Source organism: Protobothrops mucrosquamatus, unplaced genomic scaffold, assembly GCF_001527695.2.
Source record: "Protobothrops mucrosquamatus isolate PMUCROS unplaced genomic scaffold, P.Mucros_1.0 scaffold782, whole genome shotgun sequence".
Taxonomy (NCBI): Eukaryota; Metazoa; Chordata; class Lepidosauria; order Squamata; family Viperidae; genus Protobothrops; species Protobothrops mucrosquamatus.
The window spans coordinates 277,929-397,075 of record NW_015387050.1 but is presented as its reverse complement, the minus strand read 5'-3'; the positions used below and the strand labels follow the sequence as shown (position 1 = coordinate 397,075).

The 119,147-nt window shown below is 39.9% G+C and overlaps 2 protein-coding genes across 3 annotated transcripts; both read right to left on the bottom strand.

The window, feature by feature from the left end:
• Positions 1-1,393: 1,393 nt before the first annotated feature.
• SLC2A12 (solute carrier family 2 member 12) lies at positions 1,394-20,543 on the bottom strand. Its single transcript, XM_015818733.1, has 5 exons — positions 20,302-20,543; positions 9,814-11,142; positions 6,041-6,163; positions 4,313-4,445; positions 1,394-1,771 (listed from the first exon to the last, which is right to left on the bottom strand). The coding sequence occupies exons 1-5, from the start codon at positions 20,402-20,404 to the stop codon at positions 1,666-1,668; spliced, it is 1,794 nt and encodes a 597-aa protein (XP_015674219.1). The 5' UTR covers positions 20,405-20,543; the 3' UTR covers positions 1,394-1,665.
• A 16,683-nt stretch (positions 20,544-37,226) lies between these two features.
• On the bottom strand, positions 37,227-117,143 carry SGK1 (serum/glucocorticoid regulated kinase 1). Of its 2 annotated transcripts, XM_015818732.1 has the most exons (14): positions 117,075-117,143; positions 88,311-88,526; positions 67,119-67,194; positions 44,309-44,384; positions 43,567-43,642; positions 43,223-43,327; positions 42,685-42,768; positions 42,171-42,302; positions 41,724-41,836; positions 41,294-41,417; positions 40,719-40,814; positions 39,889-40,044; positions 39,698-39,787; positions 37,227-38,545 (listed from the first exon to the last, which is right to left on the bottom strand). In XM_015818732.1, the coding sequence occupies exons 1-14, from the start codon at positions 117,141-117,143 to the stop codon at positions 38,378-38,380; spliced, it is 1,581 nt and encodes a 526-aa protein (XP_015674218.1). In that variant the 3' UTR covers positions 37,227-38,377. The 2 variants fall into 2 exon arrangements, with proteins under 2 accessions (XP_015674218.1, XP_015674217.1); XM_015818731.1 differs by lacking the exons at positions 67,119-67,194; positions 88,311-88,526; positions 117,075-117,143 and adding an exon at positions 44,677-44,835.
• Positions 117,144-119,147: the final 2,004 nt, after the last annotated feature.

The window sequence follows — 119,147 nt, the reverse complement described above, 5'->3', positions numbered from 1 at the left end:
AAAACTGGACAGCCATTTGTCCAAAATGGTATAGGGTTTCCTGCCTGAGCAGGGGGTTGGACTAGATGACCTCCAAGATCCCTTCCAACTTTATCATCATTACTTCCACTTTCTCTAAGGGGAATTGCTCAAGACTCTTTTCTCATTTTGGTTGCCCTTGGCTGCAATCTTTTGAGTTCTACAATAGACAAATCACAACAAAACATGATTTAAACATCTGGTTTTGATTACTGGTTTGCTTTTAAAAAAGATCATAACTTAAGGGCAATACCACTTGAAACATAAAAGAAAATGTTTAATTTAAACCACAAATCAGATTTTTCCAGCTCCAGGAAGAAAGGGAAGCTTTCAATATAAGCTTGTGCAAGTAACCTCTAAGCCACAATTCAATACTAGATTCAAATTTAACCATAGCTTCCTACATCCAGATCTTGCCGTTTGCCCAGATTTAATGACCTTAGGGTAGATTCTCCTAGGCAGCCATTATAGATTGCCAAGCAGGTATGATAACTCAGTTGGGTAATGGAATTTCTTGTCACTAGTAATGTGGTCAAAGTGTGAAGTCACGTGACTGCATGGCTAAGTAATGGCAATCCCCAGAGTCCCAACTTCTGTCTTAACCCCAGAATGACACAGGTCATTAAACAAGGATCTCGCATGATTACAACACGGGAACAGGACAGGCCAGCAGGTGGCAGCTACAGGCGGATAGGTGCCATAGGCATACTCTATTGAGCACTGGCAAGTGGATGTCATGGGCAGGCTCTATAAAGCACAGGAGGCTAGGCCAGGGGTAGGCAACCTCAGCTCTTTTATGATTCATGGACTCCCAGAATTCCTGAGCCAGCTATACTGATTCAGGAATTCTGGGAGTTGAAGTCCATGAGTCATAAAAGAGCCAAGGTTGCCTAACCCTGGGCTAGGCAGATGCCACAGGCAGGTGCTGCAGAGCACGGCTGTGAGAGCAACTTGTGACTTTCCCTGTCAGCTTCCCCGTTGACTTTGCCTGTAGGAAGCAGGCAGAAAAAGTTACCAATGGCAATCGTGCAACTGCAGGATGCTGCAACTGATTTAATTGCAAGCCGGTTGCCAAGTGCCCAAAATCATGGTCAGGTGAGACCACGGCGATGCTGCAACAGCCGCAACTTCAAGGATCAGTCGTAAGTTCCCCTCGTTCAGTGCCATTATAACTTTGAATGGTTGCTGAGCAACTGGATATAATCTGAGCACTACCTGCGATACAGTTTGTGTGTGTTCATGACTTAGCATGAAGCAATAGTCGGCGTCCTTCCTTTTAAATAGCTTGGCTAACACCAGGAGGCCTAAAAAGCACGAGTACAGTTGCACAAGGGTGCTGAGCACGACCCAAATATTTTAGTCTCTAAAAGATAAGTTGGCACAAATTTCTCATTTTGTATTATCGACTATATTACGTTCCATAGAAATATCATTACAGTTTCCGACAGCTCTGTGTTTAAAAATGTGCAAATTTCATTATTTTATAACGTTGACTGACCAAAAAAGTCCTCTAAAATAAAATCAAGAGAAAGCTAATTTAGAGTAAGACACTAGGCGTTCAGATGTAGCGGCAGGATTCCTATGACTTCTACCATCTCGTCCGTTAGGAAAGCTAGTTCTTCTGGTCGTAGTGACTCAGCCGTCTGCCTAGAAGAACTGTTCATTGACATCTTTATTAGAAAGTTCTATAGTTGAGCCAATCAACTGGTCTTGCCGCTGGCCCATCCAACAAAAAGGATTCTTGGCGTGCTTTCTGAAAAAGAGGAAACATTTCAGCACCATCTTTAACGTAAGGTTCTTAAACACACACAGATCCTCAAACTTTGGGGCACCACGACCCTCCAAAATACTTCATGAATTTGTGTGACACTCCTTTACAATCTTACCTTCCCTCTGTTCCAAAGCAGCTTTTCCCTGGGGGGGAGGTCAAACTGGCTCCCCATTGCAAAACTGTTTTTTCTGCAAGAGGTTCAAATGCCCAGGTTTCCTGGAGTGAATATGCACATTCACTACCAGGGTCCAGCATCAAATCCAGGGAAAGCCATCCCTGGAAGAGGAGAGGGATGAAGACTCTGCCAGGTTGCCTTGAGCAGTGGTCAACAGCTGGTTCAGGTCTTGCAAGAGCTGCTGGTATGAGCACAAAGAAGGGAAGCCCAGAGCTGAGCTCCCACGTATGTCCTGGTCCAGCCAGAGTGGGAGTGGACATACACAAAGCCCACCTGCAACCCCCAGTTTGGGAAACTTTGCCTTGAGATCCTGGGTCCCAACTTGGAAGGAAAAATGTACTTTTACCTACTCTTTGTCCTTGATTTTATTTAAGACTCTTCTATATTTAAAAAAAAAATGAATAGGAATTAGAATGGAGCAAAGCATCAGGAATCAATTTCCAGCAATACTTTTATTTCTATTCATGTTTCCGAACCCCACATATATCCCAGAAGGATTCCTAGAAAATAAAATGATGGGTGGCTACAGTTTTGCTTGCTTTCTGGTATATGGGCCATGGTGGGCGTGTCCAACTATTTTGTAAATGTGCAAATAGGCTTTCGAAATTCCAGAAGTGTGCATTGGTCCAAAAATGTTGGTTTAGCAATTGGGATTAGTGTTGCTTTTTGTCCTTCCCCATGCTATGTCAGCAGCTTAGAAGTTATTAAATGGAATGGAATATTTCTGTCATGATAATCATCACACGCAATTCATTTTCAAAAGAATATTGATATACGGTATACGTAACAGCTTTCCTCAAGGTGGTACACTCTAGATATTGGGTATTTCAATTTCCCAAATATCTAGCCAGCTCCATCTTTGTACAGAATACTTCATGATACATTTAAGATTTTAAAGAGAAGTTCTAAAAAATTTTTTTTTTATCTATGCAAGTAAATTCTAAAATAGCTAATATGTATATTCACGTGCTTTGCTTGACTACCATAAAACCATCTGCTCTCTACTCCTTTTAAACTTTTGAAGAATTTGTATTTAAGTTTTTGCAAGGGACACACTGCCACGACACTGTGTACATAGGCTGATGAAGGGTGTCAAATTCTTGAAGTTCAGTGCTTATATTTCTTGCTTAAAGCAGGGCTATTGCCATCACTGCAGCAGTTACTTCCCTAGTTTCCCAGTTCAAATTAAAGCTACCACATTGTTCTGTGACATGCTGATCTAAGTGTCTTTTCTGACATGTCCAATCAAGGTTTCTGTACACATAATCTTCAAATTCAAGATTAGGTGTGCAGAAGCTTTCTGAAAGTGTTGAAAGAGGCTTCTTGCCAACAAAGTGACCCTACGCTATCTCAGGAGGCCAAATACGTTGCCTCCACAATATAACCTGCCCAGTTGAACGAAATTATAAAAATTATAATTTTTTTATAAATATTAACACTGCAAAGTTAAAAACAATCAATCAAAAAATACCAGCTATTCTTTAACAATAATAACATCTTTGCATCAGCGCTGCTGTTAAGACATTGTCCAGTTTCAAAAGAGGTTTTCAAAGAGGCCTATTTGAATGGCACCTTCTCTCAAATTGTTTGAAAAGGCCAAAGGTGGACAGAAAAGTTAGGGCCACAACGGAGAACTTCCAGGTTTGGAATTTGGGGCAGAGATGACATGTTTGCATAACTTGGGGTAGCTGGCAATTTCATTCACTCTTAATCTGACATTATTTTCTAATACTGTAAAATATGTTACCGCTTGTCCACTAGACGTCAGATGTTCTCCATTTCAGAGAATCATCCAAGCATAAAACTATGGCATAGCTGGGTTCAAGCCTACGTCCATCACCATCTGTAACTTTTAAGTGTTATAAATCCAGAGAGATGTGCTACGACTTTTTCGCCAGAGACGAATGAATCTTTAATTATAGTACAGGTAGTCCTCAACCTGCAACGGTTCGTTTAGTGACCATTCAAAGTTACAACGGCACTGAGAAAAGTGACTTTTTTTCGCACATACCGCCATTGTAAGCACCCCCATGGTCACGTGATCAAAATTCAGATGCTTGGCAATTATATTTACGACGGTTGCAGTGTCCTGGGATCACGTGATTCCCCTTTGGTGACCTTCCGACAAGCAAAGACAATGGGGAAGCCAGATTCACTTAGCAACACTTTGACTAATTTAACAACTACAGTGATTCACTTAACAACTGTGGCAAGAAAGGTTGTCAAATGGAGCAAACTCACGTAACAAATGAAATTTGGGGGTCAACTGTGGACGTAAGTCAAGCACTACCTGTAATACACTTGTATGTAAACAAATACAATATATGTGCATATTGCTTTGTACTTACTGTTTGGCCAGATCCATGGATATTTGCTCTAAAGAACATCCTTTTGTCTCTGGTATACAGATAATAACAAAAGCTAATGAAGCTAAGCTCATCAGCGCATAAATGAAACATATCCAGGGTAAGCCAAGTAGGTCTAAAAAGAATAAATATTGTTTGACTCAGATACTTTAGGGACATAAATTCTTAGAAAAATAATCTGAGTTTACCCGAGATTTGCTATAACATACAAGTATTAGTACATAGAATAACAGCAACAACAAAACCAATTCGACACTGAAAAACACTCAGCAAACATTCTGTATGTTTTATTTTCAACATATAGAAATTACTAGCTTACAAAACAAAACGTTATAGCAGAAACTAGAAAGGATATTATGAAATATTTAAAAGTACTGCTCTATTGTTATAAAATGTCATAAATCTGTATCGAAGAACGCATTGCTTTATTTTCTGATGGGTTGAAAATATTACCTTTTCTAAAAAGAAGTAAGACATTTCCTTGGGCCATGGTTGTAAAATTATATTTTCAGTCCTGTTGTAACTTTCAATGGTGGCTGCATGAGGCAATTAGTAAGCAAGTTCTACCTGTTCCCTGTTTTTTAATGAGCCTGCATATTTGAGCAGCTGAACTCTTGAGTTTGTAAACACTTTTGTGCTAGAAATATAATTTGAGGAACTGGCCCTAATGCACTGAAAAGGCTGTTTTGATAATTTTTTCAAAATATCTTTTTGGTTGACTGATCAACTGACTCACAGGATTTATATGGCACTCCAGTCAAAAATGGAGTGCCATATAAATAAGATAACTTACATCCCGATTTATAAAAACAAGTCTAAAACTATACAAGCAACAAGATCGTACAAAACAGCCACAGGGATACATAAAGTTTTACATTCACTAATGGCTAGATTATAGTAGGAAGCAGAATTCACATCATTCCTGCCTCCAAAGCCTGCTGAAGAACCCAGTTGTGGGTCCAGTGATCACATAAAACATTTGTTGGATGCTCTGATTGTAAAAAGGGCCTAGGACAGGGATAGGCAACCTTAGCTTTTATGATTCGTGGACTTCAACTCCCAGAATTCCTGAGCCAGCGTGCCTGGCTGAGGAATTCTGGGAGTTGAAGTCCACAAGTCATAAAAGGGCCAAGGTTGCTTACCCCTGGCCTAGGATATATTTCTAAAATGACAAAGCCATTCTTGTTAAGATGATAGAAGCTTCCCGGTTGGTAGACAAGCCTTAAGTCATCCATTAATAGCTGCCATCTTTACAAACACCTGTGTGCAAAACAGCACTGGACTCTCTATCCAATACCCCAATGACTAAGGTAGATCCTGGATTGGTCCAGTGAAAGCCAATTCTTTGTTTTGAAAACATACTGCAAGTAACGCTGCAAATTACCTTGGAAATGGGGGTAATGACTATTTTCTCTCTTTTACTTTACTTTTATTCTAAGAGTGATTTTTGTCATATAATATTAAACATATCCTTCTGGCTACAGAAGACCTCTACTCCAACTCCCTGTCTAGAGCAGGAATCCTCCTACTTTCTCAGACAAATGGTTAAAACCTCCAGCAATGAAGCATCCACAACTCTTTGGACTTTCCCAGATTCCTGGAATTCTGCTCAAAGTTGCCACAATTCATCATATTTCTGCCTTTTTAAAGGATTATACCAAGCAGAGAAAAAGGCTGATTATGCTAATTCCCCAGCCACAGCAGACTTACTTGTTATAGTCAAAAACGTTGATGAAATGAGGAGATTAACCCCCCAGTTGATGCTCGATGTGAAAGCAATTGCTCTTCCTCTGATCCCTCCAGGAAATATTTCACTTAACACCAACCACGACACTGAAATAAAATAAAATCAGTTAGCTAGTCAAGTTTCACACTCTTCTACCCTGATCTTATAATTCATAGTTCCATTAAATTATAGCAGAGGTTCTAGAAGCAGCAGAGTGAAGAGACCCACAGATAATAAAACTGGAACATTTATTTTAGGAGTTACTTTTTTAAAGTCACATAAATGATCCAGCTACATTTAAAAAAAAAAAACCCACAGCAGGCTACCCAAGCAGGAAATGCTTGGATATTGTGATTAAAATATAAAAATAAAGCAGCTTATACCCAAGTCTCTAGTAAACAATGTTTTTTTTTGTTCCAGGTCTTAAACAACAACCTGACTTTTGTGCCTTGAAACTACATTCTAAGCTGACTTATATAAAAGGTGCCTCTCTATGACCTTGAAGGACTTCCCAAGTAGGCATGGAGACCAAATGAAAGTCTTCTGATTTATCATCTCCATTGACTCAACTGCATTAGGTATATTTGCTGATCAGGGATAATAATTCTTTTCTAAACATGTATCTGGGACACCCATTTAATTTTATTTTGGATGTTAAACATTGCCACCATTATGCTTGGTTGCTTGGTTGCAATCTAAATAAACGACTACCCTCCTCCCCATTTCCATTGTTTTGACCTGTTCTGAGCCACCCAAATTCACTTAGATGAGATGGATGGCCATACAAATTGAAAAATTATGGTTGGTCACATAGTCAGCCAGATATTTAGACTGAATCTGACATTTTCTTCCACCTATCAAGTCCTTCCCAAGAACCGAGATAGGTAGATGTTGTTGTTTATTAATATTAAAATTAGGAAACAAGCTGTTCCAAGTAAAGCTGCCTTCTGCAATTAATGATTTTGTCAATGCTTCAATGGTGTTGAAGTAGTACTCCAGATGTTTTAGAAATCATTATTATCTAATTTTCCTTTATTGAGGAACAGTAACACCTCAAAATTAGCTACCTTTAAACTTAAGCTCCTAAATGAGGTAATTTCTAAATACAGATCTCCGTCTTAAGAAGAAAGCAAAACCAGTTCAAATCATTGTTGCTCCCATACTGTTTCCTCACTTTGGGGGCTTCTCCTCGTCTGCTCTGTGCAGAAAGAGGGGATATGAAAAAGTGAGAGGCCCATACATTAGTCTTAAGCACAGTCCAGGCAGTGGTGGGATTCAGCTGGTTTGCACCAGTTTGGCAGAACCGGTAGCTAATTTTTTGTTGAATTCTGGCCCAGGCCCAGAATGGACTTTCGGAAGCGGCCTCCACACAGAGAACCGGTTGTTCACATATTTGAATCCCACCACTGAGTCCAGGTCTCTAGAAATTCAAGTATGACTTTAGTTTGGAATGAGGCAATTATAGAACAGAAACTGGAATATAACGGTGCCCCATTCTAGTCTGTGGCTTTGATTCATTGTCACTGAGCATTTGAAGCAAGTAATCCTACCAACACAACATATAAAGCAACAAAAATTATGTTAGTATCTTTTCACATCTATTATTCAGAACAGGACAAGCCTGTTTTTGTTTGGTTTTCAGCAGCCTTCCTTGGAGATGCAGACCGGTTCGTTCACATTAACAGAAGTATTAATAATTGTGATTCAGACATTTCTCAAAGTAGAATTTATGTAAAAAGTGAAAGGAAGGGTTTAATCAATGTTGGATAGTCAAGCTACCATACTATTCATTACATCTAATTTGCTAAAGATGCTAAAGAGACAGACATTTTAAGGTTTTCATTCCCACTTAAGGCTCTGAAATGCTACAATGGAATCAAAAGATGATGAAGAAAAAAGGTTTCTTGAGATTTTAGGAGATGTGAGCCACAGTGGCCAAAGAAATTACTAACAAATACGAAGAAAAGAAAATTCTTCATTTTTGAGAGTACTGATGCCTGAATTCGTTAGCTGCTAATAATTTAGAATAACCTAGGCTAAAATAGAAAGCAAAAAGGAGGTTGATGAATTGAATTTAATCACATTTAAGAATGTAAAACCGATTTTTAAAACCCTCTTTATTTCTTTTATTACTTTCTGCGTAACACAAACAAGAACAACGCTGATCAGCCGCCCATTTGTTTATCATGGTTTTTACAAGGCAAAAAGACCTTTCTATTACAAACCAATCAATGTCTTTTTAAAAATCTAGTTGGCTTCACACATACTGTAAACCTGAATCATAAACCATATCTTAAGTGTCATATTATTTTCAAATAGATCACATAATGACTTACTGTGATGTGGGCACCAGCCACCGGTATTATTTCACTTTGTGTTCACAGTGAGGCAAAGGTAGGAGGTGTAGGTTTGATTAGGAGATAGCAACATGCCCTGAAGTATTAATATTCCTGAGGAAATCTTCCTTGAAGTCAGCCATTCCCTGTCCTATCTAGATTCTATTTATTTTGGTTAAGGTGTTTTTAATTAAAAATATAATGATGCTATATAAAGCATAGCATCAATTAATTTAATGTCTTTATTTCAAAAATACCTTTGGCACAACATACCTATCCCTAAGCCAATAAAAAGTAAATGGCTGCAGCCCAATCTTTGATTAGAAGCTTATCCATTTTCTTATTCTGAGAAAAAGCAATGGTACACATCCTCCAGGAGCTAGAGGAAGTAATGGCATATGATATCACCAGCCTGTTTTCAAATAAATGGATGTTTTGTGACTGGCCATGTTCATAATAGCAACCATTCTCTGAACTGATCTATGGTAACTACCCAAAACATATTCTTAAACCATAAAATGTATCCTCCAACTTAAAAGTATTTTTACTAGTGAGATAGACAGAAGCTTCTGAGGGGAATAGGACAACTTGCCACAGCCAACTCACTGCGGCCAACTTGCCATGGCCATAAGTGAGTTGGCCATGGCAAGTTGGCCATGGCAAGTTGTTACAGACCATTTCTGAGGGCCAAATTACATTTATCTTTCACCTGGGTCAGTGTTTCCCAACCTTGGCAACTCTTAAGATGAAGTCACATCTCCCAGAACTCCCCAGCCTACAAGGCTGGGAAACACTGATCTGTGGGATCCAACTGCTTGCAAATAAATCTATTTCCTAGAACAGTGGTTCTCAACCTTTTCTTCACCACAGACCCCCTTTAAATATCTTTTGTGGCAACGGACTACCAAGACTTAGTTCAAAGACTTAAAACATAACATTTCTTCAAGCCTTCACAGACCCTCTGTGACATTCCGGCCCCCCAGAAGTCTGTGGATTGCAGGTTGAGAACCACTGTCCGAGAAGATGTGGCATGTCATACTGTCTGGCAGTGGCGTAGCGTGGGTTGTCAGCACCCGGGGCAAGTAATTTGCGCCCCCCTCCACAGTGGGCGGCGTCGGCGACCCGGCGGCTCGGATCAGATTCGCACAGCCAGCACTGCAGAGTGAGTGAGTGAGCCAGGCAGGGGCAGGGGCAGAGAGCTGCGAGTGCGAGCGTGCCCCCCCCAGATGTTGCGCCCGGTGCGGCCGGCCCCCCCTGCACCCCCCACGCTACGCCTCTGCTGTCTGGGCATATCAGCAAAGCTTTTGCTTTACAATTTTTGTTGTAAAACTTTCCTATTCAGTAATATTAATCCAAGCATCTTAACACTACACCAAAATATGAGAGAACAATATACAAAGCAATATATATATAACACTTACTTGGTCCAAGTCCTATGGAGAAAGCCGCAACATAAACCAGCAAGCTAGCCAAAGAGAGCCATTTCAGAAAGGGTTGCACCTTTGCAGGTTCAACTGCAACCTGGGATTCTGAATGCATTCTGGCAAACGGTTTGTCTCCTGCCAATGTTGTCCTGTTCTGATACTCTGGGTCAGCAATTTCGCCCTTCCATCGTGAACTTCTAACAGGTAAAGTCGTGCCAGCAAAACGTTCCTTAAAAGTTTCATTGGTGAAGGTCACTGCTCCTTCTCCCTGAAACAGGATCTCTTCCAAAGACTGGTTTTTACAGATAGTGGTGACATTCACATGTATATTATGCATCACTAATCCTAAGGTGATCAATGACACCGACATGAGGGATGAGCCAATACAGAGAAATGTCTTGCTTCCTACGTGGTCCACAAAAAGAATGGCTGGTATCGTACTGATGACTTTAACCACTCCAACCCCGGTTGAGGCCAAAGAAGCTGCTGCATTGCTCTGGAATCCAACTGATTTCAAAACAGTGGATGTGTAAAACAAGATGTTGGGTTGTCCAGTTATTTGTACAAAAAAAACGAGAGTGATCCCTATCATAATCCGTGTTCTCATGTTGTCTTTGGAATGGAACAAATCCAGAAAATGATATTGGTGTTCATCTTTCAAGGAAGATTTGATCATGGTGAGTTCTTCAGTAGTGTCCGAAGTTGCCCTGAGTTTTCCAAGTACTTTACTAGCAGCTTCATCGAAACCTTTCATAACCAAAAAACGAGGACTGGGCAGAAGAAAATATAAAGCAACTATTTGTAAAACCCCCAGTGGGATAACAAGGCCGAACATGTACTTCCAACCCTGGGATACATTAGCAAAGGCATAATTAGAAATGTAGGCACAGAGAATGCCCGTAACAATCATGAGTTCATTTAAAGACACAAGCAAGCCTCTTCTGTGCTGCGGGGCAATCTCTGCGATATACACACAGGTTGCAGTTGAAGAGAGGGAAACGGAAACCCCTATCACAATCCGTCCCACTATAAGTAGTTCAAAGGAGGCAAAAATGATCAGAATCAGACTGCCCACAACTAGTAAAGCAGATGACAACATAATGGTAAATCGCCTCCCATATTTGTCTATCAGGATTCCACCAGTTACTGAAGCTAACAAGGCACCAACAAGAACTGTGCTTACAATTATTTCTTGTTGTCGGCACGAAAGTGTTAGGATGCTGGTTAGCTGAAGAAGAGCTCCAGAGATAACTGCAAGCTCATAACCCATCAAAAATCCACTGATGGCAGCAGTGACAGAAGACAGGAGAGTGAACATTCCACAACCTGGAATTAAAGGATATGAGAAAAATCCATTTAGTTTTGTAGCAGCAGTAAATATATCTTAGAAACCATACTTTTTCTAAGATGCTCTAGCACAGGGGTAGGCAACCTTGGCTCTTTTATGACTCGTGGACTTCAACTCCCAGAATTCCTGAGCCAGCATGGCTGGCTCAGGAATTCTGGGAGTTGAAGTCCACGAGTCATAAAAGAGCCAAGATTGCCTACCCCTGCTCTAGCAGTTACAATGGAGAATTCTATAAAAAGAGTTTTAAATAGATTAACCTTTCTTATTTCAAAAATCAGCATGCTGCGGTATGAGCCCAGAGAATTAAGAACTGAGCTAAGGAAATAGTTAGTCATGATCAAAATGTGGCAGAGTTTTCTGGACCCAGACTGGAAGCTGGGTCTGCTGATGAGTGGAGTCCTACCCAAGATTCTTGGTCATAAACAAAAAGTCCTTGATAGAATATATTGGTTATGGTTGAAATGGTGCAAGTAGAGGGAATATTCACAACAAAACATTTTTGATCTCCACAATTATTATTTTTTTGCCAAAACATGGGACTGTTTGGGATGCCAGAATAATGGACAACTGGAAACCTGAGAAATGGAGCTAATTTCAACATACATTTTATTATGAAAGTAATTGTTTTCTTTTACATTTCTTATTTTTAAATAATTTTCCACTCGCTTTTTTTCATCCTTTAGATTTAAGATTTAGGAAAGGACCTAGGTTAATTATATTAAAACTGCTAAACTGCAACATGAATTAATATGAAGTTCCCATTGAAGGAATGTATGCAATGTGAAACTGTTCAGATAATAACTCTGGTACCATTTATTTGCACTGGATTGTGTTTTTTTAACAAATCACAACACATTCCAGAAAAGACCTCATAGGAGAGGCATAGAGCCACATTGGCATAAAAACTATCCAAATGAGAGATTGCAGATGATTTTCCATATTCTACCTAAACCAAGAATGTGCCAAATCTTGCAATTTAATTTAATTTTGTTTCTCTGTGTGTGTGTGTGTTTGTGTGTAAAATTTAGCTTAGCCAGACTGTCTTGTAAGTCTTATGCACCTGCCTAACCACATGGCCTGAAGTCTGTACTGTTTGATTTTTTTAAAAAAAATTCCTAAGTTTGCTGATTGTCCACACTACCTTGAATATTAGAAGTTACTTTAATTTCTGGTTTTAAAGGTAAAACTCTGAATAAAAAAATTAAAATGCTATTTAATCGTGCACGTTGGACATAGGTTGAGACACATTTTAATATCCACTTTAAGTTGGTCTTTCTAAGGGTTAGAATGTGTGTTCCATTAATTGCACTGTTGTTAAACAATGGGCCCAGGAACAGTTACACGTCACCGTATTCATCATTAAGAGGAGGGAGAGACTGAGATGCTCAAGTACAATAATAATGGCTGAAAACAGTTAATAGAAGAAAGGTTGATTACTTTTCCATGTACTACTGAGTACCCTTTGCTAGGCATTCTGCCTAAGATGTGTTATACGTTGTTTCCCAAATCTATTCTAATGTTTAATTCCTTTAGATTTCCTTTCACTTGGCCTTTTTAAATTATCTCCTGCTACATTTCACTTTGTTTACTTTTGTTAATCATAAAAATACTAATAATCAATACACAAACATGAACTTACTGTACTTAAAAAACGTATTTGTTGACTTAATATTGAGAACCACTTTTCAGTGTATATCTATCACACTAAAAACAAATTACTCTTTTATTTCTTATACTACCTGTTATAATTGTATACTTTGTCAGCTATGAATTGAACTATTCACCTTTTGACAGTATTTTAAAATGATTATTTATTTATTAAATAAGCTGTATACTGCTCATGTCACCATAGTGATTCATAGTGATTAAAAAATAGTTTACAAAAATGGTATAACACATGCCCAATAGCTAAAAATCATCCCACTTTCCAGTCAAATAAAGACAAGAACTAGGTAAACCAAAGACAGACGGAGGTTGATGGTCCAGCAAATAACATGACCCTGTGCCATGAAGGGCTATACAAGTGATGACAACACCTTTAATTGTACTCAGAACCTCGCTGGAAGCTAGCACAGTTCTTCGGGGTTTTAATGACCATATTTGGAAACACCCAAAACTGCCAACATCACTACATGAACCTTTTTCCATAGACGGTGCTTAGTAGACCTATGATATTTGAAAAGTTGCTGGTGTAGTAATGATCTATGGCAAGGCTTTTCAACCAGGGGTACGGGTACCACCTGTGCTACATTGGCACCTGGCAGGTGGTACGCAACCATCCTAGAAAAGTGGTAGTGGGGGAGGGGAATGAGCTGAACCGGTGGCAGCACCGCACAAGCCTGAGTGAGAGATGGCTGGAGCTGCAGGGCTGTCAGGGCTCAGCGGAAGCGCCAGGATTGGCGCTTCTTCAGAACTGTCAGGGCTTAGTGGAAGTGCCAGGATCAGTGCCAGGCTCCAGGTGGAGCTGGGCGCTGATCCTGATGCTTCTGCTGAGCCCAGAAGAAGCGCTGATCAGCTGGAATGTTGCAACATATCCAGGGTCTTGTGATTTACATTCAGATGCTTGGCAATTGATTCATATTTATGACGGTCACAGAGTCCCAGGGTCATGTGAAGTGACCAAAACCTGTTGCAACCACCCAGCAGACGGGGGGAATAAAAACCAAACACCCCCCCACCCCATCCGCCACTGCCAATCCTCAACAGAAATGCTCACAACAATGAAAACCTCGGACAGGAGGAAGAGCGCCACCGGGTGGGCAGGCAGGTGTCTTGCTTGGCACTTTTTTTGGTGTCATTGTAACTTCAAACAGTCACTAAGCGAACTGTTGTAAGTCGAGGACTACTAGTATTTCATCACTTTTTTCCTTTTTTTTGTTTTGGTCATCAAGTTTTTGACACCTTGCTAGGCAACTGGTGGTACTCGGATATTGCCATATCCTAAAAGGGGTACAATGGGTGAAAAGGTTGAAAAGCCCTGATCTATGGCATTAGTAGTTCTATTAGGAACAGAGCTCTCCTTTGATCTAGAGCAGGAGTGTCAAACTGCCGGCCCACGGGCCAGTTGCATCATGCCGATGCCGCACCCCCTCCCAGTTCCGGCAATGCGAAAAAACTCACGATACATCGCAACGCGTTAGGTGACACAGCGAGTTTGACACCCGTGATCTAGAGCTTAAGGCCCCAGGCTACAAACCTAGACCCCATCTTAGGCAGGAAAGCCAGCAGGGTGACTTTGGGCCAGTCCCTCTCTCTCAGCCCATGACATCACGCTCGGGTGACAAGCTGGTTAGTCATTTTTTGTTGTAACCAATGGATCAACACTGCAGAAAAAACAGACTCTGAATTTGCTGGAAAAGGCCAGAAGAAAAAAAAGAAATAGAAGTTCTATTAAAAGTTCTAAAAAGTTCTATGGCGTTAGAAAAAGTTGCTGGTGTAGCAATGTATTGTCTGGATTCTCTTTTCTCATCTCTTTGCTTGCTTTTGCCAACTATTTCATCACAGATGGGAAAGCATATGATTTGCCTAGGTGAATCATGCTCCAGGGATGAAAAAGGCCAGCAATAAGGAAACAGGGTGATAAATTGTAGTTGCTTGCTCAATCTAATGATACTGTAAATAATTAATGGAGAAAATGGAGATCACCAGAGACTTTATTTTTTGAGGGGGAGGGAGAGAGTCAGGTAAATAAAAAAAATAACGATGGACAACTAGCAAATATTTCAGTCAAGGTAAAACTGACAGAAAATTAAATTTATATTTCAAAGTAGCCTAAAAAAGAAACAATAAATAGCATCCGGATTAGGGCATACAGTACACTATTCTGCAAGTGGTTCCAACATTTAGGAGTGGGAATTATAGGCAAATGACAAACATTTGGAAAGACGCAGGAGAAGAAAGTGGAGGGGATGATGTCTAAAATGCTACTATGCAAGTAAGAAAACATAATCTGGCATGGTTCCAGTTTCCCATACATGTGACTTTATTAAAATCTGCACATTACGCAATTTATTTATTTCATTAAATGCATTAAAGCTGCCAATTCCAGAAGACTCTCCTCACCCATTGAGAATGACAGTACATCGGGTCCTACAGAATTAAGCACTTAGAAATTAATAAAGTACAAAGAAAATTATTTATTTATCATTTAAATTTCTTCCCAATTGAACAATGACTCTAAGCGGCATACAAATTAACATTACATGAACTGTTTGTCACCCTTTTTTAGGACAGCTGAGTTATAAAGGATCTGAGCCATCCCCTTTTCCTTTCATTTCCAAGCAAATTCTTGATGGAAAACAGCATCATCTTCTTAGAATTGTATGAAGCCTTGTGATTTATTACAAGATTAATGCCTGCTTCTTTTATTTCTATTATTAGAAGTTTACTAACATCTAAGCAATAAATTTAAAACGAAGGCACTTGCCTTTGCTCTTGTATAAGCATGTTTAGTTGCCCATGCCGACTTGCAATAGCTTGGATTTTACATTTAGATTTACATTTTTTTACATTTAGAACTCGGCCTTCCCCAACACACACATACTTACTGCATAGCTTTCTGAAAATATGCACTTTAGAGACCCAAGTGTGAAAAGCCTTTCCTGGACATTCAATTTTCCCCCATAACCCTGTGAGGTTGGTTGGGCTAAGAAAGACAGACTAGCCAGTCAATGAGCGTTCATGGCTGACCGAAGACTGGATCTTTTTAGTATCTTGTCCAGCATCTTCTCCGCTACAGGAATGACATTGAGAAGAAGCATTTCTTGTATACTTCATAGTGAAGAAATGCATTTAACATTTGAAGAAAGATAGGGCTGTAGAGAAGTCAGCCTTAAATTACCCAGCTGCATTATTGCCAATAAATTCAGATTGATGGACATCATGTTCCTAAAATAACAACTTGTTTTGTTTCCCAGTGTGGCTAGAATGCCTTTGCTCCACCCAAGCCCCATTGCTGTTCCATCATCCCAATAAAGAGGGACAACTCAATAAACTCTGGCAGCTATTTTTTCTCTTTCTTTCCTACCTACTCCTGTTTACTACATTACACAAATGGCTTTCAAAAGAAGAAAACTATACGGCTACCATGAAAAGTATCCAGAAGCTTCAACTGGTAAAAAATGTGGCTGTAGGCAATCTTGAGTGCCCAAGGAGTGGTCTATATAACCTCTCTGCTGCTAGTCTGCTTCCAGGTCCAATTCAAGGTCTTGGTTATGACTCTTAAAGCCCTACATGGTATGTGGCAGGGTTATCTATGGAACCATCTTCATCCCGTTACATCAGCCCAACCCACCCAGTCAAGCAAGGAAAGTATGTTACAGACCTTCTCAACCAAAGAATTCCAACTGATGGGGCCCAGGAAGAGAGCCTTCTCTGCCGCTGCCCCTGCCCTGTGGAGCAGTCTCCCCCCAGAGGTGAGGCAGGCCCCCGCCCTCTTGACCTTCCGTAAAGGCCTAAAAACATGGCTCTGTTTTTTGCTTCGGGTGTGCAGAGGAACCTGCAGCCATGGTCCTGGTTAGCTCCCTGAAAGTGCTCCCTGACTTTTAACATTCCTTGCCTCTTTTAAATGTTATATACCATTTCATGCTTTTAATATTTTACTGTACACCACCCAGAGTCCCTCTGCAATAGAGCTGAGTGGTTCTTAAATATGATAAACAAATAAAGGAAATTTACTGAAATATAACGCTGGATTAACTTCTAACTTGCGAACCTGAGTAGCACCTATATATCAATAATATACTGGGTACATGATGTCTTCTCACATCCATCTAATATTAGCAGTCTCAGGCAGGCAGTATTGACAGATTTATCAGATATACAGGTAGGATATATTTGGACTCATTGATTTGAATTAATGATCCAAAAAGAAGAGAACAGAAATAGAGCAAAGTGAACAAGAAGGGAGTAGAAAACAGCACAAAAAAAGTATTAGGAATAAATGATATACCGGTATATAATGCAATCCAATCCAATCCAACATTTCATTTTAAAGATCTACAAACCTTGACATTCTGTTAATCAAAATATAGGACATTAATGAGAAGTCTAAACAAACCTGATCTGATTACATTTTAAATGCTTTCTATGCATTTTTTCCTAATATAAATTACGAATAACAACATAATAGTGTTCTTTATAGTAGATGCAGCAAATTTAAAGGAATTTTACATACTACTCACCTTTGTGTGTATGTGTGCATGCAACTACTTGCAAAATTAACATCTATAGTGCTTCTTTCTGTAGCTATATATGGTCACGGGGACAATAAGCCTTTGAAATAACCCAAAATCTAATCAATTAATTGTTGCAGATTTACAAAACAAGCCATTATCACAGCATCATTATATTACATTATCAATGGTTTTTGGGGGAGGAAACCTAGTATTTTATATATAATTGGATATAAGGTACTGAATAATCTAAATCTAAACCACGTTCAGACCATTATAAACAAAGGAATTTTGACTTCTACCCATATCTATCATCTGAGAATGTCATTCTTGGATAGATGCTGAGGGCCTCAAATTCAAAAGGGTCAGTATCCATTGTACTGATGGATACTGTAGTGCGGTGTCTCTTTAAATGAGAGCAACGGCTATCTGCCAGTTGTCTAATACAGTGTTTCTCAACCTTAGCAACAACAAGCTGGCTGTGGAATTCTGGGAGTTGAAGTCCACACAGCTTAGGATCGCCAAGGTTTGCTTTACTTTATTTCTCACCTTTATTATTTTTACAAATAACTCAAGGCAACTAATATACCTATTTCTCTACCTATTTTCCCCACAACAACAACAACCCTGCAGTGGTGAGATCAATTGAGAGGGTGTGACTGGCCAAAAGTCATCCAGCCAGCTTTTATGCCTAAGGCAAGTCTAGAACTCACAGTCACTTTAACCACTAGACCAGGGGCCTTCAAACTTGGCCCTTTTATGACTTGTGGACTTCAACTTCCAGAATTCCTCAGCCAGGAACGCTGGCTGAAGAATTCTGGGAGTTGAAGTCCACAAGTCATAAAAGGGCCAAGTATGAAGACCCCTGCACCAGACCAAACTGGCTGTCAGGCTGGTTGAGAAACATTAGTCTAACAAAAGAATACCATAAGCCACAACAAACCTGACCCATTCGATATAAGGGTACCATTCCCTGCCATTAGCAAGAATGCTGTTATGGAACAAAGCAAAGGACTGACATGGGTCCTATCAAAAACACTGCTACTTGCTAGGAAAGTGAGCTTGGCAGCTTCAGAGATTGCGGCGAGATGGGAAGTCAGGTTAAAAGATGTTAAGAGATGCAGTCAATGGAAACATGAAACCTTTTCAGGAAGGGATCCCTACCCCAAGGGTTTTTTTTTTCTTTTTGCTAATTACAGTTAGTCCTCGACTTACAACCATTCATTTAGTGACTGTTCAAAGTCACAATGGCATTGAAAAAAGTGACATGACCATTTTTTCACATTTACGACTGTTGCAGCATCTCCATGGTCACGTGATCAAAATTCAGACACTTAGCAACTGCCTCATATTTAAGATGGTTGCAGTGTTCTGGGGTCATGTGATCATCTTTTGTGACCTTCTGCCAAGCAAAGTCAAGGGGGAAGCCAGATTCATTTAATAACAGTGTCTACTAACTTAACTGTAGTGATTCACTTAACAGCTGTGGCAAGAAGAGCTGTAAAATGGGGGCAAAATTCACTTAACTGTCTTGCTTAACAATAGAAATTTTGGGTTCAACTGTCGTCGTATGTCGAGGACTACCTGTGTACTTGCTTCTTCTGTTAATCTCCTGCGCCATTTTCTATGAAATTCTAAGCTCTTTGCTTACTTAAGGGAGCCAGCTATATCTTGCCCGTGTTCTTTACTTAATTAACTAATCCAGCAAGTGTTCAAGGTTAATCAATCATACCCATTAGTCCTTATCATACTAACACAAGCTCTCTTCCAACCTCCCGCTTTCCTTGCTGTCGGCTTTTAAGAGGGCATTTTATGAATTCACTGGCTAGAACAGAAGTGCTTCATCAAAGGATTTGTATATGTATTGAAAACAGTCATCTGCACAAAGCCATTCCAAGTATCTCAGCTGTCATGTGAAAGTTAAATCCTTAGGATCAGCACATTGTGAATGAATATACCACCCCATGTAGCTCTTTTGTGTTACTTTTGGAAATCTGCAAAAGACCCAGTAGGCATAAACAAAATGAAACAATAAAGACATTGCGGTCTTAAGGGTTTTTAAAAACATAGATAATGCCAGTCTTGCTGTGTTCTGAAATCAGAGCCAAAATCATCAGCAAACACTTGGAAAGACAACCATGTTCACATGACGAATTGAAGCTTCAAGCGGGCAGATGTTGTTTTCATGGTGTACAACAGTCACTCTAGGTTATATCTGACAATAAGTTCAGGCACCTTGTCTGTCCAATTAAGGCAGGAAATAAACTAAGTGCAAGATAAACAATCTGCACCTCACATGCAAAACGATGCAAAGGCCATTCATTGTTCAAGGGTAAGATCAAAGTGCTTAGCAGATGAAGAATTACTTGGATCAGGAAAAACAGTATTAAAACTTAGTTACTATTGCTTAAATGAGAGTCAGTTGATATAAGTAGTGATTAAGGCTAGAAACTGAGGGACCTGAGTTCTAGTGCTGCCTCTAAAGCCAGCTGGTGATCTTCAGCCAGTCACTTTCCTTCAACCCTAGGAAGGAGGCAATAGTAAATCACTTCTGAAACATTAGCAAGAAAATTTGCAGGGATTTTCCGGGCAGTCGCTAGGAATCAAGACTAGGCACATACCCCCCCTCCGGTGGCTTAGCTTTAGACATCACACAGAATTGCTCCCAGGCTAAAATAGAACCAGCAGAATTCTTCTTCTTGTCTCCTTTGGCTTCTGACACGCCAAAAGGATCTCTATGTACATACTGGCAGTGTTATTTCCAATACCGCCCTAAAGAAAGAAGACGAGTAAGAAAGCTGAGTGACAAAACGATTGGAAAAGTTCCGAGCTATTTTGTTTCTTAACATGCATTTTGCCTCTCGTATTGTTCTGTTTCTTGACCCTGGGGAAATTACAAACGTGCATTAGCTGCGTCTCTCAAGTCTGCAGGCATACCCGCAATCGGGATTCGGCTTGTTTTACCTGTTTGAGCTGGAGGCTTGTGAAAGCTTCTGCCTGCGGTACCCTCTTCTGTCTCGTTCTGGCTTTTCGGACTGAGGTCCTCCTTGTTCTGCCCGAGTAACATGGCTGGAGCCTGAGAAAGCCCAGGGGCCCTTCGAGACTAAACGCTTTTTACAAGGCGGCCGCCTTCCCCAGGCGCTCCAAAACGGCGTTGAGTCTCGCCGCTCTTCTCATGGCAGCAGGATGAAATCTGAAAGTTACTAAGGCGATCCGCGAGTAACTTTTCTTTCCGCTACCGCAGGCTTTGCCCTTTTCGGTGACCCGGCCTGTTGCTATTCTGGCGGAGCCTATCAGCGGCGCGAAAGGGAGGGATTTTTTTCCCCCAGACTTATTGTTTTCACTTTAAACAAATAGCTGAGAACCGAAGAGGAGGAACGCGGAGCTCAGCCGAAGCTCCGGAGCTAGTCGTTCTAAGCTGTTTCTCCACAATGAGTATTTTACAACCCCCCCCCTCCGCTCCCTTTTACTCCCCCCCCCGGTGTGTTTGTGTGTGTTTTATGAGCTGAAGTACTTGCAGGGCCTACACAAACGAGCCAAACGAGCACACAGGGTACCGTCCTTGCACAGGACCATCATTTTTATACTTTATTTTTTTTAACCATTCTGAGCAATGAAAGAAATGAGGGAAAGAGTCATCATTCTAAGGCAAATCCAATGACTGTTGGTCTGGCTTCTTTTCTCCCCTTTTTTTTCAATAAAGGTTGCTACGCTGGCAAGAAAGAGGAAGCAGAACTCCCAACATCTGAGAAGAAAAGGGGGATGCTTACAACCAGCTCTAAAGGGGATTATTTCTGTAAAAATTTAAATCTGTTACAAATATGTTTTGCGCAGGCAACAGTAGGTTGTGGATGTATATAATGATTTTAGATTCAGCTCTCCTGCAGAAAATACAAGAGAATGTAGCATTGCCTTAAAATAAATTTAATAAATAAATAAAACATTGTGAGATTAATATAAGTAGCATTATTTCCTGAACAACCCACAATTGTTTGGGTTTAGACATAACTATAAAGGTATAAGCCCCAGTGGTTGATTACGTTGCACCAAGCAAAACCAGACTGCCTCAGTACAATGCGTCATCCCGCCAGTAATATTTAAGTATTAAATTTCTGGAATGGTAATACTGTGAATGTTGATCACGGTTTTATGTGTTGCTTTTTTAACTAGTCTAAATTTCAGTACATGCACTCTGCTAGCTTTGAGGATAGTGGAAATCACAAGGTAGGGTTGTCTGTAAATGTGAAAAAAGTCAAGATGAGGGCCAGGATTGTGTGATTGAAGCTCTGTGGCTTTTCACACATCACATGCACAATGCATATAAAAAGAGATGGGGATTTAATCACACCACTCCTGTCACTGCCTTGACTTTTTGACATAAACATCCCTCCAGTGCTCCTGTCAAGAATATACTAGGCTTCGTTTAGTTTAACGTTTACGCATGAGAGATTATAATTCCAGATCCATTCGGTGTCATCTGCAGTGGAATTTATAGTAATAATCTTCTGGTGAATGGCAAAAGTACTAAAATCAATAGGCAAGTGAGGAAAACCCAAAGCAAATGAGAAGCTTCAACGATGCTTTTATTTTAAAGGCAACTGTACTTTCTGGTTTTTCTTTTAAGACGTTTCACTTCTCATCCAAGAAGCTTCTTCAGTTCTAAATAACTTGTGGAACATGGAAGGGATTTATACTCTCTGCAAACAGCCAGTCAACAGTCTGATGGTTGTTGAAAATACCTTGGTGCTAATAATCTGTGTCCTGTCACATAGTAAGAACTGAAGAAGCTTCTTGGATGTGAAGTGAAACCATCTTAGAGAAAAAAACAGAAATTCCAGTTGCCTCTAAATAAAAGTACCTTTGGGACAATCATGGCCCGGATGAATGAGAACTTCTATAGACAAATGAGAAGCTTTTGATACAAAGAATTTTAATTCTATCTTCCCACATGCTCTCATTTTCTATTATTTTTTAAAGAGTAATTCAAAGGAAAGGCTCATCTATAACTTCTACCCTCAGTAAACATTTTTTGCAACTTTCCGGATGAAATATTTTTCCCATCACAACAATGGGACCTGTAATATTTTTTTTCTTCTTAAAATCAATATTCATACTCATATGCAATTTTCTCCTACCCCCCTCCACTTTCTGTACTGCAGAGAAAAACAGAAAATGAAAGTCATTGTTGAAGGGCTAATGTTGCACTGAATGAAAAAAATGAAGTTATCATTATAGGTAGTCCTCGATTTATAACTATAATTGAGACCAGAGTTTCCATTGCTAAGCAAATCAATTGTTAAGTGAATTGTTCCCAATTTTACGACCTTTCTTGACTCAGCTGTTAAGTGAATCACTGCAGTTATTAAGTGAATTATGCAGTCATTAAGTGAATCTGGCTTCCCCTATTGACTTTGTTTTTCAGAAGTTGGCTGGGGCGATGCAAATAGTAATTACATAAACCTGAGATGTTGCAACTGTATAGATACATGACAGTTGCTAAGCACCCAAATATTGATCATATGACCATGGGGATACTGCAACAGTCAGGGCTTTTTTCATAAGCACTTGGTCCTAAGTTGCTTTTTTCAATGTGGTTGTAACTTCGAACAGTCGTTAAACAAATGGTTGTAAGTCAAATATTATCTGTATTATCCCTTTGTTATCAAGGCTTTAAGGCAGGGGTCTTCAAACTTGGCCCTTTTATGACTTGTGTACTTCAACTCCCAGAATTCCTCAGCCAGGCATGCTGGCTGAGGAATTCTGGGAGTTGAAGTCCATAAGTCATAAAAGGGCCAAGTTTGAAGACCCCTGCTTTAAGATAACTAGAAAGTATTTGAGGTATTCAAGCTACAACAAATAAATGGCAATAAAGAGAGGACACATGTGCAACTTTGAATTTTTCAACGGAGAAATTCTTAGAAGATGTCATAGAACCCCAAACGTTCATTGAGTACTTACTGTACAGTCAACCAAATGGTAGAAGAGGGAAGATGTGGCTACACGTACTCAGGACAAGCAAGCATATAACTCAATGAGCAATATATTTCCAATGAGAAGACAGACCCTTCCTAAGCAAACCCTGATATATTTCATACTGTACTCACCAAACCAATGTCATATGCCTATTACAGCTGATGGTTGGGTGGTGTTGTTGTTTGGTGCTTTTGAGTCATTGTTGACTCTTGGTGGCTGCCTGGACTAGTCCCTGCAGTTTTCTTGCCAAGATTTCAAAACTGACTTGCCCTTGTCTTCTGCCTAGGGTTCAGAGGGACTGACTGTACAAGTACACTCAGCTTTCTTTGTACTTAAGGCAGGATTAGAACTTTTAGTCTCCCAGTTTCTAAGCTGGTTATATTGATTTTCCTTACAGCAAATAATGACAAAAGTATATTATTTTTAAAATGTTCACTGTAATTAGGTGTAGCCCCGAGAGGTGCAGGTATATACGTAGGATTTGTTGGAATGTAATAGTGGCATCTCCAGATAGCCAAACAGTATAGAACTGTCTTTTGTAAATGCATTCAGCACAATCCATTCAGCCACAAACTACTGTAAGAATAACAAGAACAGTACAGTACAACCAAAAACAGTAAAGACATTTGCCCATGAAATATATTGCAAGGATCAAAACCCAGGCTACAGAGAATATAAGTGTGGTTTGTTGCACGGTCAGCCAGATGTTTAGATTGGATTTGGCATTTTTAGCCACCTACCAAGTCATTCCCAAGGACCTGCGATAGGCAGACTTTATTGTTTGATTGTGTTAAAGATATCATCATAGAATGTAAGCAGTTCCAAGTAATTGCTGCCTTTTGCAATTGATTGATAATGATTTTGTCAGTGTTGATGGTGTTCAAGTGGTATTCCAATTGTTTTGGATTTGCACCAGGACAAATTCTCTCTCTTCTCATGTGTTTCCTTTCACATGGTGTGAGATCTAAACTTGTTAAAAATAAAGGGAAGATCAACTTAGTTATCACTTGAGATTGATCCTCCCTATAAATAGCTGCTCATGTGTGCTAAGCAGTTAGACTCCATATAATGAAGTGTAAATTCAAGTGAATTTTTATACTCACTTCAGATAGTATCTATGCTTTCTTTTGTCACAGTTGTTCTACTTCTATTTGCAGGTCTTTTTATTGTGTGATTTTTCTCCAGTTCTTTCTTTTATGTTCTGCTGTGTCTAGGTACTACCACATCCATATCTTTTTTGTCTGTCTTATCAACAATTGTTGCATCTCTGGTTATTATTATTATTTATTAAATTTATATGCAGCCCGTATCACTATCATGTAACTTTGGATAGCTGAGTGCCTGCAACAACTTTTAGGATTTGATCATGCCTCATCTCTCTCTCTCTCTCTCTCTCTCTCTCTCTCTCTCTCTCTCTCTCTCTCTCTCTCTCTCTCTCTCTCTCTATCTATCTATCTATCTATCTATCTATCTATCTATCTATCTATTTATCTATATATATATATATTATATATATATAATATTTTATTATATATATATAAATAAAAATGTTAATGTTCGTTTGTTCAAAATCTTAAATCTCCGAAAGTTCTTCACCGATTGCTTTGAAATTTTGACACAACGTTGCATTCGAATATGCGCGTGTTTTTATATACCTATATTATATAGATGTCACACCTGTGACAGGTAAAACATGCTTTTTTTGAAAAACAGTACCATCTGTTGGACGTAAAAGCAACACTTTCTTTTCCATTTAACCAGACTGAGCCACAGCAACGTGTGGCCGGGTACAGCTAGTAGTTTATAAATTAAAACTGAATGATTTATATGTATTCCAGGATATCAGTTTTTTCCCCTTTTTTTCTAATTTATTTCACAAACTAGGAAACACAAAATCTAGAAACTTCTTTGTTGATGAAAGGCCTATTTGCCAATGAGAATCTTTTCATGTAGGAGAACATTTTAGTCTTTGAAGTAATGCTGGGTTTTGTTGTTTACTGTGTGAGTCCTTCATAGCACTTTGTAATGGAAATCACCATTATTGTCTATATTGTCTATACTTGTCAGATTGAAAAACAGCTGAAGGCGTCAACTGAAGGTTTAGTAAATTGCAACCTGGCTTCAAAAGATACTTCCAAACAGAAGATAAAGAACAATAGCTATAACTATAATTAACCACCATTGTGCATTAAAACAAATTCTCCCTCTTTTCATGTGTTTCCTTTCACATGATATGAGATCTAAGCTTGTTAAAAATAAAGGAAAGATCAACTTAGTTAATCACTTGAGATTGATCCTCTCTATAAATAGCTCCTCGTGTGTGCTGAGCAATCAGCCATATAATAAAATGTAAATTCGAATGGATTTTCATACTCACTTCAGATGATCTTCTACTTGCATGGCTGAGTTACATAATTTGATGGAAGGTGGATTAATTTGGAAATATGTAGAACTGTAGCCTTTATTTATGAAGTTATCCCCTCGCATATATTTCAAGTGAGCCCGCAAATTGCCATTTTCCTCCCCAAAAAGAATAACTCTGCATATCCTGTGCGTGGTGTTTATGGCCTGAACACTACCCCAGGCTGAAAAAAATCTGTTCTGTATAACACATCTCAATAGGATTGTTTGTGGTTTTATTTTATACAATCAGAACTCATTGTCAGAAAAGTGTTGGCTTTTCTTCTTGGATTTCTTCAAAGATTTTATTTGGTCCTTTTTCACAACAGTGTGTTTATGAATTCTTGGGTACCGGTTCTTGTACTCATCCCTGGAACCAACAAATGATAATATGAAAGAAACAACAGTTTGTGTGATGTGTTGAAATACAGCTGCTCTCATGTCCAAAGATGTCTAGGGACGGCACCCATTAATTTCCCCAGGCGAGTGAATAGATACTCATGAACAGCAGCAATACCTTCAACTAGGAACAAATCCATCATCACTCTTGGGTATACTACAGTGGCAACAATGATAGCGTCCTATGAGCAAACATAACCAGGTCCAAGAGAGTCCTTATATATATATAATGATTTTTCAGTCGTAATTTTGAGTTTATATAAATAATGTCTAAATGCATAAGATTTATTTTTCAACAACTTTGTAGAGACATTGTAGTTGTCAATAGTTAGATGCAATCTGCTGGTAAATAGCCATCACAAACAAACATTTTTTTGCAGAAAGAGCAGTGTTTTTCATTAGGGATGAACATGAACAATATAAAATATATTCATGTTTCTTCCACTAGAGGTCATCAAAACAATATTTTTGTCGGTATGCAATATATTTCTAGTAGGCAATATATTTCAACCAAGTCTCATGTTAAAACTATTTGCTACAATTTTATCATTTTTAATATGTTAAACATGTAAAGCACATTACAAATTTAATTATATGCTATTTATAATATTTCCATGTTGGAAAGAATAATAGAATAGAATAGAATAGAATAGAATAGAATAGAATAGAATAGAATAGAATAGAATAGAATAGAATAGATTTGGAAGGGATCTTGGAGGTCTTCTAGTCCAGCCCCCTGCTCGAGCAGGAGAACCTATACCATTTCAGACAAGTGACTGTCTAGTCTCTTCTTAAAAATCTCCAGTGATGGAGCATCCACGATTTCTGGAGGCAAGCTGTTCCACTGGTTAATTGTCCTCACTGTTAGGAAGTTTCTCCTTAATTCCAGGTTGCTTCTCTCTGATTAGTTTTCAACCATTGTTTCTTGTCCTGCCCTCTGGTGCTTTAGAGAATAGTTTGATGCCCTCTTCTTTCTGGCAGCTCCTCAAATACTGGAATACTGCTATCACGTCGCCCCTGTTTCTTCTTTTCTTTAGACTAGCCAAACCCAAGTCCTATAGCCATTCTTCATATGTTTTACTCTCCAGGCCTTTGATCATTTTAGTTGCTCTTCTCTGAACTTTTTCCAAGATCTCAACATCTTTTTTGCAGTATGGTGGCCAAAATTGGCTGCAGTATTCCAGGTGTAGTCTTACTAAGGTTTTATAAAGCGGTACTAATACTTTGCATGATCTTGATTCTATGCCTCTGTTTATACAACCCAGGATTGTATTAGCTTTTTTGGCTGCTGCTGCACATTGCTGGCTCATAGTCAAGTGATCGTCCACTAGGACTCCAAGGTCCCTCTCACAATTACTGTTTTTGAGCCAGGTCTAACCTAATCTGTACTTATATCTTTGATTTTTTCCTGCCTAAATGTAAAACTTTGCTTTTCTCCACATTAAAACTCATTTTGTTGGATAGGGCCCATTGTTCCAGTTTGTCAAGATCTTTTTGAATCCTGAGCTTGTCTTCTGGGGTGTTGGCTATTCCTGCCAGTTTAGTGTCATCTGCAAATTTGATGAATTCCCCTCCTATTCCCTCATCTAAGTCATTGATGAAGATATTGAAGAGTACTGGGCCTAAGACGGAGCCTTGTGGTACCCCACCGCTTTCTTCTCTCCATGTGGATGTAGTACCATTGAGGACTACTCGTTGAGTACGGTTTGTCAGCCAGCTACAAATCCATCTGGTGGTGATGTTGTCTATTCCACCTTTTTCTAGCTTACCAAGGAATAGATTGTGGTCTACTTTGTCGAGTGCCTTACTGAAATCTAAGTATACTATGTTCACTGCATTTTGCTGGTCTACTAATTTGGTCACTTTATCAAAGAATGAAATAAGATTGGTTTGGCATTATCTGTTTTTAACAAACCTGTGCTAGCTACCAGTTATAACTTTGCTTCTAGTTGTTCGCAGATCTGTTTTTTGATTATCTTTTCCAGGATCTTCCCAGGTATTGATGTTAGGCTGATTGGTCTGTAGTTTCCTGGGTCTGTTTTTTCCTTTCTTGAAGATGGGAACCACATCAGCCCTTTTGCAATCCTCAGGTACTTCCCCGGTGCTCCAGGATTTTTGAAAGATATGGTGCAATGGTTCAGAGATAACATCTGCCAGCTCCTTCAGAACTCTGGGATGTAATCTGTCGGGTCTCGGTGATTCATATTCATTAAGGTCGTATAGGTGTTCTATTACCATTTTCTTGCCTATTTTAATTTTTGTTTCTAGTTTGTATTTGGCAGTATTTTCTTTTTGGTATGTTGTGCTATAATTTCTTTTTGTGTGAAGACTGATGCAACGAATGAGTTAAGCAGGTCTGCTTTTGCCTATTATTTCCTTGCCATCTTCTCTCTTTAATGGACCTACAGTTTCCTTGACTTTTTTCTGGTTATTAATATGTTGAAAAAAACTTTTTTTTTATTATCATTGATTTCTGTTGCAAGTTTTTGTTCATTCTGAGCCTTTGCTTTCCTGACTTTGTCTTTGCATGTCCTGGCTGTTTGCTGATAATTAGCCCTAGTTATGTATCCCTCTTCCCATTTTTGGTACTTGTCCTTTTTGTCTTTCAGTTTATCTGAGAGATCTTTGTGCAGCCATGCTGGTTTCTTCTTGACTTGTTTTTCTTTTTCAGTGGTATTGTGCTGGACTGGGCTTTTATGATAGCATTTTTCAGAGTTTCCCATGCTTCTTGAGTTGTTTTCCCCTTTAGGATTTTCATCCATGGGATCTTTCCTAGATTCTCTCTGAGTTTGTTAAAATCAGTTCTTTTGAAGTTTAAGACATTGGTTGAATTATTTTCTGTTGCTTGTGTTTGCATTATATTGAATTCCAATATGATGTGGTCAATTTCCCCCAATGTTCTGGCAACTTCAACTCCCTCTATCACTTCTTCTCTATTAGTAAGAATTAGATCCAGTATAGCTTTACTTCTAGTTCCCTCCTCTATCTTTTGGATGACAAAGTTGTTGGCTAGGTTGGTTAGGAATCTGTTTGATTTCCTGCTCGCTGCAGAATTTGTCTCCCAGCTGATATCTGGCTAGTTGAAGTCTCCCATTACTACTGTGGTATGCTTCCTACATACATTTGTTAACTGGTTGGCAAAGTGTCCATCTATTTCTTCTGATTGGTTGGGTGGCCTGTAGTATACCCCTATGGCAATGTCACTTTTTTTCCTTTTATATTGACCATATAGATTCTGGAGAGCTTTTATCTTTGGTCATGTGCATTTCTCTAGATATGTAGTATTCTCTTACATATAGTTCAACTCCCCTTCCTCTTTTTGTAGTTCTGTTTCTTTTGAACAATTTGTATCCATCCATCAGTCCATTCTGGTCATGGGTTTCGTCCCACCAGGTTTCTGTAATGCCAACTATGTCATACCCACCCTCATGTACTATTGCTTCTAGTTCACCCTGTTTGTTCCCCAAGATTTGAGCATTAGTATATAAATATGTAAGACTTTTATGTCTGTCTGTGGGTATGTTTCCTGGATCTCCTGATTGTTGTTTTTTTCTTTTTCCTCATCACTTCCTACCTCTTTGTTTGATTTGTTTTCTTAGGATTTATGATTGGTTTGTTGTGCTAGAGATTCTAATGATTGGTTACCCTTCCCCCTCAATTTTAGTTTAAAGTCCTTCTAATGAGTTGGGCCAGTCTTTTTCCGAGTACATTTTTCCCTGTTTTCGTGGGGTGCCAAGAGTCCGTCGCATAGGAAATGCAGTCCATAGTCCAGGAAGCCACAGTTTTCTTGGTGACATTAACCCTTTAGCCCAGTGTTTCTCAACCTTGACAATTTTAAGGCATGTGGACTTCAACTCCCAGAATTCCACACCCAGCAATGCTGGCTGTGGAATTCTGGGAGTTGAAGTCCACATGTCTTAAAATTGTCAAGGTTGAGAAACACTGCTTTAGCCAGTGGTTTATTTCTAGAATTCTTTTTTCCCTCAGTAGGTGTTGGCCTTTCATTGGGAGTACTGATGAGAACACTACTTGTGCTCTTAGCTCCTTAACTTTATTGCTTAGTTGCTTATAATGTCTCAGTATTGTGCTCAGGTTCTTTGTTGTGTCATTCATCCCAATGTGAAGGAGTAGGAGAGGGTAGTAATCTGTGGGCCTAATTATTTTGGTTAGGTTCTCAGCCACGTCTTTGATTATTGCTCCAGGGAGACAATATACCTCCCTGGATTGTATGTTCGGTCTGCAGAACACTGATTCTGTTCCTTTGAGAATAGAATCTCCTATCATCAGCACTCGTCTTTGTTTTTTTGGTGGGGGGCAGTCTGAGGTGCTTCTCTGTTTGTCTCAGGTGTGTTTGTTGATGTGACTTTTTAAGGGATATTTGGCGTTGTTTCTTTGCTGGTGTCTGCATGAAAGACCTGAGGGTTAGTTATTTGCCCATTGGTAGATCGGTCACACTTTATAATAAGCCAGAATTGTTATTATTATGATAAAAAATAACAGTATATTTTGCCAATTTTGGCCCTTTCTGGGGTCATGATTAGCACAGTATATTTATAAACTCCATACATATCTTACTTAGTGTTATGTCAAAACCAAGATTCTTGTTTTGTTGCTCTGTGAACAAGCCTGAATTAGAAACTAGAGATTTATTGTATTCTCAGTTTAAGATTATACTTTATTAGAAAAGCAGTGATTCCATTTAGTTGTAAGGCTTAAACAAGCCATGGTTAAAAATTCCTTGCTTTGATTAGCTACTCCTAACACCAAGAGGCAATCAAACTATTAGACTTTTATGAACCAGCTTGTTTGCTCAATCTCAGTAAGTCTGGATTCATAACTACCAACTCTGATTTCATAACAGTCTTGTTGAATCCATGTCTCAGCCATCCAGATCTAATCAAGTTGCTTCATGGCAATCTCTCATTTCACATCATACTTCTAGCTCGTCCAATGTTAATGTTGATTCTTCTTCAATGAGAAAAGTCAGTTTTTAAATCTCTCCTTTATTCACTATTTATATTAACATACATTGCTGCCATTTTAGAGAACATAGTCATAGTATCATAGGGCTGGAAGGGACCTTGGAGGTCTTCTAGACTAACCCCCTGCTCATCCTGGACAAATAGTTGTCCAATCTTTTCTTGAAAACCTCCAGTGTTGGAGAACCCACAACTCTGGAAGGTAAGCTGTTCCTTTGATTAATTGTTCTTACTGTCAAAAAAATTCCTTCTTAGTTCCAGGTTGAATCTCCTTCCAATGAGAAATGACCCATTACTAATGTGGGTCATCCTGCCCTAAGGTGCTATGAAGAATAAATCAAGCTCCTTGTCCCTCTTCATTAGGCTCAATATGCCTAGTTCCTTAGCCATTCATCGTACAATTTAGCCTCCAGACCCCTTATTATGTTTGTTGCTCCTCACTGCTCTCTTTTTAAGGGCCTCAGCATTTTTTTGTATTGGAGTATCCAAACCAGATCAAATAATTGTGATTTCCTTAACTTATCTGGGGAACAAAGAAATCTGTAATTCAAAAATGGTTGATGAACAGTTGCTAGACAAATACCTATGAACTGGAGTAGCACATTTTTGATGGGCTAGCTATAGGTTACATGTAATTCTGTAATCCCACCCGCATTGTTGGGTTAACAAGTAAACGCTTCCACAAAAATTTGAAACATTAAAAATTGATATGGAATGGATGCCTGTCAGGAAAAATTAAAAAAGTGTGTTAGCACTTTAAGTCAAATTCAAAATCATCCTGTTTTTGTGATAATATTAGCATTTAGCCATTTGAAATAACTGGCAAACAGAGAATTCCGTGAACTAGAATAAGCAGGGCTTTTTTTCTCATAGAACGCCCAGAACGGAGTTCCGGCACCTTTTTTTGGATGGAACCTTGTAGGGTAGGCAAGGCGGGTTGTATGACGTGTATGAGTTCCGGCACCTTTTTTTTTTTATAGAAAAAAAGCACTGAGAATAAGTAATTCTAAGTTTATTGCATATTCCTGATTGCTTTTATTTTTGTGCAGCATCAAAAACGAAGAGAATCCCTGTAGGGCTGCATGTAATTGGTTCTGGGTTTCCTCAAAGACATTGTTTACATCATCAGGACAAATCTATCTAAAAGCTGGACTCCTGTCCTAGACATATTGATTCTTGAGACTACATCTGCCAAGATCCTCTGCAATAATTGATTAAAATAAAATGTGTGCTTGTGTGGGTGGATGTGCATGTTTCTACCCCTCCTAAACTGAGAAAGGAAAAATAATCATAGTTGTGACATAATATGTAGAATTCGGTTTCTTTTAATAAACTGGGTTTTTAAAAATCAATCCCATCTGAAATTAGAAAACTACAAAGGAAAAAAAATCTGAACTAGGAATAAGAAATGTGGTCCCCATATGTATTGTGCCCAAGTCATATCCTTGGTTCTTACCAGACTTCTCTCTTGTTTGATTTTTAAACAATATACTTTTATTGGCCATTTCTCATTTGTAAGAGGGAACCGTGTATGCTGCAAAATAAAGTGTCAGGCATTATCCACCTGGTTTTTACAGGATTTCCTCTGGGCCTCCTGTAGTCATCATAGGCACTCTTACAAAATAAAAAAAAAATGGATATAGTCTGTATTTGATGTGGGAGTCTATGCATCTCCCCCCCCTCAAAAAGACAGGGAGAGAGAAACCATCATGGATAGAGAAGCTGTAAGAGTAAACAAGAGGCAGCCTCATCCATTTGCTTTGACTCCCTTCCTTCCTCCCTGCTGCCTTTCCTTCCACCATGGCAACCATTTTGTATCTAGAAACAGCTGCACTCTGTTTTTTTATTTTTCCCAATTTTCTGATCCAGTATTCTCAAAGCCTTTAAGATATCCATTTTGATGATCTTATCAGCTGTTGCTTAGGAGCAATTGGACTGAAACTCTTCCTCAAAATTCCATCTCCAACATTTTGGCAACTTTCTACCTTTTTAGGTAAGACGTTTGTAAGCCGCCCAGAGTCACCTCCAGACAAGATGAGTGGCACACAAAGTTAATAAATAAATAAAATTATTTCTTGTTATTATACTTTTTAAATCTGCATACAATTTGCAATATAGACCTCCAGAGTTCTTTCCCCCCCAAACTAGGACAATATTAGTACCTTATTTTTCCTGGTGTTGTAGCCATTTGAAGCTTAAAGGATTAAAAAGCGATTTGTTCCATTTTGTGGAACACAGAACTGATCTGCACATCTTTAGCAAACCACAAGGTGTCACTTTTTTACCTACATATCACTGTGTTGCAGATTATTCCAAGGGAAAATTGTACTGTAAACTTGAAATCTCCTGCTGACTTCATGATTGATTCTAAACAAGGCTTCATTGTGAAATGACCCATTTACAAAGATTTACTGGAGATACAAGTACAATCACTTTTCATTTCTAACCTTCCAGTGTTTTCATATTGTTTTTTCCATTTTTTTTCCTATTGCGGAAAAGCCACTGACTGGGAAACAAAATAAGAACCTGCAGTGCTCATGATGTTGCTGAACTGTAACATCCAATAGCCCTATTCAGCATAGCCAATGACATATTTGGGATTTTAATTCAACATCATCTGGGGAGCCACTTCTGGGCCATGGAACAGGCCAAGTGGATTTTACCTTCTACGAACAGTGTGTTTGCTGGTAATGAAAACGTGCAACATACGCAAAGTTACGTACATTCTGTTTTGCCACATAAACCATTTGTCCAAAACAGAGGAGTTTCTTTAATTACAAAATAAGCTTCAAAAATGAAGAATGATGATTTGAAAGAAATTTTCAGTGGCCCATGAGGAAGCATTTGAGTAGGGTTTGTGTATATAATGTATTCTTCTGCCCATTCCCCTTTCTTTCTGATTCCTTCGTAAACCGTCTAGCTTTTACAGCAAATTACTTCTTGGTATATGTACATACATGTACACTCAGGGCCTGGCACATTATTGTATTTGTGCCTGCAGATGGACTTTCCCTCAAACCCAGCTGGCTAATGTTTTGAGAGGGAGGATGAAAGTACTTGTACACACTTTGCCCCCATGGTAGGTGGGGTGACTCAGACGCTTGAATCACCAGATGCCATCTGAAAATATCTCTTCTGCTAAGCCTACTATAAGTTTAGCTTTGGACATGTTTGGGGCTGTGTTAGAAGGGTATGTGGAAAACAAACAGCATTGGGCCAGATGGCCGGTGAGGTACAGTACATGATACTGAAGGTTCATCCAAATTAAATTTCCACCTGTTTGATCTTCTGTTGTAACTGTGACACAGCATAAGCATGTCCAAACCCCTCTATTTCCTGATTCAGGCACAAGCATGTATATTATTTGCACAATGTAATTATTTGAGTCATTGGTGGTGGTATCTCATGGGAATGCAAGGAGACAATTCTCTCATGCAATTAATTTAGATTTACTCCAAAGACATTTAATTCTTGCACTACACTTAAAACTACACCACCCAGTCTGCTATGTTATGGGAACAGGAAAAAAAAACCTAAGGAGAAAAAGAGCAAATGAAAAAGCAGGATCACTACCAAAGCATGATAGCATTACAGCCTCCCTAAAGGGGTTGATGATATAATGAAGCCTTTGCCAGTTCTTCTCACAATAAGGGCAAGTTTGGTGTAGCGGTGAAGGCCTAGAAACCAGGAAACAGTGACTTCTAGGCCTTCCTTAAGCATGAAAGCTGGCAGGTGACTCCAGGCCATTTATTCTCTCTCAGATCAACCCATCTCACAGGACTATTGTGGGGAAAATGGGAGGAGGGAATATTAGGTATGTTCACCACCTTGAGTAACATACATGCAAAGAAACATATAAAGACAGGATAAAAATCTAATAATGATGATAATGAAGTGTTCATGAAATACCACCATGCATTTCTTGGAGAAAGTCTGTGGGGATTTTCTATTCCAAAACTTACAGATTTTTGAACCACATTGGTGTGATGCTGTGCTCCCAGAGCTACTGGTTAGGCCTCTTGACTGGGTGTATGACTGAGTTACGCACCTCATGAAAAGGTCTTTCCTTTGTAGCATTTTCTTTAGGATCTGATTAGATCCCCAGATCTTTTCATGTTTTTCACCTGATCAGGCGGACACTGGGCTCCCATGTTATGACCAGTTTCTAAAAACACTAATTGTAATATGTACAGGAAAGAAGGGGCAGGGGTCATGATGGTTTTGAAAAATAAGCTGACCCAAGAAATCCTGGGTTGCTAAGGCCTGGAGAAAGTATGCTAAAGACTGTTGTGGAGAGGCTAGACCAGGGGTAGGCAACCTCGGCTCTTTTATGACTCATGGACTTCAACTCCCAGAATTCCTGAGTCAGCATAGCTGACTCAGGAATTCTGGGAGTTGAAGTCCATGAGTCATAAAAGAGCCGAGGTTGCCTACCCCTGGGCTAGACTTACTTTTGTTGCTCTGCAGACTAGAGCACTGGGTCCACATTTCAAGAGATTTCAGCTAAATGTTGAAGAAGTGCCTAACTATGAGATTTCTTGGTTATAACTTGTTAAAAAGAGTACTCTCGTCATTACTGAAGCTATAATCAGGTATGCTACAAATGTTGCTTGTACAATATTGCATGGGTTTCATTTAGCAAGGAGCATTCACAACCAGGACACCATTGAGGAAGGTTTTATATAATGAAATAAACTTGATGAGCGGAGACGTCATTGACCAGATCAAGTTTTCTATTTTGTACTAGCTGTACCCGGCCACGCGTTGCTGTGGCTCAGTCTGGTTAGCGTGTGTTGCTTTTACGTTCAACAGATGGCACTGTTTTTTTTTAAAAAAGCATGTTTTTACCTGTCACAGGTGTGACATCTATATAATAGTAGGTATATAAAAACATGTGCGTATTCGAATGCAACGTTGTGTCAAAATTTCAAAGCAATCGATGAAGAACTTTCGTAGATTTAAGATTTTGAACAAACGAACATTTACATTTTTATTTATATAGATTGCCATTGGGATAGGACAGTGATGGCAAACCTTTTAGAGACCGAGTGCCCAAACTGCAACCCAAAACCCACTTATGCATCATCAGGTGCCGGGTGGGTGTGGCCCATTGGGTGGGCGTGGCTGCAGTGGTAACAGCAGACTGGGTGGGACTAAAAAGTTCAATCAATCAATTCCAACTTTGCAAGATCTTTTTCCCGCGAGAAGTTGAAATTGACTGATAGATTGAACTCTTTTTTTTTTTGCACACGGTGGCGGAGGCCTAAAGCAAAAAGGTTTTATAAAACCCAGCTGAAGGCCTAGGACTGGGGCGGCGGCGCGCATGCCCACAGAGAGGGCTCCGAGTGCCGCCTCTGGCACCCGTGCCATAGGTTCGCCACCACTGAGATAGGACATTTGGAGGCTAAATATCATTATGCCTGGCAGGGAGAAGTAATGGCAGAGATAACTTTCAGATCTGTAATTGTTCCATGCCCTATAGGTAGCCACATAATAATACCCCACTACTATAATTTTTCTGATGTTCTAGTGCAGTGATGGCGAACCTTTTAGAGACCGAGTGCCCAAAAACTGGCCCCGCCCCCACCCTGCCTGCCCACAGGACCACTCACCGCCTCCAGGGCCCACCACAGATTGCCCAGGCAGCCCAGCAGTGCTATGGCGACCACACCCTTTGCCCGCGCCCTGCAGCATCAACTGCATGATGGGGTGTGAGGGCAGAGTCTTGTCTACGCTGCCTGGCTGCCATGGCCTTGGCTGTGCTGCTGTGGGCCACGCTCGAGGGCGACTCTCCTTCAGGGGGTTGCTGGAGAGGTGGGGGTCGTGGGGGGAGGGAAGGCTGGGGCAACGGCACGTGTGCCCACAGAGAGGGCTCCGAGTGCCGCCTCTGGCACCAGTGCCATAGGTTCACCACCACTGTTCTAGTGGTACATCCTGCTAGGCCACTGGAAATTGTAAATCAAAAACATCTTCAGAATGTGCATTTTTTTTACTACCCAAAAATCATGTATCTTTAGTACTATTGTTTAATACTGAAAAGAATATTCTGAATCAGTAGTGGGTGGTTTTGACTCTAAAGTGCATTCTGAATAAAGATGGAAAAATAATCTGAGTTTATAAAGACACTGAAAACATTAATAGAAATATTGTCCAAGATTTTACTGCAAACCAATGGGTTTGGTCACAAAATGGTACATATTATAACCATATTAAGTACATTACAATGGTGGTATACATTATGAGCTTTTAAAGTTTTTTTTTTCTTTTAAATATTCATTTAGCATTGCAATCAACTGTACAGATCTTTTTACAAATACATACAACAAAGAATGCAAGCAAACAATACCCATAAATAATGCCCAAGTTTACAGATTATGAACAAAAAAAAAATGAACTAAACCAACAGATTAGCAGACAACAGCTGGGGCATTTTGGTCCATAGAAACCATTTCTAAAAATAGAAATATTTATATACATATATATCTGTATATATATATTTCCATAGCAGCAATGCTTTCCTCAAGCATTTGGGATACAAGTAGTTGAAGCCCATTTGAACTATATATATTTTTTTACATATTTTTCTTAAAAAAAATCACTATCTACATTTATTTATTGTCTTCCAAATATGGAAGGAACAAACAATGCCCCATACTGTCCTCCAAGTGTCACACAGACACCTCTGAGCTAAGTCCGTCTGTGGAAAGATACAAATCACACTCCTGCCATTATCCACGTTACACACTCGCTCACACATGAATCCAGAAAGCACTCTGTGATAAAAACTTTGGAGTTCACAAAGATCTCAACGTCATGAGGGGGAAAAAAGGCACATCTTCATAAAGTTCTCTTCACATCCAGAAAGATCTCCATGTTGGGGCTATGCTCACCAATCAGGGACACAAAGAGTTTTGTTCTGAGGCTTACACTCTAGAGCAATCTATGGCAGCAGTTGCTTTTTTCCCCTTCTCCTTTCAGTACTTGCAACCTTGTTGTAGCACCACTTGGGTGTGTGGGAAGAACCAGTAGTGAAATGTCACGAGTTCAGTTAAAAGGAGTTAAATGTGTTCTTCCAATTGGACAGGAACAACACCCCCCCTCCAAAACAAAAAACAAAAAACTTTCAGCAAACAATACAGTTGAAATTAAGGCTGCAAAGCTGCCACACAGTGGGAAGATGTGCAAAACTTTATCTTTCAAGATGACCAGGCAACCGGCAGCTTGATCAGAATGCCAAAAGAACGACGATTATTTTTGTTTTTTAAGAAAAAGGAAAGAAATCACAAAATTCAAAGGAAAGAATCCATGGGGGGAGCATAGGAAAAGCCCAGAAATGCTTCGGCAGCCTCTTTGACGCTGGCAGTGATGAGGATGCTGTCTGAAGACTGGCCAATGGAGTTTGGGACAGGCTCCTCTGTAAACTCGGGGTCAAAGTGTCGCAGATCGTTGGGCCCGCTCTGCAAGAAAACAAGGTATTTGGATGTTAATGGTAGGCTGCAAGGACACTTAATACTACGCTATCTTCCAATTCAAGGCCAACACTCAAGGATCTAATGACGCCACTTTTCCCTAGAGGTAACTGGAAACCAACTCTCAGGTTTCTTCTCCCTGTTCACCACTCCTGAGGTCAAAGAAGGTCCAAGCCAACTTTCTGCAATCTGGAATCTTCTCAAATGGCAGCAGCCAGAATTCCCAGCTAATGTAGCCAAATAATTCTGGAAGTTGTAGTTCCAGGTTATCTGAAGGGTACTAAGGTGGGGATGCCCATTTTAGGCACTCTGCAAGGGGAGTAATAGGCTAATATTAATTAGTCCTGGAGGGTCTCCTAACTAACGTCCAAAAGGCATCCTCGTTCAGTAGCCCAGGCAGACAAAAAAAGGTTGGATCCACAAGAGGTTTTGCTGCAAATGCCAGAACAGGATAGCTTCCCACTTCTCTGCAGCCTCCTCTCTACCTCTTGAGTTAAGTTCAAGAACCCTCTCTGGCAAAACTTACAAAAAGGAATTTTTTCCTGCAGCCCATCTAGATCTAACCTGACATGTCTGTCTTGTCCAGGACAGCCTCAGTATCAAAGCACAGTATAAAAGCACCTTTAACAGCAGGACTAATTCCAAACTAAATTACTATGGAATAGGCCCACTGAAGCCAGTGAATTTGCTTTCAAAAGTAACCATGTGTGTATGGTGAGACTTGTCACCAGTGTCTAGACGACCTCTGAAAAATCATTTGACAACTGAAACACCCCTTTAAATCCACTACTGTGTTCTCGAGTTTAAAAAGCAAACCTTTTAAAAGTATTAGTTAACTTAGAGAGGTGGAAAGAAAGTGTGTGTGTGTATAAAAAGACTCAGAATTTTTTTGCCTTGCATTGGACAAATCAATAGATGTATTATAACTCCATTAATCTAGTGGCAACATGTTTAAGTCTTCTGTTAAGTAAAATACAATCTTTTTTGGGGTGGTGGGTATTAAGTGTCTGGAGAACTGAGACTTCCTGTTGAATCCTGGTGTGAACTCATTCTTCATTTATGCACACACACATACACACTTCCGGCATCCCCAATAGAATAAATCTTCCCTGGCCATTATGCAATTAGAAGAGCTCTTACCACATTTGGGTTAAAAGGTGGTGTAATCTTCTTGTTTATAAGATCATCCCAGTTAATTGGAGAGAAGAAAATGTGATTCCTAATTTCCATCTGTTGAAATAATGGAAATTACATTAGTTTAAATGCAAAGAACTGAAACTGTCTATCCAAATTCTCAAATGCCTTTCACCTATTTTCAAAATTATACTTACAAAGTCTTCCTTTGCTCCTAGCCTCTTAGTTCTGTCCTTCTGCAAAAGTCCTTCCAAAAGGTGTCTAGCAGAGTTGGTGATATTTGGCTTCAGTTGTAGAGGTTTGTTCAAGATGTTGTCATACATTTCTGCTGTGTTTCTGCTGTAGAAAGGGGGCTGCAAGGAGAGAAGAAATATTTACTATCTATTGTCTAAACTTACTGTTATTTATTGATTTGCATCTTGTCATTCCTCTGGGAGCTCAAGGTATCATGCATGCCACTCCTTTCTCCAATTTTGTTCACAACCACTTGTGATGTAAGCCAGACTGCAATCCTACTCAAATATTTTAACCACCCCCACCACACTTGTCTCTGAGCTTTGAAGCAAGACTTACTTTAATGCAATACCCATTAAATAAGCCATTTTGGTCTAATGGTCAAGGTACCAGGCTAGAAACCAAGAAACTGAGTTCTAGTCCAACTTTAGGTATGAAAGCTGGATGATTTTGGCCAGTCTCTCTCAGCCCAACTTATCTCGTAAGCTTATTATGGGGAAAATAGGGGAAGGACGGAGTATTAGGTATGTTTAATTCCTGTGAGTTATTTATAAAAATAATAAGGGGAGGATTTAAAAAAAACATTTTTTCCATGAATTAATTAAACCCATTAGAAGGGCTGCTGGAGGTAAGAACCTCACCATCAAATATGGGCATCCCTGACATCGCCTCATAAATTCCAACGGAATTTCAGTAGCACCAAAGTTTGTATTTATTTCCTTTGCTGTAGTTACTGGAGTGGCAAACACTCCCAGCAAGCAGATTAAATATGTCATTTCTGTTTCTTACTTACCAGTCCATAAAGCATCTCGTACAAAACTGCCCCAAGGCACCACCAGTCCACAGTCCGGTCATAAGGTTGCTTGTGAAGGACTTCAGGGGCCAGGTACTATTGGACACAAATAAAAGAATGGGAACATTTGATTAGAAAAAAACCTGAAGGCTAATGGCAAATCTAAGATAAATCTACCTTCTTTAGGCGTTTTGCTCAAAGCAGGCATGGGGAGCCTGCAGCCCTATAGATGACTCCAATTTTCTTGACTATTATCTTGTCAGCTAAGATGGACTGGATATAGGGGACCGCGGGTTCTTCACCAAGAGAAACAGCAAAATGCCTGGGGCTTGCATATGCGAACTAGGGGCCAGGTCAATCAAACCAGTTTCTATACCTTGAGCATTTTTCTACAGGAACTCCAGTAGGGCTTTCCTTTTTTAACCCTCTAGTGGCAGCCATCAAACAAGACCATCCACTTTCACAAACCTGGCAAATAATGTCCTATACTAGCCTCATCAGGGAAACTCCTGCCCATGGTCATGCAGTGGTACACATATATCACTGTCACGGGAGAAAGCAGATCTCAAACTTACTTCAGGAGTGCCGCAAAATGTGGAAGTTGTGCCATTGTGTTCAATGTTCTCTTTGCAGAGTCCAAAGTCAGTCAAAACAATGTGGCCCTGAGAATCAAGCAAAATGTTCTCTGGCTTCAAGTCCCTGTGGCAAAGAATATGAAAGACCAGTCAACTTCAAATCTTACCTGTCGGAACCTCTGTCATTCACATTTGTCCAATTTATAAGCTTTTTCCCAAATAAGCCACTGTCATGTATGATCTTCTAGCCATTTTAAACCGGTAGCTAATGGCACCCAGTCCATATCCCAGAAACAGCAAGTGTTAATCAGGGCAATTATTTAGGAGTAAAGTTACTGATCCCAAAGCCCATTTTGGCAAAACAGCCTATAAATTAGAACTCGGTTCCTGTCTTTCAAACAAATACGCATACATTAAGTATAGTGCTTACCGGTATACAATGTTCAAAGAATGCAGGTAGCCCAGTGCACTAGCTATTTCAGCAGCATAAAAACGAGCTCTTGGCTCCAGGAAGCAACGTTCTCTCTGGAGATGGTAGAACAACTGCAAGATAGAAAGGAGGGGGGGGGGAATCTATTACTGATCCCAAGGCTGTTAACAATGCATTTAATTAAGCACAGCATACTAAGTTAGAGAGGATAATTGTCGGAAATGGCCTAGTAATCCTCTGGCTATTTCCTGCTATTAGAGGTTGGCAAGCAGGAGACTGAATCTAGCACCTCTGCCTTAGAATCCCCTTTTTCATTACAAACAAGAGCACTTAAGTGTGGGTTACTGTGGACTAACCTACAACTTTCCAAGCAAGAACCCAACTCCATTCAGCCCCCCCCCCAAACACACATACACTTTGGAGGGCCCAGGTGTCCTTTTTGCTCACCTCTCCACCATTGATGTAGTCTAGGACAAAATAAAGCTTGTCAGCTGTCTGGAAGGAAAAGTGAAGTCCCACCAGGAAAGGATGCTTCACATTCTTAAGGAGGACATTGCGTTCAGACATAATATGTTTCTCCTGGAAAAGAAAAAGAGGTATGGAACCAGTTGTTAGTATTGGCCAGAATAACAATACAACTGAATTGTTATAAAGCAAACTTAAGTGATCGCAAGAAAATTCCCGAATTTACACCAACTTCAAGAGGGCATAAAACGGCAACTAAGCATCTTTGGATTAATTTTCCATATTCTGCTTAAAAGTGGACATTCTGTAGGCTTTATGATGTCTTTTCTGCTTCCTGCCTACTTTTTGTTTACCGGTTTCACCTTAGGAGGAAACCTTAGGAGGTGTTCTGGGAAGCTGAAAGCTTACTCATTGTAATGTAATTTATGAACTGCCCTAGGGTAGAATTATTTTCTTGCTCAGTATTTCTTTGGAACAAGATTAAGTCAATATTTACCTCCTTCTTTTTCAGGATTGCTTTTTTCTGGAGTACTTTTACTGCATAGAATTGTTCTTCTGCCTTGTGCCTTGCAAGAAGTACCTGAAAGAAACCAAAGATCTTGTTAAGTTTAAGGGTGATTCCAGGAAATCAAGTTAAAACTACATTTTCCTTTTTTGTTAGTTGCAAAAATACAGCTACTTGTACAGTTCAGTATAATTATAGGCTTAAAGTTTTGTACCTGAATATGGTAAGGGGCAATACTTTAGAGACAGGCAATGAAGCCATAAAACCCTTTTGAATATAATCCAAATTCTCTCAGTCTTTAAGATAAATAGTTCTTTCTTAAGAGTACTTATTATTCAATTTATTTTCTCAACTTCATACTAAGACAAATGTCTTGGATGAGACTGACTTTTCCCAAGGCCATGGAATAGCATTTTAAAATAAGTCTTCAGAACAGACTGTTCTGAAGACTTAATTTTATCCATCTGGTTATAAAAGCAATGAATGTTTATCCTTAAAAACCAATTAGCAAAATCAAGACATAGCTTACCTTTCCAAAACTACCTTTCCCGATAACTTTCAGGAAATGGAAATCTGATGGTTTGGCATGAGGGTTAGATGATGGGCCAAGGTTGATTTGTTGAGATGGACTAGGCTGCAATGGAAACAAAAAATAAAAGTGTTGATTTTTGTACTGAAATACTTGGATACAGACTTAAAAACCAACAAATACAATTATAAGCTGTTTTGTGCTGGGGCTTCAGAAAACAACTCTGCCCCCCCCTTTTTTAAAAAAATAAAAAATAAAATCTTCCCTTTTAAATAATTATGCTGGATCTTTATTTTAAAACATTTCTTTCCAAGTTAAATATACATGGAACCAAGGCCACTTACTGGAGGAGAAGGATTGGCATTCATAAGTTCTGGTTCTTGAGGCTGGGAGATCTTCAGAATTGATTGTACTTCAGGACTGCAAAGTATCAGACAGAATGGAATTAGTCCAATTACAACATGCCTGGAACATGGAAATTATCTCACCACAAGGTGGCAGGCTAACTCTAGTTGAGCAAAAGTCAGGCTGGCTAGCTTAGAAAAGGCGATTGAAACAGATTAGGTTTCAAAGGTAAGATGGAAAAAGAGACTCAGGTTTCTTCTGTAATTATGGATCAGAGAGAAAAAGGAATGGCAGAGAGATCGACAGAATTCAAACAAGATGCCATTTCTCTGGACAGTTTTAGTCCCTACTGGGGCAACAGAAACACATACTGTTTTCTAAAGCCAGCACACGCCCTGGTCCTTCTCAAAAACAACTCCCACTGAGTTCAACGAGATTTGCTTGTAGGTAAGTGGTATATGATTACAGTCACTGTAACACATACTTTTATAGTGAAACTCTTTTAACAATTAATTAAAGCAGCCAAACTCACATTCTTAAGGCTACTTCCTAAATATGCTGAACTCAGTGGAACCTGACTCTGTGTAGTTATCCTTAGACTAGAGAAGTTCAATTTACAAACAGATCGTGTTTCAACTCCTAGCTCTTCCCTGGGGAAGACGTTAGGTAACATCTCACAAGGCTATAATTAAATTTGTAACTTCCGTGCATCTACCGTGCAGAAAAGCAAAACATACTTACTGTTTGCATGCATAGGAGTTGGTGGCTATTTTTTGAATGAAGTCGTTCAGCCCCATTCTTCTCTGTTTCATGAAAGCTGCAAATAAGAAACACAGAAGATGAATCCTGATCAACCGACAACTTTCCTTTTCGTTTCCTTCGTGTTTTTAAACACGTTTAAAGCGATTTATTTAGGCGCTCTTTACATGTATTTAAAGCAAACTTTTTTTAAAAAATAAAATAAAATTAGATGCTCCCTCCTTGTAAATGTAGCTATTTAGGCGCTCTTTCATCCGGCCTCCGAAAATAATCTCAAAGGCAATCTTTCTGTGAACGGCTTGAGGCGGTGACGCGGCTCGGTGGTCCTTGCTCGACCCCCTTTTACTCACCGATCAAAATCGCCACCATTCCTCTCATCTTTGAATAAGTGAGCGTGGATCCAGATGCTTCAGTTTTGACTGTCATGGCAGAGCGAGTAAAAACAGCAATAGCGATAAATCCAAGCCGACGGGTGGAAAAAAAAACAAAAACCCAGATCGATCTACGATCTAGTTAAATGAATGATTCAGTCGGCTAGCCCGCCAGCCAGCCAGCCCAGGGAAAAAGCGCAAAGGATGCCTAGCAGCTTAGCGGTTGTCGCGCTGCAAAGAAAACTCCCGTCTCAGGCGCTCGCCAAGGGCTTTATATAAACGAGGGCCCGGCGCTAGGAGAGGGAGGAGGAGAGGAAAAAGGGGAGGAGCCCGCGGGAACAATGAGGAAGAGGCTGAGTCGCCGTTCCGGGGCGCCCGGGAGCCGCCAGAAGACACGCAAAGCCTGGCGCCCGGCCGCAGGCAGCGCGCGGACCGCCCTTCCCTTCCTTCCTTCTTTCTTTCGCTTTGACGTTTCCAAGAGTCAGAGGCGAGGCGGTGCCTGCGGGAGGGGAGGGGCCGTTCAGACGCTTTTCAAGAGGTTAGGAAAAAAAAACAGTGCAACGTTGGGTCGGAATCTTGTTAAGGTTAGAAGCGTATTTTTGTTAGTCCTCCCGGGCGGGGTGGGGGGGGGAAGGAGCGAAAGCAACAAGGAATTATTTCTCCCTTTCCCCCCCTTCGCCTCCCCCCCCCTTCGCCTTTTGAGAACTAGGGTGACCTTGGCTGCGCTCGTTGCCACCTCCGAGGGGTGCCCAGCGGGGAAGGGGGCTGGCGCGGTTCACACACGTGTAAATCGGGGACTAACGCGGCGCGACTCTTTAAGACGGCGCAGCCCGCTGCGAGGCTCGGGGGGTTCCGGTCCTTCTAGTACTTTGTAGCTTAAGGCGTTTGGCGACACCCTGCCATCTCTTTGTAGCGACAGGAAGTGTGTCCCCCCATTTCTGAATCGGATGCCGGGTGTCGCTCAAAACTCTCGAGGAAAGTTTTAGACCAATCCGTCTCTTTTTTTCCCCCCGCTTCCTTTTGCCACAGTCCCGAGGAAAACCTATCTCTTATCTACTTTACAGCATGGTGGCATTTTTTTTTCTTGTCAGAAATGCCCCTAGGGAGGAGGAGCCCTTATTGCAAGCTCAGCTTGTGCTACAGATAAGAGCGTAAGAATGGTCCTTGCGACATTTCGGGTAGTTCGCAACTTTTGGCCCTGAGGAAACTCGCAAACGGAGCGTGACGCTGGCAGCTCGCTTTGGCTCTCTTTCTCTTTCTCTCCCCCCTCCCCCCCCCCGCTATCTGCTCAGCTCGGCCCCCGAGCAAAATATTCCGTTACTAATCATGAGGAACAGAAGCGTTAGTCAGCCTTCCTCAATCTGGTGGCCCCCCGCAAGTGGTGGGCTTGCAATGTCAGAATTCCCAGCCAGCCGTGCAGGCCGGTTCCCGGAGGGCGCCTGGTTGGGAAACCAGTCTGCCCATGGCTTAATCCTGTAAATTGCTTTAAGTGCCAGCCTAGTTACATAGAACATACGAGACGTGAAACTCCAAAGCGCCAGTAAACTGCGTTCAAAGTGCTTTGCGAGTAATTCCTCTCTTCCTATCTGCGCCCGCATACACACGTTGAACCGTCTCCCGCATCCTACGAGTTTGGCTTCCTAAACCAGTTACTCCGTGTAACACACACCTATGCAGCTCATTTGAGGTCCGTGTTAATTATGCAGTAAACACGGCCGGGGTGAACCTTCTCGCTTCTATTCAAAAGCATCCGCAACCCCAAAAGCATTTTGGCAACCTGTAGTTCCAAACTGTCTATTTAGAGTTCCCTCTCTGGTAATTAAACTGGTATTTAAAACTGGCAAGTCTCTTTCCAAACCAGACCAGGCTCTCTCTCCCTCCCCTTTCTCTTTCAAAAACCACCTCGGAGCAAATTCCGGCAGTGAAAACAATAACCACTGGAGCCTCAGCGAAGCCTGGGCTCATCAGAGGGTATTTATTAATGATCCAAAAATCGTCCCACCAGCAGCAGACACGAGTGGTTGTCCATTGGCTGTAATAACTGGTACCCACCTCAAAGCCGCAAACAGCCAGCTTTAAAAGGAATCATTAACCGAAGGAGGCATCCGGGGGCGGGCGAGGGGATTTAAGTCTGCTGCCACTCAAGACTCATCAAAGTCGGAATCGGGAGGGGGGGAAAGGAAGCTCGTGGCTTTCCAGAAGTCAGGCATAGCCCCCCAAGAAAAGAGAAAGCGTAACAACCGTCTACCCATCCATTTCTTACCGAAATCCTCGCCAGAAATAACAGCACTTTTTTTACCCCCTTCTTTTGAGCCTCAGTAATCCCTTCTTCCGTACGAGATCTATTAATGCCCGGTTTATCTTCCGCCTCCGTTATGAAGAAAAGGGGGGAGCGGAGAAGTTCAAACTTTGTCCCGCAGCACAAGCGACCGCAGCAGCGAGAGCCGGAGGTTGGTCAGGAGTGGCCTTTTTAGTCAAGGGAACCGCAGGGAGGGACTCAGGGAAACGGCGATTTCCTGCCCGGCTTTCTCAGTTCAGCAAACAAGAGCCCCCCTCGGATGATATGCAAGACCTTGGGAGTTTCACGCGGCTGCCTTGGGCTGTTGGGGGCCAAAACGTCCCCAACCACAAGTCGATAGATAAATAAATAAAATAATAAGAGGTGGGGGGGGAGGGGGGAAAGGAGAAAAACCCGCACGATCTTCCCGAGCGGAAGGAGTTAAATGGAAATTTCCATACAGTTATTTGCAAAAGTCGTGGAAGGAAACGGGGAAAAAAAATAAGTCGATTGCTTTACCCCAGTATTATCACCCCCGTGATCCCAGGACAACAGTGCGTCCCTGAAAAGCTATTTAGGTATTTGTGCGGCCGCTGCAATACAGCGGAACCCCCGAGGTTTGTTGATGAATGGACTAGGCCCAGATGAAGCCAGTTGGTGATCCAAAGCGCAGGTGGTAGGCAAGGCCCAGACTTGCAGAACAGATTATTATTGGGGGGCGCGAATGGGTGAGGGAGGGGGCTGAGGCAGCCCCATCATCCCGGAAACGGCGCCAGCGGAATCCGTAGCCCCTAAGACGACTTTTTTTTCCTTCAAATGAGACCTTTTGATGGAACCGGAACGGATTCCCCCCCCTCCTTCTGATGGAGGCCTTGGCCGCTTGTAGATAAGATTGCATGAAATAATACATAATCGATTACATAAAATATAAGGGGGAGGAGATAAGCCCTTCTCCACAGAACAGAGCTTTCTCTTGTTGAGTGTAACTCTGCCGCCAGGTACTGCCTCTGTTGCAAGCACATAAGGATGGGTGGGAATATGGGAACTCTGGAGGCCACTGTTTTGGAGGAGGGCGTGGAACGGATGAAGCTTCAAATTTCATCCCTTTGCATCTTTAACCGTTCTTGCAAGCCTACGCTTGGGATCACTCCTTAGACAAGTTCTCAGAAGGGATGCTACTGAATGACCCGAAGGGGTGTTGGTGTTGTTGTTTTTGCGTGCTTCTTTTTTCAGGCTACCCACGACTCCAGAACCTCCTAGACGAGATTTAGGAGGAAATAACCGCTAATTGGATTTCTTTCCTTTTGCAAATTCTGCCCTTCCCCTTCTTCAGCGTAAGATCTGCGTGCGCGCGCGCGCCCGAAAACATTTTCGCAACCGGGAAGCGGAACGGATGCGTTGAAGTGTATGTAGGCTCTTGCTACGCCGCAGAGGAAACAACTCGGCTAAAGGGAGGCTGAGCCGAACCGCCCCGTCCCACTGCTAATTCTCTCTCTCTCGCTAGCTCACTTGGCTAATGCAAGATTGCAGAACGTAGCAAGATCTCGGTTTGGTTAATCCGGCTCCGAATATTGAAGGAAATGGAGGCTGGAAAGACCTCAAGATCAAGCTGCATTTCAGCGACAACTCCACAGCAATCGGCGCACAAAGCCAGTTCCTAGGAAGTCAGCCCCCGAGTCAAAAGATTGCCAGATGGCTTCTGTTTTCCAGCACCGGTTGCTTTAGCTAGGAAAGGCAGAGCGCCCCCTGTTGCCGACTACATCGTCCCCTTATAAATCATAAGTTCCATTGCCGACAACGCGCATGCTCCGTCTCAATTTTTTCCTTTTCAGCCAACATGAATTTAATCAAGGCGCAAAAGCTATGAAAATATACCGGCGGTCCTCCATTATTTCCCAAATCAGAGGCAGGAAACGTTCGGCCCTCCCTGCAATGCTGAGCTGCAATTCCCGGCAGCATCACCAGCGTGACCACAAGTGATGAATGCAGAAGTCTGTAGTTCTGTAAGGTGCACCACAAAGCCATTCGTTTCTAATTGGAGTTCCTTTCTTTCTTGTTCTGTTTGTCAATGTTCCTTTTCAAGGTTGTTGAACTATAGAATTATCCATTCTAAGTCTCAATGGCGCTCAGTGGGTGCCAGCTCAGAGTAAATGCTCCTGGAACAATGTTGATGTTCCAGCACCCCTATACTTACAAAAGGAAGAAAAGCCCAGGGTCATGTCAATTAGTTCCGATCAACTATCTGCCGTAACACTGATGCAAGGATAATGGAAAGCACCCATAAAACTGGAGGAAGCCTATGCTTACAGCATGTGAACATTAAGGGGGCGAGGGTGAGAAGCCTTAAAAAATGTGCAGTCCCACATCTCTACTTGGGGCTTGTCTGAAGCCTGAAGAGCTACTTGCAGCTGTATCCAGAGTGCTAGCCAGTCTGCCTCAATATATGACAGGTTTCGCACACTTTACAATCTGAATGGACAAATCTAATCCAAAGATTGTTCAAGCCAAAGAAAGTTTTTTATCTGAACTTACTGACCCATTCATGGTCCCAGTGCTGCTTCATCCTTCTCCATAGAATCCTTTCTCTTTAATAGCCCTGAAAGGAAGCTAAGGTCTACATAACAAGCTGAGTTCAAAGCAACTAGAGCTTCCACACCCCCCCATCCCTCTAGGATTCTCTGAAGACATTCAGTTCCATTACAACTTCCTCTGTTCGCTCCTTCAGTTTTCTTTCAAAGAAATTATTATCCATTATTTCCACTGCACCAAGAAAAAAAGAGCCCCAATCCTTGTATGACCTTAGTTGATAAAAATAATTACAATTTGTAATTGTAAGTATGCCCCCCCTCTCCAAAGTTTCTATCATTGTTCCTGCAGAGAAGTTCTTGAAAAAGTTTTTTCCTCTTCTTTATCAATATCCAAACAAAAGAACGGTTAAGGAAACAATATTTAACCAACCTTTTAGTGAAGACTTTTCTTCTTTCCCTCTCATGATTCTCTTCCCCTCTCTTCCTCAAGATCCCACACCAGCAGTGCCGTTCTGTACTTTTAAATCCTTTAGTTTGTTATAGTTCCCCAGCAATACGTCTCTTTTGGACTGCTGTCCGCCTCCCAATCAGCTTGACAGGAGGCGGGCAATGGAAGGAAAGAAACTAGCTGATCTAGCTGCCCACTTTATGAACCTTGCATTAAAGGTGATTTACAGACTGAGAACTAAAGTTCAACGTTAGCCACGTTGTTGCAACATAACCCTGAAATTTACTGAAATCATCACTTGCTTATTATGTACACAACATGCCCACGCGCGCACCCGGTGTGCAACTAGAATTGCAGGTCGCCTATAATTGATGCATTTGTAACTGCAGCCCAGCAAAACTTGAATCAAAACACAACTGAAGAAGAGAAGCGTGTTATATAAAACAAAAACAAAAAACGAGGCATCAGGGGGCAGGAGATTCCGCTTTTGTGTATACCGTCCACGTATTTCAGTGAATGGGATTTGTGGATTGGGATGGATCGTTAGGCTAGAGTCCAGGGGTAGGCAACCTTGGCTCTTTTATGACTTGTGGACTTCAACTCCCAGAATTCCTGAGCCAGCATAGCTGGCTCAGGAATTCTGGGAGTTGAAGTCCACAAGTCATAAAAGAGCCAAGGTTGCCTACCCCTGGCGCTAGACGTTTCGGGGCGCGATATTGTAGCAATGATTGTTTTAATCGCACGCTTCGCTGCAGCAAACATCCAGCAGCCGATTCCCAAATCGCTTAAATCTGGAGTATTTGCACCTATATACACAGACAGGTGTGACTCCTCAGGGCTCCGGCTTAATGCCTTCGAGGATCGCCGACGAAAGCTAGCGGGGGGGGGGGGGACAGACGTTCCCCTGCTCTCCGTTTTTTTGCGTCAAAGCTGCGCGGAGAGGACGGCTGCCGCCGGTGTCATCCCCGTTTCTCCCTCTCCGCCCGGCCAGCCTCCCACGCGACTTCCCCTTTCTCTTTTTAGCAGCGGCGGGAGACATCTGGGCTCCCGAACATGTGTCGTTTCAAAGGGAAGAGAAGTTGTTGAGACTGGGCTTTTCCTGCCGGCCCAGGGGTGGAGGCTGGAGCAGGCGTCCCTTTTTCCAGTCCTGGCACCAAGCACTTCCGAACAGGAAAGCCAGAGACACCCAAGCGAGGAGGGCTTTCCCGCCTCCGGAGTCCGATACTCGGCCTGCAGCAGCCGCCGATCCTCCTCCTCCTCCTCGCCAAGGGAAGGAGGACAGACGGCGGAGTGCCGAGTCTCGCAGACTTGCAGGCTTCGGGCTGCAGCCTTCGACTTGGACGCCGGGGGCGCTCGAGCTCACGTTCTGAATTGGGCGGCGGCGGCGGGGGGGGGAGGGGATTCCTGCGTGGCCGTCGAGGCCAGACTTGCGCCCTCGTGGAGACCCGCTTTCAGGATCGCCCCTTATTGATCCCTTATTGATCCCTTTCAGGATCGCCCCTTATTGTTCCCTTATTGATCCCTTTCAGGATCGTCCCTTATTGTTCCAGAGCGCCGCCGCCGGCTGACAGTCATGCCTGGCGCTGATTGGAAACTAGGGCTGATAGATCAAAGGAGGCCCGCTGAAACTCTGCCCTCTCTTTTTTTTTTTTTTTTTTTAAATTGAAAATTTTATAAAAGTTTTACAATATACCTCCCCCCCTCCCCAAACCCCACCTTCCCCTCCCTCCCCGACTTCCCAGAGCCAATCACAGGGTTAACAATACAATAACCATACTCTATCTAACATTAATCACTATTAGATTAACAAATCTATAACATCCTTTAACTCAGTGGTTGTCAACCTTTTTAATGCCGCGACCCCAACCAGTCGTAAGTCGAGGACTAAACCGGTTGTAAGTCGAGGACTAAACCGGTCGTAAGTCAAGGACTACCCAATCGGTCGTAAGTCGAGGACTTTCCCTGCCCAGGAGCGCTGCGCATGCGTGGTTCCGTCCCCTGCGCCGGCTGAGGCGTAGCTGGCAAGCGGCAGAGACGGAGCAGGCTGATCACCAGCTGGCCCAGCCCAAGGGAGGTAAGGCACCCGCCAGAAAAGGGGAAAAAATGGTGGACAAAAAAAATGGCGGACAGCCTTGCTTGGCAACCCCCGTGAAATGGCCGATCGACCCCAAATGGGGTCCCGACCCACAGGTTAAGAACCATTGCTTTAAGTCTCTTTTAAACAAACATATTAAACACAATAATTATAACATCTTATTTCTAATTATAAATAATAATAAACTACATTAACACTCTTAAGATTGACTCAAAAAAGATTTACTTTTTTGAGTAAAACTCTGCCCTCTCTTGTAGGAAGCGATCGGCACGCTTGGGCTTTGAAAACGGAGGCTCGGTTTGGCAGAGTGGAGGTTGAAGTCTGCAATCCAACTCGCTAAGCTGAGGCGGGTGACTTCCAAGCAGCAGTCTTCACCCCACCCGCCCTCACCCTACAAGACACGAGGAATTCCCTGTGTGGAATTCGGACCCTGATGATTAAGTAAAATCTCCTGAATCTGTCACTTTGATTATATTGCAGTCTCGACTTTAGACAAATCCTCTTCCGTACATTGGCTATTTTCTGTTAAGGGTCTGGAGCACTTTGGACTTGATTTCCAAAAGATACTTTTTAGTGCGTGAGGCCATCCATGGAGACTGTCTCATTCTGGGGAAAGCTGTGTCTCTCTGTACAGACCTACAGACAGGTGCTATGTTTGCACTTCTGCTCATCGAAAGCACTTTTTTGGAATCAAATCTGCTGCTCAACTCTAATTTCCTTCCTTCTTTCTAGAGCAGAGGTCCCCAACCTTTTGGGCACCAGGGACCGGTTCCATGGAGAAAGGGTTTTCCATGGACCAGAGAGGGCTGGTTTTGTGTGCTGCCTGCATCGCACAAATGGGGCTTTGCTTGTTTGTGTGGACCGGTTGTTGGCATACTGCGGCCCTGTGCCAGTCCACGGACCAGGGGTTGGGGACCTCTGTTCTAGAGAATGCCCCCCCCCCCCAAATCCAAACTAGCTGAGTTACTGATAAGAAAATTTCTAAAACCCAGATTAGTTACATTAAGTCACCAAACACCTTTTGGATTTTTCCAGAATATTAATTAGATACAATACTGAACAAAGAAAGGAGAGTGAAAGGCTAACCATTTTGGGATATTCAAGCAATGGAGTCTACTTCTTATTACAGACTTAAGATGGAAAATGGGAGAAAACATTGCATATATTCAAACTAGAAAAATAAAATGCATTACAGCTAAGTAGTAGCCAGTTTGCTTTATTAATCATTCTGCACGATGAGAAATTCTAAAGGGTCTGAACATGAACATGATTAAGTCTAAAACTGTCTAATAATAATATTCTGATATGTTGCCTAGCACACAAAAAAATCCTGTACTGTACTTGTATGTAAATTTAGGGAAGTTTCTTACAAATTATTGTGGATAGATGGGCGGGTGATACTAAGAGACTAGGTCAGTGATGGCAAATCTTTTAGAGACTCAGTGCCCAAACCGCAATCCCAAACCCAATTATTTATCACAAAGTGCCAGGGTCGCATCAGCATTGTGGTGCCCTCAGGGGGAGCAGAGGATGTGGCCCACTGGGTGGGAGTGGCTGTGGTGGCGACGGCAGACTGAGTGGGCATGGCCGGGGTGGACACGGCCACCTTGATGTTGCTTGTGGGGGGGACGCCTGTGGGGGCTGGGCAGGATTGGGGGAGATCCAGGGGGTCACTGGTGGGTGGGGGTGGGCAGGAGGTTCATCCTGTGGGGTGAGGCAGGGGGTAGGGTGAGGGTGCCATTGCTGCAGGGCAAGGCGAGGCAGGGGCAGCTGCTGCCTGACACCATCAGCCCCCGCACACAGGCCAGCGAGCGCATGGGGGCATGCTCTATTACCTCTACTAGAGCTTGCTAGCCAGCTGCTTCACCTCCTTTGTGCTGAGTGGGGCTGCCACTCTGGGCGCCAGCGGTGGCCTAATGGACCTGTGCGAGCTGGCGGTGGCGGCAGGTATGCCCACAGAGAGGGCTCTGAGTGCCATAGGTTCGCCATCACTGCTGTAGGTTATAACCAGTCTTAATACAGATCCCATCCAGTACTGAAGCTACTGGATGGCTACCAAAGCATGGTGTATGAATATGGTCTCTGGACTATGAAGGCTACCAAAGCATGGTGTATGAATATGGTCTCTGGACTATGAACCTTCTACTCCAGAAATGAAGGAGACCTGAATTAAAGTGCTTTGCAACCTTCTCTCTAATAGCTGGATAATAGCATTTTGTTATGTGTTATTCTAATACAGTTTAGTGGAAATTCCAAATAATATAGGAAATTGTGCTAGCATTTTTCTAACCTTTATCTTATCTTACTCCCCACTTCCTGTCCATGCTATATTTATTAAATTGCTGACTGTCTTAATGTTACATTCCTTTAAATGTACCTGAGGCCAATTCTCCCTCCTCCCAAAATTAGGAAATAAATGCTTAGGCTGTGGTGTACTAAAAGTACTGATTGCTGCATTAATGAGATTTTTTTTTTAAAAAAATGCAAAAATAGTTGCTACTACTGCAAAGATATTGCATCAGCATTGCAAGCAAACAAGCTAGTGCAAATAACTGGAAATTACATAAAATTATACCCTCTATCTAAAAAAAAAAAAATCATAGAGTTGGAAGGGACCACTTAGGTCCAACCCATTCTTAGTGCCATATCCAAATTAAAGCTTATCAAATGACTATCCATACTCTGTTGGAAATAAACAGACACAAGATTAAAAAGACACCACTTCTGTCTCTCAGATATGCGAGACTCTGCATTTCTTACTGTGCAGGGACTTCAGTCATTTAGTAATCTTATCTAAGAGAAATGTGTGTGTGCGTGTGTGTGTGTGTGTATACATATATAGCAGGGCTATCAAACTGCCAGCCCGCGGGCCAGATGCATCATGGCAAAACTGCGCCCACCCCATTGCCGGCAATGGAAAAAAAAAATCACAATATGTTGCAACACGTCATGTATATATAGATATAGATAGATATAGAAAGATAGATATAGATATAGATAGATACACAGTATATATATATACAGTATATATATACATACTATATATATATACATATATATATATACACACACACGCACAGTATATATACTGTATTTACTGTATATACTATGTGTATATATATATACATACACACACATACACACACATATATATACACAGTATATATACACAGTATATATATACTCTAATCCCCCATTATATAATAACGTCTTTTAGTCTTATTTAAGGCTCCGCTTCTCCAGACTTGTATAAAAGAAAACAATGCCAATCCGGGGGCTTCCATTTATTAATATTTAAATTTTATACAGGTAGTTTTTGATTTACAACTGGTTACTTACTACCATTCAAAGTACAGTGGACCTCCCCAGTGCTACCTATGGCCCATTTTCAAAGTTACAATAGTGCACACACAACCCGCAATTACATGATAGCTTTTTTGGTGTTTAGTAACAGGCTCACTTTTATGGCCGCTTGTAGTTTCCCTCAGCAATATGATCACAACTTACAACATTTTTTGTCAGTTTCCAGTAAAACTCCATTGGGGAAAATGGATTAACTTAGTGACTTCTGTGTTTGTTTAATGACCACTGTGTTCGCTTCAGAACTATTGTCAAAAAGGTTGTAATTTCGAAACCAATCACATGATGCCTTGACTTATGTCCAAGCTCAATTACAGTTGTATGTCAAGGACTATCTGTACAGTCTGCTCTGATATAAACCCCACTGGATTTATGGATTGTTTGTTTATATTATTATAATTTTAGTTATCCCAGTGACCAAAGATCTCTGAGTAAAATATTTAATACTGCTAAATAATTATTCAAAACAAGATTAGTAAAATGTCTTCATTAATGTATCATCTCCTGCATTTTTGGGACATGTTCTGCTTGAAATATTCAAGGACATGATTATAATTTTGCCCACATAATTGTGATTGTCATAGGACAGTCATTTAGTATTCTGGGGTTGTTTAATTCCACTTGCCTTGCCAACAGGATTACAAGTCAGCAATAGACCAATGGATAATGGATAAGGAATGTACAGAACGTTTATACTGGTTTAAGTCTTATGCTTGTCAAAAGATTGATGCCAGAAATCTCAAACAAGTAGAACAGAATTGGTTGAAAGAGTCCCGCTAATCTGCTTTGAGTGCCACCATCCTGATCATCGAGACAAACAACACTACACAGACAAACATAAATTCATTGTCTATTTGATTTTATCCCAGTGCTAATCATGCAGCATGTTTATGGCATGATCAATAAAAATCTGTAATGTTCTGGGATTATAGAAGTAGCATCATAAAGTAAGGAGGAGTGGTCCTGGACAGTGTAATCCCCCCAATATGGAAAATCATGTTTTTTTTTCTTAATTAGTTTGTTCTATGCTTAAAATGGATCTGAAAAATTATATTTCCTATTTAGATACTTCCACTTTTGGGTTGCTCATTGAAAAGACCCTTGCAGAGTGAATGATCAGAGTCTATTTGAACGATGTACTGTGTATTTCACAAGTATTTGAGCATGGTATCCATGTAGTATCAATATAGATTTATTTGTTTGTTTGTTTATTTATTGAATTTATTTAGCTGTTCGTGTCTCCCAAAGTGGACTCTGGGCAGTGCAAAATAATAAAATTTGGTCCTGAAGATTACAATTAAAGCTAGACCATATGCATTCTTAACATGGATAGTATATAGTATATTAGATCTTTCATTTGTCTTTAATTAATTCTTTCTTCCTTTTTATTGTGTTTATTTTAATCAATGTACGGTATACAGATTCCTTTCTCACTGTTCTTTCTGTTCGTGCTGTAGTTATTTATATTCCACTATTTAATATGTTTTAACAATAGGGCTTGGTATAATGCTATTGAATTCACAAAGATACACATGACCGAGCATAAAATAGCTTCAAATATATACTAGATATTAAGCTAGTATCGTCATCATTTTAGCCATTGTCTATCCACTGCAGGATGAAGGCCTCTTCTGCATGTTTCCAACCAATATGGTCCTGAGCTTTCTTTTGCCAATTGGGCCAGTAATACCTGCTGATATCGGTGATCCACCTTGTTTTAGGTCTCTTTCGTGGCCGTTTTTTATCAAGTGGGATCCATTCTATGACTGCCTTGGTCCACCTGCCATCAGCTCTAGCATATAAACTAGTGTTATTTATCCATTTAATTCACATAGTAAACAAAATCTGTTCAGCATCGACAGATCTGATTGGAAATCTTTTGTAATGTGATTGACTAGGTGCCATCAGGTTGGTGTCAATTCTGAGCAACCACGCAGGTAGATCTTTTCCAGGAGGTTCTGTATCCAACTTGGTCCCTTAGATCTTCCAACAGTATACCCACCAAGACAGTTATTGAACCTGTCCAGTTGCTGATCATCTTCTTTCCTTCCATCTTTCCCAGCATTATTGACCTCCAGAGAACTAGACCTTCACATAATGTGTTTGAAATATAATTTAAGCCTGGTTATCTGTGCTGTGAATGAGAACATTGTGTTGATTTTTTTCTAGAATCCATATCCATTTTCCAAGCCTTTTATAGCTAGTCTACTAAGCCTTTACCTGCTGATAGGTGATCACAAAAAGGAAGAAAGATCCACCACTTCATTGTCTTCTTTGTCAATTCTAAGGCTGGTTGTTATGGCTATTTTTATTAACTTGCTCTTTTTATATTTAATCTTAGTTCCATTTTTTAAAAAGTGGGCTCCTTGACTTTCATTACTAGATCTTGCATATCACTTGCATTTTAAGCATTTAGATTAGCACATGTTACTGTCATTTCATTGTGTCATTGTTTTAACACTGTGCTTGTAGCCTATTCTTGAATTCCTCACATTTTTTAACTGTATATATTGAGATTTCAGCCAAGTGTGCCCAGGTTTAAAACATAAGAAATGTTTTCATAGCCTGGCAAAAAATAATTTCTTTATGTGTCCTAGTTTGAAGTCATACTTGTCTGTTTGATGTAAATAACAAAAGAAATGTTCTCAGCTTTGTCTAAAACAAGATTACCTTGCAGTTATTCTTAAATAACTCAGATCCCCTGTGTAACTCCCCCAGATAAGCATTCAGAAAAACACTTTGTAGCTATTCTGATAATCCTTGTTTTGTTATACATGCATAACAAAAGCATATATTAAATTTTGCTTTTGAGAGATGTCCCTAGGTCCCCTGGACTTTGACCTTTCTGAAGTCACCCTGACAGATCATATCCAGGAGTGCTGATCCACTTATTTATGGAATGTTTGCCTTTACGTTGCAATCTCAACTTGACAAGGCAATTCATAGTTCTCTGGGGCAATTGCCTTGAATGCACCGAGATTTGGTTTGTTTTTTTTTTTAAAAAAAACACCCTTATATTCATAAGTTAATGTTTATTTTTAAAAAAGATGATCACATAAGTATCGCAGCTGGGTATGCAGCGGTCAGCACTGCACTATTACTGCCAAGGTTTGTCAAAATGTGATGATGGCAGTACTACAGTCATGTCATAAAAATAGAATTAGGAACAGTATTTAGAAACCACCCCTAATGCATTCATAGATCAAATTTCAGCAAAAAAATATAAAATAAGTGTGATAACTGGAGGAAATCACCATACCCAGAAATAGGGAAAAACAATTTAAAGGAGAATCTCTGTTCTGTAGTTCCCTTAGTAAACCGACAGTTTATCAACAGTCTAGGGGTTATTGTAACATCTTACTTCCAAAAATGGTTTAATTCGTCTTTTTGAAATTCTTCCTGGATTCTCTGCAGATTTAGAAGATGTTTTATTGTCATGATTGAGACAAACAAGAGATCAATAGTTTAAATAAGTTGACTTCAAGTGATTGCATTTTAAATATGGAGTGACTTAGAAAAATTGTGTTTGTAGGGTCCAATGTGGGTTAATCACAAGGGTCAGAGGTTTAGTCTTCTGAGCTTTAGGACTTGTGCTGGAGTCCATCCTCAAGGAACTTCTCTCTCACATTCCAGTGGAGAGAAGTTCCCTGAGGATGGGCTCCAGCATGAATTCGAAAGCTCAGAAGACTAAACCTCTCATCCCGGTGACTGACCCACATTGGATCCTGGAACATTATCTGGGACACACATATTTGCCTTCATTCGTAAATGTGACACATACTGTATATTTGCCTTCATTCGTGTAACTACTCTAAAAAATATGAATCTTAATGCTTTAGCAACCTTTGAAGTTCCTGAATTTAAGAGGTAAAGCATTTGAACCACATTTTCCAATGATGATGATGATGATGATGACGACGACGACAAAGACTTCCTGTCCCTTCATCCTGTTCTTCACATTTGGCTAGGAAAACATGTATTGTATTGTTGGACAAAACTGAGACAGCTTAAAAATTGAATAGTTCCACCTTTCTTTGTTAGCAGCTGTCACATTGACTCTTTTCTCTTCTTTTTATTTTGGATATATTGGAACCCTTTTTATTATCATTCATTATTCTCAGTTCTACATTTTTACCTAATAATACCTTTCAATTCTGAGCTACCTACTGTATATGTACCCTCCCTTGATGAACTTTCCCTCTTTCCTTTTTTTAGGCCTCCCTCTGTCTGTTCAAATCTTCACAATGTAATATATGCATATATACAGAAAGCCTCTATAACCCTCTCTTTTATATAAATTCTTTTTTTTTCTGTTTCCAATGGTACTTTTAATATTGCTTCTTTAGGAACCCAGCCCAGCTTGATTTCCTTTTCACTTCAGCTTATTCTGTTAAGGAATCCAACTTACAATTGTTTATTAATATACAATTAATTCAAGTCCAGGATATTTGACCTTAGTCAGCTTCAGTTTCCTTAAAATTGAGAACTCTAGCATTACAAGATCACTATCACCAATGCTTCTACTTCTCCTTCCTCAATTAAATCTTGCCTACTTTTCAAAGATAATTGATCTTTTGGTTCATCTTTTTTCAAGAAGACACGTCCAGAATTTTATGAGGATCACACTTCGCAGAATTTGTCTTCCAACTAATATCTGAGTAATTAATATTCCATATTTTTTTAAAAAATATATAAAATAGGAAGTAATGTTGCACAGTAGAAAAAAAGTTAATCTTTTTTTCCAGCCCTAGGGTCCAAAGCTGTCCAGGCTTCCTTACACTGGCTGTTTACATAACTAAAGAGCACATAGATTACCATCTCAACAAGTTTGGCTCTGAATCTCTTTTAAAAGGAGAGAGCTAAATACATCGAAATCAAGGCCAGAAAATAATATTTTCCATCTTTGTCTTAAAAACATTATTCTTGAGCCGTGTGATTCTGATAAATTATAAGAACAGTTAACCTAGAGTAGAGAATTGCTTGGATATTGCGATAGCCAAGGAAAATATGAAGAATATTGGATGGCCTCTTGTAATAGTTCAAGTTGGACATGGATTTATTAAAGAGTTGAATGTTCAGAAACACACTTCATATGTCTAAAAAAAGGAAGTTTGTTTTATTAGTTCTTTGTCTACTATGGTGAATTCTTTGGTGAAGAAAACAAAAGTGTAGGAACAACCGTGTTTCCCTGAAAGTAAGGCCTGGTCTTATATTATTTTTGCCTCCAAAAGAGGCATGAGATCTCATTTTGGGGGGATACCTTATATTTTTCGTGACACCTGCCTTGCCTCACGGTGGTAGCACCAACAACCCCCATCCAGCAGGAGCCCGCCAGATTTTTTTTGTTTTTCGTGAGAAGCTGGAAGGTCTGACTGAATTTTTTTTAGTCCCACAACTCCGTTTCCCTGCAGCAGGAGAGAAACGCGCCAGAGCTGGAAAGCAGGTTAGTGAAGAAATGCTTTCGGGAAGAGGGAGGAGCTGGGCAGTGGTGTGCCAAACTCTACAGCAGTGCTGGGAGGAGAAGCGGCAGGAAATGGGGCTGCCATTTCCAGAACGGAGAAGGGAGACATGGGGCCCATGCAGGGCAGCAATCAAGTGCTCTTCTCTGCTCTGCATCACTGCGCAGAGCCGCTCTTCTCCCCATTCTCCACTCTCTCCATGGCGGTGATGGAGGGCTGGCAGGGAGAGATGCCAGGGGAGGCTTGTGCTGCCCGGTCATGGCGCAAGCCATGAGACGGTGGAGGAGAAGGAGGCAGCTGCTGCTGCTGGGTAGGTGATCTGTGGGTCAAAGTGTGAAGAAAGCCCCTCCAGCAGCAGTGGAGCCTTTTGCCATCACTCCCCCCTGGCTCCAAAATGGTGGAGGGGACCAGGCCTACTCTGCCCATCCTCCATAGCATGGCAGTCCAGCTCGGGAGGGGAGTGAAAGGAAAGGTCGCCGAGCAAGGAATGGCCTGGCTGGGGAGCCCTGAAGTAAGTGGGTGCGGGGCATGTGGGGCAGCTCCACCCCCTTCCCCACCTGCCTTGCCTTTTTGTGGCGGCAGCATTGCAACATGCACTCTCCTGCCCCATTGAGGCAGCGAGGTGGGATGGAGTGGGCGGGATCCTAACTAGGGCTTATTTTTGGGGTAGGGCTTATATTAGGCCCACCCACAAAAATCAGGTTAGGCCTTATTTTGGGAGTAGGTCTAATTTTCAAGGAAACTTGGAAGAAGCATAAGGTAATGACTCTTATTTCATGCACATAAAAGGACAATAAGTGGTGCATTAGTTTTTGCATTCCAAAAATATTTGCTGATCATTTCTGTTTAGATGCTAGCTTAAAAGATCCTTTCTCCTTTGATCTACCACAGCACAATTTGTATAGTAATTAGCAGTCATTTTCTGAAGTGTCCTTCCAAATGTTATGATTTCCTAATTGAAAGGTGTGGTTGGCGAAAAGTTAAAATGGCCAATGAGGAAAAAAAAACTTTCATTACTGTCAGACTTCAGTGAGACAGTTGATCTGTAAGCCAATTCACGTGATAGATGCCTATAAAACACAGTATATCTATGGAAAACTACAGATAGCAGAAGTATAAAGATTCTCTCTTGCAGGATTTTCCAATTATTTGCTGTCCTTCCACAAATCTAAACATTTTTAATATAAAAGGCACTTCCAGCCATGCCAGTGGAGGGGAAAAAATGCAATTTGGAGTGAAACTGTCTTATCAATTGCTCAAGAACAAGAGGGTCAGTCCACTGCTGGATTCAGTCAGTGTTTATTTTCAGTGTTGGGTTGGAAGAATTGTAATGCATATCTTAGCAAGTAGTCTAAGAAAGTACATTCTTTTGGAGCCTAGAAAAACAGAAGCTGAATCTGTAATCTGATGATTTATACATTCACAGTAGAGTCTCTTTCAAGTTGAGCATAACCCTTGGTGATTACATGGAAAGGTTTACCGTAAGTTGTTGTTTTTTGTTAACAATAGCGAATGTTTTTGTGGGATTTTGTTTTTAAATTTTCCACCTGGTTTGTAATTCCAGGATTTCTTGGTGATTTCTCATCAAAGTCCTATTCAGATCTTAATCTGGTTTTTGAGGATAGCTAGGTGCCGTGAGGCTATATCTTACTTCAATTATATATGACAGTGATGGCGAACCTTTTAGAGACCGAGTGCCCAAACTGCAACCCAAAACCCATTTATTTATTGCCGGGTGCCGGGTGGGCGTGGCCCACTGGGTGGGCGTGGTTGTGGTGGTCATGGCAGATTGGGTGGGTGTGGCCAAGGTGGGCGTGATCACCTCGATGTTGCTCGTGGAGAGGGACACCTGTGGGGGCAGGGTTGGGGGAGATCCAGGAGGTCTCTGCCAGGTGGGGCGGTGGGCAGGAGGCTCGTCCTGCGGGGTGAGGTGAGGCAAGGCGAGGCAGGGCAGGGGTGCCATTGTCACAGGGCAAGGTGTGGCAGGGGCAGCTGCTACTTGACACCATCGACCTCTGCACACAGAGGCCAGCGAGCGCATGGGTGCTGGGATGCATCCGGCCATGTGGGACCTTGGCAACTTAGTGTGCGGCTGGTTGAAGAGGGACGGTTGCCATCTCCAGGGCATGGCCTGTATGCCCACAGAGAGGGCTTTGAGTGCCACCTCTGGCATGCGTGCCATAGGTTCGCCACCACTGATATATGACATCAAAAGAATTCAGATATGCAATTCAAATATTTTTTTTGCTTGCCTATCTATATACTTTAAATATGTACAATAAGGTATAGGAATATTGCTAAAATATGTGATGGGGTCAATTTCTTAAGATATTGGAATTATATGAATCATGACAATCAATTTCCATATCTATAAAATTGAATGTTTATTCTGAATCCAGATTCCCTAAATCCTCATTTTCATCTGGACAGAAGAATAAAAATGAAGACATGCAAACCTAAAACTTTGTTATCAACATTGTATTTGATAAAAGTAGTACCACAAATCTGTTTTGTGCCTGGTATTTAAGCATTGACATTGCACCACAAAACTGCTTGTTCTCATTCTGTAATCTTTAGGAGTTGGTAGAATCTTTGGTGGAATCTTTCAGATTTTTTTCTGTGGGTAGATCCAGACCCATTTTGGTAACTAAATTTCTTACTCAGGAGACAAGTATTACACACACACACACACACACACACACACACACACACACTATACACACAGAGATGCTATGGCCACCCTCTTGCAGTGCCTGGAGGCTGTGGGGGGACAACAGGCTTCGACTGAACCCTGGTAAGAATGAATGGCTTTGGGTACAAGAGGCTCCAGGATCTGGGACTTTGTCATCTTTGACTCTGGCTCTGGCTCTGCCCCAGAAAGATCTGGACTGCAACTTAGGGGTTCTCCTGGACTCACAATTCCTGCCCGAGGAACAGGTGGCAGTCGTGGCTAGGAGAGCCTCTGCACAATTTTGAGTTATGCCCCAGTTGTGGGCTTTCCTGGATCAGGATTCCCTGTGCTCAGTCATTGAGAGCCTGGTCATCTCATAGTTGGACTATTGTAATACACTGTACATGGGGCTACCCTTGAAGAGTATTCAGAAGCTACAGCTGGTGCAGAGTGCAGCAGTGCAGGCAGAATGGCCCCAGTAACTCCACAGATCTGCGAGCTGCATTGGTTACCAGTCTGCTTCCGAGTGCAATTCAAGATGTTTGTGATGACCTTTAAAACCTTTTATGACATGGATCCAGGTTACTTGAGGGACCATCTCACCCCACTGAGATTGGCCGGTCCCATCGGTGCTAGCAGAGGAGGCCTGCTGTGTGTCCTGTCAGCATGAGAATTCCGGCTGGCCTTCTCTGCTGTTGCTCTTGCCCTCTGGAAGATCTTGCCCCCCCCTCCATTGTGAGGTTGGCTCCAACCTGCTTATCCTTTCGCAAGGGCCTAAAGACCTGGCTCTGTCAGCTGACTTGGGACCCTTGTGGGGGAATAGCAGAGGTTGACCAAGTAACAATTGATCCCACCTCCCCTCACTTTGTCCCTGCCCTCCCCATGTGTCTTTAGTTTTAATGTTGATTTTAATTATTCATGTTTTAAACGTACATGTATAGATACATATTTTTATGACTGTAAGCTGTCCAGAATTACCCTATGGTAGGGTGGCAAATAAAAGAAAGAGAGAGAGAGAGAGAGAGAGAGAGAGAAAGAAAAAGAAAGAAAGAAAGAAAGAAAAAGAAAGAAAGAAAGAAAGAAAGAAAGAAAGAAAGAAAGAAAGAAAAAAAAACTTTTTATGTGTCGGGGATTAGACAATTGACATCATATTTAGTTTCAATTAATCAATAGTGGAGTTCTTGGTTCTCTGTGAGCTTGGTTGTTTGTTTGAAGAATTACTCAACTAGGTAACATCATCTGCAAGCAAACAACCAAGATCAGAGAGCAACAGAAACTCTACAATTCAACCCTGAGCTACAGATATTTTCTTCTATTGGAATTAATCGATTACTATAATACCATCCTGTTAAAATTGATCAAGCTGCTAACAATAATAACATGCAAAAATAAAGATACCCTTGACTTTATTTTAAATAACATGCAGAAATATCAATCATCATACTAAAAAATCCTACTAGCCTAGGTCTATGGACCACTTCAGATCAATTTACTGTTCTGCTGTAATTTAATTTGTTTTTAAAGAAAGTTAGCTGTCCTGTGAAAGATAGTATCCCTGGGGACAAATTTTTTAAAAAACTGCATCAAATATCTAAGGATTTCTTATAAACAAAGACTTAATAATGTAAAGAAAGGTTAGCTTTTTCATTCAGATACAAATCACAGGAACCCATCCCCTTCAGCTCCTATCAACAAACACTGGTGTTCTTGAGACAATTGCTATACTTTTGGGGGAAAAAATGGAATTAAAAGCACCCAATTAAAATTGCCCAATAAACTAAATGGGCAATTATATAAGCCTTCTCTCTCAGATTGTCTAAATTTATTTTTAGTATTATTGTGCTTTTTCAACCTAAGAAGGTTTTTCTTCAATTTTCTCCATCTCTTTCCATGGCTGTTTTCACTTTCAGATCCCCCAAAACAAACTATTGCAAACATTCCTAAGAACCTGACATTCCTTGCTAACCAGACATATGACTTCCTCTGCCATCAGGTTTGCCAAAATTTTCTGTATCCAAATTGCATAAGCCAAAGCGTATAATAATTTTTCAAGCTATATTTTTATACAAATACTATATCATTTTGCTTTTCTGCCCACAAGATACACTAGACTAGATGATTAACAATATAAAATTCATAAAATAAAAATCCAGAGCTTTCAATGGAAAGAAAAGAGCCAGGCATTTTAAAGGCTTTTACATAAACTTCTGGAATCACAATCCAGTATAAACCCTTGAGAGGATTACTATTGGAGGAGGTGAAGAAAAGGAACAATAGAATCAGGGAACAAAGAGAGAAAAAGTGAGAGACAGAATTGCTTTGAGGGGTGAAAAAACTTTAAGTGGCATTTAAGAATGACATAGATTGTCTTGTTTTGAATATGTTAACATATGCAGCATGATGAAAAAACGTATTTGTGTTTAATCAGTGATATTGAGTATTCTAAGAAATTCCTGCTTGGCTGATTCACAATTTCATTGCAATTTAACTTTTGTCATTCAAATTCTCAAGTATCATCACTTTGGGATTATAGGCAAAGCAGCCTGAGGAACTGAAAATCCCTCCCACCAATTGGGCATTTCCAAGGTCAGATTTTATCTATTTATACTTTTGCATAATAGGTAACCTGTTTGTCCAGTGTAAAACAAAATGGGCCATTGCCACCTAATCCTGTTGCAAAAGATTAACAAGGCTACATATATGGAAGTTGAATGAAAGGTCAAGTCCCCACCATGTTAAACTTGAATCATGCTGGCTTCACAGACATATTCATGTAGCTTTCTTAGCAGCTATGCATTGGTTTGCCCTTCCTTCTTGACAGGGGTATTTTTATGACATCTCTGTCTAGCCCACACCTTGGTATTCTTGGGGATTTCCTATCTAAGTATGAAGCAGCCCATTCCTTCTTAGGTTTAAAGCCCAAGGTGTAGTCAGCAAGTGAGGCCAACTGTTGAGGATGGAAACTGGAATGGAAGATAATCTCCAAAATCAGAACTTATCATGGTTTCTATGGTATAAGCAACATGTGATGAGTTGATCACCAACTCATTGAATATGAAGAGGAGTTAGACAAATAAATGAATATTGGGTATTGGTTATACACTGGGGAAGAAGGATCTTAGGAAAGCAAGAAGAGTAGACTTCTAATAAGTTAGATCTCTGTTCATCCCGATATGACCCTTCTTCTGTTCTTTCTCAGGCAGAGGAATCCTGAAAACCAGTGGTTAAGATGTTAGGATAGAGTTGGAGAACTCCAGGCTAAACTTTCTCCTCAGCACTGGCAGTTCTCTGGCTAACTTAGGGTCAGTCACTCTCTTTTAGCATAACATACCTCACAAAGCTGTGGTTGTGGCAAAGGAGAGGAATCAATCATGTGCTGTGCTTAGATATAAGCCCACAATTAAACCTTAAAACCAAAAATATTAAACCATTGTCCAGAGGTTTGTCTTTCAACTTTGCTTGTGGTTGGGGAGTAACAATCTATATACACAGCTATGCATTTCTGGACTGTCGGAAGGAGGTAGTGTTTTGAAGCTTATGTTTTTACTTTCTTATGAAAGGCAAGAACTTTTCTATGCTTACCAGAGTCATCACTATTCCAGAAAGTTCTCTGATCAGATTGAGTCAGCAAATCTTCTTTGCCATAGAGTTCTTTTATCTATAAACAGAAAGAAAGAAAGAAAATAGAACTTATTGTAGAGTATTGTGACCTGAAAACATTAGAAACCCTTTCTATGAAACAAGGAAGTCTTTTAAAGAAAAAAAAGCATAGGAAGAAATAAGACCTGCATGAAATATAAACCTAATCAACCAGCATGGAAATTTTTTCCCCTATATTTCCTTCTTTGATTGATTTAAAGTTTACAGTGTTAGAAAAGAATCTTATTTCAATCTTACCAGTCTAGCTGTTTGCACATGCCTAACTGGTGTCCCTTTGGCAAATTAAAGTTCACTGTGTGGATTAAGAGAGAAGTTAGATTGCCTCCATCCTCTTTCCTTCCATGCAGCATAGATTGCTGGTTAAAATAAGTACTGTAATAAAGAGAGAGAATGGAGGCCTTTATTCAATTTCTCCTAAGATTCAGCCTAATCACCAGAGTTGGAAGGGTTGAATCCTGGTATCCCAAAGGAGAAATCCATGTTGTTAAGTAAAGATCAGAGAGCCTTACATGTAGGAAACTCCAATTATTGATTTTGTAGGGATTCATCTAATACAGCCATCTCCTAGCTTTCTAGTTGGGGTTGATGCACCACCCAGAGGGCAGCAGATTAAAAAGGCTATTTTAGTATGCATGATGTTTGTAAATACTAATGTAAAGTATGCATCCTGAACAAATGTCACATCCTGATAGTGGATGCTAGTACTAACCACAATCTTATGAGTGAATCCATAATCAAGTTATGCCTCCCAGCAACTTTTCGGTTCAAAACATTCCTGTGTGATGTTGCAGAGAATTGACTAAGCTGAAAGCAGGAGGAAGGCCTTGTTAGTTGCCTCAACATACTTCCTGCATTTACTGAGAATAGATTTTTGAATCTCCTGGGATATCACAGTGAACTATATTGGGCACACTTGTGTGAGTGAGGATGGGATCATCTTATGAATGGTGAGATGTATCCAGCATTTTATTTTGCTTTGGTGCTAGTGGTGTTTTTGATATAATACAGTCCAAGTTTGGTTCACCATCCCATCCCATCCCTCTCTCCTCCCATCTCCTCTCCCCTCCCCTCCCCTCTCACTGCAGTTTATATGACCGCCTATTTTAAACTCTGATAACTCTGACAATTAAGAAGCAATACACATAAGAAACCATACAGTAAAACCAATATAAAATAAGACCAGAAAAATTGTAATTCAATGATAACCGAGGTACAATAACCATGGCATCTCATGAACTAATTCATACATCAAAACACACATACCAAACTCCACCAACCTGGCCCTAACACCTGGGGAAAAGCCAGGGAGCTAATAGGGTTTGGCCCATCTGGCTCTTAGGAGAGAGTCCACCTTATAACTTAGACATGGCAACAGAGAAGGCCTGTTTTCCACCAGATGGGTTCTCCTGCTTTCCACCAGATGACATTGTTTTACAGAAGAGACTTGCAGCATGTCCTTCCTATCAAATAGGATAGGATAGGCAGAAACCACTGAAGAGAGATGGTGGTTCCATAAGAAACCTGGCCCTTTAAAGTGCAGTGCTATAAAGATGATAGCCAGCACCTAAAATTACACCTGGAAGCATATGGGGAGCCAGAGCAGCTCATGCAGCTCTAGCATCATATGGGCACACCTTGATGCATCCAATAATACATATGCAGTTTCATCAGGACCAGCTAAAGCTTTCCAGTGTTTTTCAAAGGGAGCATCAGGTAGAATTCACTAAGCCATTCAGGAAGTGACTAATGTCTAAGGGACTATGAACAGGTTCTCCCAATCCAGGAACTCAATTCAATCCAGAAGCGCAGATCATACATCAACTGTCTAGTGGGGAACTACCCTATTTAATGATGGATGGGAAATCTTCAGTTTTAGGAAGTCCCAAATCCCCCAATGATTCAGCCTTGCTAGAGTTGAGATATAGCTCGTTCTTCATTGTCCGGGTCTTCACCCTCTCCAGGTACTGGGAAAGAACCTTGTACAACCCAGGCCAAAGATGACACCTCATCCTGTGCTATTTAATGACCTCACTCAACAACTTCATGTGGATGTTAAGTAAGAGTGGAGTGGGAATTGAACTCTGGAGTACTGCACACTTCAGGGCTCTAAAACCTCTCCCACTCCCTCCAGGGTCCTTTGAAATTGTTAGCCTATCACCGTCTGAACAACTTTCCCCAAATAGGGAAGATTTGAAACTGGACAAAAAGTATTCAAGACTGTTGGATCCAAGAATGGCTTCTTGAAGAGCAGTTGGACTACCACCTCCTTCAAAAAGGAATGTACTTTTTCCTCCTTCAGTTTTGTCATTTAAAACACATTTGCTCCAGCAAATAGAAACCCTGTGTGGTTTTTTGTTTTTTTTATACTTCCCAAAATATTATCTAATTTTTTTAATATGGAAACAAAAGTAGAGGTAGGGATAGAGCTGCAGTGTTTAGATTAGGTTAAGTTAGTCTGGATAATCAGATGATTAAGTGTTTTCTTCTTTGTGATTGTCTGGTACACTTAAGCTCTGGCAGATTATGGCTAAAGCTGGTCAGATATTTTAAAGTGCTAGCAAGACTGGTTGATCAGAATTCCAAAACTCTGTGAGGCCTACTGTGTTATAATACATTACAAACAGAACCACCAATTTTCTAGGTTGATTCACCTTTGACCAACAGAAATACAATATAGTACAAGCTGGGACATAATCTACCCAAATGATTCTCATTTATGGAATAAGATTACCCAATGATTATTGAGTTAGTGGGATGCATTCCTTCCTGGAAAATGTTTATGAATTCATTACCACTACTAGCACATTATAATACCATACAAAAGAGTCTTTTAACTTACAAGGGGCTTTTGTTTTGGAAATTTCCTTAAAGCAATTTCCAAAAAGATGCCAAGTGTTTTATTTCACAAAACCAGATAACAATAGTCATAAAAACAGCTAACCACAAACTTCACAATTAAAGACTCCATCAGCAAACTCTATAAGGAATTACTGTACGTAGAATCCTCTCTCCTCCTGCCCGAAGGAAAACCTATAAGAAAAGGAGTATCTGTATCTTTCTGATGGAAAGTCAGAATAAAAATGTAATTAAGAAAAACCAGAGGATCACAGCAGCAGCCCAGCCATGCAAAAACAGCTGTTTTGGACAAATGGCTTGTTGGAATAATATGATCGTTGTCAGGCAATGAAATGCCAGTTGGAAACCTTGGTCTTGGCACTTAACTGACTCTTGATTAAGATAACCAAGGAAGGTTTCTTGCCAGAAAAAGAATAGAAAATGTAATGGGCATTCTACTTTGGGGTCAAAAGAACACGTAAAATCAGGTATTTTCTATTCTCTCTGCATAAGCGTTATGGCAGAAGCAACTTAAAAGAGGAACTGGAAATTTTGCTGAAGATTTTGGACCTCTATGCTTCAGCTTACAGGATTACCAAGGGTCAGTATAGTATTTACTGGGCAATTACAAAGACAATGAGGAACTGTTCAGAAGTTTTTTTTTTAAGCTGCCTTATATTATTAGACTTACCAGATAGCAGAAATATTTAATTGGAGATAAAGCAAGTAGGTACTGTATTGTCACCCCAAATTTGACTAATATTTTTCATAGCATATGTACAAAAATCTATTTCAGCTCTACAAGTAATATGCATGATTGTAATAGTTCTTTTCCAGGCCATGAAGAATAATAACAATTGAAAAATACTAAAAGTCTCATAATATAAAAACCCAGAATGCTGTTCTCATCAGGGGCAAACTATGTTATATCAAATGCAGAAAAGGGATAAGGAATAAAAAATTGATCATCTGGGTCTCCATTCAGATTCAATGGACAACTTTCTATTTAAGATCTTCCCACCAAACAATAAAGACCCTTGGCCAGTTTGGATAATCAATGTAACTGACAGCATTTGCATTTATTTGTTTGTTTGTTTGTTTGTTTATTCATTTATTTGTTTATGCATTTAATTTAAATGCTACCCTTCTCACTCTCCAAAGTGACTCTGGACAGCAGAAAAAAAATTGATACTAATATATTTGCTTTTGCATACAACAGTTGAAATAAAGTACTGGCAATATTTTGAATTCATGGATTTTCTATAAACGTTGCACACCTGTTCTAGCCAACTCTTAGATTAAACTGTTTTTCCCATTTAAATCATGCTTTAGACCTGGAATTTACCTTGCTTGTCTTGGGAATCACACTGGTCAAGAGTAGAGCAATGGGAACATAATCAAATAGGCCTCTCGCTGTTTTTTCATGATACTATTTAAGGCAACCATTTGGAAAGTCTGAGTTACAATTTAGAATTTTGCTTGTCCATCTCTGCTTCATTTTGGATGGCCAATCTCAGAAAATACTGCTTTCATAGCTCAGTAACTGTTTTTTTGTTTTGTTACAGAACTCTGCAGGATTTTGATCTTTTATCTGTGCTGTATAATGTTTAAATAAAACTGCAAAGAGTAATAATCTGAACATTTAATTTGAAAATATGAATGTATGCCCAGTCATTATCTCTCTGTCTCTTTCTCTTTTATTTAAATTCCAGTGAACAAATGCCTGAAAAAAGTAATGGACCAGATGACGACTTACAAATTGAAGTTCAGTCCATACCAAATGGAAGTGGAGTTAGTGGTTGGCTCATCTGCCATGATAAGAAATATTTAATCTAATAAAGGCGGTATTTCTCTTAAATCGATCCTTTCTAGTCTGACAGTGATCAAGCATATTTAGAACTGAAGAAGCTTCTTGGATGAGAAGCAGAAAGTCCAGTTACCTTTTGGAAAAAGCACCTTGGGAACAACCATGATCTGGATGATTGAGAATCTCCGTAGACATAGGGCATTTGTCGTTAAGAGGACGACTGACTTTAACCCTTTAAAATATTATTCATCTATGTCTTTCGGCACACCAATGTGACCCTACCTTAATGAGACAACCTTGCTTTTACTACTCATGCTCTGATAGTCTCCTGTTGGATTCAGTAATGAATATTGCTGAATGTTCAGTACAACTTATTACCTTTGAAAACAGTATGTGGGTATATGCATAATTCTCTATTTATTTATTTATTTATTTTTGTCATATTTATGTAGTGTATATCGGAGGTGGTGACCCTTTGAGAGCTGAATGCAATGAAATTTCATTTTAACGTAGGCTGATTAGTGTACATTTAAAGTGACAATGAAGTTATTATTCTATGGTAATTAGTTACAAATAGGGTTTCCAGGCTGTCAACCAGGAGTTGATAACTTGAAAATAATACAGTAGTGTTTTGACATCTATCTCAAATTTATATTCAAATCAAAGGATTGTTTTTCACCTTTAAAGGCTTAGTAGCTTAGTAGCATTTTTTTACTGCATACAGTCCTACATGGAACAATATATATTATGGAACAATCAGGAAATTAAAAAACAACAACGAGTAGATGATTTTTTTTATCTTTTCAGCTCAATGATTCAAGAAATTATAGTAAATCGCTCCTGATTTCTTGGTTAACACTTCAGCAAAACGGGCTAATGTACCTAATATGTAAGAAATAAAATAACCATTGCATTTATGCTGAGGATTCACCATGTTTACAGTTCAATAACTACTGGTTTCTTAAATTCTTCCTAACTACAGTTGGAAGTTGCGATCAAACATAGAAATACTGTAAGCATGCTAAACCCAACAGATTTCAATTGAATCTAAATTTATGCGTCTCTAAATCAAGAATATGGGCTACGGATTTTGTTCAGCCTGAAAAATGTTAATGAAATATACAAAAAAAAAATTCTACATGTATACAATTTTACAAACAAACTTTTGAAATGGTATTGTAGTTTTCATGCCTTTCATCATTTGCAACAAAACAAGAACATACCCTTTTACATTTTCGTTGACTATTTAATCACTAGAGCTAACTGACAAAATAGAAAGAATATAAATCAATGTATCAGTTTTTTAAAAAAAGACACGAAGAAACAATAGCTTTGAAATAATTGATTTGGACTATCTAAGTTGATGTAATATAATAAGGTTAATAGAATATGCCATATAATGAAAGCAGTTTTGTTTAATTAATCATAGCTCACCTCTGGAAATGAAAACCTTATAAATAATGAGTTCATACAAAACCACCATTAAATTTATAAATTCTAAAGATTTCATAATACATTTCTGTTTAACATATTAGTAGAAAGTGTTCACTTAGACAGGTATCCATGAAACATACTAAGTCATTTTTTTCAAATGGTGATTTCAAATCCTAAGACTCGGTTGTGTTCAACAGCTGAGGTTCCATCACCATTATTATCTTTTTAAGATCCTGATCAAAAATTGATATCTGGATCAGCCCTGAGCAACAATATCAAAATAAAGCTTTCAAATATGTAGGGAAGAGTAAAGTTTCTTTAATTTCAAATCTTTGTCCTGTGCCATAGATTCCTGCATTGAAATTTCTCAAAACGACTGTAAAATACTGATGGAGAATACTTCGATATTTGTGGAAATATTGTTTTTGAGAAACATGTGAAAACAGAACTTAATGATTCCATATTAATTTAATGTTATATAATGTTTAGCCAAATAATCAAAATCCTATAGGATGTCTTCAGATCAGACATACATTCCATTTGGCAAACATCTTCTGTAACTTTAATTGGAAATGTGTTTCTTGATGCATCTGAAAGAGTAAGTATGCATTATATACTAAGAACAGGGTAATTTTGACGTAATAAATTCACTGTCAAAAAGACTGAAAATGTCCTAACTGTACTTACATCTGCAATATTTCTTGACATTTGTTGAGATACGGTAGTGGTATGTCTGGTCTGGCTATCTAAAGTCAGTCTCTTTGCTAGCAATCAATGATCTTTACTTGTTTATGCTTACATTTGCTTAACCAGATCAATGTTCTCTTCTTCTCCACTTGGAAAAAAGTAACAATCACATTTATACCAGTACAATTTGATGCAGGATGATTCTGTGCAACTTATCCAATTCAAAACTGGCTTATAAATGATTGGGTACAAGTCACTGTTTATTTATATAATAAGCAACTGACCTACCATGTCTCCAATTTGAGTCATGCAACAGATTTATAGACTCCCCTTAATGTGTCATTTGTTCTGCTATTTACTACTTGCAGAGAGGAGGAGGAGCAGCAGCTGTGTACTGTAGAGTTTTATGTTGTTGATCAGACTCTCACATAATTTTATCCTACCAGTTTGCAGGCTGCCCCCCTTTGTCATTCCCTGTTTGATCACTCTTTTATGCTCTACTGTTTGGATAGATAAATATTATCCTCAATAACATGTCAGTCCATTATAAAGCCATGAAGGCATATCCTTAGCTTAAAATAAACCTCAGAATGCACATCTTGCTTCCCCAGTTGATTCTTCTGCTCCCAATTGATCCAACTATGCAAATAAAGAAAATTAAAAGTCATTTTTTTCCTTTTCAATTTGGGTCATTTTTTTCCCTTTTCATTTAAATTCAACACTTATTTAAATGGTGTTATATCCAGGATTGATTGCTACCATGACTTGTACAGTACAATGACTTGATAATAACCAAAAACTGATGCTGAATGTGGAGTTACGGAATCTAATAGCCTTTATCAAGGACTCCTCCTCAGCTGCGACTAGTATCAAGATTTTAATTCAGACTTTTATTTTTTATCATCTAAATCAGGGGTAGGCAACCTCAGCTCTTTTATGACTCATGGACTTCAACTCCCAGAATTCCTGAGTCAGCTATGCTGACTCAGGAATTCTGGGAGTTGAGGTCCATGAGTCATAAAAGAGCCGAGGTTGCCTAACCCTGATCTAAATTATGAATGGCAAGAAGACCTGCTTTCTCTGTTTTTACAAAATCCGCCAAAATGATAAGCCCATCTTTAAATGCCTCTCTAGAGTTCATTTCCTTCTGGAAGGTCTTTGGTGAGCTACTAGAAAGCATAGGTTTTAGACTTGAGACAGTTTCGGTTATGGGTTTAGTCTGAATATTTTAAGGATTCGTTTTAAAAAAGTATTTTAATTTTATCTGGGCTATGTGAAAAATAGTAATATTTAAAATAAAGAAAAAAAACATTCCTTAACTACAAGGTAGGACTCATTTAAAAACAGTAATTGGGACTGCAATTTCCATTGCTTAGCAATGTGATTGCAAAGTGCAATATCACATAATCACATTGCTTAATGACAACAATCCTGGGAGTCCCTGTTGCTGTTGTTAACTGAGGATTGTGGGTCATTAAGTGAGGACCTCACATGGCTGGGACTTGCAACCTCCTGCCAGCGTCCAACAAGCGAAGTCAATGGGGAAGACTTGAGAAAGTTGCAAGTCCCAGTCATGACAAGCCTTTCCTTAGGCAACTCAGCCTGGTGGGCAGGTGAGTGCTGCTTAGTCTGGGTAGGCAGGGGGCAGGTGCTGTGGATGAATGCAGGCATGACTGTGGAGGAGGTGGCTGTAGCAAGGCCCAATCACAGGTGGGATGGATGCTGTGGCCCAGTGCAAGTGCAGCTGCAAGGGTGCTGTGAGATGGAACAAGGATGGTCATGTGTGCACATATGCGTTATGGAGTGTGGGCAGAGGGGTGCAGCAGGCTAGAGATCCTCAGGATCTTGTACTCTATGGAAGGATTCCTCAGGAGAAAAAGGACTGACTTGCAACCTTGCCTGTTGGTTTCCCCATTGACTTTGTTTGTGGGAAGCCACCAGGGAACCTTACAAATGGTGATCACATAACCATGGGACACTGCAACTATCTTAAGTGCTTGAATCAAGGTCACATAACTGCAGGGATGCTGCGACAGCCACAACTTGAGGACCAGTTGTAAGTACCACTTATTCAGTGCCATTAAAGAACCAAAATCTATCTGCAGTCCAGTGCAGATGTGGGATGCAAACATACACGCGTGAAAGTTTTCATAAACAAGTAAGCAAAAGCTCTTGATCTTTCTAGCAATTATTCTGTCTTTCAGCCTGTTTTTCAGTCTATTTTGCAATGTGATTGGATCAGAGACTGAGATGAATACAAGCTGAGAGGACAGAACAGTGAATTCCGCTTTTAAGACTTACTTGAGAGCAGAATCATCCCAAGAGGGAAGGCTGCCGTAGAGGAGGCAATACTAGATTACATTCTATGGCCAAACAAAACAAACAAAACACTATATACATATATTTCTTCCCCATTATACCTCCCCAGAGGCAAAGACTTGATCATTCTTGATTCTGTTGAAATCAAATTAGCACAATGTTTATATCAACTGTCAGCCTAGTTGTTGAGAAGGGACCATTTAGGAAATAACTTGAAACTGTAACTGCAAAACTGTATTTTCCATTTCAGAGTGTTGGTCTGCCAAGTTAAACGATGACTTAAAGGCTTTTGCCAAGTCAGATAAACATAACACTTTGCACGCCAGTTGCTATTGGACTTAACACTGAAGAACACTGAAAATGGCAAATTCTAATTGCTTCTCTAACAGCATGTTAACTTTTCAGAAGAAATAGCTAAACTCTGCAATGGAGCAAATGAGCAGAAATGTAACCCATTTTCTAAGGCAGAAGGGAAAAGGAGGAAAGAAAAATTGCAAATAATGTAAAATTAAAGAGCTGCCAGAATTTTCAGTGCGTGAAGGATATCTATATCTTAAGCCACAATATCCGTTTCACAAATTTACCAAGCCTAGCCAAAATTATCCTCATGCTTTTCTCAAGAAAAACTCAGGTGTCAGGTTTTATTGATTTATCTGTTTACATATTTTTCCCATGTGTATTCAGCTACTCATTTAGGACAGAAAGGAATGATCCGAAGGCAGTGGAACCTGTGTCAATTCTGAATCCCATTTGTTCATTCCCCCCCCCCAGTATCCTCAGATCAGAAACTCCAAAATTTAGAGCATCAAATGGTGATGGTATCATTTGCCATCATTTTTTTTGGTATAGATTTTATTAGTTTTTATAGGGTTAGGAATAAGGTGGGGTCGGGGTTGGGATTTGGGTTAGGGTTAGGATTAGGGTTGGGGTTTTTGCAAATAACATTCTCAATATTTAGCAAATAGCATAATGTCTGGGTTCATGTGTTTAACAAACAATAATAGACAATAGTTAATTATCATAAACAATATGTTAATTAATCACTCAATAGCCTTCTTCTTGCTAATATATATTCAAAATTACATATCACATTCCTTTCTCTCTAACTTGTTTTTCTAGCAATTGATAGAAATTATCCCATGTTCTAAAGTACACTCAGTCTTCTTTCTCTTTTACCTTTAAAGTCAATCTATCCATTTCTGCACACTCTAGAATTTTCTTAATTAGTACTTCTTCAGCTGGTAAATGTTCATTTTTCCAATGTTGGGCAAATACAATTCTTGCTGCTGCTAGTACGTGTACTATTAAATATCTGCAATCTTTCTCATAATTAGCTCCTATTATTCCTAACAAAAATAATTCTGGTTTAAAGTCTATTTGTTTTTTAGTCATTTTCTCCAACCATAAATGTATTTTAACCCAAAATCTTTTTGCTTTAGGGCATGTCCACCAGATATGATAATAAGTACCTGGTCTTTGTTTGCATTTCCAACAGTTGTTTGAAGTATTTTTAAACATTTTTGCTAATCTCACTGGTGTCATATGCCATCTGTAAAACATTTTATATAAGTTTTCTTTATATGCCACTGCTTTAATTAATTTAATATTTCTTTCCCATAACTTTTGCCAATCTTCTGATTCTATATTATATCCAAAGTTCTTTGCCCATATTATCATTGTTTCTTTTACTTGTTCTTCCTCCATCTTTAAGCTTAACAGAAATCTATAGAGTTTCTTAATACATTTTTCATCTGTTTTTAGCAGTATCTGATCAAATTCTGTCTGTTCTTTATAAAATCCCATTGTTTTAACATCTTTTTCATATGTCGTTTGGATTTGCAGATATGGCCACCATGCTAGATCAATACCTTGTTCTTGTAAATCTTGTCTGTCTTTCAATTTTTCTTCATTGTCCAAAATATCTTTATAAGTCACAACTTTATCGTAGTTAATTAAATATGGGTAAGCAAAAGCTTCCATTGTTGAAAACCATTCAGGTAACTTAATATAATTTTTTTCTTTTGTTTTTTCACATTCTGAAAGAAGTGCATTCCTTATAAAATGGTTTTGAAAGTATCTATGTATTTTATTCTTCCCATACCACAGAAAGGCATGCCAACCAATTTGTAGGTCATGCTCCCCTAGATACAATAGGCTTTTGTCTCTAAGCATTATCCATTCTTTAAGCCATGTTAAAATAGATGCTTGGTAGTATAATCTCCAGTCTGGCAGTCCAAATCCTCCACTTTCTTTCGCTTCTTGTAGAATTTTCACTCTAATTCTAGCTTTTTTTCCTTGCCAGATAAATTTCAATATTATTGTATTTAGTTCATCAAAAAAGACTTTTCCCAGCCTTACAGGAATTGTTTGAAATAAAAAGAGTATTTTTGGTAAGATATTCATTTTCACTGTTGCTATTCTCCCCAACATTGAAAGTTGGAAGTTTTTCCACTTTTCCAAATCCAATTTTATTTCTTTTAGCAGTCTTACATAGTTATCTTCTTTTATTGCTACACATCTTGCTGTTAGATAAATTCCCAAATATTTAACTTTTTTAACTATTTGAAGATTTGGGGTTTTTTTGTTAGTTGATTTTTTTTGTTTTTCTGTTAGATTCTTTGTTAGCACTTTAGTCTTTTCTCTTATTGTCAACCCTGCCACTTCTCCAAATTTTTCTATTTTCTCCAGAAGTTTGGTGCTTGTTTCCAATGGATCTTCCAATATGAAAGCCAAATCATCTGCAAATGCTTGTATTTTATATTTTTCATCTTTTATCTCCAGTCCTTTAATTTCTATATCTTGTCTAATGTTTCTATTCAGTACTTCCAATGTTAGTATAAATAGTAATGGAGGTAGTGGGCATCCCTGTCTTGTGCCCTTTTTAATATTGAAGTTTTCTTTTTAATATTGAAGTTTTCTCCATTTACAATTATTTTGGCTGTTTGTTTACAATAAATTGTTTTGATTACATTTATAAAGTTTTTTCCAAAGTCCATTTCTGCAAATTGCTGAAACATAAATTGCCAGTTTACATTGTCAAACGCTTTCTGTGCATCAAGGAATATTAAAGCCACTTGTTTCCCTGAATGAATTTCATAGTACTCTAACACATCAAGAATCATTCTTAAATTATTTTTTATCTGTCTTTTAGGTAGGAAACCATTTTGGTCTGTATGTATAAATTTGATCAAAAATTTCTTTAGTCTTTCTGCCATTACTGAGGCGAAGATTTTGTAACCTACATTTAATAGTGATATTGGTCTATAATTTTTTTATTTGTGTTAAATCAGAGTCTTCTTTGGGTATTAAAGTAATGTTGGCTTCAGTCCATGTATTTGGTATTTTAGCCTCCAGGAGAATTTCAGTACACAATTCTTTCAGGATCGGACTTAATACATCTTGTAGTGATTTATAAAACTCTGCAGGTAATCCATCTGGGCCAGGAGTCTTATCCTTTTTTTGCCTTTTTATAGCCTCTATAATCTCCATCACTGATATTTTTCCATTTAATATTCACATAGGAGTTGTAGAGGTTGTCGTGGATTTAGAACCACAAATAGAATTGAAATTTTGATCCTAAGTCAGGGCAGTTGATAAGCTGGTCACTATGTGACCTGACTTGATTTTACAATTGTTTTACAACAGTTGTAAAGCAAGACATCACAGTCATGAAGCAAGCCTTGAGGTCATTAAGTGAATCCAGCATATGCAATGGCTCTTTTCTACCAGAAAATGTAAAAAAGAAAAGTGACTAATTGCAATTTGTGACTACGGGATGGTACAACCACTTGCAAATACAAGCTGGTGGCCAAGTTGCCTAAATGTGGTCATGTGACTGTGGGGGTGGAGCAATGTGAATTTTTTTGATATCAGAAATGCTTTAGGGACTGTATGTAAAGCACTTTTTCTGAAACTTCTGTTAAAAATAAAGATGACATGGATTAAACTTGCAGTCCTCTATATACTGTGTAAATTCTCTACCATTTGTTTGGCCTTTCTGCATGTTTAGTGGCTTTTTTTAAAAGATGACTCTAAGTAAATTAAATTAGTTTAGATGACTTGGGGTCTACTTTCGTGTAGTTGTGTACATGAATAAGCTATTAAACATGTATCTGCATCATTTAATAAAATAACTTTTGAATCTATGGAGAAAACATTTGGAGCTGATTGTTGAAATTTTTAGTTTTTCTGAAACACTAAAATCAGGAATTTGCCCTTTTTCCTGTTTCTTTTTTGATATAAGCATATCACATGGCTATAATTTTGCTAATCACACTCCTAAGGTAAGTAAACAAACACACAAAGAAACAAGACAGTTAATTTTGGCTGAGAAAATCTTCCTGAAGGGCTTAAGCATTTCCATGCTAATCTAAGAGTTGTGTAACCTGTTGTTAGAGAAGGAAAACATCACCCATATTAAGTTAAATGAAAACTGGTCTTCAAACTTGTTTTGTTAGCTCTTTCAAAGCTAGATTACTCACAGTAGCCTCTATTATATAATAATGCATAATTTCCTCTGTTTTGAAATACGTCAAAACAAAGTGCAGAATTAAGTATAACCTTCATTGACTAAGTTTACGTAAAGTCAGAAGTCAAGTGGATAAAAAAATAATCATGTAATATTCCTTAGCTTGGTCAAAAATTCCCAGTAGACTGTGAAACAGTATTTCCTTATTCACTTACAACTGGCTGTTTTATCTTCCAAAATTCTGTGTAACATGTCCTCTGTCTGTCTGACCATTCATTCCTCCAAATCCATTCCATGTACCCATGCCAGAATTTTAGGGCTAAATTAACAAAAATCAAGGTGATATAGCAGGTGTCCAAAAGATTAAGATGGTTCAGGAATTGATGGCATAGGAAGGATTTCTGCAATACTGTCCTGACATTTTCTCTTATACCGTGTTTCCCCGAATATAAGACCCAATTGGAAAATAAGCCCTAGCATGATTTTTCAGGACACTCATAATAATAAGCCCCATCCCCAAAATGAGCCCCAGTTAAGATCATCAGCCAAATGGATGTATTTAGTACCGTATTTTCCCGAAAATAAGACCTAACTGGAAAATAAGACCTAATGCGTCTTTTGGAGCAAAAATTAATATAAGACCCAGTCATATTTTCAGGGAAACATGGTATCTTCATTTCAAATGTACATTCTGTTTTAGGGCACAATTAGAAGTCCTAAGAGCAAATGATATGTCTTTAGTGTATCAACATTACTAATATTCAGATGCAGCAGTGAAGATTCAGATATCTGGCAAAAAAAAGATCATCCCTAGTACACCTTGGTTAATGCTCAGAGACCCCTGAAAAGTGCATAGGCCCTTGGGTATCTGTGGGAGGTCAAAAGCCTTTGTGATTTGGCATTCGGGTACACAACCTGCCTGGCCTGTGTATCCTGGGAGACGTTTCCACTGATTACTCATTTCCCCATATTTGGCTCATAAGCACTGCTTTTCAGAGACAATGCCTATGTTATGAAATAGCCTCTCCTTGGAAATCATGTTGCTATTATTATTATTATGGTCCATCACATAGAAAGCCAGATGTTCAGACTGGATTTGGCATTTTTATCCAACTATCAAGTCCTTCCCAAGGACCTGGGATAGGCAGATGTTGACATTTGATGGTGTTACAGGTATTGTCACAGGACGTAAGCTGTTCCAAGTAAAGCTGCCATTTCCAATTGACTGATGATGAATTTGTCAATGCGGGTGGTGTTCAAAATGTTTTGGGATTGCACCCAACTTCATCTGTTACTATTGGTACTATCCTTGCTTTCTTTTGCTACAGTTGTTCAATTTCTATTTGCAGATCTTTGTATGTTGCTATCTCCTCCAGTTCCTTCTTTTCTATTTTGTTGTCTTCAGGTACTGCCATGCCAACTATTATATTTTTATCCTGCTTTTTTATATATAACTCAAGGCATACTTAATACTCCTACCTCCTATCATCCTCACAACAACAACCATGTGTAATGGGTTGGACTGAGAAAGAGTGACTAGCCCAAAGTCACCTAGCCATCTTTCATCCCTAAGGCGGGTCCATATCTCACACTCTCCTGGGTTCTAGGTAACCACCAACTTGGCTCACCTTCCAGATTATTGAAAATCAAATTATTTCAGAGGACCTCTTATGAGTGATGGGATGTCTATGGGTTACCAATGTTCATAAATTATATTCTTAGGTTCTTATCGAATGATTTAAGTTCTTGCCAGTGATGTTTTAGTAAGGATGGTTGCTATTTTATATTCTTAAATAATGTAAACTACTGAGGGTCTGGGACTGCCACAAGTTGTGTTGGTGTCATTTGTGTGATGGCATCATTTATTTATTTATGAAATATATATAATCGGTCCTTGCGTGTCAAGAGTCTGTCTTCATCCTTGCCTATTGATCTTCCATAAGTAAATTGTACATGCTTTAAAAATGGGTATTTTTGTTGTCTTTTGTTGCCTTTTCAAACTGTGGCAAGATTATAAAGTTTTATTTCTGGTTTATACATCCTTATTCTAATTCAAATCCTCTTTGCTATCTACAGTACAGGGAAAGAAATTTGAGGAACAAATCACATTGTGCTAAAACTTTTCCATGGGCACACAAGCATAATAAAAACCAGTTATTGCAGTGCTTTTGTATAACTTGCACAAGAATGCCTACACTTGCTGTCAGCATAATGTTACACAAGTGAATTTTTATTTCTTTAATTAATTTTGTAAAATTCCATATTAGTAAGAAAAGTTACTGTTAGAGTCCAGCTTTTGAAGAATAATTAGATGATATAACTCCACATTTTTATGGTCTCTCCTGCTCTTTCTTCTCCTTCCATGACTTTAATTTATTGTCAGACTACCCACCGAAGCCCAAACAGCTCAGCTATTTTGAGATTTGTCCATTTAGCACTTTATTTGATGACTTCTTCACGGTGTGAACAAGGTGTGCTGTCTGAGAAACCTGAATTTAGACTCCAGAATGCACACATAGAAAAAAAAGTGCATTTGGATATTAATTATTACAAGTAAATGTTCATTGATCCATTGCATTCTATTCCTATAATAAGATTACTGTAACTATAGAACATCCGTTCAGAAATAAGTTTTGTCAAGCAGAACATATTACCAAGAAATCTGTGTAGGGATACAGCCTTAATTCATGGAGTCATACAGTTGGAAGGGGCTTTATTGTTCATCTAGTTCAGGGGTAGGCAACCTTGGCTCTTTTATGACTCGTGGACTTCAACTCCCAGAATTCCTGAGCCAGCCATGCTGGCTCAGGAATTCTGGGAGTTGAAGTCCACCAGTCATAAAAGAGCCAAGGTTGCCTACCCTGATCTAGTTAAACCTACTTCTCAACATAGGATCCTCTAAAACAGGGGTTCCCAACCAGGGGTGCTCGCACCCCCTAGGGTGGGAGACAATATTCCAGGGGGTACGAAAACTTGGGTTTTCAGATTTATAGTGTACATGCATAATTCGTTGCCGTTATTTCAAACTTTTGTAAGGGGTGCGAGAATATATCAGAAGCGTTCTAGGGTTGTGGGGTATAGAAAAGGTTGGGAGCCACTGCTCTAAAAGATCTCTGACAAATGACCATCAACTTCTGATGAGAAAAAAGATAAAGTTTTCCTTTGTCCAACGATGTCCGACTCTAGGGAGTGGTGCTCATGTCCGTTTCTTAGCCAAGGGAGTCAGAATTGTCCAAAGACATTTCCATGGTCATGTGGCCAGCATGACTACACACCAAGGCACACGGAATGCTGTTATGTTCCCACCGAAGTGGAACCTATTTATCAACTCACATTTGCATGCTTTCAAATGGCTAGGCAGGCAGGAGCTGGAAAAAGTAATGGGAGGTCACTCTGTAACATGATGCTCGGGTCTCAAACCCTGACTGACAAGCTCAACATCTTTAGCCACTGAGCCATCGAACCCCTATATAAGGAAAGGAAGTCTCATTACTGTACATTATGAGGCAATCTGCTCCACTGACACCTCATACAGTCAAGACGTTCCTTCTGATGTCTAACATAAATCACTAGTAGATTGAATATATTGTTTTTGGTTTTGCCCTCTGGGGCTACAGCCTTTCTCCCATACAACAACTTTTCAAATGTTTGAAACTTGCTTTCATGTTGTCTCTTCTGTTAAACAACCAGATCCTTTGATTGTCCCTCAAAAAGCTTGATCTCCAGATCTCTCACCATCTTGACAACCATCCTCTGAACTTGCTCCAATTTGTCCTTCCAGTTTTAAAGCTGGGGAGTCCAGAACTGGAGTCAATCTTGTAAGTGAGATCTGACCGGGACAAATAAATGTAGTACTGTGTTATTATAGTCTGTGAACTGGATTCTATGTTCCTGTTAATACAGCCAAAGATAGCATTTGTTTTTTCAGCAGCTGGGTCATGCTGTTGGCTCATATACAAAAAATTGTATATGGACAGGATAGAACCCTATGACTCTAAACTGGGGCCATTAATGAACCTTCTTTGGGTGTACCCTGGCCCTGGATACTTAAGGTTATTGAAATTAGCTAAGCTTACGTGTATGTGTATACCTTCAAGTCAATCTTGACTACTGCCAACTACGGGACATGACCCTGGAGTAAACATTTTCAGATGTAGTTTGTCCTTGCCTTCTTCATAAGGCTGAGAAAGAGCAAAACAGCCAATGTCACCCAGCTAGCTTTCTGCCTAAGGCAAGGCTAGAACTCATAGCTTCCCATCTTCTAGCTGGGCGTATCTAACCATCACTGGACACCAAACTGGCTCTCAAATACTTTTTTAGGCTTTCCTTTTCTATCCTAAGCTGCAGTTTCTTCTTTCCTCCAGGAGTGTATATTGTGATAATGACCAGCTAGATTTCCATCACCCTTCTAAGAGAAGACAGATATAAAATACAAGTTCTGCCTTTTCGCCATTCCCCATTGCCAATTCACCACTTTCTTCTTTTAACACAGAGGTCCCCAACCTTTTGGGCATCAGGGACCGGTTCCATGGAGAGAGGTTTTTCCATGGACCAGAGAATGCATGGTTTTGTGTGCTGCCTGCATTCCACGGATGGGGCTTTGCTTGTTTGTGTAGACCGGTTGCTGGCATGCCATGGACCAGTACTGGTCCATGGGCTGGGGGTTGGGGACCCCTGTTTTAACACACCTGCATGTTCTCAGTTTTCCTTTTGTTTCTAATGTATTCATATAACTCTTTTTTGTGTTTTGTATCTCTTGGTAGTCTCAACTCATCTAAACTTTAACTTCCCTGATCCAGTTCTTATGTTTCTGGAGACTATTGTTTCTTCTTTGCTTATGTGCTCCTCCTTCCATTTCTTGTATATGTCTCTATTTCTGCTGAGTATTTTAGAAAGCTGTATTGTATCCATGATGGTTTTTTGAAATATCTCAAATTTTCCATTCCTTCAGAAATGGTGATTGTGCTTTCATTAGCTTATTTTATAGAACCTTCCATCACTTCCAGACACTTTTCTCCTCTAGGATCACTAGATCTGACCTACCTTCCCTTGGATCTCACCAAAATTTACTCTTCTGGAATCCCATATATAGGCCTGATTCTTTTCAATTCCTCCCTCTGGATATCATGAATTCAGTGATAATGTTTGCTTTCCCCCGAGGTACCCATCACCTTCCTTTCTTGAACAAATTCCTTCCATTCGGTAAGGATTTAGTCCAGATAGCAGACCCTCTTGTCTTTCTTTTACTTTCTGATAGACAAAATTATCAGCAAGAAAGGGCAAACATTTGTTGGATCTCTGATTCTTGGCACAATTATATTCCCAACCGATGTCAGATTAATTTGGACTCCCATTATCACTGTTTCATGAAAGACTTACCATCTGATGTAGAAAGGCTTTATCCATTTCTTCTGCACTTCATAATAAGCTCACATAATGGCATCATGTTAGTTTTTCTCCTTTTATTTTTCCTCAACACATTCAAAAAAAAACCTCCATGCTGCAATTCCTGAAATTCTGTGCAAAGATAGTTTTTTTTTTCTTTACATAAAATGAAACATTCTCACACTTTCTGTTGAGTCTATTCATTCCAAATAGGTTGGAGCTTTCCAAGGTTATTTGCCAGCCATGACTATCACCCTACCCAGTTTGAATGACACATCTCTGAAATCTCTGAACTTCCACTGGATTCTAGCTAGGCCAACATTAGGCTTACACATCACATTCATTTTTTGTGACATGGCCAGTGGTGCAATTAGAGAATTTCAAGTTCTGTATTTAAGCCCCTTCTTAATTTTCAATGGAAATGTGTATTTTATTACATACCATTCAAATAGTCCTAGGTCAGTCAGCTAAGCTTTGGAGACTTTCTTTCATTTTGCTCAGGGAGACCTGGACTCCTGCTGCAAAGCTCTTCCTTGAGGCCTCAGGAATATACAATCACTTGTTTTCTGGCAATTCACTATACCAGTTTCACCATTAATAATGTTGTGATGGCTATATTCCATATTTTATGAAAGCATGGACCAGCATGAATAGCTCAAACGGAATAGTTCCATTTTCATACTGAAGATATTCATATTCCGAATATCAGAATAATGCTGCTGGATCAGACCGAGGGCCACCTTATTTCAATCATTGGCCAACCAGATTCCTTTGGGGAGCTGTAAACATAATTAAAAGTGTATCCCTCTCTCACCATTAATTCCTTGGAACTGGTCTTTGGAAGCATGGGGCCTCAGGACCTGGAGTTACATTAGATCTTCAAAAATAAAAATCTTGATAGATCTTATACCCCCTTGAATTTCCCTAATCATCTTTAAAGTCATCAAAGTTGGAAGGCAAATTTCCTACAGCTCCTTGGAATGGAGTAATGCTGCTAGGCCCTATGACACATGATTAAAATTGCTTGGAGAATGAATCTCAGATGCCACAAAATCTGGATGTAAATTATTCTTCTGACAATACATTGCACCAAATAATAGTTTTCTTAATCATGCTTGGATGAATAAGTTATGGTTGGCCTAGTTTAATATAAAGTTTAGCCAGTTACCCTGGTTTATTGACTACAACTGCTGGTTTAAATACAAACACATTTAGCCAAACAACTGCCCACATTAGTACAAACTATGAACGTACATATGGAGAAGGGGGGAAGGGATTCACGTTGCTTTCAGTTTCCATGTTCCTATTAAGACCACAAGCAAGGCTTTAAACCAGATCACAGTATTTACTGTATTCATTCTTTCTATTTTTTAAAAAAAAATTAATAATTTTTTATTAATAATACAAAATTAAAAACACATTGGACATAGATATGACATCACTGGTTCCATACATCTTCTGACAATACTGTTGTCTCTTCTATCTCTTAACATTTCTCCAGAATCTCAGGCAGGATCTTTCACATGAACTGTCAGGAGCCCTTTCACACAATACAAACAGAAAAGTGCTACACTGTTTGGGTCAAGAGATGGCAAGATATGGGGAAGCTGAAAGAACATGTTCTTCCACCCGGCATTGTCTTTCAAGGTAGAGTTTCGTGAGAAACTCAACCCACTTTTGAAAGATCTCCCTCACTCTTGCATAAGGGAGCTACAGCTCCATTCCCATCCCCGTAAGTTTACTATGTTCCTTTATGATTACGTTCTGATAATAAAATGTAGACGTCAACACTTGCTGAAGAAATATCTGTTTCAGAGGCCCCTTTGGGGGCTTTTGAAGCAAGGGCCCTTTCCTGCATTGTTCCTAAATTATGAAATGCACTGTCTCAGGAGGTGCATTAGGCCTCTTCCTCACTCAGACTGGCTTTCAAAGAGAAGCAACGTAGTGTTTCTTTTGCCAGCTTTTAATTGCTAATTATTTTAGTACTGGTTTTTAGTATGTATTTTGAAGCTCGGGGTGCTTTAGTTGTATGGTACTTAGCTACCACACATGTCTGGCTGAATAGAAAGGTAGCGTATAAACTGAATATTTAAAACAGACAAATATGTGAGCGTTTCTTAGGGTGGGAAATCTAAGTACAGCCACCGATCGCTAATATACAAGAAAGGAGTCTGCTTACATTGCAGCTTCGGGGTCCTTCCCAGGAGCAGGATTCAGAGTCCTGAGGGATGATCCCTTTTGGAAACGTGTGATCACTGAAGCACATCTGGCAAAATGGCACTTCAATGTCAGGCTCCCCCTGAGGTATGTGCATCACAGTGGCGCCCGGATATTTGAGGCTGCTTGTCTGATGTTTTTCCATGCTGACCATTGGGCTCTTGATCCATCTTCGTACCTGTAAATATAAAACAAAACCCGTAAATATAAAGACTGTAAAGATAAAAGCTTTCTTGGATATTTTCTATTATTGCCTTTTCCTCATGGAAATCTAACAGTCACGACAAACAAGATGGGGATGTAAGCTTCAAAGAAAATAATAACAGAAGCATTCGCAGTGTTTTTCAACCTTGACAATTTTAAGGCATGTGGACTTCAACTCCCAGAATTCCACAGCCAGCATTGCTGGCTGTGGAATTCTGGGAGTTGAAGTCCACATGCCTTAAAATTGTCAAGGTTGAGAAACACTGCGTAGATTCAGTGTGATACATTTTGGAAGTACCTGTTCATTTTTTGGCTCAGCGGATTTTATTTTATTCTGCTCATAGCTGGACTGTCATGCTGATTTACCTTCTCATTACTTTCTGTTACATGGATTGGAGCATAATGGAAATATGTTGGCGGGATTTGAAAGAGTCAATTCTGAGCTTCTAGTGAAGCATCCCCATCCATATCTGTGAGGCTTTAGGTCTCATAATTCCCAGCCAGCATAATCACTGGCTAAGGTGACTGGGGATAGTAGATATTGTGTTAGCCACAGACACAAGCACATTGTAGAAACTTGTCTTCATCTCTTTATCTTTTTCCCTTCTATCTCCAACTGCTTCCGGCTTGAAGAAACTCTGGCATGCTATTCATAATTTTTTAAAAAATTTTTAAACAATATTATATCAGAAAGATGTCTTCTCTTTTATCTCCATATATTTGTTTGTGTGTGTCTTTCTTTGTGCCTTACACACCCTTTAATCAATGTTCATCCTATGGACTGGTGTCGACCTACTAAGTGTTTTATTTTTCCATAGAAAAGTAAAGACAGCCAATGATTCATTCTCAAGACACTGAAGTGATGCACATAACCAAGCTGAATTGTTTATTAAGTGTGCGTTAGTATTTGTGCATGATTTTAAAATTGCAGTAGGGGATGACGGAAGAGGAGGGCAAGACCATGCTGTGCAGAGCAGGGGTTAAACCCTTCCCTTGTTGCAGTGAAGATAAATATTTATTGCTCTTCTCCCAGAAGACAGGGTGCAGTTGGATGTATCTGTACATGGGGATGGATCTTAAACTATATTACAGGGTTGCTAAGCTGAGGAAGAAAGCACTTGATGACTAATTAATTACAGTAACACAAGATGGTTTGACCAATTCACCATGCAACTTCCTGTACCACACATGGTGTCACTCAGCAGAGCTTTTGGGATGGCTTTTGTTTATATGTACTGGAGTATAGCCAGGCTTGTGCTCTGAATGAAGCAATTAACCATTTCATGAATCATCCTGTGTGTTGTACAAACCCTGAGAGTCAACCTGGCATCTGGTTGCCAAGGATGCATGGTAAACAGCTACTATAAAATACAGACTCAAACGGTGACTGATGAGTTACTCAAATCACATTTATAGGGCTGTGGGGTTTTTTAATCACATAAACAAACCTCTCTATGGACACAAAACAAATAAAGAGCATGCTTGTCATTTTTCCATGCTTTCTATGTTTGTATTTCCCCCTCTGGAATCCCCAGTGTCTGCTGATTAGTTTAAAACTGGGCACCTTTGATGTTTCTTTGAGACCTCTGTTCTTCTCAATCCTTCAGAATCTCAGAGCATTTGCAGATGGGTACATGACTCAGATCTTGTCTATATTTTCCAACAGAGCAAATAAATTTCTTTGTTTTTTTTAACTTTTCCCTCTCTCTCTCTCTCTCTCTCTCTCTCTCTCTCTCTCTCTCTCTCTCTCTCTCTCTCTCTTTTTTCTCCTTCCTTCCTTTCTTCCTTCCTACACTCACATATCCAGGACAGAACCGCAATTAGTTTTCCAATATGTAAAATACAAATATGCTTTTGATCTAACTTCTAATATTTTTTACCATTCCTTCATTCCTTAATAGGACACGAGAACTGTTCTTTTATTACTCCATTTCTTAAAAACTTGCGTGTGCTATTTGTCTCCTTTGTTTCAAGCACAACAACTTGATTAAAGAAAAATTGGCAGGTTTGCGTGGCATTCCTTTTGCCAAAGATAAATGAGTCTATGATTGCTAAAAGTACATTCTTAGGGGTGAAATCATAACTTTGTGCTTTGACCTATTTACCAAGGCTTGGTAGTTTGTCATAAAAAAAAAAAAGAAAACCTTGGCTGAACATACATTCAAGCTGGAACATAAAGTGTATTGTTGAGTTATGCATATCTGAGCGTAGTTGGTGTTGCAGTGATTAGTAAATCTAAGTCTGACTAATTTATATCACAGCCTCATGGGTCCTGAAGGATTCTACAAGCTGATTTGGAGAAGTATGTTTCCCAGCTGCCTGGTCCTTTTCTTATTGGTTGGAAAGAAAATGAAGCCTGGAATAGTCTGGCCACATGAATTATATCAGCACCAATCTCCTAGGAGCTGGTCTCCACAAGAAAATTCAAGGGACATTGCCATTCAGATCTTGAAGTGGGGGGCTGGATTTCTGGGGGGCTGGATTTCTGGCTATTCAAAGGCTGAGACCCAGGACAGGGCTTCAGATTTCCCAGAGGGCTTTCCTGTCTCAGATGAAAGCAAAGCAGGAATGGATGAGAAGAACAGAGATGCAGTATAGACAGCAGCTTGAGGGGCTGATTCAGGGCAATTCTGCATTGAAGCCTAACCTTCTTATTCCTCTTGTTGCTCCCAGCTATTTCATAAGCCAATTTTCAAAATTCAGTCGTTGTTACAGTAGGTTGGCAACAGGGCTAGGCTGGTGGTTTGACTGAATCATGTGTGCTTTGCAAGATTTGAATGTCTATTCTCCTGTTTCTTACCTCCCTTTCCCTCTCCCTTCCCTCTCAATCTCTCTCTCCCTCCCTCCCTCTCCCTCTCCCTCTCTCTCTCTCTCTCCTCTTTCTGGATCATGGAAATGGAGAGTGGCCAGTACTGATGATGGGTATAGGGCTAAGATCTGACCTGTGCTAGATGTCTGAGGAATTCCTTGGCGGAAGAGAAGTGCTGGCCACTAAGGGGAGAGGGTTGTAGAGGAATAGGGTTTTGGTGACGGGCAAAAGGCCCTGAGAGTGAACGTACCCATGGAAAGTAGGTTTAGTACATTTGACTCATTGCTTTTTCTTGCTTTCAGTTCTCACATCAGGAGCCAGAGATCCACAACCTTCAGCCCCAGGGATTTTGGCTGCTGCCAGGTCGGTCGGTCTGATCCACACTTGTCCACAATCAAATATCAATGAAACTGGCTAAGAGAGGAATGTTACATTCTGTTATATTACTCTCTGGTTATAAAAGTCCTTTCCAGAAATCCAAGTACTTTTTAGTTTCCTGAGTTTTTCAGCCCCTCAGGGCTTGACATTAGTTTGGAAAACTCCCCAAAGTAATTTTTCTGAACAACTTATACCTAAGCGCAATTGAGGCAGAGTTACTCTGGGCCTCCTGCTTTCCTTACCTGGATGCCTCTGTAAATGGTCCTTTCCCCCAAGTTTACTATCTTGTTCCTCCTCTGAATTCCCAAAATCTGTTACGCGTTTCATCCCACTTAGGGAGTGCCATCTGATGGGCTTTGAAAATGGTGTTTCTCGTAGCTGCTCCAGCTCTCTGGAACCAACAGGGATCTGTCAACTTTGTTCCTCTTCAGCTTCAGGAAACTGTTGATGTCCTTCCTCTTCTGCCTGGTACAAGAAGAGGGTTTGCTACGAATGAAGATGGGGGCTTGTGGCCACGTTACATTTGATTTTTTCAGTTTTTAAATCCTTTTTTTGATTTTGTCATTTTATGAGTACCTGGGGGTTTGGGTTGTTATTTTGTTTTATGTTGACTGTGTTAACTGCCCCCTGAGCCTTTTTCGGGAATGTGTGGCATACGAGCGATGAAAATGATATGATATTAAATATTTACTAGCTCTGTTCCTTTGCTTTTGGATTCTGAAGATATGCTTTATTTGGGATTAAAACTTCTCAGATGCAGCCTAAGAAGCCATGTCAAGCCAAAAACAATATAGGCTTGAGGATGTTTTGCTCCAGAACAATTATTTCCAGTTAAGTCTTAACTCTGTTCCTGGCTTATTATAAAACTACCCCAGAAACCTAATCTGAATGAACCTGAGAAACAAACCAAGAAGTTCCCGTTATAAGCATAAGGACAACTGGAATATGGTTACTAATCTAGTAGGTAAAAGCATCAACCATTGGCGGCTGAAAGAGAAGGCTTTTGTAAGTTAGTAAAAAAACATGAATTTCTTCTTCTTGCTATCTAACATAGTTGGGCAATTATTAGGACCAACACTTATCCCTGTGTAACTATCTTGAGATACTACCATTAGGTACTTGCAGTCCTAACTCTTGATGTGTGTCGTTGTGCCTACATTAAAAAATGACCATAAAGGTTATCTATCTATTTATCTTCTCATCTGCACCAGGTGGCAAACATCCATTGCTTCTTTTATTGCAACTGGATAATTTAAGAAAGCCTACCTGAATGGAAAAGTTGATATTTTTTTTAGAAATGAGCGCAAAAGCTTTCCTGTTAGTTCCAAACTCTGAAGAAATATTTCTGTCTTCCAGCTGATGTAGATTTGCCTACTCTACTGCTGGAATCAAGGAAACCTGACTTGATTGTGTTTGGTTAGGCACAGTTTAATAAGTTCAGTGTTCAGCCAAGACTTATGTGGTTTGTTAGTTTAGCAGAAGTAGTTTAAGTTTCAGTTCTGAGAGCTGCTCCAAACGAACCCCACAACCCAGAGAAAGTTTTCATTTAAGCCAAGGGTGAATTTTGCCAAAAGCTCCTGGAAACGGAGCAGACATTCAAAGCTCTTGGATTTAAGATCATCTGCACTCAGTAAACTTCTTAGCCGTTCTGTCAGTTGGCAGACGTGAAATCTACCTTGTACTATGGCTATGTTAAACAATTTAACAAAACACATGCCTATTATCATTGGAACATGCAATGGAAAAAAGGGATAACATATCGCTGACGGTTATCCAAAAACATTCGCAATGTAGACAGAGCTGCAAAGAAAGATACTGATTGGCCTTTTCTCTTTCTATGGCATCTGTGCTATGAGCAGACTATCAGAATAATGTTGTATACTTTATTGATTAGTCAGTTGACCATACCCAACGGAGCGGACTACCCCAGCCACATTTGAGAGCATTTTTTTGCTACCTAATGCAATAACTTTTCCAGGAGAAAATGTATAGGTTGAGTTTGATGAAACATACTACATATTCTGTGAAGCAATCTTCGTTGACACAGAAAAAATAAGCAGAGGATATCAAGCTGTATTTACATTTCATGAATGTTTAAAATGACAAAGATAGCATGGCACCATTGTCCTGCTAGCTCCTCCCATTTGGGCCATTTGAGTAACATCACAATGCACATATAAAAAGGGACAGAGCTTATATATCAATAGCACAATGCTGCTTCAATCAAACTGATTTGTTTGCTCTTGTCTAAAGATTGGTTGTACTATCAGAAAAACTCTGTATTAGATGCTTGGTCCCTAAAGTCTAAGGAAGCAGAGGGGGAGGGGGGTTTCTCTCAACAGTGGTGACGATTTTTGTCAAAACCAAAGGATCCCAAATATGGCAGCTTTCTGATAGTACAGCCACAATGGAATCACAAGTATGTGGAAGTATGTGTCTCTGGTGTCCAAAGTTAAAAACATAAACAATATGTCAAAATAACCAAAAATATGAGAAAACTTCCTGCAAACACTAAAAAAAAAACGATTAAACCCTATTACAAAAAACAATCTGTCAGAGAGTGCACTCAATTTCTCTAGCACAGGGGTGTCAAACTGCCGGCCCATGGGCCAAATGCATCATAGCAAAACCGCACCCACCCCATTGCCGGCAATGGCAAAAAAGTCACGATACGTCGCGACACATCATGTGACGTTGCGAGTTTGCCACCCCTGCTCTAGCAGTTCAGTCACTTTGCAGACTCCATACCCATGGATCTCCTGGCAAGGTGGCAAAGCCATGTCTTTGGGTCCTTCCAGAAGCTAACAAGATAGGGGACAATCTGATCTTGGAGGAATGATATTCCAAAAGTCTGGTGCTGAGGCAGAAAAGGGGGACATTCCTTCATGGATGGGACCTACAGTGAGGCTTTCCTGCCAGACTTGATGTCATGGATCAAGCCTTTAATCAATGAAAGATCCATCGTCCATGATGTATAATCAGCTACTTCAATAAGAAATTACAGGTAGTCATGGACTTACAGACCACAAAATTTCTGTTGCTTAGGTTAAGTGAATGTTGTCCCATTTTATGACCTTTCTTGTCACAGTTGTTAAGTGAATCGCTGTAGTTGTCAAGCTAGTCACACAGTTGTTAAGTGAATCTGGCTTCCCCATTGACTTTGCTTGTCAGAAGGTCACAAAAAGGGATCACATGACTCTGAGACGCTGCAAACATCATAAATGAGTTAGTTGCCAAGAGTCAGAATTTTGATCACTTGACCATGGGAATGCTGTAAACCAGGGGTTTCCAACCCGGGGTGCTTGCACCTCCTGAGGCACGAGACGATATTCCAAGGGGTGCGAAAACTTGGGTTTTCAAAATTACAGGGTATATCCATAATTCTTTGCCATTATTTCAAACTTTTGTAAGGGGTACAAGAATATATCAGAAGCGTTCTAGGGGCGCGGGGTATAGAAAAGGTTGGGACCCGCTGCTGTAAACGGTTGTAAGTGTGAAAAATCGTCATAAGTCACTTATTTCAGTGCAGTTGTAACTTTGATCAGTTACTAAACAAACTGTAGTAACTCGAGGACTACCTGTAATGCCTGCATACCAGTTTATTTTGATTTTGAATTGACTTGTTCTGTTATGCCCCAATGGAATAGTGAGAAACCAAGTCAGTTTTTTTCCCTTTTCCAGTAGGGCGTAACAGAAGAACATTTGGGAAACAACGAGGTACTATTTCATTCTAAACTGTATAACTTATCATTTTCCTAATAGTCAGATATTAATTTGAGGAGAAAATTAACAAAGCAAATGAGTTCTTCATTTAGGACTAATCTGGGAGTGAGCAATCTCAGATTATCTAAGACTGAATAATAGATGTTACCATGCCTGTTTGGGCAGTGAAAGATAATTGATGCAATGTTTCCCAGCATGTTTTGTCTGACTCTCTCACTCTCCCTCCAAGCCAGTATTAGCTAACAACTCCACAGGTGTAAGAGCAGAGAAGCTTCTATGAAATTGTGCAGTTCTATAGATGAGTTTCCTGCTGTAGGGAAAGTGATAGAATCCCAATTTCTGTCATGAATTTCAAAGAATGATTTTGTGCCAGTCTCTTAAGGTTGCTAAGTCAATAAGGCACCTTGAGCAACTTGGAGAGAAAAAAAAAGGGGACATAAATGTTATAAATAAATCTTTGGTAGTCTCCTGAATACAAAACAGTCATTTTACCGTAGCATCCTTCTTTTAAAGTCAGTTTTAAACCATAAAAACCTGGAAGGAGAATCATTATTCATCTATAGAAGAACAATGATCCTCTAGCAATCCTAACACAAACACACACATATACTGTGGTAAGAGCTGTGGTGGTGCTGTGATTAGAATGCAGCATTGCAGGCTAAATCTGCTGACTGCCGATTGCCGGCAGTTCCACAGTTCAATTCTCACCAGCTCAAAGTTGACTCAGCCTTCCATCCTTCTGAGGTCGGTAAAATAAGGACCCAGATTGTTGAGGACAATATGTTGACTCTGTAAGCCACTTAGAGAGGGCTGTGAATTGGAGTATAAGTCTAAGTGCTATTGTTATTGCTACACGATGAAGTTTCATCACAGATGTATGATTCAATTACCAGTCTAATCAAATACTATACATAAAATGGAAGCCACAATCTCATCCTTGAGTTTGCTGTGATTCAAATCATGGAAACTGAAACTGTCAAATACTTAGGTTCCATATGTGGACGTACCTGATCAACCAATATTAGCAGTAACACATCCTGTAAGGTGAAATGTGGGGATATAGATTCTGAATTTCTTTCATACACTGTCATTAAAATGCAACTAACTCATTAAAGGACTGTTCTAAGTAAAAATGCACTGACGGTATTGCACATAATCTCACTGATGAAGAGTTGGGAGGTCTATTTTTCCAAATAGATGCTGTGGTATACTATTTAGATGGTATAACTAGGTTTAAGGAGCCCTCTGTGGAAAACTTTATTCTGTTATGAAGCTCACTGGTTAATTATGGGCTGAATTGTCATTTTTTCCCGCCCATACTAACTTACATGTTGGTCATATATATGTGTGTTGGGCAGCTATATAAATCTATTTAACAGACAAACATTTGTCCTAGATAAAATGAAGGCAAAATAAGCACATCCTATGTTGTTTTCAACATTCATTCTGGACTGCAGGTTACTATGTTCATCTTCAGTCTGAGCTCTGGTGAAGCCTGTATCTAAAGTAGCTTTTTTTAAAATTGCCCTGCTATACACATAACCTGTACTATATTGTTTTTCCTGTTATTAATGTGTGTCACTGGATTCTAAAGTTTCTTTTGGTGAATAATCTCCACAGCATGATCGCAAGCTGTATATCAGACTGAAATGGTACATTATATCATAGAGAGCAAATAGGAAGTTGTTTAAGATTTCATTTTGGCCCTGATACATCCTCATGTAATTCTTCAGGGTTAATGTTTCAAAATAAAATGGCTCAAGTTTCCTTCATATTTAAATTATCCTATCCAAGGAAGAGATGATAAGTATATAATAGTATGTTCATGGGTACACCAACAAGTCTGTTGTGATTACCTAACAAAGCGGGGATGTCCTTTCAAACATAACTTCCTGAATTTTTAAAAGTTTATTTGCATTTCTCTATTCCTAGAAGTATATTCAAAGGATATAATCAGTTATGGGATGTGTGGAAGGCCCAGGTAGGAATAATTTGTACTACGAGCAATCTTCATTTAATGATAGGAATTGTATATGTCCTTTGTTATTTCAATATTGGCTGCAGGCAATTCTGCTGGCATATTATTTGAACATATAGAAATAATTATCAATAGTTATAACTTGAAAGAATTATATTACTTTCGGGCAGATACTATTACTAGAATATTAATTTTATTACACACACATATACATAGACAATATAGATGTTGTAGCCTTAGGCAGCTATCATTTAAAGCTGGAATATTTTCTAGACTAACACATCTTGCCTTTTCTCCAGGAGCAAAAGTTGGCACATACAGCACTACCTGTTGAAGTGCACCATTCCAGCCATGGATGATGATCATTAATAATTCTCTTTTGGATGAGGGAATAAGTGAGTGAATAGAGTGGGACCAGCATGTTGGTATTGCTAGCATAGCTGGGTGGTTGGCTCCAAAATGATTACAACAGTTGTGTGTAGATTATCTGGTGCAGCAGCAAGGGACCTTCCTGAGTTATGGAATCATTGTCAGTTGTGATGGCTTACTTGAAGCCACTGTCTTAATAAAGAAAAGCCACTAGCAGAGTGGTCCTAAATTCTCTGTTCAAAGCATTTACAATTGTTCTTGCTTTGCATGTTAGATTCCCATTTTTGGATCTCATGTATCCATGCAAAACTATTTACAGAATCAGTGGGCTCTTTCTCATAGATGCATTAATGTACAGTACATTCCTCCAGTCCTTGAGTCAGCAAAACAGAATAAAATAGCATAAATCCCTCATCCCTAATCACCAAGTCCTGTACTGCCCTTGATGAGGCCAGAAACTGGAATCATCCATACAGATTTAATAGAAGTTATAAGAAGTAATTGGTACATTCCCTCAATTTTGTTTTCTCACTTAACGGTGCATGTTGGTGGCGAAAACAAGCAGTAATATGTCCTTAATATGTGGTGGAGTGGTCTTAACAAGAATAGGTGGGTGCCTAGAATGGAGGGTTTAGCTATTTTTCAAGCTGTCTGTGATAGATGGGAGGCATGGAAGTACTCCATAATCATGACTGACAAAACAAGGTAGTAAAGTTGTTAGAAGCACTAGATGACCAGGCTGAACCTAAGAGAGCAATCAAACACACGCCATCAGTCTCAAGTTCCTTTGCACCCAAAAGAGATCTAAGTCCAGCCCACTTTGAATTCCACTGATTCTTATCTACAATAGTGATGCTTTGATTGTTAGTAGTTCAGATTCTTGTAGCGACCACAAGCTTGCAATAAACTTTTATATAGATATTTTTGAACTGCCTGGACTTCCTGATTTTTCCCATGTTTGACACTAGGTACTTCCTGCTACTTGCCTCCAGGATCTGTCAATCAGCTAAACTAACCCTGCTAAACTCGTATGCAAAAATTGACTGACTGCTAGATCACAGCCATGGAGAATGGATTGCATGAAACATTGGCGTTGCTTCCCTTTTCTGTATTGTGTCCTGTTAATGAGGCTGGAGTACAGACATAAATTCATTCCTCATAGGAATGTCTACATAGATGTGTAATTGAATTATTCTTTTGTTTGCTGTAAGTGACTAAGTCATCCAGTTTTGGCTTCATGACCAGTAGCACCTGGAAATAGCCAATGGAGTAAGCAGAATGTAAAGGAATAGGCAAAACAAATATAGAAATGGCAAATGCAGATGCCATATGATGCTTCTAGTTTCCAACAGTGGAAAAACAAAAAAGCATTCTTTTGGACAGAACCATCAATACCACAGCTGGCAAATCCTGGCTTGAACATAGAAAGCTAGCCCTGTTTTTAAAATACCAGTCTAGCACTCTGTCAAAAGATAGCTAAACCCATTTGTATAAGGAATCCATTTAATATCTAAGCATTGCTTCACAAAGGGCTGAAGTTTAATGGCATGCTGCTTGGTAGCAATAGCTACACAATTATTTAAGTACAGTTCAATCTTGTTTTTTATGAAACTACCATATAAACAAGCTCAGAAACAAGTTATTTGTTTCTTGAAAATGGCAAAGTAATCTACACTCCTAAAATGGCTGTCATTACATATTTTGTTGGTAAGCCTTATGCATGCTGGCCTCCACTAGCCTCAGGCAAGTTGCCCAAATGGGGGCCCAAGCCACAAGATAATAACTCTTTACAATCCACAGCCGGTTCTGAAGTTAATCAGTCAATGGCATTGTCAAAGCAATTTTTGCTTATGTGGTAACTTGATTAGGGAACAATTCAAAAAACAGCTGCCAGTTAGAAAGCCAAAATGAAAAATATTTCCTCCCTGAGCGGACTAAAGGAAGGATAGAGAGTATAAATGAGAGACTCAAAGAGGAATCAGCACTAAAAGTATTAAAGGAAATATTCAGCAACATGACAAATCAAAGTTGAAAACCTAGTTATCAAAAGTGTAACCATCTTACACAAATCCAAGGGATTTGTTCATCAATGAGCCACTCTCAGAGTAAAATTTACAAGTGCAAGATAAACAGCAGGTTCAAAAGAACGAACGAGATTCCTATAGTCATCTTGAAGACTCGATAGTTCTCTTCTACCTATATCAGGGATGTCAAACTGGTGGCCTGCGAGCCGGATACATCACACACAGGCCATGCCCACCCTGGCTCCACAAAGGCAAAAAACGTCATGATACATCATGATATGTCATGTGACACGATCGAGTTTGACACCTGTGATCTATAAGCTAATGAAACTCTTGTTATGACCTTTAACTGGGTGAAACACTGCATCATAGGGCAACAGTTTTTGAACCAAGGTATCTCTAATGTGCTAACTTACAAAATGCTTACAGAATTCAGGACCCATGACTCCCAAGGGTATGAAATTTGGGGAAGCTTGCCTGCTTCCGTGCTATTGGCTGCTGCATGTGGTCACCTAATCTTCATTTTCAATGTTGTGCGGCTGTTTCTCAGCCAGTCTTGCAATCCCTCACTCCTGCTCCCACCCAGCAGCAGCCACTTACCTGCCTGCTGGGAAGGGAAGGAAAGAATATTTCCAATGCTCTAAGCCAGATTCCCACAAGGAAACTCAATGGGGAAGCCTGCAGGAAATTGGAAGTCACTTCTCCAACTGCTTTTTTGCCCACCCTCAGTCATTCTGTTTTTCTGTCAGATAAGGAAATATTTTTGAAATACGGGACATGTGTTGTCTACTAATGTTTAAACAGTGGCTTTCTAAGGCAGCAACTCTGTTCTTGTTGGAATCACTTATTAGCTACAAAAAGTATTGCTTTGAAAACACTTCCATAGAGGTAAGAAGAATATCCCTGTTTGCTTAATCTCTAATATATGTTAATTCTAAGCCAAGTATAGAAATCACTTCAAAATCACACCAGCTATGTATTGTCTTCAGTGAACCCTGCACCCTAGCTACTTCCCCTCTAATCACGTTGAAGGATTAACAACTTCCATTGGGTAGTCTTTTCAATCTTTTCAATTTCAGTAGCCTATTATTCCAAGGGAAATTAGCAAGGCTTCCAAGGGTTCAATTATTGGCTGGACTGTGCCCTTGATTTGTTAGACAGAGTTTGGAGGAGACAGATTGCTTTTATCTTTATTGGAGATGTGCATCACAAATAAATATTCTGTTATATTTGCTTGCCTTTCATGCTGAAAGAGTTCAAAGGAAATTTAAAAAGAGTCTCTCATGAATGGCAATTAGTGCCTGGAGGGAGAGAAGGATGAGGACGGAACAGAAGCCAGCCCTGCTAGAAGGCAAGGATTCTCCAAAGAATCTTTTCAGGAAGTGATGGGCAACTTTGATTCTAGATGCAGGAATTCTGATGGCTCTTTATCTTTTTGTAAAGATCTAAAAAGCATGCCATCCCCTCTCCATCCATATACAATTTCCAATGAAAAAGCTATGGATATGTAGAACATTCCTAGTTTTTTTTTCTTCCTATGATTATATCCCCTTTATGACATTAATCTAAATTAATTTGCACAGGTGCTCTCTTTCATTTGACCATGCACACTTGAGCCTAGCATAAAAGGAAAGGAAAAAAAGCTTATAAAATTCCTTGCTTCCCCTTGCTTCTTCCAGGTTATGAAATCCTGACGAAATATACAGCCTCCAAATTCACTTTCGGGATTTTGGTGCACTTTACTTTCTTAAGTATCAATTTGCTCTCCAGGTGTGTGTGTGTGTGTGTGTGTGTTTTAAATGATTTATGCTTTTACAATTATTAGAAAAGGCTACTGATCAAGAAGCTTGTGTGTTTGTTCAGCAACTTTATTCCTGCAGGAAATGATACCAATGGGCAAGGATAATGGTTTTTCTCTTTGCGACTTGTCCCTAGGCAAGAACTTAGATCTAGAGCTATAAGCATATCCAGTGGTGGGATTCAGCCAGTTCACACCACTTTGGCAGAACTGGTAGCTAATGTTTTGTTGCCCAGGCCTAGAACAGACTTCCGGAAGCAGCATCCACACAGAGAACAGGTTGTTCACATATTTGAATCCCACCTCTGAGCATATCCCATTTCATGATAATGAGATAGGTCGGACATTAGAGTGTCAGAGTTTATGTTCTTTCCCAAAATGTGTGGCTTTCAGCCTATCCATTGGATAAGGTAAATCCCTTTCCAGTCTACATTCAAATCCAGTTTATTATTACTGGCTTTGCCCTGCAAAATATATATAGCTTCCTTAATTACTTAAAAGTAAAGAGCATTTACCCAGTAGTGCAGTCTGGGTTATACCAGTACTGCTGCTTTTGGTAAATACTTTTTTTTTTTTTGAGGGGCGCTTTGCTTTCAAGTCAGTATTTAACTCTTGACAACTGGATTGCTTCCTGCAATTTTCTTGGCAAGTTTTTTGGAAGTGATTTGGCCCTTCCCTTTCCTTGGGGCTGAGAGAGGGAGACTGGCCCAAAATCATCCAACTGGTTTTGTGCCTAAGGCTGGATTAGAACTCATGGTCTCCTGGTTTCTAGCCGAGTGCCTTAACCACTACATCAAACTGGTTCTGATGACATACCTAGGACCTGGCTTAGATGGAACCAAACTCCACAGCCAGCTACTCTCAACCCAGTCGTGGAGTGGAATCCTATGCATGTAAAGGATCTTGAGCATGTAAAATTTGTATTGTACACAGGGCTCATAGAACGCCCAGAACGGAGTTCCGGCAACTTTTTTGGATGGAACCTTGGTAGGGTAGGCAAGGCGGGTTGTATGACTTGTGTGAGTTCCGGCATCTTTTTTTTTTTTTTTTTTTAGAAAAAAAGCACTGATTGTACAACTGTGTTGTGATTAACTCTTTTAGTATCTGTTTTAGAAGCTGGTGGAAGTTGAGGTGGAAGATTGACAATTGGTTATTGGGGACATACCTTCTTGTGGGTCTCCTTTTTCCCAGGGCTGCAGAATCTATCATAGAATTGGGAAAGGATAGTTTTCCTTTCTGGGGAACAGTTCAGGATTTTGTTTTTGCTTTTTTAATTTTTGGTATATAGGTAGTCTTGGTTTACCAACCCCCTCATAAAGTGGCTGTTCGCAGTTAAGACGATGATGAAAAAGTAATTTTGCAATTAATCCTTGCCTTTACAACCTTCCGAGGTATGTAAAGCAAAGGAAAGCTGACTGCGACTTAGTGACTGCTTCGATTAATGATAGAATTGCTGGACCCAGTCGTAATTGCTAAACCAGTGGTTCTCAACCTTTTTAATGCCGCGACCCCAACCGGTCGTAAGTCAAGGACTAAACCGGTCGTAAGTCGAGGACTAAACCGGTCGTAAGTCGAGGACTAAACCGGTCGTAAGTTGAGGACTACCCAACCGGTCGTAAGTCGAGGATTTTCCCTGCCCGGGAGCACCGCGCATGCGTGGCTCCGCCCCCTGCGCCGGCCGAGGTGTAGCTGGCAAGCGGCAGAGACGGAGCAGGCCAACCACCAGCTGGCCCAGCCCAAGGGAGGTAAGGCACCCACCGGAAAAGGGGGAAAAAATGGCGGACAAAACAAATGGCGAACAGCCTTGCTTGGCGACCCCCATGAAATGGTCGATTGACCCCAAATGGGGTCCCGACCCACAGGTTGAGAACCACTGTGCTAAACAAAGACCACCTGTACTATATTTTTTTAAAAAGTTTTCATTAGAAATCTGTGGCAGCTCAGTACAAATGTTTTTTAAAAGAAACTGCCAAGCTCAACTGCACGAAACCAGGAGTCACTAAGGCTGAAGGAAGGACTGATAGATAATTGCAACTTCTTACACTATTTTGCACTTGCTGCCTTGCCAGCACTATAGGAATAAAACACAATGACATTTAGTGGGGAAGTAAAAGATGTACTTCTTTGTCAGTCTGGGACTTAATAATGTTGGCAGGGCTAATGAGGATGAATTACCTTTTCCTTTGCCTGAGATTCAGAGAGGTGGTTGGTCTCGTGGCAAGATGGTGGTTTATGTTTATGGAATTTTGGACAGAACCATGGAAAAAACAACCTCAACAATGGGTGACGTGATGTGTTTACAAGGCTATGTTAACATTTTTCATGCTGAAAAACTGGCTACATTTCAGCCTCCAGTGTGGTTAATTGCAGCAATACACTTGGCACATTTCAAAACATACTGGTAACGCTCTATGCAGAAATTCTTAAGGTGAGCACATTCAACAGAAGTGTTGAGTAAGCATTCCTTATTCATGGACCTACCACTGGCCAAACTTAAAACATTTTGTGGTCTGGCTGGTTTATGATAAGCTTGTACTGAAATCATTTAACTGAACATGATAGAATTTAAAAAAATATGCTTGACAGTGGAGGTTTCCCTACTAATTAGTTGGCGTAAAGAGGATAAGTATTGATCCAATTTGGTCAAAAAGATGCATCTGCCATCTTAGCTCTGGTTAAGGAATCTATATAAAGATGAACAACTCCTTTAGCTGAAGGAGAAGCTGGAGCGGTTAAACCTAGGTTGTCAATTCTCTTTCAAAGTATCTGCTACAGGTAATCCTGGACTTATTGTTTATTGACCGTTCGAGGTTACAATGGCACTGAAAACAGTGACTTATGACCATTTTTCACACTTAATAACCGTTGCAGCATTCCCCCTGATCAAAATTTGGATGCTTGGCAACTGACTCACATTTACGATGGTTGCAGTGTCCCGGGGTTATGTAATCACATTTTGCAACCTTCTGATAAGCAAAGTCAATGGGGAAACCAGATTCACTTAGCAACTGTGTTATTAAATTTAACAACTGCAGTGATTCACTTAACAAATGTGGCAAGAAACGTTATAAAGTGGGGAAAATTCATTTAACAAATTTCTCACTTAGCAACATAAATTTTGGGCTCAGTTGTGCCTTAAGTTAAGGACTACCTGTCCTTGGAGAATGTGAAATAAGTGTTCAAAGATTTACCTAACAGTAGCTTCTTAGTATCTTTCAGGAAGATTATAGAAAAGCCCAAACTCTACTTTATCAGATATATGAAGTCATACCTTCATTGCATAAGGGAAGAATATTTGCAAAGCAATCACATATTTAGGACTTCTGATTAAATTTGGCAGGGCTGGAAAAGCACACTCACAGACTTCTTTCTTTGGCACAATTATCAGATTGTTAAGGAAGCTGTCTGGGAAATACAGTTCTTGAAATGTTGACAACATTCAGCAGTGACAAGAAGAAAATATCTAATCTTTAGCATTCATAGCCAATGGGTCATACTAGTATTTTGGTTGAAAGGCAATTCCTTCTTGGCTCCAGCCTTGCTAGGAAGGTGGATTCCAGAATACCGAGATTGTTGAGATGATTTATGAAGACAAAGCTGCAATCATAATAATCAGACAAGCGACTCTAGGAATCTATATAACGAGTCCTATTTCTCCTTCTGGAGGCAGATATAGCTGACATACCGTAGCATAAAACATGTTAAAATGAGGCTTTTGCAATTCTTCTTAGTCTGTTTGATACATGTAGTGGAGCCTGCAAATCCATTCAGCTTTTATATGAAAAATAAGACAAAAGTACCATCTTTTCCTTTGCCTCAGCCACCTAAAGTGAAAGAAAGGCCTCCCTAAAATGATCTTTCTTTCTTTCTTTCTTTCTTTCTTTCTTTCTTTCTTTCTTTCTTTCTTTCTTTCTTTCTTTCTTTCTTTCTTTCTTTCTTTCTTTCTTTCTTTCTTTCTTCTTTCTTTCTTTCTTTCTTTCTTTCTTTCTTTCTTTCTATTTTCTACTTTTCCTTTCCTGGTCCCACACCACCTTCATGTAATTACAAACCCAAAGACACAAAAGTTTAGGAAAAAATGAAGAAATAAAAACAGAACACGACTGCCTCAGATGAGAACGGAGAGTAGAAGAAGTCCTAATTCCTTTTTTTTTTTTTAGCCTTCTGTCAGGTTTCCCCTACTCCTTTCATGTTTACATAATCATTGCTCAGAAGTTTCAAAGCAATCTTCCTTGTGATTTTAGTGTTGCCCTTAAGCTAGAGATCAAAGGGAGGCCTTACAAATTTTGCTGCCCGAGGGGCAGAAGCAAATGATGGTGCCTCCTACTTACCTAACACAAGGTAGCAGTTTAGTAATATTTTTAATTTGGCATGTGCTTATATTTAAGATGCATAGTGTTCAAGGCCAAAGAAAATTGTTAGGCTTTGGAGCCAGAATGTCCAATCCTTCATGATCCGTTGACCTAATCCATAGTACAAAGAAAAGCAAGCTTTCCAGCAGTCCTCATATTTATCCCTTTTATTTTTGTAATCTTTAGGAATTTGAAGAACACTCTTCAGGTCATTCCATGTTTTGTACGCCAAAACTGGACTTAGGTTAAACAATTGCCTGGCCTTAGTATTAGCTTATTTATACAATTTGAACTAAATCTGTACACAAGTCTCAGCTTCTCAGAAGCATGTCTCCTTCTCCGTCTGCGTGGCACGTGGAGTGCCAAGAGAAATCTGCTTTTCCTGGTGTAATAAATAAAAGCAAACTAAGACTCAGCCAAAAAAAGATGCTACGCATTTGCATTATTTTTACTAAAAATAATTGGATTTCAGTGATTTAGTTGACTAGTCTTAGGAGCAAGGCATGATGGAAACCACATTTGCATCACCTATTTTTTTTTAAAAAAAAAAATTCAAAATGCTATTTACTATAACCAAACTGAGAACAGGAGAAATGAGAGAGAGACAGAAATTACTTCCACTTATTTTTATAGCTGTAGGGCTCTGTTAAAAAAAAAATAGGCAGCTAGCCCAGATCTAACTGGCATTTTTGATATTCCCCCTCCTCCCATAGGAAAAGTCATTATCATCCTAAAGAGTCTAGTTTGCAGCCCTTTCTTGGACCTTTTCCTGGTTTTCTCATGGCAGCATTGCAAGAAAACAAAGCATAAGGAATCTTTCAGATGAATTAAACTGGAAATGCAATTTATCACAGCCAGGCAACTCCAGATGACCTTAAATATAGTTACAGGCAAATAATTCTGCAGCCTGCCATTTCCCAGGAGCGAGCCCTCAGGGCTGATACACTGTTCCATGCAGCCTGCACCCATTTGAAATTTATCCCCTCCTCTTTGCCTGCAAACTATAATTAGAGAGAAGAGTCAATCCTAGAGAAAAGTGTTCAGTGCAAGAAATCAATTTTGAAAGAATAGACTGGATTCTATCTGTTCTGGTCATCACACTAAGAAGAATTTGGATAAATATTTGGAATGCCTTCAGGGAAGAATAAGATAACAAGAAGATTGAATAGTTAGTCTTATACAAGGGGAGGGAGAAGCAAGGAAGCAAGGAAGGTGGTGCATGTAGTTTTAGGAAGAGAAGATAAATGATGAGTACTGTCTTCAAATATCTGAAGGGGTCTCCTGCAGAAGAAGGCCATATTTTTCTAGTCATCCACGAATTCAGGATTCAAAGTGAAGGTCTTACATTACAAGAAAGCAGATTCCACTTGAAGGACATTTCCAACAGTAAGAGCAGTTTTATCAGAGAACCAATTTTTTAGGGAGATGGGAGACTTCCTTTTGCGGGATGAGCTCAAACAGAGACTGGCAGCCTTCTGTTGGAGATGCTGTAATATCTGTTCTTGCAAGGAGTGATCATGGAGGACAGGTGCTGAGAGTTGTGATTGGACGGTGGTGGGGAGGATGAAAGGATAGTTTCTGACTGGGTTTTTCTTTTGGTGGGCGGGGGAATGGAAAGATTGTATTTCTTTGCAGTCATCTGGTCATTAGCTCTCTCCCTGAGAGGTCTTGAGGCCACTTGGGGGTTATTTTTGCCCTCAGGGTCGCCTGAATCAGAATGCAGATGGGTGTGGAATCTTTTTGAAACTGCTGAAAGGAGTCCATTGTAGACAGGAGATAGGTGGTGTCTTACCCCTCCCCCTCTGTTGAGAGATGGCTGCTCAATGTTAACATAAATGGCCTCTTTTACCCCTCTTGTTGTTAATTTTCATATAAATCTGAGGGTGTTTTTTTCAAGTCAATCCTAGTTATTTCATAGAGACACTCAAGGGGCAACTATATGGAAATAAATTGTCATTGACTTCTTCCAGATATTTTTTTTTTCATGTTTCATCAAACCTCCAGTCCTGTAATTTCCTGGAGATTTTTCAACTTAGTACTACTGAGACCCAAAACTGTTTAGCTACCAAGCACAGCCTTCGGAAGACAGTTGTAGAAAATATTCAAACATACCTTGATGCTGTTGCTAAGCTTGACTTTATTTTTACTTGGTTAAAGCTCTTTGAATTGTTTATCCAATATAAGCTTTTTTTAATCTTAATTATCAGAATAGTGAGATTTGGCTTGTTTGCAAGTAGTGACTTCATAGTGATGCAAGTGTGCTTGTATTTTAATGTCTATTGTTATACTTCTTGTATCGCACATAAGATCTATGGCACTGGGTGAGATAGAAATGTTTTTGAAAGCACAAACATTCATTAATGATAAATAAATTGTTAGCTTGATAAAGTCAATTGAATTGTTCTCTTCAATATCAGAGTGGCTTTACATTCCAGATACTAGGAACAAACAGCAGTAAAAGGCCATAATAATTATACCTTCTTTGTAAACACCTGGAGGCATATGGTAGGTTGATGTTTGAAATAGAAATGCTATCAGATTCAGCAACATAAAGAAGAGAATCCGAATTGGGAGAGAGTGATTATATTGTGACAACAAATTCAATGTGTTTTGATTAGGATGAAAATTATGCCCAGTTATGTATAATCCACTCAGAAATACTTTCAGAACATCAACACTGGATCATGCCAGGAGGGAGGTAGAGTCAAAATTGGGACAGGGAAAGACATACAAGTTTGAAAAAAACAGTGAAGAGGCTTGGAAGAATGACTCAAACATGCAAGAGTCAAAGAAAGATACTTTGTTACTTGAACAGAAGCATTTCTGTCAGTCAGAAGCATAATATTCATATGCTGTGAAGCTATTTTTTTTTCAAAAGTATCTTGGGAGGAATTTAGTTTGAAAATGAACTTTGCATTTATTTGAAATTATAATGAAAGAAAAACAAGAAGTTTCTCTTTTGTCTTCTATCCTCATCAAAATTGGTAGAATAATCACTGTCTATTTTTAAAAAGTGAACTAGATCTATTATCAGCACTGTGATTCAAAAAACCTAGCTTCAGTTTTTCAAAAGCAAAGAAAATGAATTCCTCTGTCTTTTGGAGAATGCTACATTCTTGTTCCTATTCACCATCTATTTGTCTTTTTAGCCTTTATCCAGCAGATAAATAAGCTTTCTTTTAATAAGATTGGAGATAGTTGGGTTTACTGCTTTTATCTGTCATGGGGCTTAAGCAGGGCATCATTTCAGAAGTTGTGAAACTGCAATTATTTTTCCCTTTCTTCTCTCTTTCTCCCACACTTGCACCACATGATTTCATGAAACTTGGAGCTGGTCTATCATAGCAGGCTGAGCAATTAGTCTTTTTTTACACAGAATGAAAAGCCAACATAAGTGAAAGAATAAAAACTTGCACTTCAAAAGAGCTCTTATTGAAACCATCTGGAGACAATTTAGACCTACAAAAAAGGTGACAACTGTTTAGGTTAGATAACATAGCAAATGTATTTAAAATATATTCTCCTCACAATCAGATCTTACTTGGATTCAAAAACAAATGAATGTTTACTACCAGTTCTTCATTTTGCAGAATATTGTGCTTGTTTGAAAAAAAAAAATCATTCTACAACTTTAAGGAAAATTAAATTTGGAGAATATAGAAAAACCTATCTAACAATTATAATTGATTACTTCTTCTTCAAGAAGCACTCTGAGCGTGTCCAACTATCCAGGGGAGCAGAAGGATTCATTTCCAGAGCTTCCCCTTTTCCAGGGAAATTTCTTCTGACTTAGAAAGCATTCTAAGTATAAAATTGTGGAGAATCTGTAGCAGACCAAAAGCAAAGCTACAAACAAGCCACCTATCTAATAATGATTATTCACTCAAACTCATGGAGTTTTGATGTAAACGCTGACTAAAAGTCCTTCCACAAATCCCCCTGTAGCTGAATGTATTTGTAAAATCTTTCTGAAATTTGCAGGGGTTAGGATGATGGAACCAGTGGGAATTAAGAACCCAGAGATAGCCAGCTTACAAGAAATAATAAATAAATGAATGGAGACTTGTTTGTTAAGACTGCTTCAATAATGGCTCAAATCTGAACGGAATAATTCTAAAATCACCTATTTTTATTAGTATTTAGCCAGTAGGAATGTAGAGGTTAAAAGAGCAAGGGAGATGGGGCAGTTTAGAAATTGAATGAATGAATGAATGAATGAATGAATGAATGAACGAGAAAGACCTCAATTTCAGTTCAAATGGTAAGACATAAGGTTTTTGAAAGGAAGATATTTGTTTTAGCTTGTATACTTTAAGATAAACTATACAGTGGTACTTTGGCACTCATCGTTAATTGGTTCCAGGAGGCACAATGAGTACCAAACAAATTCTTCTCATAAGGAATAATGTAGTGAGTTACAAAGTGACTCCAACAGATTCTAGCTCAGGGGTCTTCAAATTTGGCCCTTTTATGACTTGTGGACTTCAACTCCCAGAATTCCTCAGCCAGGCACGCTGGCTGAGGAATTCTGGGAGTTGAAGTCCACAAGTCGTAAAAGGGCCAAGTTTGAAGACCCCTGTAAACAATCTAGCTTGTGCATTGAGTACCAAATAAATGATGAGTATTGGGACAAAATTTTCGTGTCAAAATACATTGAATACCAAATTTGATGGGTTTCAAAGCAGTTGAGCACCAAGGTACCACTGTAATTATTTTCTCTGGAACTATGTGCTTTTTAATTCAATGAGTTTGTTCACGGAACTGAGTTGATGGATGACTGATCTTTGCCTTCTAATTAAAATTGATGTCACTTTGCAGAGAGAGATGGGCAGGACATAAATTTAATAAATAAATAAGAATATTAAAGATTCTATTTGAAATAAGCCAATGTCTCTCCTTTTGCGGGGATACAGGGATATATCTGACAGCACCAGAAAAATTAAAGGATCCTGTCTTTAACTTAGTTCTTTTTAAAGATACTTTTAAAGGTTATTTTCTGAACTGAATTAACATTTTCCACAAATTTCTTGATGGAAAAGTAAAAACAAAGAAACAAACAAACATCCCACAAAAAAATGAAGGCAGACCATTTTCATACCATGCCAAGAAAACTGCTAAGATCTGTTAATGGATGTAACTGAATGCCAAAGTGATTTATTTCTGTTTTTTGAAAACTGTACATACTTATGTAAAATGTGAATGAAATAATCTATATTGTCTGCATTTTATTTCTTTTTGACCTTCTGCTTACAGTTAGCAGCCCTAACCCTATGTGGGTGGCTATGTGTATACAGTAAGTTATTTGCATGTTGGTACTGGTAAATCATGTAATACAGAGACTCTGCTTGTGCCATATTTTAAGCTGATGGCATGAAGTTCAGGGAAAAAAAACAAGCTCAGACTGCAGGAATGCATACAGAATGCATTCCAGGATATTGCTTCAGGGCGCATATCAATTATGAATTGTACATTATTTGTGCTCTTATGACTATAGGGTTGTGGAGACAAGGACAAGAATGCATTTATTTCCTGTTTACTGAAAGTCAGTTTCATTGCTCATACTATGAATACTTAGTTCATTTCCACTATAATTGAAAACTTTTTATAAATCACAAAGTGAAAAGGGATTCTTTGGATGCCTGATATTATTGGATATACTTAATACTATATTTGAATCCGCTTGCTTGCCCCTATATGTGCACTTTTAGCATGCTAGGGATCTAACTGGATATTGCTGGACTAGTGTTGCTTGCAAACCAATCTCTGCAAAGTAATGGGTCTTGAATTCTAGCTTGGGCATAGGCTGTGTGAATACAGCACTGTTGTGAGAATAATTTTGAACCACAGATCTCCATGGAAGCAAGTAATATATAGATCTTTCTTCAACTAACATGGAAAGCTTAGTGGAAATTTATTCTATTCAAAACTTCTTACATTTAATCTAGATTACAATAAAAGCCATTCATATTACTCAGTATTATATTTTCAGTAGCAGGACATTTGAGGTTCCAACTCAATTCAAATTGAGGGATGCCAAGAATGGAGTTCACAGGAAAAATAGAAATGGGAAATATGCAGGTTTGTGTTAAGCAAAGAATGATAATGTGGAATTGCATCCAAAATATTTTTGGATTTACCTTGTCAGTGTTTTTTATTATTCACTCGACTCTCAATCAGCACCAGAAAAAGCAAGAATTTGTACAGAATATTGTACATAACCTTATTCCACAGAGAATGATATGGCTGTTAAGTCCGGAGAATAATGGCGCTTGAGACGAAGCATTTCTAACAAGTCTTTATTCTCTGCTTCCAATCTACGAACAACCCGAGCAGAGGCACGCAGGCCTCTATTTATACCTTCTGATCCCCGGGCAATTCCAACCAATCACAAGGCGGTCTTTTCCCGCTTTGCGCATGCGCGCAAGGCCGGCGCCACTCAGTCTGGTCCCGGGCAGCTTTTGCAAATGCCCAGGACTCTTGCAACGTCCCGAGCCTGCTTTTGCAGGCTCAGGACACAACAATGGCTTTATATTAATAATTAGTCTTGTAACATTAATCTGAATATGATTTTCAATGTGGTGTATCTGTTAGTACTATGCAAGCAACTCTCTGGTCCTCCTGTCTCCTCAATCAAAAGCCTTGCCTCTCTCTTTTGACTCTAGCATGACTTGGTCAGGGTTTTTAAAAATGTGTTTAGTGTTCTGAAACAACCTGATGTTATCGGAGAGACTAAGGGCAAAAGAATTAAAGTTCACTCCAACACAGCCAGTTTTTATCACTACAACTTTGCCTCTTGACCAGGAATTCTGGGACTTTGTTTAAATCCATGGCCTAAAAAAGCCTGAAAACACCTGACTTAGCCAAATTCAAAAGCATAGGCAGGCAATCCCACACACACACACACTTTTAACAAAAATCTGACAGTCAGCATTATAAGATTTGTGGGCTTCCAATCTTTGTGAGAAATGCTTGTTGAAGCTTAAGAAAAACATGTGGCCATGTTGCTAATTTTACTGGAAGGTGAAACAAGTGGGGTGGGATTTCCATCCATGTACAAAAAGTTGTAGGTTTTGGAGTGTCACACCTTTTTTGTGCAAATTTTGACACTCCCCCCATGCCCCTGTAAAATAATAGTCATGCAGATCCATGGTTCTACAGGATTTGCATGGGATGTTTGCAGCAGAATTGTGATGGGGTTCATTTTTCAAGGTCAAATACACTATCACTGGGAAAACTGTGCCAAACTACTACTGTAGTTTTGTTTCTCTGTACCATCAGTTTGCCTCAAAAATTCCCTTTTGATCAGCATAGCTTGCTAGCAGGCCTTACCAAAACTTTTGCAGAAATGAACAGTGGACTAGCTTCATGTTTTGTTGAACAATACATATGATACTCCTTGTATGATATTCCTTCCAACTGGTTATTGTATGATTTTTACCACTTTTATTTTCTGAAATATATGTTTGCGAAACTATTCTGACATTGACTTGAAGATGAATTTATACACATGCACACATACACACATACACATACATGCGAACCATTTTACTTTTAAAGCCAGTGGCAATGGAACCAATAGCAAGTTTAGTTTGTCCTAAGATCCACTACTGTTGGTTAGACTGTTAGACTGTTAGACTGCTAGATATTTTCAATATCTAGCATTAGGAATTTCAGCACAAATCAGCAGATATTTTGTAACAATATCACACCTATCTTTCAGTCACTGAGTATTACATACCAGACTAGGTAAAACATGTGGAAGAAAACAGGATAAGTGAAATTTAGAATATGTGGTTGAGCTTAAGAACAATATTTAACTCTTGTGCATTCCCGTGTAATACCCAATTTCCCATAACTTTAAATATATTTCTCCTCAGGTATCTACAGAATACCCTAAGCTAGAAGTCCCCAACCTTTTGAGCACCAGGTTCCGTGGAGAGGTTTTTCTGAGGACCGGAGGGTGTGTGGTTTCATGTACTGCCTGCATCCCGCGGATGGGGCTTTGCTTGTTTGTGCGGACCGGTTTCTGGCATGTCGCGGACCGATGCCAGTCCACGGACCAGGGGTTGGAGACCCCTGCCCTAAGTCACACATTCCATACCAGTGAGTTTTGAGCTGCTATGTATCCCAAATATTATTCCACTGACTAACTAGCCATCAAAATCCATTCACTCACCACAAGCACTGTAGTCTCTACTGAGAAAGTTGATCTGTCTATTGACAGGGCAATAGTGATGGGTCAAGATGAGTAGAAACATTTTTTTTTTGAAAAAAAAACCAAATAGGTGCCGTGACCTCTAATGTCTCTGATTGGGACTATGCAGATGGAGAAATGAGAATTTGCCTTGGCCTGGAGCGCTGAGTGATTAAAAGCCAGAAATTTCTTCAAATGGAATTTCATCTCAAGTGAACCAAACACAAAGCATGGGTGTAAATACAAACCAGCAATTATTGTGGCGTACATTTCTCACATTCCACAGTTCAGCCAGAATGTACAGAGTGATGAGCACGTGAGAGAAAAAGAAAGGGCTGCAGCTGAAATAGCATTGACATTTTTGATATGAGACATGTGTCCACAGGGATGCCATTCCAAACAGCACTGGGAGGGGGGAGAGGTTTCGGCATGCTGTGGCAATAAATCCCTGACAAAGGTTCAAAGACCCACTCTCAGGTATGGTTACAATTCAATTACAGGTAAGCCCTCGATGTACCATCCCCACATTGAGCCCAACACTTCTACTGCTAAGCAAGACAGTCGTTGAGTTTTGTCCCATTTTATGATCTTTCTTGCCACAATTGTTGAGTGAATCATTGCAGTTAAGTTAGTTAGTAACATTGTTGTTAAGTTTACCCATTGACTTTGTTTGTCAGAAAATCTCAAAAGCTGATCCCATGACTCCGGGACCCTGCAACCGTTATAAATATATACCAGTTGCCAAGCGTCTGAATTTTGATCACATGACTATGGGGATGCTGCAACAGACGTTAAGTGTGAAAAATGGTCATAAGTCAACTTTTTCCAGCACCCTTGTAACTGTCACTAAACGAATGGTTGTACGTTGAGTCTACCTGTACAGAAAACAAACTAAGCAAATGTGAACTTGAATAAAATACCGTATTCTCAATCTTTATCCACAACAATGCCAACATTATTGTAGAAAGCCCACCTACCTACAAGGCTAATTGTAGCCTTACCTAAGACTAGGGCCGTGACCGTCACTTATAACTTGGACTGAACATTATTAAATTCAAGGGTTTTACCCTTCTGTCAGGGTAAATCTTGTAAGATGGCAAGGTAAGCAGATTCTGAGGAAAGCAGCCTGACCATACGGCCATATGGAGAGGGGGAAGACCATGTTCTGTTACACCAAATGCACAGCTGTGGGAATTGTTTCCAATTTTCCACTTCATGCATCAAAACTAGTTCCTTGCAGTGCGCAACTGGGTCATGCTTGCTGCTGTGTCGAGTTAAGAGAGATGGAGCTTCCGGTTGGAATCTCTTTTCTGCATTTAACCACTGGGCTAAATGGAAGTGACAGTCTCCTCCATATAAGGCAGAGGGAGGATAAATGGAAATTGGTGAATGAAGGAACTGCACAATCTGCCTGCTCTTACTATTGTACTTCACATGAAATATCTGGTCTTCATATAAACATACACACACACACAGAGAGAGAAAGACACACACACACACACACACACACACACACACACACCCTTGTAGAAAGGATTTAGGTAGAAACAGGGCTGGAAACCTCTTCGCTCTTGTTTCTTAATCATCTGTTCTCAACCTCTGTATTGCCATTCTAAGAGAGAAAATGTTGCCTGGTTGATTAGCTAAATCTCATGGTACCCAGAACTGCTGAATGAGAGTGGATGCTGTTAACAGGACTAACAAGGAAGACTTTGTAGGCAGCTGTGAGCTTGTACCCAGACAAGGAGGCATCATCAGCCAAGCATTACATCATGGGCACAATTTTTCCCCACCTCAAAAGCAAACTGGATTTTATGTTATATCACATCATGCAACAAGCTAAGAAGGAGCCAAAGAATTTAGTGAAATAAGCTCTGTAAATAGCCTTCCAATGTAAACAATCGATGCCAGTTCTTCTTTCCTGCCTTAGCATCTAGGATTGCGATTGAATAGAATAAACTGTGGTTACTGGGTAGATTATAGGCTGTGGGCACAGTTCTGCTGAACCTGCAAATAGCTCAGCATCCAGAGATGAATGGAGGCGAAATAATGCAGCACTTTGGAAGATTATGAATGAAAGGGTCACAAACTGCTTTAATGATAAAATGGAGAAAGCTAGAAGGAGCCACACAATGGGAGAGAGACTGGACAACCATCATTTTGGCTTCTATTTTCATGCACAGTTCTTTCCACTGTTTGTCCTTTCCATCTGTCCAAAGACCAAACCCCCATTTTAGAGGGGGAGCAAAGTAGGCCAGGGTGCATTCCCGTTTTCAGATGAGGAACTGTGTGGAAGGAGAGAAAAATGAACAAACCTCCCCAAGAGAGCATACAGCCAAATACAGAAGACTATCGAGCTATAAACAAAGTTGCGATGGATCGAATCAAGGATCTATTGAATTCAGAGAACTCTTTACAACACTAGCTGACCAGATAGCTCTCTAGATAGGTCACAATAGATCACCACAAGATGCAAAGGCAACAAACTCTCTATCCTTTGTCCCCACCATTTGATATTCAAAGATACACTGCATCTGAGCATGGAAGCTCCATCTAGCCACTATTGCCGAATTTCTGTAGAAAGCAGAATCTAACCTCCCGAGTTCGGGCTATACAAACACACACACTGTATACAGCTCTTATTCGGGCATCATTCTACCGTTCAGCCTCATCCTGACCACAAAATTAAAACCGATGCTTATGTAGTGCCGTGCACTCCCACTTTGCCCACTTTCTGTTTAAAACAAATAAAGAGTCCTGGTGTCACTCCACTGCACTTGTAAAATGACCCTTACGATACACATACACAGATACAGACAGGCAAGAGACCCCGAGATTCGCTCGTCAATCAAGTAGGCTTTTGGCATCATCAACCAGCCATGTGTCGAAAACATTCTTACCCTCTTCTTAAAAAACTGAAAAGCAGAGCACTTCTTGACAGGAAAGCCATTCATGTCTCTATTGACCATTTTCCTCGAGAGAGGGGCGTCCACGGGGATAGATCCAAAGCAGGGCTTGCTTAGCGAGTCGGACATCCGCTTCCCTCCATGCCCCTCCTGGAGACGGCGACTGAAGACCGAGGAGGAGGAGGAGGAGGAGGAGGGAGAGGGGGAGGAGGAGGAGGACCAGAGAGGCAGCTCAGGAGACTTCGCCCTCACACCTTCATTGTGCTGCGCCTGCTTCTGCACCAGCAGCCTCTCCCGCCTTGCCTTGCTTTGCCTTCTCGTCTTATTCCACCCCCCTTTCGCTTAAAACCTGCCCGGCATCCCCTACCCGCATCGGCCAGGCTGCTCCGCAACCCCAAAGAGCCTTAGTTCAACCTCGACTGTGGAAACGGGAGCGCGGCTCGGTTGGACGCGGGCGCGTTTCCGGGCGGCTCTCGCTGAAGTGATTCCGCGCGGCTGGAGAGGCGGCGAGAGAGATTGACCGGGCAACTTCCAGAGGAAGATGCGGAGCCCCGGAGAGTCGGAGCGCGCGAGCAGAAAACCGGCCAAGGGGATGAGAGGAAGCTAAAAGCGCCCGAAGAGCCCGAGGCTATGTGTTTCCGGAAGGCGGAAGGGGGGAAAGATACCGGCAGGTCGGGCGTCCAGGAGAGCCATCTCGGTGCTGCCGAGGGGAGAAAGACGCCGGGTGCTGGGCTGCCTCTGACTCGCCCTCTTTATTGCCCTCCCAGGGCTGCAGCAAAGCAGCCAGCAAAGCGAGCTAGGAGGACCGCCGTTTTCTTTTTATTTCTCTCTTTCCTCCCCTCCCTCCCCCCAAAAAGATGGATTTGAGGATGTGAGGGACGTGGTACGACGAAGGGAGCAGAACTATTGATAAAACCATTACAGTTGCTGCAGGGATGACAGGCGGGAAGTGTTCAAGCCTGTATCGCTGTTACAGAGCTTCTACCTGGACCGGATTCTTGTTGAAGCATCATGGCTCAGCCCTTGACTGACACTGTTGTTCCTTTCTTAGTCAAATTTATCTCCTGCTGTAGTCATAGGGGGATTCCTGACAGAATAATAAAAGGAGGAGGAGGAGCTTCTCCTTTTAATGCTGGAAAAGGTGGAAGGAAAGAGAAGAGGAAGATCAGCAGCAAGGTGGATGGACTCAGTTACAATGGCAATGAATACAGCCTTGGGAGACATGAAAGAACAAGTTAAGGATAGATTGTTATGGAGAAAATCTATCTATGTAGTCACTAGAAGTAAAAAATGACTTGATGGTACACAATCAATCAAAAAAATAAATCAGAATACACCACACTTGATCTTAGCCAAAATAACATCACAGGAACTTCAAAATATGTGCAAAGGGCTTTTCCCTTCATTCTAAAATTATTGTTGTTGTTGTTAATTGCGAAGTCGTGTCCGACCCATTGCGACCCCATGGACAATGTTCCTCCAGGTCTTCCTGTCCTCTACCATCTTCTGGAGTCCATTTAATTTCACGCCTATTGCTTCAGTGACTCCATCCAGCCACCTCATTCTCTGTCGTCCCCTTCTTCTATTGCCCTCAATCTTTCCCAGCATTAGGCTCTTCTTCAGTGAGTCCTTCCTTCTCATTAGGTGACCAAAGTATTTGAGTTTCATCTTCAGGATCTGGCCTTCTAAAGAGCAGTCAGGGTTGATCTCTTCTAGGACTGACCGGTTTGAACGCCTTGCAGTCCAAGGGACTCGCAGGAGTCTTCTCCAGCACCATAGTTCAATTATAGTCTCAACCTTTTTCAGGACCTTTTCAGTTCCATTATCCAAATGGGTTTCTTGTGCAAGATCGAAGTGAGGTTACTCAATTTCTCCTGCTTAGGGAATGTAATTCTCAAGCTAGCAAAGATAAACATATCTTTGTAATGCTCTCTACATGGGGCTTTGTAATGCTCTCTACATGGGGCTTCCCTTGAGGAGCACTCGGAGGCTCCAGCTGGTCCAGAATGCGGCCGCGCGGGCGGTGTTGGGAGGGACTCGTCGCTCCCATGTAACACCGTTGCTGCG

Excerpts from the sequence above, each read along its gene's own strand:
- SLC2A12 (XM_015818733.1), bottom strand. The coding sequence starts at position 20,404 with ATGTTACTCGGGCAGAACAAGGAGGACCTCAGTCCGAAAAGCCAGAAC. Across the intron at positions 11,143-20,301 it reads CAAGCCTCCAGCTCAAACAG|GTTGTGGAATGTTCACTCTC; the intron begins GTAAAACAAGCC and ends CTTTAATTCCAG. Across the intron at positions 4,446-6,040 it reads AACGTTTTTGACTATAACAA|ACCTACTTGGCTTACCCTGG; the intron begins GTAAGTCTGCTG and ends TATTCTTTTTAG.
- SGK1 (XM_015818732.1), bottom strand. The coding sequence starts at position 117,143 with ATGGTCAATAGAGACATGAATGGCTTTCCTGTCAAGAAGTGCTCTGCT. Across the intron at positions 88,527-117,074 it reads TTCAGTTTTTTAAGAAGAGG|GTACGAAGATGGATCAAGAG; the intron begins GTAAGAATGTTT and ends TTATATTTACAG. Across the intron at positions 42,769-43,222 it reads GGAAAGGTAGTTTTGGAAAG|GTACTTCTTGCAAGGCACAA; the intron begins GTAAGCTATGTC and ends GGTTTCTTTCAG.